Source organism: Colossoma macropomum, unplaced genomic scaffold (assembly GCF_904425465.1).
Source record: "Colossoma macropomum unplaced genomic scaffold, Colossoma_macropomum, whole genome shotgun sequence".
Lineage (NCBI taxonomy): Eukaryota > Metazoa > Chordata > Actinopteri > Characiformes > Serrasalmidae > Colossoma > Colossoma macropomum.
In genome coordinates, this window is record NW_023494808.1 from 7,777,647 (window position 1) to 7,899,542 (window position 121,896).

Genomic DNA, 121,896 nt, shown 5'->3' on the forward strand with positions numbered 1-121,896 from the left:
GCCAATGCTGATTCCTCATTTGTAATTCCCATACCATCTGATGCTCATTGTGTCCTTATGGAACATATCATCAAGCATGACTCCCAAACATATGCTGCCACTACACAAGAGATACCGTCATTCTCTGGAGATTTCCCAAAACCCTCTAATGAGGCAGGCTAATGTAATAATCCAGCTAATGCTAGTGCAAAAAATATCGTGTGAGGCATCGACATAGACAACAACAACAGCAAGCCCTAGAATGAAACCTGCCTTTAAACTTTTAGGAGATCCTGCTGTGGAACAAGCAGGATCTCAAAATCAAAATAGTTCCTCTTTCTTGAGCCACTGCTGTATGGACTGTCATCAATTGCAGAACTATCTACACAGATTTCAGATGGCCTTGTTAGTGATACTTTTGAAAGTTTTGCTTGGTTAGATGGAGCACAATGCCCCTTAATAATAACACTAATAATAATAATAATAATAATAATAATAATAGATTCAGGCTCACAGATAACAATTGTGAGCCATTCGTTTTATTCAATTGATTTAGTTCACCACACACTATTCTCTATTGGCAGTGTCCTCAAAAAGTTCCCTATTTAGTATATATTAAGGTGGAAGTTCAGTTTCCACATGTTGCATGAGTCAGCGCTTCAACACTGGTACTTGTGATCCTGGATCAGTCATATAATGCAAAGTTTTTTTGGCTTCTTGGCATGTCTTGGATCAACTGACACAGCACTGTATAAAAGAAGATGGATCGCAATTTCTCAAAACCTTACATGTCCAGACCAGTTAATCTCTGCCATGTGCTCAGAGGAAATTCGAACACCTGGAGGTCTCATAGTCTATGACCAAATGGTGGATGTGAAAGTCCCACAAGGCTTTTCCCAAAATGATCTCAATATTGGCACTGCTTCAGGTGTCCAGCATTGTATAGAGCTGGAGCCACTTGTCCCATACAAGGAACACACAAGATGTGTGATTTTAATGACCTGAAAGCATTTGCAGGATCTCAGGTATTATTGAAGAATCTAACAGTCCTTATGCACCCTAACTGCACTTGTGAGAAAGAAAAATAGGGGACTAAGGATTGTATTAGGTTACAGAAACCTGTCAAGAAAGATTCATACCTACTACCTCATATAGAGAAGAAGGTTCAAAATGGTTCAGTATCCTCGATCCTAGGTGTGGGTACTGTCAGCTCAAGGTTGAGCCTTCTGAATGATCTAAGACAGCCTTCACAACCCTGTTTGGAAATGGCAATTTTGCTGTACGCTGCAAGGCTTATCGAACTCACCAGCCACATTCATGATATCAGACTCAGAGGCCTCTATCTCTACCACAAATGGTAGGATTAGGATCAAAATGGGGGCAGTATTGAATCTTTCTTTAAGTGTCTCAAACGGATTACTTGCCAGAGGATTCCAGCGGAGCATTTTAAGTTTTCCTTAGGGTAGAGAGGTGAGAGGAGCAGCAACACTACTAAAACCACAAATGAACCATCTGTAGAACCATCGAACCATCTGTTCTACACCAAGATGGCACCGAGAACGGCTGCTGTGTTGCGAGCTCCCTTCAGTTCTTTTAGTTTTCTGTTAATTGTGTGTTCATTTGTAACCATTTTTGCACCAAATGTTGCCAGCACCCTCGTTTATGACAGACAAACACTTTTGGAAATCACTCTCTGAAAACTGGACTTTGAGTTTCTGAACACAGATCCATTGTTTGGGAACCTCAAAGAGGCCCCATTCATCTGGGCCAACCAAACATACAGTCCCTGGACAACAAAATCAGTGAACTCAGGGCACGAATCTCTTTCCAGTGAGAGACATAGCACTGCTGTGTAATCTGCCTCAGAGAGACCTGGCTATCAGCAAAGATTCCCAACAAGGCCATCTAGCCCGCGGGCTTCTCTGTGCACTGTGCGGAGGGAACAAAGGACCTCTCCGGGAAGAGTAAATGGGGAGGTTTATGTTTCATGATCAGCAATGCTTGGTGTGATCAGAGAAATGTACACTTCATGAGACCTGGGATATCTAATCATCTCATGCAGACTGCTGTGCTTGTTGAGGGAGATTTCTAGGGTCATTGTCACTGCCATGTACATTCCACCATGGGCTGATACAGACCTGGCACTCAGTTGCTCTGGTCTCTGCTCCTATCTGCTCCTCATTACTTGCCACTCTGGACCCACTGCAATTTGCCTACAGACAGAACAGATCCACTGATGATACAATAGCCCTGACTCTACACACTGCCCCCTCCCATCTGGACAAAAAACACACATGTGAGAATGCTGTTTGTGGTCTGTAGTTCAGCATTTAACACCATCGTGCCTGCAAGGCTCAACATTAAGCTTCGGGATCTGGGTCTGAACAGTTCTCTGTGCAGCTGGATCCTGAACTTCCTGACAGGCTGATGCCAGGTGGTAAGGATAGGCAACATCACCTCCTAATCACTGATCCTTAACACCGGAGCTCCTCAGGGATGTGTGCTCAGCTCTTTCTTGTATTCTCTGTACACCCACAGCTGTTCAGCCAGACACAGCTCCAAAGTCATCATCAAATTTGCAGACAACACCATGATTGTGGGCCTGATCTCCAATGACAACAAGGAGGCCTACAGAGAGGAGGTCAGATTCCTGACACATGCTCTGTGTAGGTCAAGCTTGGTGAAGAAACATGCTTGGCAAACTTGTTCAATGGCAACAGGTACTAAGGGGAAAGGATAGCAGTTTTTAGTAGTAATGGCATTTAAACTGTGGTAATCAATACAAGGAAGCAGCCCTCCATCTTTCTTTTCCACAAAAAATAAACTGGGCGCTGCTAGGAAGTAGAAGTAGGGAATTGCAATGGCATCAGGTGTTGTTGGACTCTCAATGTTAGTGGTGAGGCAAAGGAACGATAAACAGTGACTATGGCAATAAGGGCTCCATTGTATTAATTCTCCCATAGACCAAGAGAGGACAGGGTTATGTTTAGAGAGCCAAGGATATCCTACCACAAGTGGAGATTCGGGGGTATCCATAATGAAAAAGGTTTGAAAATACAGGGAGCACTGCAGTATAAACTAAAAGCAGCTAGCAGATGTTCGGTTCAGCCTGTCTGTCTGCTGCCTGGCCTTGGCCTTGATCTGTCAGTGACTGACCATCCTACACTGATGGTTATCTGAGAGACTACGTGCTATGGTACAAGCTTAAGATAATCTAGAGCCAGTGCAACCAAACAAACATTCATAGACCAACAGTGAAGAATCTAAAGTCACTCTCTAAGTAGCAGGAAGGAACAGAAACACAGCTAATAAAGGCTAACAAAGCCATAAAGAGATCTGGAGCCAGCAAAGTCTAAAGCTAGCAAGGCTAAGAGAGCTAAGAACACAGAATGCCAGCAACCAAACAATTGAGCCAAGATCTGAAACATTTGCCATATGCTGTCCAGGACTGATGACAAACTCTGGCACGCCGCTTTTAAAGTCCAAGCTCTACCTTCTTGGGCTCACTTCTGAGAAATGATGTCCATGAGGTAATTATGACTGACACAGCCAGAAGAGCAGGAGACGAGCAACCGAGAAGGGAGAGAAAAGAAAACATACATGCCCAGGCACTGACACTTAGCAGCGAGTAATGTGCAACAACTACTTGAAAATGTACAGCAAGAGACTAACATCATAGAGTGGAGAAAACAGCAAACATTCCCGCCAGCAACTTCAAAAACAGAAACTAAGTCAGAGCTCAGGCTCGTCACAATAAAGGGAAAGGAAACCTCCAGAGGGCAGCATGCTAAATGTCAGAGAGAAAGAAATAACAGTGTATACATCAAAATGTATTATCTACATATACGTCCAGAATCAAGGATGGGTGACCAACAGTGTTTACAATAGTGTTAAGCTGCAGTCACACTTGAACATTGCAGTTTGATGTGCCTTGTGAAATAGGTATGACCAAGCCTGGAGCAAACGATTGATGTCGCAGAAATCCTCAGTTTTGGTAGAGAAAGACAAAAGAAAGACCATAGTTGATAGTTGTTTTCATGACAGCATTTCTAAGGCAATAGTCCTCAATTTTCCATACCAGTGCTCTCATTGTGAGCTAAACCTGAGTGTAGCTGTATGAGTAAAGCTGTACTACACACATCTCTCTCTCTCCCCCCCAGCTGCTGTGTGCAGTGCTGGCAGGCATTCTGCACTTCTTCTTTCTCTCTGCTTTTGTGTGGATGTTCATTGACGCTGCTCTACTCTTCATCTCCATGAAGAACCTAACAAAGATCCGATCAAACGAAAAGGCGGGTCTTCTGTGGAAATTGCTGGTTGTGATTGGATACGCTGTACCTCTGTTTGTGGTGGGTGTATCTGCTGGAGTGTTTCCTAATGGATATGGCAGTGAAAGGTGAGTGTGGAGAGTGGGACAGATTTCAACAAATATGGGATGATTTTTGAAATTTTGAAATTTTAGTTTATGGCAAATTTTAGATCTTGCTTTGCAAAAAATGTTACTTAGAGCAGGTTAAGTGTAGGATGAATTTATTATGTTTGTGTGTGTTTCTTTGTAGGTGCTGGCTTAAGACAGGCTTTTTGTGGAGCTTTCTGGGGCCTGTTAGTTTCATTCTTGCAGTAAGTACTACATACTTGAAATAAAGCACTTAGCAGTCATGTGGAACATTATGAGGATGTTGCTTGTTTTTTTGAGCATCCTTTTTTTGGTATAATGTCAAACTCTTTAAACAAGATTCTATTGACAGGCTTCCAAAAGCTCAAAATTCTTTGAAAGTTTGTGGATAATTACAAGACGTTGATTATTGTTTTTTAGGCAAATGATGGACAATGTATCTATACTGATGTGTTGAAGCCAATGATGGAAGTCAATATATATATAAAAATGTATGCCTCTAAAAAGAGTTTACTAAATTAGTTAATAAACGTGAATAAATGTGAGCTGGTTATTGGGGACATAGAATCAGAATCAGAGTGACCTGTCTGTCTGTCTGTCATTGCTTCCGCACTCGTATGTAATGAATATGTATATATCAATATTCCTTTTATATAACTCAGCTGAATGGCCATCTAAATCTGGAAAATTATTAGGCTTTTCACTCATACTGTTGATTCTTCTGTAAGTGCATCCAACATTTTCACTTGTGCTGTGGTCAGTAGAGAAAGTCTAATTTGGAGGTTGTGGGGGAGGGGATAGGCTTGTTATAGTTACTAAAGTGCAAGTGGAAATGTTGCATACATGTACAAAATATGTGGGGAAATGTATGCATCTGCAAATGACCCAAAACCAAACAAAACATTTTTTTTTCTTGCCAGGCAAACACGATTCTCTTCATTTGCATCTTGATCATCATAATCTCAACGCTGACAAACATGAAAAGTAAATCTCTGAAAATCAAACGACCTGAAAGTGAACATCGTTTCATTATAAGTGTGGCTCTGAAAACCATGAGCCAGTTTATCATCCTTGGTTGCTCCTGGTTTCTGGGATACTTCGCACAGAGCAATAAGGCGTTGGAGATTATCTTCCTGTTCCTCAACTCCCAGCAGGGCACCTTTATCTTCCTGGTCTACTGTGTCCTCAGCCAAGAGGTCAGCCATTACCTGCTCTAGCTCAGGGCCACGGCAACTGACCCAACATTCTCCAAAACACACCATTCTTCTACTGTTACCAGTTGTGTTTAAAACATCCAGAAAAGGAATCGACAAATTTAAATTAACCACGATGAATTGGGGTAACATTCTAGAACAGGGTGAATGGGGTAGAATATTCTTGAACACAGTCAATGGGGGGAAGACATTCTAGATTCAGCCAACTACCACAGTTTGGTACAGCAACCACACATTATATTTACTGGGGTTTGGTGGCTTCTGTTGGGTCGGTGTGGTCTGGCCTTAGTATTATACTGTTTCCTTTTTTATTTTTGTCTTATAACTGCTTATTAATTATTAATGTTGTACCTCCATTTTTGTGTTTGAAGAGACAAATTATCCATTGCATTTTGTTAAAATGCAGTGTCAAATGGATCAACAGAATGGTATAAAATGTTTTGGTAACAAATCTTACATTAACTTCCATTAAAAGTTCAGAAGGTTTTTTTTGCTTCTCCTGTAAGGTTACTATTTTGGAGAACCAAGATTTAGTTCTGAAAGCAACAACAAGGCTTACAACAATTTTTACATCCTCAGTGTCACCCCTTTCTCCGTCTTCTTCTTCTTTCAGGTGAGGCAGTTGTATATGAAGTGGTGGCGAGCTCTGCATGCTGGCCGTATTCCACATACTACTGAAGATCTGCATACCACAACATCGAGATTCTAGATTTTAACTTTTATTGAGCATCATATGGTGTTTATTCAGGGTTAATGATTTGAAGATTTGTATATTTTCTTATATATTCTTGTCTTAGAGTTTTAGTTTTAGGTGTGAGGGTGTGTTCTGTGGTGAATTACATTTGGAATAGAGAAAGTAAAAATATTTCAGCAAAGATAACCTGTTTCATTTTAAAATGATCATTTATAAAGATGTTGTTAACATTCTAGCTTCAACAATTTATTCTGAGAATAGAAACATGACTGTAGCCTAAATGTCGACTCTTCTTCATCATTATTTTTACTTTTTGTAGGGTAGACTCCTGTGTTTCATTGAGAATACTTTTCTTCCTGTCTCTGAAAAAACAATCTCTGCTGTTGTGTTTTTTCACACGCTTCTTCACAAATAGTGATGTAGTGTAATTAATTTTTAAATATATATAACACTTAATAGGTACCGTACATATTTACCGCAGACTGCACATAAAGAAAAGTTTTTTTTGTTTTTTTTTTTCATGAAAAAGCTTTCTTCTGAGCAGTGCCATCGAAGAACTACTTATGGAAAACATTTGAAACTTAATTGCAGTGCTCCAAAAGACATTTTTTCACTCCTTTATTACCTTTGAAAACAGAAGTTTAATATTTTCATTTAATTATGTTCTATATATTTATTCCTATTTTGTTTTTGCTTTAGTTCAGATTCTCTTTTTTAGGTGGTCTGGTACTCTGACTGTTATTCCAGTTTTTGTGTCTTTTATAAACCAATAAATAATAAATGAAATTATGCAAAACCATTTTTCTTTTATGTTTTTCATTTATATAATATACGCTCACATGCAGTATATATTGATTGCCCAATTCCCACACTTTTTTAAAAATTATATTTCCCTGTACATCAGATGACATGTTGCACATTGTGAATTGTTTGTTAGAGTCTGATGTGTTTTTGAGTTTCCAAGATTAATTTCAAGACTTAAAAAAAAAACATCATCCAGTCTTTATCTGTGGGCATATGGTTGTGTTGGATTTCATTAATTTATGTGCCTGTGAGAAGGACAGTTAATAATAACAGCAGAAGCAAAGTTCTGTAATTGATCTATTAGCTTTAACGCCACATTAAGCTAGCCAGCAAATTTACAGTCCCAGGAATATCATCCATTCTTGACCTGGGGACATCATACAGTTGTGTTGGGGCAGTATATTTAATAAAAACAGCAGTAGGAAAGTTCTAAAACTGATCGTTTAGCTTTCTTACCACAGTAAGTTAGTATATTATGCATATTTGCTGGCCATGATCTTTGGGTCCTCAGACACCACTGCATTTAAAATGGACATCTAGTGGAAATCACTGCATGGGCTCAGAAATACTTCCGAAAACCACTGTCTATGAAAACAGTTTGTCACTGCACCCACTAATGCTAAGTAAAACTCTTAAACGCAAAGAAGAAACCATATATAAACAGGATCTAGAAATGCTGCCACCTTCCCTGGGCCCGAGCTCATTTACAATGGACTGAGGTGAAGTGGAAATATGTCCTGTGGGCCGATGAATCAACATTTAAGATTTTTTACAATCATGGACACTGTGTTCTCTGGGCTAAAGACCACCTGGCTTTTTATCAGTGCACAGTTAAAAAGCCAGTATTCATGATGGTATAGGGGTGCATTAGTGCAAATATTTTATTGTATTATTTCAGCAAGACAATGCCAAACCACATTTTGCATGTATTATGTCAGCATGGCTCCCTATTAAAAGAATTCGGGAGCTAAACTGACCTGCCTGCAGTCCAGACCTGTCACCACTGAAAACATTTGGCACATTATGAAATGAAAAATACGACTCCGAACTGTTGAGCAGCTGAAATCCTATATCATACAAGAATGGGAAAACGTCATGGAATATAGAAATTTGGTTTTCCAGACCTGAAAAGTCATCAAAAATAATAAGTGCTGGAAAAATCATGGAATTTCTGGAGTTTTCCCCATGTTATTCATCAACTCATCACATTTGAATCATTGAAGAGATTAGACTGCAAAAAGCACAGAGATCTAAGACTACTGTATCTTCACTAGCTGAGACTAGCTTTACCAGCATGTTAATATGAATCTTGGCTAGCTGATGTGTTACACTCAGGGTGAATTAACAAGCCCAATGTAATAGTAAAAACACACTGCTGCTGCTTCTCACACCAAGACCTGCATGAACAGCTTCTTCACTGTGAGTCAAGCTAGGCTTATACTTGACACATTGTAAGTGGAGCGAGGGTGCTGCACCGGAAACAACGCAAAAACTACACCCTGCGTGCTGTCATGGTATGTGGTCATGCACCTCCTAATTTTTGTAACTTCGTGATCAGCACGTGTGGCCCTTCATTTAGAATGACTTGCAGATCAGGTTCACCTCTACAAGTGCATGTGTGAAACCTCTCTCATATCATATCATAGAGAAAACGGAGATGCTACTATAAACGTGTTTGCTTCACGTTTGCGAGCTGTCTGCAGAGTATTGCATGAAACTGTATACACAGCCTTCACAACACTCAGCCTGCACTGCAGAAGCTAAACAAACATCATATGCTGCAGCTACAGTAGCCTCTTATGCTCCTTTGAACCACCGGTGGTTCCAAAACACACTTTGTCATATTCTTCATAACTTTCATATTTCATAAGCTACATTCAAAAGCTGCAAGTGTCTTCTTTTCAGTCAAATGGATGAGTAATGTAATTTTAAACCCTTATAATAAAAGAAGCTGCACTTACAATTTTTTTGTTGTCGACTTAAAGTCGACCTATTGTTCCACAAATCTGGGCTATAAACAGATGGTGTCTCTTTGGTGATCTGCTCTGTAAAAAATATTTTTATAAAATAATACAAAGATTTTTGGCTTTCAGTGGTAAATTGTAAGCATATAGCAATATGTGTATGATCATAAAACACATATTCTGTTTAATCTTAGGGAACTTTTACAAAAAAATATATATAATATGAATTTGCTTTTTTTCCATGCGGTTATTGAATAATTTGCCTTAAGATTTGGTCATGTAAATTCAGATGAACAAACCAAAATATACCCTGGAGCATAAGACGTTAAGAAATCAGGAGCTAACTGCTGAGGTCGTTTCTCTGAGGTCGGAGTGTTCAACGTGGTGCAGAAATCAATACATGGGTCAGATTTCAGTTTCACTTTACATTTAAACTGCGTTTCGAATAATAACAATAATTTTGGCTAATAATATTTAAATATCAAATTAATATTCAGATAATGTAGGCCTTTTCTTCCTCTTGGAACAGCTGCCTGTATAGCTGGACTTGTGTGAAAATCTGATGATTAGAAATCACCAAACTGTTCTCAGTAAACATGACCAGTAATGGATGTTGTGTTCTCTGGGCCGAAGAAAAAAAGGACCATCCAGTTTGTTACCAGTAAAAAGTTTAAAAAACAGGGTCTGTCAGGGTATGGGAGTGTGTTAGTGGGCAACATATGCTGCCTTTCAGATACCATCATTTTCAGGTACATCCATGCTTTTTTCAACATCTCAATGCCAAGACACATTCTGCATATGTTACAACAGTGATCTCTGTTTTATTAGCATTTCACATACTGTCCAACCTCTTTGGAACTGGGCTTTGTAAATCTGCTAAACTTTGTAAGCTGTTTGTTGGAAACAGGCACCTTTTCAGACTGACTTAAATCAGCAGTTGTGAGACCTTTATTAAAGAGTTGTAGCACACAACATAGCACAGATTTTGGGATAAAGATATGAGTATACATTTGTTATCAGCAATATGTATTGTGTGTTCCGTGGCTAGTTTAAACAAAACAGCTTCAAAAGCTCTCATGTGTCTATTCCTTGCTCCGTTCCCCTTTCTTTACCAGTTCAGCTAATTAATGTCACATGTTACAGGCTCCAGAACACCCTAGAATAAGGTTTGGGTTGTAACATGAACAACGTCTGTTTAAATGTTAATGTCTTTTATGTCTATCCAAATGTGCTGTATATGTAAAATAAAAGTTAGCTCTCTCTCTTTCTCAGAAGCCTGCTCTGCTTTGTTCTTTGGGGTTAACAGCTTCAGCTTGTCACAGAAATGTGCTTCTGTCTGGATATAACTTTAGTTTGTGAGTAACTGTTAGTTTGTGGTTCTGTAGCAGCAGCTTGTGAGTTATGTGTCCAAACTGACTCCACTGTAGGGAGTGGTCTAGTAATGGGTTCAGCATAACCAGTAAAACATGTCTTTGTTGGGAAGATTATTTGCATCAAGCAACTTATTTTGAAATTTGAGATAAAGAATGGTATGTTTTGCTTTTACAGAGTTTACTGGCACTAACTTCAGATTAGGTGCTGCTGCCACGTTCATACTGAAAACGAATTCCATTCTGAATGTTCTCATTAGGGTCACATGGCCACAAATCAGCTAAGTATCCAACATATGAAAGAATCTCAGATCTGATTTCAAAAGATTAGAGTTAGTTAAACACCCCCAAGTACACCATAGTTATATCTTCATACAACCCCAAGTATTAAATAGTTCTCAGAGACCCTAAGAAGGTCCATATTTTGTTATAAACTAACTTGCAACACAGAGGGATAGAACGTGGACCACCAGGGGTCCCATGAGGACCTGCTTGAGAAGCACTGTGTTAGACTCTTCATTCAAAATAAAAATTGTACACTTTTTTCAGACATGAGAATATGATAAACACATTATTAACATTACTGTCAAATCAAAGCAACATTTTTTTTTAAATAACGGCAGTGTTCCTTGTCCAATAATGCTGATTCTTATGTTTGGAACACTGCCTCTTTAAAGCAATCTGATTTGGCTGATCACCCCATTTGGGCTGATGATAAGGATGTCTTCTAGATATGTTTTTTGATCCAGCCATGGCTTGCTTTTACTGTGGGGATGTGCAGTATCAATGGATATGGCTGCCACAGGGATTTCTTAACAGCACCAGTAGTTACCATTAAGCACTCAGAAATCATCTCTCCTGGGACTGAGCACATTTTGCAGTCCTCTGTAACTATTCAGTATGTTGATATTTATTGAGTAGTGAGAAGGAGAAAATGTATGACAAAGTTCTGAAGGCACTTCCTGATTTTTTGACTAGCAAGGGACACAAGGCCAGTCATGACAAAGCTCAATTGTGTTGTCCTGGTGTGCAATATTTGTGACAATGGGCTACACAGGGTTCTAGAGAAATTTTGCCTGCCAGAAGCTCTGCTATTAATGCAATGTCATTGCCAACAATAGTGCACAAATTGCAAGCTTTCTTAGGCCTATGCAACTACTGTAGACGTTGGATTGATTCTTATGCTGCGATTTCACAACCACTACACGATCTGTTCTAAACTGTGTAAGAGCAGTATATGCTATCTAGCTGATACTGTTAGCATTTGCACCATGGACACTAGAACAAGTAGTCACAGTCACATATCCTCATTCTGTGTCAGCACTGCTCAGTAATGGCAGTGTGATGTTAGTTTCCAGATAGGGCACCTGTCCTGCAGTTTTGACAACTCCTAATGTGGTGATTTTTTTTTTCTTTTCTTCTATGATGTCCTTACTAACTGATGCTAACAAGAAAGGGGATGATCATGATTGCATTGAATTATCCAATCCTCATCTTGTTTTGAAGATGTCCCTCTTGATAGTCCTGACTTGATTCTTTTTACTGACAGTTCCTCATCCTACACTAGTGGTCAGCATAGATCTGGATGGGCAGTAACTGACAGCTTTCAAACTTGCACCAGTGATAGTTTTTTCTCCCTGTTACACAGCCCAGCAGGCTGAGTTAGTGGCTTTAACTGAGGCACATAAACTTGAATCAGGCAAGAGCCATTTTTACTGATTCCCAAAATGCCTTTGGAGTGACTCATGATTTTGGACAGTTGGGGTTGGACACAGGGGTTTCCTCACAGCTGCTGGCACTCCAGTTAAAATGTTGACTTAGCACAAGGTCTTTTGGAAGCTGTTAAACATAGACCTAGATATTGTGAAAGTCAAAGCACACAGTGGTGTTACTTCACACTAGGCAATAGAATTGCAAATAAAGTGGCTAAAAGAGCAAGGTTTCACATTTCGCCATTTACAGATATGTTCCATCACACTGCCTAAATGTGAGGAAAAACAAGATAAATTGTCTCACTGAATTTAAGATTACCCATCAAGGATACTGCTGCACACACTGCTAAAATGCTGGTGCAGGATTTTATTCCTTGGTGGGAACTTCCTGAGTAAATTGAGTCTGATCAAGGTACTGACTTCACTGGACAAGTAGTGCAGGCAGTCTGTAAACCTCTGAAGGCAAACTGGAAGCTTCACTGCCCATATAGACCACAAGCTTTCAGGGCAGTAGAGTGTGCAAACCATGTCCTCAAAGAACAGCTGACAAAACTCCAGAGTAAAATGGACAGCAGCCTTGCCTGCAGTACTTTGTAGTATAAGGGCAACTAGCAACAAAGCTGTTGGGCTTACTCCTTATGAAGTTGTGACTGGTACACCCGTGCTGGTTCTAGGTGTGATTGATCTCCATAAAACAGATGTGAATTTATTGTCAGATGCACTTCTTAGATGGGAGGATCCTTATCAGGTTCTTCTGATTACTGACTAAGCAGTGAAGTGTGAAGGAAAAAAACAAGTATTAATATTTCTCACTGGAAGGTGGTGTCTGCTCCTCAGAAGAGTTTTAGGGTCAGTGGAAGTGGTGGTGGGTCATGTTCAGAGCCTCAAGGAAGAACTATGATTTCTATCACCATAGGGTTAACCTTGAGGCAAAGATCTCAACACTGTGCATTACAATAACAGCCTCCTCTTAGGGACAGACACTGAAAAGCAGCAGGTAAACTCACATAATTATAGATTAATGTCACTATTCTAGTGATCAATAGCTGTTGTGTTCCTGGTGAGAAGACATGTAACACCATTTCACTTCCGGCGACCAATATTTCTGAACTTACTACCCCAGTTTCTTTTCTTGGTGTACCAAAAACAGAGACAAATCATCTTCTTTAGTGAGATTCCCAAAAAGTCATGTCACCAAATCTATGTCTTAGCAAGCGAGGGTAATGTCGACAGACACCAATATCATCATTGAGGCTTCTTTCTCAAGTCATTCTCAAAAAGCCTGTTGATGTTGAAGACTGTGTACAAGAAAGTGTTTGTTGGCATAATCTATTGGCCTTGACTCAGTTATGTCATCTACCTGCACCAGCAGGAACATACTGGCTCTGCTGAAACACAGCATGGTCTGAATTGCCCCCTAGATTCAAAGGCCAATTCACCCTTGTATACCTATTTCCATCCATGAGAACTCCATCCAATCCACTCTTTATGCTTCATATCATAAATATGACATGCAACATGTATTTTGGTTAAGCACGCTCTGCTGATGTCTCTGAAGCACATGAGACCAGAGCAATGCAATTCCTCAAAGCATTCAGAAAAACAAAAGGATGCTCTATTTACAACTTGCTTTGTTTGACTGGAGTTGAAACTGCTAAAGAGTGAGGATGAGAAGTAGAGACTCAGCCTGATGCATGCAGACTGCATGCTGCTGGCATGTGTTAGGCTAAGTCAAAGACTTCTCATCCTCACTCTTTAGCAGTTTCAGGACAGAGAGTGAAAGCATGTAGGGCTGAAGGTTACTGTGTTAAATTGTATGCCTCCTCATAAGTGGAATCACTTAATGCTAACTTAACGCTAATATTTATTATATGTAATCTAATATGTATTTGATGTAGCCCCTTGTAGACAGTTGCCATGAATGAATCTTGTCAGACTCACAGAGTCATTAAATAGTTGTAGGTAAAACAGTCACAGGTGTTTCTGGTAGGTGTTATGACCCGGTCTAGGGTCAGGCCATAACAGAAAATGAGAGTGGGCTGTCTCTCCAGACCAGCCGCCAGACCAGACACCATTCAAAACAGAAAACTGCAGGTTTATTTAGACTTTCTAAATGTATGCAAGTTTGCAAAAGGCCAAGCTGAATGGCGACTAATGATATCAGGGGCGAGCATACGCCAAAATAATAAACAAACACAACTATCATTTTAAACGTAAATAAACTAAAAATAAAAGAAACAAAAAGACATATGGCTACCCTAACTCCCTACCTTAAACAGGAGAAAAGGTAACCAAAACAAAGTGGCACTCGTCCCCTACTTTCCCCAAGCTCACAAAGTCTAGTCAAGCAGTCACAATTTTAACAATAGCAGTAAAGCAAAGCAGACTGAAGTGAAGAGTGCCATGCTGGTCTGGACATGTTGTTCTGGATCACATCAGTGGGGGGAGAGAGCCCTGAACGTCTCCTGAGAAGGTGACCCTTTATGACAGACGTGCATTTAATAGAACAAGAGGGGAAAACACAAAATGGCCACAGACACAGAAAAGTTACTGCGGTCAGGGGTTGTAACAGTAGATTCGAAATTTTAGCCAGAGTTAGGCTTTTTCTTCTGCTATATCTACAACTTTTGAAACACTTGCTCTTAAATGCTTGCATTTGAGGTGTGCTTTGAAAGATGGAGTGTAATCAAATGTACAGGCCTGAATACAACATCCTGATTGGTCAGAGTGGACAGCAACTTTGATCATTTCACAGGAATTTTTAAATTGATGGTAGAATTTCCTGGAAAATAAAATATGCGACTCTGATTGTTCAGTCTGTTAACAATGGCAGGGGAGTGGGGGGTAGGGTACAAGGTTAAATGGCTGAGGGTGGGGTTTTCTAGGAAAAATAAAATGCGTATCTCTGATTGGTAAACACATTATCTGTTAAAAATGGTGGGGAAAATTATTTTGGGTGGGGTTTCCAGGAGAAATGATCAAGGGATAGACCCACAGGACTTCTGGGATGGGACTTCTAGCTAATGCACACTTCAGCACTTCTTCTGGGCTTGATGATGAAAAGCATTCTGATTGGTACAACCATTTAATGATTGCTGCCCTATATGTTTCTCTGTTCTGTGTCTATCAGGCTGTGATTTTGCTGTAAGAGAGACCTCTAGATAAACGATTAGGAGACTTTAAAATATGAATTATTACAATGGAAATTACCAACTAATGCTTACTAATATTTAAGGAAAGTACATTTTAATTTATTGTTTTTAATCAAGATTATTTAAGCAATCATGACACCCCTTTTCAGTATGCTTACTGCAAATTCTGAAAGTTTGCCTAAAAATGAATCCATTGAAAGTTGCCAAAACAAACCATGTGACTGATCACAGCAACCACTGACTGATCACAGCATTTGTGGTGACAGATGGGCTATGGTGAGGTAAACTTCACAGGACAGTTATCATTTTTACTTTCAGTGGAAACCTACAGCTGGATTGGTGAGAATTAAACAATTCTTACCACCAGGGGTCACTGTGGTCTCACAAATGACCTTCACAATCAGCAGCACTGCAAAAAGTAAAGCGTAAAGCTATACAGACTACCAATAAGATGTAAAAGTGATGCACGTCTTTATGTTCATAAGAATAGTTCTGTATATATTTGCTAAAACTATTTAAGAGAGAAATACTAGTAATAAATAAAAAAGTAGTAGTAAAAAATTATAAAGTGAGTTTTATTTGTTTAAATCTAATGCACAGTTTCATGGGAGCTATATGGACAAGGTATCTATGTTTATACTGTAAAACATAACCACTGATTCAAAAATGATCAAATGTATTGAAACACTACTATGGAAATCCTTTGAACAGCTTCACTACTGGTGCATATTTTATTGCTTTGAACAACAGCTACTATTAATGATCCCTGCAACAACTACACCACTCTGGATCAGCTCTGAAGAGCCACTAATGTAACTTTGGACTTGTGACAACTACTTCATCTGGAATGGCTGGTGTCAGCTGCTGTATTATGGGATGAACATCTGAACATCTGTATGCCAGACAGCTATGTTAATATGTGCACGTGTGACACTGGTATCACTCTGTGTCTGAATGGCTCTCAGATAGCAGATGGAATAGTCACTTGGGGAGTCTGTGGAAGTAACTGCTGTTACTGATCTGTGTCAATTCAAGTCAAAACATGCCCAGGAAACTATAATGTCTATGAGTTTGTCAGGCCAGCCCCCTGCAATGCAACTTAATGTGCAGGTATTCTGCTGGTTTTATAAGATTTATGGGTAAATGATTATTATTAATTAGGTATTATAAATTAATTTTATTACTATAATTAATAATAATAATAATAATAATAATAATAATAATAACTAGAAAAGTGCATTTCCTAAAGGAAACGCAGAATGGTTGCGCCACGGTTACTATGGCAGGAATGAGGGATGGAAAAAGTAGTCATAGAGGAGTGTGGGTCAATAAGGTGGTGGATTAGAGCTTGGAGACCTGATCTGAGTGAATACATGTACTTTGGTGGCTGTTGAGAAAAAGACTGATTAGGGCTTTGTTGCGAAAGAAAATAAATTGGACTCTATGGGAGGAACAAGGGATGAAAAAATGACAAATAGATGAGTGCGGGTCAGTGTAGCTGTGGATTACAGCTTGGGAATGTGCCCATTCCTGGATCGGGGCCTTGTCGTGGCGGAAGGGCTTGTGTGGTCTAGGGATCTTCAGAGCTAAGTCATCGGGAGCAACATGCTCCTGGTAGGGTCTCCCAGGGCGAACAGGTCTGGAGTGAAGACCCAGACTAACTCGATCCAAAAACCTCCATGAAAAACGGACGCAAAACATCATGTACCCTGCCCGGGAGAGGGTCACCGGGACCTACCCCTGGAGCCAGGCCTGGGGGTAGCGTCCCTCGGCGAGCGCCTGGTGGCCGGGCAGCCCACGTAACCCGTCCGGGCTCAGCCCGAAGAGGCAATGTGGGGGGACCATGTGGGCCCACCACCCGCAAGATCCAGCATGGGGGAGTGGTGCAGTGCCGTACAGGCAGTGGGAGATTGCAGGGGGGCCCTTGGTGGCCTAGGCCCCTGCGGCAGAAACTGGCTCTTGGTACGTGGAACGTAACCTCACTGGGGGGGAAGGAGCCGGAGCTTGTGCGGGAGGTTGAGAGGTACCAACTAGATATAGTTGGGCTCACCTCCACCCACAGTATCGGCTCTGGAACCAAACTCCTGGATAGGGGTTGGTCCCTCTCCTACTCTGGGGTTGCACAAGGTGAGAGGCGCCGGGCGGGTGTGGGGATACTCACGAGTCCCCGGCTGGCAGCAGTACAGTTGGAGTTTGTCCCGGTGGATGAGAGGGTCGCCTCAATGCGTATTAAAATCGCAGAGAGGAAAACTCTGACTGTTGTGTGTGCTTATGCACCAAACAACAGGTCGGAGTATTCGGCCTTCTTGGAGCAAGTGGGCGGGGTTCTGGAAAGGGTCCCAACTACAGACTCCATAGTCTTACTGGGAGACTTCAATGCTCATGTTGGCAATGACTGGGAGACCTGGAGAGGCGTGATTGGGAAGAACGGCCTGCCCGATCTAAACCCGAATGGTGAATTGTTATTGGACTTCTGTGCCAGGCATGGATTGTCCATAATGAACACCAAGCTCGAACACAAGGATGTTCATAAGTGTACATGGTACCAGAGCTCCTTGGGTCAAAGGTCAATGATCGACTTTGTTGTCGTTTCATCTGACTTGGGACCATATGTTCTGGACACTCGGGTGAAGAGAGGTGCTGAGCTGTCAACTGATCACCATCTGGTGGTGAGTTGGATCAGATGGCAGGGAAGACTGAGGGTTAGACCCGGTAGGCCCAAGCGAATAGTGAGGGTGTGCTGGGAACGACTGTCGGAGGCCCCTGTTCGGAATGATTTTAACTCCCACCTCCGGGAGAGCTTTTCTCATGTCCCGGAGGAGGTAGGGGACATAGAGTCTGAATGGACCCTGTTCAAAACCTCCATTGTGGAAGCTGCCAGGCGCAGCTGTGGCCAAAAGCTTGTCGGTGCCTGTCATGGCGGTAACCCAAGAACCCCCTGGTGGACACCGGTGGTGAGGGAGGCCGTCAAGCTGAAGAAAGAGGCCTTCAGGGACTGGATGGCCCGAAGGACTCCCGATTCAGCAGATAGGTACCGACATGCAAAAAAGGTGGCAGCTGCAACGGTGGCAGAAGCAAAATCCAGGGCGTGGGAGGAGTTTGGTGAGGCCATGGAAAAAGACTTTCGGTTGGCCTCGAGGAGGTTCTGGACAACTGTCCGGCGACTCAGGAGTGGTCGGGGTGACTGCGCCCAGGCTGTATTCAGCAGGGGTGGAGAAACTCTGACTTCAAATGAGGATATTGTCGGTCGGTGGAAAGAGCACTTTGAGGAACTCCTTAATCCGGGTGACATGCCTCCCTCACGGGAGTCAGGGCCAGAGGCCTCTGGCGTGTCAAGCTCCATTTCCCTGGTGGAGGTCACTGAGGTAGTTGGCAAGCTCTTCAGTGGCAAGGCACCGGGGGTGGATGAGATTCGTCTGGAGATGCTTAAGGCTCTGGATATTGTGGGGCTGTCGTGGCTGACACGCCTCTGCAATAGTGCATGGACCTCGGGAACAGTACCCTTGGACTGGCAGACCGGGGTGGTGGTCCCTATTTTCAAGAAAGGGGACCGGAGGGTGTGTGCCAACTATCGGGGTATCACACTGCTCAGCCTCCCTGGGAAAGTCTATGCCAAGGTGCTGGAAAGGAGACTTCGGCCGATAGTTGAACCTCAGATTGAGGAGGAACAATGCGGATTCCGTCCCGGCCGTGGAACAATGGACCAGCTTTTCACCCTCTCACGGATTGTTGAGGGGGCATGGGAGTTTGCCAACCCAGTCTACATGTGTTTTGTGGATTTGGAGAAGGCTTACGACCGTGTTCCCCGAGATATCTTGTGGGAGGTCCTCCGGGAGTATGGGGTGCCGGGGTTACTACTCCGGGTCCATTCAATCTCTGTACGCCCGGAGTGAGAGTTGTGTTCGTATACTCGGCATTAAGTCGGACTCTTTCAGTGTTAGCGTTGGACCCCGCCAGGGTTGTGCCCTGTCTCCACTCCTGTTTGTGATATTCATGGACAGGGTGTCAAGGCGTAGCCGGGGTCAGGAGGGCATTATGTGTGGAGGCCGGAGGGTGGCGTCTCTGCTATTTGCAGATGATGTTGTTCTTTTGGCTGGATCACATGGATGCCTCCAGCGCACACTGGAGCGGTTTGCAGCTGAGTGTGAAGCGGTTGGTATGCGGATCAGCACCTCCAAGTCTGAGTCCATGGTCTTAGCCCGGAAAAGGATGGTATGCCCACTCCAGGTAGGGGGAAAGGACTTGCCCCAGGTGGAGGAGTTTAAGTATCTCGGGGTCTTGTTCACGAGTGATGGGAAGAAGGATCGTGAGATCGACCGCAGGCTGGGACAAGCGGCAGCAGTAATGCGGTCGCTGTACCGGACTGTAGTGGTGAAGAGGGAGCTGAGCCGCAAGGCGAAGCTCTCTGTTTACCGATCGGTCTACATCCCGACCCTCACCTATGGTCATGAGCTGTGGGTAATGACCGAAAGAATGAGATCGCGAATACAAGCGGCAGAAATGAGCTTTCTTCGCAGGGTGGCGGGCTACACTCTATTTGATAGGGTGAGGAGCTCGGCCATCCGGGAGGAGCTCGGAGTAGAGCCGCTACTCCTCCGCATTGAGAGGAGCCAGCTGAGGTGGTTCAGGCATCTGATCCGGATGCCCCCGGGACGCCTCCCGGTGGGGGTGTACCAGGCACGGCCTACCGGAATAAGACCCCGGGGTCGTCCTAGGACCCGCTGGAGGGATTATATCTCCAAGTTGGCCTGGGAGCGGCTTGGGGTCCCCGGGAATGAGCTGGAGGAAGTTGCGGGGGACAGGGTCACCTGGGATTCTCTGCTCTCCCAACTGCTACCACGACCCTATCTGGACTAAGCGGTTAACGATGATGATGATGATGAATGTGCCCATGCATTTCGGTGTCGTTGCACAATGGAAAAATAGGGCTATGGTTTGGCCGAAAATAAATGGGATTCTAAGGGATGAACAAGGGATGAAAAAATGACAAATAGATGAGTCTGGATCAGGGCAGCTGTGGATTAGAGCTTGGGGACCTGCCCTGGACAAGTACATGCATTTTGTTGACTCTCAGTGAAAGAAGTAAGAGCTTGAGTGGTGGCGAAAATTAATGGGACTATATGGGAGAAACAAGGGATGAAAAAACGATGAATAGAGGAGTGTGGGTCAGTATGGCTGTGGATTAGAGCTTTGGAGTGGTGTCCTGAGTGAGTACTTGCATTTCGGTAGGTAAAAAAGAGATTCTTGTTTAAGTATTTATGTATTTAATATGTAATTAATAATTACATTTTTATTTGTAATAATTCACATTAAATTCTTTACTAAGTTCTGCAAATTATTGAGCATGAATTAATCACTAAATTCACACTGTTCTAGATAGTGTTGGATGACTTATGAAATATATTGCATCAGAGCTAATAAGACTAATAAGTCTCCTAAAATTAATACTTCAAATATGATTTCTGTCTAAAGTAGAGTTTTAAAAAGAGGTTAACAAATTCAATAAGTTTTAATAAGTATTATATTAAACTATTTTTAGCTCTCATACATAAACTTCAGAAGTCACCTGATGCTGCTAAGAGATTAAGGAATAAAATATTGGAAATTATTCACTAACAAATTTTGAATTTAGGTGATTAGATCATGCTCACTTAATTGCATAAATCTTAACATGTTTAATGTGGATTATTACAACTAATAATGCCAATTATTTGTGATTTTCCCACTAGTAACCTTCAGAGACAGCATTGGTTCATGTTATGAATGACTTCAGGCTCAGCGCCGATGCAGAAAATCCCTCTATTTTGGTTTTATGAGATCTTAGTACAGCTTTTGATACCGTTGATCACAATCACAAGATTTTAATCCAGCGTCTTGAATGCTGTGTCGGCCTCTTAGGTACAGTTTTAGAATGGTTTAAATCATATTTAGGTAATAGACAGTTCATTGTTTCAATTGGAAATCATATATATATATATATATATATATATATATAATATATATAGTAATAAATAAAATACAGTATAAACTTCTTTCTCCTTCTACTTCCAGGTGAGGCAGCTGTATATGAAGTGGTGGCGAGGTCTCCATGCTGTCCAGGCGCTGAATATTCATGATACCAAAACATCAACAACAGAGTTCTAGATTTTTACTTTTATTGAGCATCATATGGTGTTTGCTTCAAAGTTCAATGTTTAAAGCTTTGTTTAAACATTCTTGTCTTTAAGTTTACATCTTGGGTATGAGGGTGTTTTCTGTGGTAATTTAATTTTGGAATAGGGAAAGTAAAACTGCTTTTTTTTTGCTTACATTATACACAATGTAGTAAAGATAACCTGATTTATTTTACTAATAATTGTTTTATAAAGTTGTTCTTCACACTCTAGCTTTTCTGACCATCATGTAGAACCATGATTGTAATCTTTTAACATGAATCTTTTTATATTATTAAGTATATTTTTTGTTGTGTATCTTCTTGTGTTTCATTGCAAGTACTTTTCTTCTTATATGTGGAAATCTATTTTAAATTTCCCTGCTGTTGTGTGGGTTTTCACAAGTTTATTCACAAATAGTGATCTGTTGTAAATTTTAATTACTCTGATTTATATAACAGTCAATATGTACCACTTGGCAGATTTACATCAGTCTGCACTTAAACGTTAAGGTGCCCAAAAGGGTTCTTTAGAGCGATGCCATGGAAGAACAGCATCTGGAAAACCCCTGAAATTGCATTGCTCCAAAAAGGCCCTTTTTACACATTTATTGTCTTTAAAAACAGAAGATAAAATTCTATTTTGATTCAGTTATTTTCTATATATTTAGGCCCATTTTATGTTTGTTTTATTTCCATTTATCATTTGAAGATATAATTATGCTACAGTATTGAATGTTTTTTTTTTTTTCAGCTCTCTGACTGTTCTTAAACTTTGTTTGATTTATAAACCTACAAATAATAAAGTTATGCTCCAAATCTCTTACTGTTAATCATTTATACATCATAACCTGACATGTAGTGGATATTGATGGCCCAATTCCCACACTTTTTAAAAAAAAGTGTATTTCACTGTTCACATACATATATATATATATATATATATATATATATATATATATATATATATATATATATATATATATATATATGGTAGTGAGTGCAAAGGCAGCCAGACAGGATGATTTCAAATCTCAATCTCATTTAGTTTTACTGTCTTTCAAGCAGTCAACATTTCAGAAACCTTAGGTTTCTTATGGACTTTGAACTTAAACTTCGGAATTACATCACAAGTTTCAATAAAGTAGAATTTTACATTTAAAGAACACTCACAAGTCAGAAGGCTTTGCAGACAAGAAACAGATTTGTGCCCTTCAGAGACAGAAGACCCAAACAACCAGCTTCCAACCAAACAAACAGACAAGCATACAGCATGTTCCCCAGTTGGTTTGAGGTGAGGCGATTCTGGTGCACCACTACAGTTTAATGCCTCTGCATCTGGGGGCATCTCAAAAATTGATACTTAGTCAAATTGCCACCTTTCCAATCTTTGTAGTTTGTATTAAATGCTGCGCTAGTATGCATTAATATTATATCCATCCACTTACAACAGGCACAGATCAAGCAAAGGTAGTCAAGCCCAACAATGCTCTCCTCTCTATTAGATGAGCTGCTAGGCTCTAAATATATTATTTAAACACACAGATTATTGATCGGTTCAGTCTCAGTTTTTCAGTTACTGCCATCATAAAGAGAGTGATTTTACTGCCTCTGTAGGCATGTTTAATAAGCTAGGCGATATAATTTCAAAGCTTACACAACTCTTTCTCACTTTCTTCTTGATCACTAAACTTTCTAGGCTAAACTCTCCCTGTCAAACATATTACATATATTAGCTACAGTAAGGTAGATACCTTTACAAATTTACAGATAGTATTATTTTGCTATGCATTGTGGAGCATGTTGACTTTTGTTCTAAGTAGCCAACATTTAATAACTTTCATTGTAAGATGGGCTAACTGCTCACCTAGCTGGCTTGCTAACATTTGCTATCTTTTGTGGTAAAAGTTGTACAAAAATAACAAAAAAGCTACACATATCTATGCCTAACTATCAGTTTTGCAGAAGAAAATAAGCAAGAATCTAATAAAAGTGTGCCTACCTTAAGATCAGGAATTTTAGCAGGTTTGTTAGCTGTGCTCTGTCACGCATCCCTCCGGCTCTGAGGCACACTGGACTCCATCTCCCTGAATCCTCTATGAGATGACATGACTCACGTGACTCCTGACCTTCCCTCACGCTCAATTCAGTGTTCACAGTCTTTACACTTTCTCAAGACATGAGAATATCATAAATGAATTATTAACACTACTTTTAAATCAAACTAACATTTTTATTCAAATAATGGCAATATTCTATGAATTTTACTAATGCTGAATCTTGTGCTTGGAACATTGCCTCTTGAAAGCAGATTTGGCTGATCGACTCTTTTGGTCTGATGATTAGGATGTCTTCTAGATATGGTTTTTGGTCGCTTACTTTAGGGTCACAAAACCAGCCATGGCTTGCTTTTACTGTGGGGATGTGCAGTATCAATGGATATGGCTGCCACAGGGACTTCTTAACAGCACCAGTAGTTACCATTGAACACTCAGAAATCATCTCTCCCAGGCTGAGCACATTTTGCAGTCCTCTGTAACTATTCAGTATGTTGATCTTTATTGAGTAGTGGGAAGAAGAAAATGCATGACAAAGACGTGAATGAACTTCCTGATTTTTTGGCTGGCAAGGGGCACAAGGCCAGTCATGACAAAGCTCAGTTGTGTTGTCCTGGTGTGCAATATTTGGGACAATGGGTTACACAGCGTTCTAGAGAAATTTTGCCTGCCAAAAGCTCTGCTATTAATGCATTGTCATTGCCAACAATGGTGCACAAATTGTGAGCTTTCTTAGGTCTATGCAACTACTGTAAACGTTGGATTGATTCTTATACTGCGATTTCACAACCCCTGTACAATCTGTTCAAAGTGTGTGAGAGCAGTACAGACTACCTATCTGGCACTATTAGCATTTGCACCATTCTAATGTCCTCATTCTGTGTCAGTGCTGCTCAGCAAAGGCAGTGTGGTGTTAGTCTCCAGATAGGGCACCTGACTTGCAGTTTTGTCAGCTCCTAATGTGGTGATTCAGATTGCACCCATGAGCAATCTTTCCTCTTTTATGATGTCCTCACTGACTGATGCTAAAGAGAAAGGAGATGATCATGATTGCGTTGAATTATCCAATCATCATCCTGTTTTTAAAGATGTCCCTCTTGGTAATCCTGACTTGATTCTTTTTACTGACAGTTCCTCAATCCACACTGATGGTCAGCATAGATTTGGATGGGCAGTAACTGAGAGCTTTGGCCAGTGGTAGTCTTCCTCCCTCTGACTTAGCCCAGCAGGATAAGTTAGTGGCTTTAACTGAGGCATGTAAACTTGCATCAGGCAATACATACTGACTCCCAATATGCCTTTGGTGTGGCTCAAGATTTCGGACACTTAGGAAGTCACAGGGGTTTCCTCACAGCTTCTGGCACTCTAGTTAAAATGTTGACTTGGCACAGGATCTTTTGGAAGCTGTTAATTTACCCACAGACCTAGATATTGTGAAAGTCAAAGCACACAGTGGTGGTACTTTTGAAGCACAAGGCAAAAGAATTGCAGATGAAGTGACTAAAAGGGCATTTTTTTTCACATTTTGCCATTTACATATAGATTACATCACACTGTCTAAATGTGAGGGAAAACAAGATGTTTTGATCACTTTGGATAATTTCAACTTCTAAGGCTACTGTTGCACACACTGCTAAAATGCTAGTGCAGGATTTTATTCCTAGGTGGGAACTTCCTGAGTAAACTGAGTCTGATCAAGGTACTGACTTCACTGGACAGGTAGTGCAGGCAGTCTGTAAACTTCTGAAGGTGAACTGGAAACTTCACTGTCCATATAGACCACAAGCTTCAGGGCAGGTAAAATGTGTGAAGCGTGTCATCAAAGAATGGCCGACAGAACTCCATAGTCAGGGAGTAAAATGGACTGCAGCCTTGCTTGCAGTACTTTGTAGTATAAGGGCAACTAGGAAGAAAAACTGTTTGGCTTACTCCTTATGAAGTTATGAACCCATGCTGGTGCCAGGTGTGATTGATCAATAAAATAAATGTGCATTTATTGTCAGATGGACTTCTTGACTACTGACTACAAGCAGTACAAACAATGCAGAATCAGGTCAATAATACTTGGGGTAAACCAGCTGAAGGTGGCCACAAAATAATTCCAGGCCAATGGGTGATGGTGAAGAAACATAAACAATCTTTAGAACCTAGATGGGAGGGTCCTTATCAGGTTCTTCTGATTACTATCTAAGCAGTGAAGTGTGAAGGAAGGTTGTGCCTGCTCCTCAGAAGTGTTTTAGGGCAAATCACTCAAGCTCCCTGACCTGCACCCATCATGGACAAGTCTTGTCTCAAGACACCATATGTTATTCACATTTGTGCATTAGTAAAACTCAGAAGGAGTAGGACCTACTTCTCTAATGGCAAGCTTAAAAACAAAAGCAGACTTGATAAAGAAGAAACAATGAACATTCTATTTGTCAATGGAGCCTAATTTTTAAACAAGACAAAGTATGAATGTGAAGGCTTATACAGATGTAGATGTGGTGGTTATGTTTAGTATCACCAACTTTATATAGATATTGCATTGAGAACAAGCCAAGGGGGGAAGTCATGTCCCAAGCGTTTCCTTGAATAACCGAAGAGAGATTGATTTTTCCCCATCTCTTCTCTGTGTGTGTCCTTTAACCTGTAAGTGTAACTGAAGGAATCTCATGGACATCATATCCAATCTCCAGTTGTGACATATGCTCCATCTTACAATCTTCTACTAGTGAGCCAGTCAATATTTCCTCATGTCATAATGTCACTGTTCTAGTGATCAATAGCTGTTGTGTTCCTGGTGAGAAGGCATGTAACACATTATTACCCTAGTTTCTGTTCTTGGTGTACTGAAAACAGAGGTGAATCATCTTCTTTAGTAAGATTCCCAAAAAGTCAGTTCTTAGAAAGCAAGGGTAGTCTACAGACACCAGGATCATCATTGAGGCTTCCTTCTCAAGCCACTCTTAAGAAGGTGCTCACTGGCATAATCTATTGGCCTTGACTCAGTTATGTCATCTACCTGCACCAGTAGGAACATACTGGCTCTGTGAAACCACAGCATGGTCTGAATTGCCCCCTAAGGGGCATTACTGCCTTGTTTATTGTTTTGTTAAGTGTTTGTGTTTGTCTGTCCTGTATGTCCAGTTTGTCATTATTATTATTATTATCATTATCATTATTATTATTTCATCCTGTCTCTTTACTTCTTTTGTTTTGTCTCTGTTATTTCTGTTCTTTGTTTCAGTCAAAGCAGGGGGTGGGTGAGAGGGTGGGGTGGGTGGTGTTTGGAGGGGTGTTGAGTGGTTGTGGTGCCACATCACCTTATATCTATATGGTCATTAATAAACAATGAGTTGTGACATTAATAGCAAAGTGAAAAAAAAATAAAAAATCAATGCACCTCTCTATTCAAGTAGTTTGTTGGTTTTATAAGTTTTGCTTAGAACTGTTCACATGATTATTAGAGTTCCGTGTTTGTTTTAATAAGTTTAATGTCTTTTGTCCAGATGTGAGTGAATCTCTGTTATTTCACACTTATCTTAGTATTTCAGTAATTTATTGTCAAAATAAAGACTGCTCATTTTATAATTTGTCAATGTATAATTTATGGGTAAATTATTATTATTAATTAATTAATTATCAAGTCACTGTGAAGCCACATTCTCTTGTCTGCTGAAGCTCTGTGCTGTTTATTCTAGTTTTCTGTACCTTCTTCTTCACTTACTTTCAGCCACAAACTGCACATTGTCCCAGAATGCATCTGAGACATTTAATGGGGCAAAACAATCAATCAATCAACCTTCATTTAAACTCAGAATACATTAAGGGAGACCCTCATTTACAATGTAGCTAAACAATACAAAATCAGGGATTGAGAAGTTGGGTAGTAAAAATAAATCAAATGTAATAAAATAATAAAAATCACAATAGTAAAATTGAATAATAAGAAGGTACCAATAAACCATTAAATCTATAGCAGATAAAAGAGATAAAAAGGATAAAATAAATAAAAACATAAATTAATGAAATAAAAGACATAGAAAATGTAAGACAATAATTGACAATAATAAAATAAATAAAAATAATAAAATATATGAAAACAATACTAATAAAATAAATAAAAGGAGTAAAAAGAATAATAAAAAAGTTATAGCTATGAACAACAACAGCTTAACCATAGCTAAAACACACCAGAAATCATATTAAAAGTTAAATAAAATCAAATAAAGCAGTTGCAGGCTGTGTGAAGGTGGTTGGAGACTAAAAGTTTAAAATGTTCATGTGACACCAGAGAGCGAAGTTTTAGAGTTTCCTGTAATGAATTTCAGCTCACTGGAGCATTGTCGCTAAAAGCTGATTTTCCCAGTTCAGTAAAAGCTCTCATCACCTGAAGGTAATCCTATCACTAGAATGAGTCTGATAAACTGCATTATTTACACTGAGCTTTTCTGTGATGTACGATGGCCAGTAAGTGCTTTATTGATAAAAAGAAGCCAATGTGTCTCCTGACGCACAGACAGAGATGACCAGCCAACCTTTTCACGTAATATACAGTGATGGGTATTATATGGGTCACCAGTAATGAATCTTAAGGCAGTGTGGTATACAGAGTCTAGAGATTTCATAGTAGTTGTGTGCATTGGGAAACATACGTTGTTATGATACAGGGAGCCAAGTTTTTGTCTCAGTTTACATGTAAGTTTGTTAACATGCTGTTTAAAAGTACATTTGTCATCCAGCCATATGCCAAGGTATTTGTACTCATTAACTCTTTCAGTGTCAGATACCCTCAGGGTTGTGATTTTAAAAGTGCAAAAATCAATTTTATAGGCTCTGGAAAACAACATAAATTTAATTTTCTCAACATTTAAATCTAGTTTATGCCAAGCAGTACAAGATAGTGTCATCAGCATATAGTGTACTTTGCAGTCAACAATTGATGTGGCAATATCATTAATATAAATATTAAATAATACTGGTCCAAGGATTGAACCTTGAGGGACCCCCTTTATTATTGGAAGTACTTCTGATTTACTCTGTTTTAGGGCCACATGCTGCTGTCTAACAGAGAGATAATTTCTAATTCAGTTAGTAGCCCTGAGATCGAAACCAATGTTTTGTAGAATTTTTAAGAGTAGGGAATGATCAACTGTATCAAAGGCTTTAGAGAGGTCAATAAAAAAGGCTGTGCAATGTTTTTTTTTGTTGTTTTTTTTTATCGATGGCATTAAAAAGATTGTCTACCATGAGAGTAGCCCAAGAGATTGAGCTGTGCTTTTCTCTGAAACTAGGCTGGTAGTCTGACAAGATTGAATTTCTATTCAGAAATGCCTTGAGTTGATAATTCACTAAGGTTTCTAAGGTCTTGGCTAAGCATGACAATTTTGAGATGGGTCTATAGTTATTAAGATCAGCAGCATCACCTCCTTTGTGAAATGGAGTTATATGTGCTGTTTTCCAGATACTGGAAATTCTCCTTGATAAAATAGATATATTAAAAATATATGTAATTTGTTGTAAAATAATCAGGGATGCAGGCCTTAGCTCTCCTGTATGTTTTTTTTTAGTATTGATGGTATTAAGTGCTTTAGCCACTAAGTGAGGAGAGAGAGGGTGAATTGTAAAGAGACAATGTCTTACAGCAGAGGGTGTATCTATTACATTGAGAGGTGCTTCCATGTTAGTATCATTGAATAAATGTCCAGCAGCTGGAACGGGCATTGACTTGTTATTGAGCATATTAATTTTCTTTCAGAATTTAGATGAATTTGTAGCTGAGTTTGTAAATATCTGGAGGAAGAATTCTGCTTGAGCTTTTCTGATGTAAGAAGTACATTTATTTCTTAGCTGCCTAAAGGTAAGCCAGTAGTCTCTGTCACCATTTCTTCTATCTAGGGCCCATGCTTTATTTCTTGCATTGAGCAAGGAAGATATTTCTGAATTGAACGAGGGGTTTGATCTATCTCTGATTTTCCCATTTTTATAGAAGGCATGCTTGTTTAACACTGACAGGAAAGTTTTGCAAAAAAAAGGGAGGGGATTGGACCAGATTTTTGAGGGCATTAAATAGCTGTGAAAAGTCTTTCTTCAAGAGTTCAGTTTTTCATCTTTGATGTTGTTACAGCCAACATGTATAATCACATTGCAAACATTTGCATGCTTAGTGAGGAGGCTAGGAAGCTGCTGTGTAATGTCATTTATCTTGGCACCTGAGAAGGAGTAGATGATTGCTGAGTCTCTGTTTACGTGTCTTCTGACAGAGTTCCCAAAAATCAATGTAGATGGTGGTAACTGCTGCATGAGCAGTGAGGACCAGCGAGAAGGCTGCGCATCGGCATCCAGAGATGGCATCCAGCGAGAAGGCTGCGCATCGGCATCCAGAGATGGCATCCAGCGAGAAGGCTGCGCATCGGCATCCAGAGATGGCATCCAGCAAGAAGGCTGCGCAATGGCATCCGACACCGCGTCGAGGAGGCCTGCAGTGGTGGTGATCATGGGTGTTTCCCAAGAACTGCTGGAGAAGGGCACCTCAGCTCTTCCATCCCGCACACAGTCGAGGCTTCTTCGAGTTGTGACGAGGCTGCATACACCCTGGTTATTGAAGTCAGGGGCTGAGCAGTTGCTAGCATTAAGTCTAGTAGGTTCTTATCCTCCTTGATTTGGTGCAGAAGCATGATTCTGCCCTCCAACTCTGCTATCTTCTCAGATAGATGGGTACAACTCTCGCAACCGTGTGGAAAGATGAGTGTAGGCATGGTGAAAAACCACCATTATAAAAATAAAAACAAAAGAATTCAGCTTAGTACGCTCAGTTTGGGTTAGTGTGCTCGCTCTGTCGCTCGCTGTGATGTGCTCACTCTGGGAAGTCATTGAATATTCATAGGTAGTAGGGAGCCATTTGGGATTCAGCCTAAGTTAACAGTGGTTAGTTTGCTAACGTTAGCAGAAGGCAAGGCAGGTTTCTCCCTATAACATTATTAGCATGGTTTTTACAACAGTTAAGCATAGGAGATAAAGTATATTAAGTTTACAAAAGTATAGGAATTGTTTTAAATTACATGTTACAAATCATATAAAATGTAAAGATATCTAATGGCCTTAGTCATCAACCAAATGGACTGCCAAAAATGACCACAATTTGAAAAAAAACTGCTTGCAAGAAATCTGGTGCTTACACTATCCTATAACATCAGACTCTGAGTTTAATCAACTAGTTGGGAGTAAAACCATCTTTTTGACTTGGAGCAATCAACATTCTTTAACGCTGTGAAATTTGCTATGTGCCTAATTGCATTCTTTGTTTGTTAGATTGAGTTCACTGAGGTGTGGGGTGTCTCAGTCACGTGATGTTCCAGAGAATTCTGAGAGATCAAGTCTTTCATGAGAGCAGGGTCAGCGAGATGTGAGACTTACATAATTTCCATCTTTGACTATTTATAACTTGGAAATATACAGTGGTTATTAAGAATAAGAAATTCAATTTTAAATGTGGTCTTTTTGTAAATGTTTAAAGTGTAACAGTATAACAGTTAAAGAATAAAGTATAACAGTTATTAACAGTTTAATAACTGTTATGTGTTAATAATTAAGAATGAAGAATGAATCAAGTCCCACTATATTTTTGGTTTTGCAAATTCATTAGTAATGATCTTGTAAATGCATTTTTTTTTTATTTGCACACTGTTTCTAATTACAACCTCATTCCTCAATAAAGTTGGGACACTGTGTGAAAAATAAATAAAAACAGAATGTAATGTGGAACGGCTCACCAGAAGATGTGAACACAAGCAGTCCAAGTTATATCACAAAGGCCTCCCAGGGGAGCCACCACAGGTTTTAGGGAGATGGGACCCAAGTCCCAAGCTAATATACAATGGGAAGGATGAGCTTAACTAAAAACCTTAATAGAGTAATAAAGCCAGGGATCGAACATCCAGCGCTCTACTAGAGCAAGTGAACCCATGGCGAAAAGTCCTGAAAGAGTGCATCTTATAAGGATATGCCTGAAAATTGGTTGGAAAAAAAGGATGCCAGGGAAAACTGACATTCTCAGAAGTAAAGAGAAAAATTTGTTACCAAAGGTGTCACATAACTTTCCCAATAACAGAGAGCAGAGAGGAGAACCTTGGGAAGTGAGGGAAAGTGCAAAACTCTCAGCCCTCTTACCCAAATTACCAGCTGTGTCCAGGTGTTGGACGATGGGCTTGACTGACATACCCAAACTGGCACTCCAAGGGGGACATGCCCAGGGACAAGTACTATAATGTGTTGTGTGCATACTCCTCCCTAATCTGGTGTTCCAATTAGGAGGAAGGGTTAGAGGAGTCCAGACACCGGAGGGTGCACTCTAGATCTTGGTTAACCCTTTTCATCTGGCCATTTAACAGGGGGTGGAAGCCCAATGAAAGGCTGGCTTTTGCCCCCAGTAGTTTGCAAAAGGCTACCCAGAACTGGCTGGCAAATTGAGGTCCTCTGTCTGATACAACATCCCTAGGAAACCCATGGACTCTGACTACTTGCTGTAGGAATAGCTTGGTCATCTCCCTGGCAGATGGAAGCTTCAGGAGAGCCACAAACCTGATCACCTTAAAGAAGTGTTGAACAATTACCAGGATTATGGTTTTGCCCAAGGACAGGGGAAACCATGTGATAAAGTTAAGGGAAACACAAGACCATGGGCGACAGGGTAACGAATGGAGCAGACCTGCCAGTTTAGTCCTGGACTCCTTGTTGCAGGTGCACACCCTGCAAGCAGAAATATGTAATCTATCATGGGGGCCACTTCCCAGATCTGGTTTGTTTCTGAGGGCTCGTCATACAGCAGCTTCCACCCCTCCACTGGTTTGAAGCCACTATGCAGCCCTCTGGGACTATGGATGTTAGCTGTTGCTCTAGAGTGGAGGGCTCCCTCTGGCAGGAGAGAGCATCTGGATTAGCATTCTTCGACCTGGGTCTGTATGACAACAGAAAGTTGAATTGGGCAAAGAACAGTGCCCACCTGGTTTGGAGTGGATTTAGCTGTTTGGCCTGCTGAATATACGCCAAATTTTTGTGATCTGTCCAAACCAGGAAGAGATGTTTGGCTCCCTCCAGCCAGTGCCTCCACATCTCTAAGGCCACATCTCTGCTCCAAAATCTTTTTTTGTGAGGGAAACCAGTGGTGTGGTTATCATGCTAAAATTCTTCACTAACCAGCAGAAGAAGTTAGCAAAGCCCGTGAAGCGCTGTACCACGTGGAGGCAGGTAGGTGTGGCCATTGGGTCATGGCCTGGACCTTAGCTGGATCCATGCTCAAGTGGTTCTTTGACACCACAAATCCCAGAACAAATACTGTCTGAACATGGAATAGTGATTTCTCCTGTTCATTTCACAAACAAGTGGTTAACCAGGAGCAGTTTGAGAACCCATCAGACATGGGCTACATGTTCATCTTGGTTCTTGAGAAAGATGAGAATGTCATCCAGATGAACATAGATGAACATGTAACGACCAAACATGTCCCTCAGAACCTCTTTAATATAAGGCTGGAAAATGGCTGGGGCATTAATCAGCCCAAGGGGCATACCTAAGTATTCATAGTGGCCCGATTGGGTTATGAAGGCTGTCTTCCATTCGTGCCCCTTCTTAGTCCTGATTAGGTCATAGGCACTGTGCAGGTCCAGCTTGGTGAAGATGGATGCCTGTTCCAGTGCCTCAAAGGCAGAGATCATGAGAGGTAGGGGTAGCAGTCCTTTAATCTTATTGAGTCCCCAGTAATCAATACAGGGGCAAAGACTCCTGTCTTTCTTCCCTATGAAAAGAAAACCTGCTCCTGCTGGGGAGGTTGATCGACAGATGACACTATGCACCAAGGACTCTTGTATGTAATCCTCCATGTTATCCATCTATCCTTACGTTCTGGGGCAGACAGGGAAAATAGTCGGCCCTGAGGGGGACTGGTGCCAGGTAACAGGTTTATGCCAATATTGTAAGGCCGATGGAGGGGCAGAACCTGGGCCTTCTTCTTGCTAAAGCCCTCCTGGAGGTTCCAGTATTCTGAAGGTACTAAAGTTGGTCAGAGGATTCTGGATCCGGGGTTGGGAAATTACATCTCGGAGCACTGGGACCTGTAAACGGGAGGTCTGGCACATGAAAGGATGGACCAGTTCTGCACATCTAGAGAGGATTGTGGCACTGGAGCCAGGGAAAGCCCAGCAATAAGTGTGAGGATGCTGATCAGGTATAAGGAGACCTGCTCGACGTGCTGTCTGATGTGCAGCATGAGGGGTTTGATTTGGTGAGAGACTGCCCCTGACTTGAAAGATCACCCATCAATGGCTGAGATGGGTAGGGGCTGATCTGGAGCGATCAAAAGCAACCACAGGCCTTGGCTAACACTGCTTTAATGAAATTCTCTGCTGCCCTTGAGTCGATAAAGGCCTTGAGGCGTTCCTCGCTGTCTTGCCCCATGAGATGACTGCATTGAGGAAGACCCCATTGTCCCTGGGGGAGTGGATGAGTCATTTTCAACACAGATTTTTCCCAACAACTCGGGGCATGCAGGGCACAGATGTCCTGCCTGACTGCAATAGAGGCACTGGCCCTCCCTTGTGTGGGCCTCACACTAATGCTGGGACAAGTGGGTGTGCCCCAGCTGCATGAGTTGGGGCACCTCTTTAGGGGGCACCTGTGGGGCAGAACCCACCTCAGAGGTAAGGGGAGGCTAAAGGTTACTCATGGACTGCGCAAGTCCCCCATCATTCCTGCAATTTGAGCACTAGCTCGAGTAGGTCTCGAGAGTGCATGAAGGGTCACGAAAGGCCAGCTCATCCTTGAATCCTGTGCAGCACAATCCCAGTCACTCTCTGCTGCTAAAGTGCAGAATTTGATGGCATAATCGTTCCCTGACATATGCACAGGAAATGGGAGCCAATGTCTCCTTCACTGACAGGATGGTGAAAAGCCTGGTGTAGAGCAACCATGAACACATCTGTGGAAGTACACACATCAGGTTGATTCTCCCATACAGGAGAAGCTCAAGCAAGGGCTCGACCCAAAGGAAGAGAAATTATATATGCCACTTTAGCCCTTTCTGAGGAGAACCTGGAGGGCTGCTGTTCAAATGCAAGGATCCCCCATGTAGCATTCTGGGGTTGGCAGCCGGGGCTCTGCCCGTGTAGCAGATGCCCCTGCAGACTAAGGAGCACGAGCTGAAGGAGACTCAGGAGCTCCTTCAGGTGAGATAACCGCCTGTATGGTTGCAGTAAGGCCTTGCCGCTGGGTTAGTATTTGCTGCAGGTCCTGCTCAAGTGCCAAATTCTAAACCCACCCATTTTGGTTCAGGTGGGAAAAGAGAACGAAGGACGCCAGGGGAAAACTGGCTTTCTCAGAAGTAGAGAGAAAAATTAGTAACTAAAGGTGCCAAATAATTTTCCCAACAGAAACAAAACAAAACAAAATCAAAACTGAAGAGAAAGAAAGAGGATTTCTTTATTTATTTATTTATTTTTTTCTTAGGGACAGAGAGCAGAGAACAGAAACCTTGAGAGGAGGCTAGAGTAAAGAGAGGAGTGAGAGGGAGCGCAAAACTCAGTGCACAGCTGGGGATTCATTAGTGCACATGGCATGGATGACAGGCACATCTGTGAAGGCACCATTACTGCTGAACAATATATGCAGGTTTTGGAGCAACAAGATCTGCCAGCCAGATTATGTCTTTTTCAGGAAGGGGTTTGTTTATTGCAGCAAAACAATGACAAACCATATTCACATATATACACATGTTACAACAGCATGACCCCATAGTAAAAGGGTCTAGGGGTTAAACAGGCCTGACTGCAGTGAAGGCCAGTCACACATTAAACACATTTACCTGGTTTAATGTTTGATTGCTTGGGATGAGGCTAAATGATAGATTATATGTGACATAATGTCTGTGCTTTACATAAAAGTCACAAGGTCAATCTGGCAAAAATCTTTGTTTTTAACAGTAGTTATAAGTAGAGAACATTCTGAAAATTCTAACTGAGCATCACTGGTCCTTTGTCTGCTAAAAAGCCTGCACTGACTCATAAGACTTCATACTGGTATGTCGAGCTTGGACTTTTGTGGTGTAATGTGTTGATGGTTCCTTACTGTTTTCGCAGTTCAGCAGCCTACAAAATAAATAAATAAATAAATAAATAAATAAAATTCTAGCTGATTTAGTACAAACCCAATACACAAATATTTGGAACACATTCATTACTAAATTGTTTGAACTGTATTACATTGAAAACAGGACAAAAACACAATGATGTTCTGTTTATTTATTTATTTATTTATTTGTTTACTGTTTGTATTCATTTTCACTTTTTCCAAATATGATGCCTGAAACACGTTTCAAAAAAGTTAGGATAGGAGCATATTTATCACTGTATTACCTCACCTTTCCTTTAAAAACACTTATTAAATGTTTGTCGATTGAAGACTCCATTTCATTCAGTTTTGAAAGCAGAATTGTTTGCCATTATTCAGTTATAGTCTTCAGCGGTGTAATAATAAGGGGATTTCATGACATTTGTATTTTGCACTTTATAATGCACCACAGGTTTTCAATAGGAGACAGACAGGTCGTTTAGCACCTGCACTCTCTGGGATATGCAGCCATGCGGTTGTAACGTGCAGAATGTTTCTTGCCGCTATCATGCTAAAATAAGGATGTCCCTGAAAAAGATTCTAAGGGGCAAAATATGGCAGCATATTGTACAAACCATTTATGAAAGTATTCAATATCCATGTGGTGATATTCATCACAGAGGCATGCCAAAGGTCACAGGCATTCAGTTGTGTTTTTCAGTCTTGACCTTTATGCACAGACAGAGTGAAATACCTAATTTTTTTTTAGGTATTTCACCCTCTACAGTACAAAATATTTTTGCTGATGCTTTTGTTTTTGAAGTGGTGATCCCTGACCCATCCTTCCTTATAAAGGACTCTGCCTTTCCTGGAAGCTCCTTTTATACCCAAGCATTACATTGCCTGTTTAACATGTTTTTTGAACATTTTACAATGTTTCTAGTCTTAAATTGATCCTGTCCCAAATTTTTTGGAATGTGTTTCAGGCATCAGAATGAGCATATTTTTACAAAATCCTGAATTAAATAAACATGGAGGAGCAGAAATGGCTGTTGGAGGTAACTGGTCCATATGACGGTTGTTGGGCTTGATGACCAAGGCAACCGGATGATTCTCTGGCCACTGTGGGAGGTAGTTTAGCAAGGAATGGATGAGAATCATTTGCTTGGAATTTAAGCCGCCAAAAGACTGGCGATGGCAAAAGGACATGGCTCCCATACTGAGCGCCGAATGAGATGAGAGAGTGAAGGCAACAGCACAAGGGAAGTCATTCAGCACTGGTCAACGAACAACCAAAGTGACTAGGAGAGCAGCAGGTTATAGGCAGCATTTTCACAAACAAACCAACAGTAGTCCAATCAGAGGGAAAAATGAAGAAATAGATTTGAGTTGAGACAAAGCTCATCCAAGGTGTAGCTGGTCTGAGTTGAAGCTGAGTTAAGACAGTGATGAGCTGACTGTGTTGGATCCTAACGGAGATGGAGCTGATCTGAGATGGAGCCAAGCTGACTCAGAAAGGAGTAGCAGAGCTGAGTCGCATAGGAGCCAATCTGAGATGGAGCTGAAGAGCTAAAACACATCTGAGCTGAACCAGGAAGGAGTTGAACCTGAGATGGAGTCAGGATGAGATGGAGCCATGAAGAGTCAGAAAGGAGCTGCAGAGATGGGTTGCAGGAGTTGATCCGAAATGGAGTGGGCAGAGATGGAGCTGGGCTGAGATGGAGCCGATCTGAGATGGGGTCAAGTGAAGTGAGGAGTTGCAGAGCTGAGAAACATTGGAGCTGAACCAGGAAGGAGTTGAACTTGAGATGCCAGGATGAGATGGATCCAAAGAAAAAATTAAGGGGTTGCAGAGAGAGGTGGCAGGAGCTGATCCGAGAAGAAGCTAGGTTGAAAGGGAGCTGGGTTGAGAAGGAGCCATGTAGGGTCAGAAAGGAGTTGCAGAGCTGGGTTACAGGAGCTGATACAATATTGAGTGGGCTGAGATGGAGCCACGTAGAGTTAGGAAGGAGTTGCAGGAGCTGATCTGAGAAGGAGTCGGGTTGAGAGGGAGCCAGGTTGAGATGGAGCCATGGAGGGTCAGAAAGGAGTTGCAGAGCTGGGTTGCAGGAGCCGATCCGAGATGGAGTGGGCTGAGATGGAGCTGAGATGGGATGGAGCTAAGATGGGATGGAGACTTGAGGTAGAGGAATGAAAGGGGTGGTGGGAGGATGCAGAATGAAAGGTTGTGTGAGAGAAAGAGAGAGGGAGGGAGGCCAGGGATGAATAGGGAAGGGGAGGGATGATAAAGGGGTGGAATTTGGATGGAAAAAAGTTCCATAGAAAGGGAGGAGCTTGGATCAGTAGATCAAGCAATTGCAACATCATTACATAACATAACACTACATGGAATGGAATGTAAGGAAATCAAGTGGCGCTATCCATATTACATAGGCAGTGTGGACAATACAATAGTTTCAAATAAGCAATTCCCCAGTAAGAACATACACAGCCCCATGCTGGCAGGCCAGTCTAGCACCTGCACTTTCTGAATACGCTGCCATGTGGTTGTTACATGTGCAGAATATTTCTTATTGCTCTCAGGCTGAAATAGGTACGGATGGCAGCATATCGTACAAACTATTTGTCAAAGTATTTCAGAGTCCAAGTAGTGATATTCATCACAGACAAACAGCTGGTGTTTAATGCAGTGCCATCTGAAGGGGCAAATATTATAGGCATTTAGTTGTGTTTTTTTTATTCTTGTCCTATATGCACAACTTTCCCCTGAATCATTTGTAATATTTTGCACTGTAGAGGGTGAAGTACCTAATAACCTTGAAAATGCTTGGTGAGGAATGTTATTTTAAAAAAACTTTTTTGCTGATGCTGGCAAAGTGGCGAGCCTCTGCCCATCCTTCTTCATAAAGGACTCGGCCTTTCCTGGATACTCCTTTTATATCCAAGCACGATTGCATCACCGGGTTAAGATGTTTTTGAATATTTCACAATGTTCCCGGTCTAAAGAGGTTGATAAGATAAAGATAAGATTACATTTATTGTCTTTTTACTGTTTTTAATAATAAAATAAATACATAATAAAAAAACACCAAATTACAAAAAGATACAATTTAATAAATTGGGACCATCTTTAAAAGTTATTAATTATGTAATATAAATTAAATAACTAAGAAAATAAAATTCCAAAAATAAAAACACATTTAATTAAATACACCAGAATAAATATATCTTTATATAACAACAGCAAAAACAACAACAACAAAAAATGGTGGCAGATTTCAGGCCATCAGGCAGCGTTTTCCTCAGAGCTGGACCTTAATGGCTAAAAGCTCTTTGTTTTATATCTGACTCTGTGTATGATTAAATGGCCAGTGTTTGATGACCTGAGAGCTCTGTTTGGTTTATACATCATGAGAAGTAGAAAAAATGTTTAGAGGAAATGTCATTCGAAGCTTTCAAAGTTCACAGTCTAAAAACTTTTTTCTAAATTTAAAACAGAACTGAAATGGTGCCAGTGGAGAGATCTAATCTACTGATCTGTTATTTATATCAACAATTTTTACATATACAAATCAAGGCCAGCAGCTACACACAGATATGGAGTAATAAAACTGCTGAGCATGAATTTCTGCAGCACTACTTCTCCCCTCACACACAAACTCCACCCACACAAAATTACTGCTGTGAGAGGCCCAGTGCCCCTTTAAGCCTTCAATTGGGATTTTGTATGTAGAATTAGAATATTTTAATATTGTTGTAATGTAGATTAGAGAAGGCCTTCGGTGTTTGGTGGTTTTAGTTCCGGCTGTAGCATTCAGCTTTAGAAATGTATCTGGTTTCCAAAATATCACTTTGTATCACTTGCAAACACTGGGATAGTACATTTGTTATCCGTTTCTTTAGGTTTAAAAGCTTAGCTTGTGTTTGCCTTTTTTTTCTGTTTCAGAATGTGTGTGTTGTGCTCCTCATTTACCCTCAGGGAGATTAGTTTTCTTAGTGTTCCTGAACCTTACTCATTTGGTAAATTTCAGATATGATTCATTCTTTTTTGGTCTGCGCTGTTGCCTCACAGCATAAAGGGCCTGGGTTTGATTCCTGGCTGAGCAACCAGGGTCATTTCTGTGTGGAGTTTGCATGTTCTCCCTGTGTCTGTGTGGGTTTCCTCCAGGAACTTCGGTTTCTTCCTACAGTCCAAAAACATGCAGTCAGGCCAATTGGACACACTAAATTGCCCCTAGGTGTGAATGTGTGAGTGATTGTGTGTGTGGATGTATATGACTGTCTGTCTGCCCTGCGATGGACTGGTGATCTGTCCTGGGTATATCCTGCCTTCTGCCCAATGACAGCTGGGATAGGCCCCAGCCCTTAGATGATGTGTGTGTGTTTTAATAAAATCTGATTAGCATAATTGAGATTTTATCTTTAGATTATATATAGCCTCAAGCCACCATTTCGAAAGATGTTCAGGAGTCTCTCCCCTCTAACGTAATCTAGAAGAACCAGCCTGGCACTCTTTGATCTACTCTGCTTCATTTCGCCTCCATTCTTAAATTTGTGACTACTTTATTAGACTTCGTAAGCTTTGGGAAATTAGGGGACGAGTGTTATTTTGTTTGCTTACCTTTTCTTCTGTTTTACTATAGGGAGTAAAGGTAGCCATCTGTATTTTCATTTCTTTTATTTTTAGTTTAGTTAGATTTTTAGTTGTCAATTATTTTGATTAAAATTTTGCCATTTGTCCCTGAAGCCGTTTGCTGCTCTAGACAGGGTCATAACAAAAATGACACCAGTATTTGTCATATATTGTCATTTGCAGTTGCTTAAGTTAATGTCAGTGAAGAGGTCATATAGTGTTGATCATTACATCATTTTATATCCCTCAAATCCTCAACTTGTACACTCCTGGGCAAAAAAAATGGGTCAAACTCAAAATATATATTTTTACAGATGGTTTATATAGTCAGACTCCAGATTTAAAGCCTATAGAGAATATCTGGCCTCACATTACACAAAGCTTGTTAATGTTTTTCAGTGGTTTGAAGGCATCAGTACTGACTCTTTCTGTGAAAGGTTGTTTGCAAATTTACACACAAAACTTCAACATTTAAAGAAATCAAAAGAGAAAGCTCTCCAATACTAAGTTACTTTATTTGTTTAATGATTTGTTGTTAAGCCCATTAAAAGCTTAACATTTTGCCACTTTGGGCTTGGCCCATTTTTTTTCCCCAATAGTGTAGATGGACACTAAGAGGTGGCAGCTCCATCGAAGGCCAGAACAATGAAAACATTTTTTACCAGTTAAAACAAAAAAATAGAATTTGAATTGATTGATCTCCCATTAATCCTTGAAATCTTGTAAATCTGATGCCTAGCATATTAAACATGCCTACAGAGCAAAATCATTCTTTTGTATGATTATGACTCCTCAGACTGAACTGATCTGTGTATTAAATATTTTTTAGGACATTCTGGCTTAGTTAAGAGAGAGGAGATAGCATAGCTTGACTTGTTTAAATAGTCATTTTTGGTACATTTTCTGTCTTTTCCTGCTCTGAAGTTCACAATGACATTTTGAGGCCATTTAAAAAATTCTGGTGGACCATGTCCCCAGATCCCCCTAGTAAAGTTGAGACAGTATGTAAAAATTTAACATGTTACATTGAAATCAGTACAAAAATGTGATATTTGATGTTTTGTCTCATGAAATTTATGTGTTTATTAATTTATTTGCTTATTTATTTATTGCAAATACATGCTTATTCATAATATCATGTCTGCAACAAATTGCAAAAAGATGGGACAAGAGCATGTTTACCGCTGTGTTATGTCACCTTTCCTTTTAACAACACTTGAAGAAAACGTTTAATCCAGTTTTGAAAGAATTTTTTTTTGCCATTCTTCAGTTATACAAGTCTTCACTTGTACAACAGTATAGGGTTTTGCGGTCATATTTTGCACTGTGTAATGCACCACACATTATCAACAGGAGACAGGCAGGCCATTCTAGCACCCACACTCTCTGATTATGCAGTCATGCTGTTGTAACACATACAGAATGTTTCTTGCTACAGTCATGCTGAAATAAGCACAGATGAAAGAGACCAGAGCATAAACCATTTGTTAAAGTATTCCCAGAGCTCACGTGGTGATTTTCATTTTAGAAGCATGCCAGTTTTTAATGCAGTGCCATCTGAAGGGTCAAAGGTCATAGGCATACCATTGTGGTTTTCAGAGATTTTTCTAGATTCCCTGAACGTTTTACTGATGTTATGCACTGTAGAGGATGAAATACCTACAATTCTTGCCAATGCTTGTTGAGGAATGTTATTTTTAAATTGTTGCTGATGGATCTTTTTTTTGCCAAAGTGCTCATAAAGGTCTCTGCATTTCCTGGATCCTTTTTATATCCAGGCATAAATGCATCACCTGTTTGGTTTTTGATCATTTTACAGCATTGCTAATTTTACATTGCCTGTGTCCCAACGGTTTATGAATGTGTTGCAGAATTCAATTACAGAATAAATGTATATTTACCAAAAATTCAAACTGATAATATGAAACAACTCAAGTAATGTGATTATCAGCTAAAATAGTATGAGACAGTGTGGTTTAGGGCACTTCCTGGGAAGGCAGCTCGAGACTTACGCATTAAAGAGCATCTAGAGAATTAACCTAAATATGGACATGTATAGCTATATGGGTAGATTTATCTATTTATCTACCTGTCTTAAGCTGTGCTGAAACTTGAAGAAATCCCTCACTGGCCAGGTAAAAGACCTTCTCTACTGTCCTTCTCTAAGCATGGTTTAAACTTAAAGTGTACAAACAAACAGACAAGTTACAAAGACAAACATAAAATTTCAGATCTAATATTTCAGCGTTCTGTCTTTTCAGACCGCGGCCGGCAAAGACTTCTGAATTTTGCTAGCTTCTTCTTCAAATGCAGAACTCTCTGAAAAACTGTTCTGTTGCTCAGGTTTTGTTTGGAGGTTGTTTGGAGGTGGAGCCAGAGTGCTGATAGGTCCTTCTCACCTAAGATTAATTAGCTATTCATTGTTTCCAAGTCTGATTTGTAGTGCATAATCTAGGAGTGCCTTCCCAAAAAAAACACCCTCCTTTGTTTCAGCTAGATCTGAAAAGAGAAAATAATTCTAATACAAAATGGTTTGGGTTATTCCTTTATACTCCCAAAACCAACAATTGGAACAAATAGGACATTCATGTATTTTCCATAATAGACAGTTTTAACCCATGTTACCTGAAAAGCAACACACGTTAATGTAATGTCTTGGTGTTGTTTTGTTAGGGGTAAATTTGAACACAGTATGGTTGTCAACTAGAAGAACAAAACCAAGCAAAAGAAAATAAAAGAAACGAAAAGAAAAACATGTTTATCAGTGTTCTAAAGCCACTACCCTTAAATGACTACATTGGTAAATTATCAAAGGGATAAACTACATATTCCTACCATCTAATAATAGAGAAAGATATTTTATGTAATTAACTACATAACATACAGGTAGTATTGCGTATAGATTATATATATGTTTAGATGATATATATATGTTGTATGCATGATTATCAAGTTTTCTTTGGTCCTTTTTCCTTTATGAGCAAATGGCTGTTTTGGGGAGGGTTTTTTCGGGTAAATTTGGCTAATTTCAGGATTTGTGAGTGTTCCCACAACAGGTTTTTGCTCCTAACTCCAGAATTCGTGGAGCCAGAACTCTTAACTCTTTGGTTTGGTAATGAGCTAGATAAACAACCCAGTTTTAAACAGAGTCCAGACAGTGTCTGCTACAACAGAATAATTAAAACTAACATAGCTAATGTTTACACTAAACAAGGGTATGTAAGGATGGGTATATAAATGAACTGTACATGATACATAAAGGTCTGACCATCACAACACATCATTTCCAAATTATAATTCTCTGAATAACAGCAGATGATCAAATGTGGCCAGCATAGCCAGTGCTGCACTACATAGCCAGTCCTACACTCAAAAAAACAGCTAACCAAGTGTTTTCAGAGATATGGCAGGTAAAAGGAACAAATATTTGTTTGTACTCTCAATAATAATAATAATAATAATAATAATAATAATAATAATGATAAATCATCATCATCATCATTATTATTATTGTTATAATAAACATTTTTTTATATGCATGTAATGCAGCCCAAAGTGCTTCACAGAAGTAAAACATCAAATTACAAGACAATAATATATAAAAAAGATAATCATTAAAGTATTTAATTCATAAAAATACATTAAATAACTAACCAAATAAAACTCAGAAATGCATTTAATAAAATACACCAGAATAAATATATAATTATATAGGAAAGGCATCCAGGGAGAGACCAAACCAAAGAGTTAAGAGTTCTGGCTCCACGAATTCTGGAGTTAGGAGCAAAAACCTGTTGTGGGAACACTCACAAATCCTGAAATTAGCCAAATTTACCCGAAAAAACCCTCCCCAAAACAGCCATTTGCTCATAAAGGAAAAAGGACCAAAGAAAACTTGATAATCATGCATACAACATATATATATCATCTAAACATATATATAATCTATACGCAATACTACCTGTATGTTATGTAGTTAATTACATAAAATATCTTTCTCTATTATTAGATGGTAGGAATATGTAGTTTATCCCTTTGATAATTTACCAATGTAGTCATTTAAGGGTAGTGGCTTTAGAACACTGATAAACATGTTTTTCTTTTCGTTTCTTTTATTTTCTTTTGCTTGGTTTTGTTCTTCTAGTTGACAACCATACTGTGTTCAAATTTACCCCTAACAAAACAACACCAAGACATTACATTAACGTGTGTTGCTTTTCAGGTAACATGGGTTAAAACTGTCTATTATGGAAAATACATGAATGTCCTATTTGTTCCAATTGTTGGTTTTGGGAGTATAAAGGAATAACCCAAACCATTTTGTATTAGAATTATTTTCTCTTTTCAGATCTAGCTGAAACAAAGGAGGGTGTTTTTTTTTGGGAAGGCACTCCTAGATTATGCACTACAAATCAGACTTGGAAACAATGAATAGCTAATTAATCTTAGGTGAGAAGGACCTATCAGCACTCTGGCTCCACCTCCAAACAACCTCCAAACAAAACCTGAGCAACAGAACAGTTTTTCAGAGAGTTCTGCATTTGAAGAAGAAGCTAGCAAAATTCAGAAGTCTTTGCCGGCCGCGGTCTGAAAAGACAGAACGCTGAAATATTAGCTAGCATGCTAGCTGTGTGTACGTGTGTGTTGTGTGTGTGTGTGGTGTGTGTGTGTGTGTGAAGGAAGAAGGGTTCTGTTTTGTTAGAGTATTTCTGTGCGTGGCTGCTGGCCTTGATTTGTATATGTAAAAACTGATGTGTTTACCGAACAGATCAGTAGATTAGATCTCTCCACTACCAGTAAATGAGATCTCTCCCTGAATACCTTTCTTACTGCTTACAATGTATAAACCAAACAGAACTCTCAAGTCATAAGACACTGGTCATTTAATCACACACAGAGTCAGATCTAAAAGTGCTTTTAGCCCTTAAGGTCAAGCTTTGTGAAAACCACTTCCCAGTGGCCTACAGTCTGTCACCAACTAGCATCTTTTTTAAAAGCAAACTAAAGATCTTCCTTTTTATTTGGTTCTGTAGTTATATAATGATATGTTTATTCTGGTGTGTTCTATTAAATGCATTTTTTTTGTTTTATTTGGTTAGTTATTTAATTTATTTTTAATAATTCAATACTTTAATGATTATCTTTTTCATATATTATTGTCTTGTAATTTGATGTTTTACTTCTGTATAGCACTTTGGGCTGCATTTCATGCATATAAATAAAGTTTATTATTAAATTTATTATTATTATTTTTATTATTATTATTGACAGTACAAACAAATATATTTCTCTTATTCCTGCCATATTTCCAAAAATCATTTGGTCAGCTTGTTTTTTGAGCGTGGGACTTCACTGGCTATGCTGGCCACATTTGATTATCTACTGTTATTCAGAGAATTATGATTTGGAAATGATGTGTGGTGATGGTCAGACCTTTATGTACCATGTGCAGTTCATTTATATACCCATCCTTACATACCCTTGTTTAGTGTAAACATTAGCTATGTTAGTTTTAATTAGCCTGTTGTAGCAGACACTGTCTGGACTGGTTGTTTATCTAGCTTATCACCATCCCAAGAGTTAAGAGTTCTGGCTTCACAAAATCTGGAGCTAGGAGCATAAACCTGTCATGGGAACACCTCACAAATCCGAAATATGCCGAATTTATGGTTGTAAAGGACTAGAACACCTCTCCTTACCCATGAGACAATAAAACACCTCACCTGGAATCCAGCCACATGGCTCCCTAAAAATCTTAGGCTAAACTTTTTTGAGTAAAAGAAAATAAAATTTCTAAGGTGCATATCACCTCCAAACTGCAACCATTCATCAGGGCTCTAATGAGACGGGTCATATCAAAATGAGACTTATAGGATGATTTCGACCGAATTTTGACCTTTTTTTGAAGATTTCAGGCATGGACCCATAGCACCATCAAGTGTTGAGAATGAGTCACACCTTCGTAAAGCCATTTGCTCATAAAAGAAAAACGGATCAAAGAAAACTCGTTTACGTTGTATGCATGATAATCAACGTCTATATAATCTATAAGCAATACTACTTGTATGTTATGTAGTTAATTACATAAAATATGTATCTTTCTCTGTTATTAGACGGTAGGAATATGTAGTTTATCCCTTTGATAATTACTGATGCAATCATTTAAGGGTAGTGGGTTTAGAACACTGGTAAATATGTTTTTCTTTTTGTTTCTTTTATTTTCTTTTGCTTGGTTTTATTCTCCTAGTTGACGATCATACTGTGTTCAAATTTACTCCCAACAAAACAACACCAAGAGATTACATACATGTTTTTAACGCGTGTTGCTTTTTTTTAGGTAACATGGGTTAAACCTATTAACCCTGTTAAAACTATGAACATACATGAATGTCCTATTTGTTGCATTAGTTGGTTTTGGAAGTTTAAAGGAATAACTAAACTATTTTCATATTAGAATTATTTTCTCTTTTCAGATCTAGCTGAAACAAAGGACAGTGTTTTTTCTTGGGAAGACACTCCTAGATTATGCACCACCAATCAGACTTGGAAACAATGAATAGCTAATTAAGCGCTCTGGTTCCACCTCCAAACAAAACCTGAGCAACAGAACAGTTTTTCGGAGAGTTCTGCATTTGAAGAAGAAGCTAGCAAAATTCATAAGTTTTTGCCGACCACGGTCTGAAAAGACAGAACGCTGAAATATTAGATCTGAAATTTTATTTTCGTCTTTGTAACTTGTCTGTTAGGTTAATAGGTCTTTTACCTGGCCAGCGAAGGATTTCTTTAAGTTTTGTCTCAGTCAAAGAGAGCTAGTTAGTGAAGTTAGTACCACCAGCTTCAAAATCCTGACTGCAACCTGTACCTTCTCCAGCAGAGTCAGAGCAGTTCTGTCGACACGAAGACCTTGGGACATCACCTAGAACCACGAGCAGCCATCCTCGAGCAGCCTCAAGACGCCTATGCTCAGTTGCTGACTGAGGCTGCGTTTGCCTGTAATGTTACTAAGGCTTAAAGTCAGCTCCCTCGACTCCAACGTAAGGCTGGTTGCCTTTCATTTATGCAGTCAAGGTTCTGATGCTAACTTATTTAATATGAAAACCCTTCCTAGATATATCTACCCGTATAGCTATAAACATCCATGCTTAGATTAATTCTCTAGAGGCTCTTACACGCCTAAGTCTTGAGCTGCCTTACCAGGAAGTGCCCTAAACCACACTGTCTCATACTATTTTAGCTGATAATCACATTACTTGAGTTGTTTTGATAAATTTTCCTTTATTTCATCATTGAAAGTAGTTTGATATTTAGCCCTTGTTATTTAAGCATCATTTTTGTGTGCATTTTGTCTCTCTTGCTTTGGTCTGTAGACTTTAAATAAATCCAGGTTACTCTAACTTCTTGTCTAAGGTTCTAGCAATAACAAGACTAAATTGCTTGGTCTGCTACACTGTGCTGGAATTATTGTTATGCACTTTACTATATCTCGTTATCCACAAACTCATATTCCAAAAAAAGTTGGGACAGAATGCAAAATGCAAAATGCAAACAACAACAGAAAGCAGTGTCTTGTGAATCCAATTAGACCTGTATTTAAATAAAAGCAGTTAAAAGACAAGATATTTAATGTTTCATATTATCAATTTTATTTTATTTTTTGGTAAATATGCATTCATTCTGTAATTGAATTCTGCAACGCATTCCAAGAAAGTTGGGACACAGACCATGTAAAACTAGCAATGCTGTGAAATGATGAAGAAGCAAATAGGTGGTGTATTCATGCCTGGATATAGAAAGCATTTGAGCATGTTGCCATAAAAAGATGCATCATCAGATACTCCAACAATTTAAAACATAACATTCCTCAACAAGCCTTTGCAGGAATTTTAGGTATTTCACTCTCTACAGTGCATAACATCATTAAAACATTCAGGGAATCTAGAAAAATCTCTGAAAACCACAAATGAATGCCTATGACCTTTGACTCAGATGGCACTGAGACAAAAATCACCACATATGCTCTGGCAATACTTAGACAAATGGTTTGTACTATATGCTGCCCTATACAGCCTTTTAGACTTCTGTCTCTTTGTCTATGCTTATTTCAGCATGACTGAGGAGGTGCTGCCTTCCTTTTGCAAACCCTTTGACTATAATATTGTGACCTTTCCTGGTATTAATGCCACTTTAATGTCATAATTCTATGACTTTATTCTCAAAATATTACGGCTTTATTCTCGAAATATTATGACTTTATTCTTAAAATATCGTACTGTATGACTTTTTTTCTCAAAATATCATACCATACAATGCTATTTTTATTTTTATTAACAGTGGCCCTGAAACACCGTCGTAAAAAACAGCCATCCAACAACCTTAAAAAATAAATAAAGAGGTCCTGTGTCCCCTCCTCTCTATGCATACACTAATTTATGCTGTGGCTTAAATGATGAGTGGACTATTCTGTTTTTGTGTGCAAAATTTCAGTAATCCAGTGGTTCCTAACTTAAGACTTAGTCAAATGGTGTTTTCCCAAAAGGAAGAAATATAAACCATCAGTCATAAACAATATACTGCTGTCATAGATGCTAAATCAAATAAAGATTTCTTTCTGCAAGCATTTTCTTAATAGTGAGTGGGAATACTTAAACTTTGATATCAGTTGGAAAGTAAGAGCTATTTGCCCCTACATATTTGGACAAAACAATTGTTGCTCTTGGCCAAAATATAATCATGCTAAAGATCCAGGAATGAAAATACTGAGTAGAAACTTATCATTAATCTATTTACTTATGAAGTCATTTACCTAAGCTATTTAGAGAGATGTTAACTGAGTCAGTGGTTTCTGTTGGCTGTACCATTTTAGACACCAGTTTCTCAGTCCTATTCAGCACTATGTTCCCGTAACATGTGAGTTTATCTGAACTTAATATTTCAACCTTCAGAAGCCGCTCCTGGGCATTCACCACCATGTCTATATACTTTATTACTACCTAACCATTAATCGGAGATAAATTTACATACATTAACACAATGCATAGAAAGGATGATAGATGACTCTTTCACTACTTGTTCTTCTTTGTTACAGCACTTATGTCTGGTGAGAGTACTTGAACCGTGATATTCTCAATTTGGCTGAAAAGATTGTCTGCACAATTTGTTGTAAATTGTCCTAAAACAAGAACTCAATATAAGTGACTGTCTTATTTGATGTGATTGTTACAAGTCTTAGTCACTGTATAAAATAAAACATTATATTATATTATCTTATATTATATTATATCATATTATAATATATTATATTATAAAATTATCTATTTACTTAAGTAGTCATATATTATAAAATTATCATGTATTACTTGTAAATAAGTCACCACAAACCTTGCATTCCTCAGACACTATGATATTTGGATCTGAAAGAGATGAATCAATAAGAGAATGTACTTTAAGATCAACGTTTTTATTACAGTTTGATGTGAAAGTTCAACATAAAATGAAAACCTGACACATTAATGTTGCCTTAACAATAAGCAAATCCACTTAGAAACTGAGACTATATAAACTATACAGTGATGGTAGCATTATGTCTTCTGGTTTGTGTGTTTCTGCTCCATATGTGCTCAAAGCAAAACCCCTAAAACTCTACCTGCCGGCAAGCTAATGCCGCTCCCAGTTTCAGAATGTCCCTGGTCACACATATCCATAGATTTTGTTACAGACTTAACACCTTTAGGTGAATATACCAGCATTGATGCCATAATCAATCGTTTTTCCCGTAGTCCCTGCCTACCACATCTGGCACCGCCATGGCCCTGTATATACACACATTTCATAACTTTGGAATCTCCAGAGACATAGTCTCAGACTGAGGTTTCGCAATTCACATCACAGGTGTGGTCAGGTTTCTGCGAACACCTTGGTATAAACGTTAGTCTTACCACTGGATATCATCCTCAATCGAATGGACAATGTGAAAGGGTAAATCAAGAGTTAGGAAAATTCTTAAGGGCCTTTTGTAGTATTAACCCAAGTTACTGATCAAAATTTCTCATCTGGGCTGAGATTGCCCAAAACTCTCTAATCTGCTCAGTTACTCAACTAACTCCCTTTCAATGCGTATTAGGATACCAACCTCCACTAGCACCTTGGACTGCATCCCCTTCTGACATTCCAGCCATTGATTACTGGATGAAATGCAGCGAAGTGTTCTGGGAACAAATGCACTGTAACATCGAGGTGGCTTTCAGGCGTGCCATGGAGCAAGCAGACAAGCACTCCTTTCAGCACAGAGACCAGGTTTGACTCTCTTTATGGGACCTCAGGTTTGGGGAAGGTAGTTGAAAATTGCAACCTAAGTACATCGGTCCATTTCAAGTTATCAAAAGAATCGATGTTACATATGGACTCAATCTGCCTGATCAGTTCCATATTTCACCTTGGTTCCAGGGCCCTTGGATGAGGCATTGCCTGATGGAGAGCCACTCGAGCCCCTGGAGGTAGAGGGCGCATCTGTCTACGTTGTCTGTCAGGTGCTGGACTCCCGGGGACGTGGTGGAACCCTACAATACCACCATAGACCGGGAGGAATATGGACCAGAAGAAAGCACCTGGGTCCCAGTGAAAGACATCCAGGATCCTGGGCTGATGGCGGATTTCCACGCGAGACATCCAGAAAAGCCAGCTCCCCATCCTAGGGGACACCCCAGGAAGAGTATCTCCAGTTCCTGTCCGGTTCGTTCTAGCGGTCCAGCTACCGTCCAGCACCGCGACTGCTCCGGGATCTCGTCGCGGGTGCACTCGTTCCTCTGTCGTCCCGGGCTCCTTGTGGGGTACTGTCACGCCTCCCTCCAGCACGGCTGGAACTACAGCTGACACCTCAGACTACAATTCCCAGAACCCCTCACTGCCTCACATGACTCAAGACTCCAACTGATCAACCTATCAGCACTCAGGCTCACTGGACTTCTGATCACACACACACACACCTGTTCCTCATTTCATGTATTAGTTAGTTCAGTATATAAGCCCTGGCTTTAGCATAGCTTCTTTGCAAAGTATTGTCTAATCATGAGCATACTGGGCGTTCCTTCATTGCCTGTTTACCGACTTCCTTATATGACCTGTTTTTCTGTCCTGACCTTGATTTTTGTCTTGCCCTTTTGTCTTGTTGTGGATCTCGTTGTTGCTAGCTTTTCAACTCTGGTTTTGGATCATCCTTTTGTTATTAAAGATCTTAAATCTAGCCTTGCCTGTTAGCATCTGCCACCGTTACATTTTATTTCATAGATTAAACAATTTACATTTTTACATTGCCTTTTTAAAAAAAAATTAAATAATTGAATAATCATAATTATTGTATCAATTTTAAGAATATGTAATATAATATTACACAAAGACAGAATGAAGTAATTATAGGCTGCTTTTCAGCTAACACCATTGTACTAGTGTGCTCTGAGAGGGCTTCTCCTTCCACAAGTAGCTCTCTTTGCGCATGTGAGTGTGCTTTTCCTTGCATGGGAACGCCATCCCCACCCTAACTTGATACATATTTTGAGCTTTCGGCATGGTGAAAGTAAAAGTTTGGTGTTGCACTGATATAACTTTTAGATCTGGTGACTTTACCTTTTGTCTATGTTTAAGTTAAGAACCAAGTATTTCATGAATTTCCCAGCTTAAAAGCTGAGAGTTGGTACTAGAAATTAACCCCAGCAAAATTTCCTAAGGTTTTTCTACTAAACTATTGAGTTTCATTTTCATTTGTTTATTGGTATTAATATCTGTGCATAATGATGATAATAATAATAATAATAATAATAATAATAAGAAGAAGAAGACGACGAAGAAGAAGAAGAAGAAATAATAATAAATAATAGTAATATATAAAAATGATAATAATTTAAAAATAATAATAATAATAATAAGAAGAGAATGATAACAAAAAGTATTATTATTATTTGTTTCATATTACTATTCACCACAGATAATAATCAGTATGGTTATCCACACAGTACTTCCATACATTTGGTTGAGAGATAAGCTGAAACAGACAGGAAGCCAAATAAAGAGTTTCATTAGTTAAACTACAGATGAACCCAACACCCACCTTTTAATATACATTGACATGCTAAAAGTCATGGGACAGGAACAACTATCATGTAAGACCCCCTGTAAATGTGTGGAGGGATGTTGAACCATGCTGTCTGGATTGTGGTATTTGTAGGTGCAGGATCTCTGGCGTGAATTGACCTCTCCACTACATCCCATAAATGCTAAATTGGGGTGAACATGCAAGCAACACAACTTGGGCTTGATGGCACGGTGCATTATTCGGTTGGAATATCCCATCATTGCAAGGGTACATGAAGTTCTCGAAGGGCTGCAAATTGTCACCAACCAGTGAAACAGTCAATGATGTGTTCAGGTGGACCATTGGACCCAACCCATGCCATGAGAACACACCCAACACCAGTATGGAACCACCACCAGCCTGCACAGTGCCTTATTGACAACTGAGGTCCATGCGCCACACACAAACCCTACCTTCAGCTCTGAAACAACTGGTACCATGACTCATCAGACCACGCCACATGTTGCCAGTCCTCTAGGGTCCAGTTAGCAGCCTCACAAGCCCAGGTTAGGCCACTGTTTCCAGTGTTGTGGTGTTAACAGAGGCACTCTAGTGGGTCTTCTGCTCCTATATACCATGGAAGCTAAAGAACCCTGTACTGACCTGTGGGATACATGTGTGGAGCTTCCTGCATTGAATGCGGTTGTGATTTCTGCCAGTCACTTTTCTGACAATTCTAGCCAGTCACCACTGGTCACAATCATTAAGCACCTGTGGGTGGCCACTGTGGGCAATAATGCCTTCTATGATGTAATCCCAGTATACATGTGCCACTATGGATTGAGGAAAGTCAAATGCCCGCACAGCTTCATAAATGGAATGTTGCATCCGTCTGGACCCCACTACCGTGCCTGGTTCAAACTCCTTTAATTCATGCCACCTTGCCATGAGCACACTGTGGTCAACTTAACTCACAAGATATCACCTCTTGAAGTGTGGCCATTCCCAGGTCATCCCCTGAGGTAACGCCACTTCATAATCAATGTACATACTGCTGTCCCATGTCTTTTGGCATGTCAGTGTACTATACTGGATGTCAGGGACTTTACGTCATCTCTAGATATGGGAAACCTAGTCTAATATAGCTTGTCCATGAACTCTGGACAACAGTAGTAGTCACACTCAGATTTTTTCTCACTTTCTGTTTTATTAGACTTACAGTAATCTGACCAGAAGGTCAGTGATGGAGTATTAAGTTGTTTTGTCATGCAGCCTCTGTATCCAGCCAGAACAGACAGCACCTCAGCTAGTGCATTCCGTAATAATGTAATAATATGTATGGTAGTAAGCGGATGCAGTTTCAGCAGAGTGTTGAGCAAGACTAGAGGTAAACCTGGATAGCAAATCTCTTTTCAAACTTATTCATTTTATTTGAAGTCCCTTGCATGGTGAGCACCCAGCTACAGAATTCTGGAAGTGCATGACCACGTGCTGAAACACAGTGAGGGGCCGTAACAACAGTCTCACCTTACTGATGATACTACATCAGAGACATTTGTCTGTTTATCTCTTTCTCTCACCCCTTTTGTCTTTCTCTCTGTCTTTCTCTCTCTCTGATCCCCTCTTCTCTTTTTCTTTGTCTCTTTCTCTCTTTGTCTCTCTGACTGGCCTTGCTGTTTATTAACTGTTGTTAGTTGTTCAATTTTAGCTAAGATTCAGATTAGAATTAGTATGGTTATCAGAGGAACATATCACGGTAACTCTGCATAAGAATTCTGCACGACTGTGTTCGAAACAGATGAACTCGGAAGCCTTATAGAATCATCTAATCATGAAATGCACACCAGCGTACAGTCCCAATGACAATTTAGTACCTTTAGTAACACTTTTTAATCCACCTGTCAGTGTTTGGTGGGTTTTGATCCCCATGGCCATTTGTGTGGCCATTTTCTGTGTTTTCCCTGTTGTTTTTCTATGATGTGCAGGTCTGTGACTGGCCACATGGGGCGCACTGGGGGATAAGAGGTCGCCAAGCCACCAAGGTCTGAGAAGAGAGCCCACTCTCATTCTCTGTTTTGGCCTGACAAAGGTCAAACCATCAGGAAATTCAAACATCTTCAAAACCACATTGTTTGATTATGGAACAGTTGATTTGGCTGCCTGTCAAATAAATAATCCCCACCCTGTTACGGAAGAATAAAATGCAAATAATTTCATTTAGTGTGAACAAAACAAAAGCATTTCAAATGTATTAGAGTCAGAGGGTAGATATCTTGTCTCTAGATAAGAATATCTTTACAAAGGATTATTAAAAATGAACAGAAATATAAGAAAGATTTTGATGGGTGAGTAATTTTTTTTCTATGCATTTATATTTACATGAGATGGAAAATCTCCACTTCAAGTTGTATCTAATAGTTATTTCTTTCTTCTTTAGCTGTAAGTTCAGTGCTATTCCAATAATAAGGATTTTTCTTGGTATATTGAAGGTTGTTACAAAATTTTCAAAGCTTAACATCGCCTCTGAATTAAATACATCTTCAAGAGTTTTAATATTCAGTCTTCTCCATTGCTCTGGAGTAAATGGTTTGGTACCAGATTTTATATTCCTATTGTGCCATAGTGGTGTTTGTAAGTCTCCTTTGTCACTATTAACCAAGATATTTTTCCACAGCTCTGAAACTTATGATAGAGTTAGTCATAATGGGACCAAAGTTTAGTGAACAGTATTTTATAGACAACCTGGAAATCAATACATCTTTAAGTCTGATAGGCACACTTAACTGTTCCTCAATTTGTCTCCAAGGAACTGTGAAGTGTGGGTTAAACCAGACATTTAAGACACAGTTGGAAAGCTGTATGGTACATTATAAAATTAGTTAAGGTTAAATCTCCTTCAATCTTAGAATAACACAGCGTGGCTAATTTCATTTGCCTACCGTTCCAAATAAATTAGCAAAATACTGCATCAAGCTTTTTCCACCAGATTCCTCTGTCACCCCCAGTAATCATCACGCTTAAAAAATGTATGAGCACAGTATATTCATTTTTATGGTCGCATTTCTAGACTGTAATGAAGATGGTATACTTGCCCATCTAGTTGTATCATTTTGAATTTCCATTAGAGTTTTACCTTGTATCAAGAATACCTAGCAGAGAGGCCATTATGTTAATCCTGAGATAAGTAATCTGACTCTTTACAGGAATTAATGGGACCAATGCTGGTGATGTCTGAATTTCTTTGATTTTTTTTATTAAGAGGGAGAAGAGATGATTTAAACCAATTAATCATATAAACTGAACATTTTCCAAACCTAGTGAATGACACTAGTATATCTAGGATAGATTCAAAATTAGAAATGTACAACAAAATGTCATCAGCACAGAGAGATATTGCATGTTTATGTTGTTGGATTGAAATGTAGCAGATTTCATTTTGTCTGATTTACTGTGCCAGAAGTTCTAGTTAAAGGGCGAACAGCTTTGGCGAAAGAGGGCACCCTGGTCTACTTCCTCCAGAGATATCGATCAGTTGAGAGTGTAGGCAATTGGTTACTACAACTGCTGAAGGCACCTTCCACAGATAACTCCAGTATAATTTATCAATAGCTTTATATGCATTTAAGCACACTATTGCACATGGGCTTTCCTGCTAACACTACACAGTTTAAAGAATTCCCTGCTTACCCTGATCCAGCTCACAAACAGATTAGCAAGCCCTTCATAAACTGGATCAGGTGTGTTGCAGCAGGGGATAAGTGAAACTGTGCATGGCTGTAGGCCCCAGGAGCAGGATTAAATAGCACATATTTACATGCATTAAACCTCATCCTAGACTAAATTCCAATGTGAATGAAAAATTACCATCAGAAATTCTTTTTAATCTAAGCTTAGGCATGGGAAACTGACCCTGAGACTATAGAGCAGTGTTTTTTAACCCAGTCCTCAGGACCCACCAGTCCATGTTTTTGCTTTTACCCAGCTCCCAGCATGTCTGTACCAGATATTCATCATTCTTAGTGGCTTGGTTGAGTGTGCTGAGAGCTGGGACACAGCAAAATTGTGGACCATCTGGGGCAGCCATAGGACTGGTTTGATAGCAACTGATATACAAGTTGCCTTCTTTTTATTGTTACCGGACATATTATGGACTAAAGAGGTCAGCCTACACTTATTTCTTAGGTGTTGGTCAGTAAGAATAAGCTTTGTTTTGTTTACTGGTTTTTCATTTTCTTTTTTTAAAATAGTCTTTGTGTGAGAAAGCATCCGGTGCAGTCACACTTTTTTAAGAAGAGACTAAAATAAATCCACAGAATTCCCCTCCTTGGTATTTTGTTTTGGAACTGTCTCGGCTTCGACATCGATGTCATAACCATGTTGAAACAATATATAATGTGCTTTTTTATGTGCTTAACATAAATATACAAGACAAAGTATATAGACCCAGTCCAACAACAACCAACTAATAACAACCTAACTACAATCCTAATTCCAAAAATGTTGTGACAGTAGGTACAATGCAAATAAAAACTGAAAGTGGTGACTTGCAAACTGTCTTTTACAGGTACTTAATTGAACAAAGAAGAGATATTTAGTATTTTACTTTATCGACTAGTTTGATATTTTTATATATGTTCCAAGTTTGATGCCTACAATACATTTTTAGTTGTGGAAAATTTGACAGGATGCTATCATGACTGAGTATTAAAGGACCATTCACAAAAGGCTTAGTCATTGCAAGTATGAGTAGGTCGAAGTCCACCAGTTTGGGAAAAACTGCATAAACGAATGGTTGAAGAATTTAAGAACAATGTGTCACAATGCAAGATTCCAAGGAATTTAGGGATTTCATCATCCACAGTCCATAATAGTAGAATATTCAGTATGTAAATATCTCTTTTTGTAAAGGACAAGGCTGAAAGCTGATATTGAATGCCTGTCACCTTTAACCATTTAGATGGCACTGCATTAATACCTTTTGCACAATATTAGAACTATTAAAAATAGACATTTAGGATCTTAAATTTTAATTTCTGACCTGGAAGAACACACTGACCTGGAATATTATGAATAACAAGATTTCGATCAGGCTTGTCCAAAGATTTGACTGGTACCTTATCACTACATGCTAATATGAGTGGTAGTGTTGCAGTAATAGTAACAAAACCTCTTCCACATAAATTACTTTTTTCCCCATAAACAGTTAAAAGTAATACTAAACATAATTAAAAATAAAAGTGAACATCTAATACAGTGTTAGTCTTTGGAGCTTCTGTTCCTGGAGTTCCTCTCCTTCACACATTTGTATGTTTTCCCTACCCTAATGCACCTCACTCAGCACACAAGGAGCTTGTTAATCAGTTAATGAGTTGATTCAGATCAGTGCCAAATGAGGGAAAACATAAAACCTGACCACTAACTGACCTACTTGATTGTATTTTGTAATTATGAACAAACTTTGAATTTGCATCACACAAAAAAATAAAAAACACTGGGATGGGGCAGAATAAGATTGATAAGCACAATTTAAAATTAATCAGCAATAAGCAAGTGAATTGGTAACAGGTGCAATAAAAGATGGGTCCTGGCACACCACTTTGTACCAAACTTTGTGAGAGAACTGTCAAACAGTTCAAAAAGAACAATTGTCAACAGAAGATTGCAAAGAAACTAAGTTTTTCACCATCTACCATACATAATATTGGGAAAAGATTCAAGGAAATATTGAGAAATCTCAGTGCTTTTAGAGCAAGGCTGGAAACCACTGTTGAATGTGCATGACATTCTAGCCCTCTGATGGCATGAAAAACTGTGTTACATACAGCCACATGGGCTTCAGAGCTGATTTCTCACCCATACAGAGAATTTGATAAGTACCCACCTTATAATTATAGAGTTTAAAAAAAAGGAAGTGGCATTACTACCTTGTTTATTGTTCTGTTAAATGTTTGTGTTTTGTCTATCCTGTCTTGCCCAGTTTGTCCATTGTTGATTATTATCATTATTATTATTATTAATATTATTCTACCTATTATTACTATTTTTTTCCCTCTTTACTTCTGCTATGTCTCTCAGTTATCTATGTCTTTTTTTCACTCAAAATATTATTAACCCCTTAAACAGGCCAAGGGCCCACAGACAGGCCCAAATTATTATTATATACTTCTATAACTAGTCTCTGTATTTACTGAAGAATGTAAATAAAAAATGTATGTAATAAGCCTGGGATTTCAAAGGGTTAAAAGACAAGGTGGGGAAACATGCCTTCATCCCAACTTTTTTTGAGTGTGTTGCAAGAGTCAAATTCTAAATTTGTTAAAATTAAAACAATCTAGTTGGTCATTGAAAACATTGTAAATCTTTTCTTTGTCAGCATTTTACAAAATGTCCCAACTTTTCCGGAAATGAGGTTTGTAATTTATAAGGGTACATTATTTACCAGTACTTAAGACAGTAGTAAACATTACTGAATCATTCATTGATTCATTCATCTTCGAAGCTGCTTATCCCTCCTTTGTCAGGGGAGGTGCTGGAGCCTATCCCAGCATTCATTGGGTGGAAGGCAGGAAACACCCTGGATCAATGATTAAGCAAAGTCTCTGTTAATTATTAACTAATGAAAATACATAATACTTTAATTTTAAATTATATATTAAAGTGTTTAATTCTAATGTTGTGCTAATGTTTTTTTTTGTGTGTGTGTGTGTGTGTTTTCGTGAATTATTAACATTAATTAAAATGTATATGATATTAATTAAGACTTTGACATTTATATGATTTGTATTACAGACTTCAATAAATTGTTCATTAATGATTAGTTCCTGCTGTTCCAATAATATTTAAAATAACATGCTAGTTATCATTAGTGAATAATTAATGGAGACATTACTTACACATTCAGAAATGATTTATAATTTACTTAATAAAATAAAAAATAATGACCATTTATGTTTATATTTATTAGCTAACAATTGAGACAATATTTAACTATTTAGTAATGCTAACTGCTCTCAAATCACATTCATTAATGCATTCTTATTGAATAGTGTTACTGCTAAAGTGGAAAAGATCTACAACACTTTTTAAGTAGTTTCATTTGTCTTGTGAAGTGCTGCAATGCAGTGTCACTTAGACTAAAACAGAATTCAAAATCCAAGAATCGCTGCAATCTGACAACCTGTTAACATCACATTGCACGCATTACACAAATTAGCACAGGCTCACCTTTAACAAATAAATTAGGGAGACAAGAAAACAAGCTGTTTTCACATTTTTGCCATTGTAAGGGATCAGCCTTGGGCTGCATTTATAAGGCCAGCCACCAGAGGGAGCCACCAAACAATAACCAAAGGTGATTTGGGACACCTTTGTCAATGCTTTTTAAGCCAAGCTCACAAGTTCATTGGGATAGATTTAAGAAAGAAACTCTGTATTCCTCTGTACACAACATCATCAGTATTTTTACTGACATCCTTAGCCTGTTGTTTCTAACCAGTGGCTGGCTGGTAAGACATCAGCTTTCCTCCACAAGAGTTGGTGGTTGGAATCAGCTTCAGGTTTCTCTATCTATTGACATCTGTGTTCTTCCTTTATATATTTCTCCAAGTTCTATTTGTAAATCAAAATCACCCCCCCAATGAGTCACTCCCTATTACACCAATCCCCTATGCAAGGCAGCCTCACCTACTTGGAGTGTGTCACCACATTAGAGCCATTTACAATTTAATACAAATTAAATACAAATTTTCACCAATTGCACCTTCTTTCAAAGCACGCCTGATTGCCAGGTCATGCGAAAATATGTGAGAAGGGCCTGTCATGTGAAATAGAGGTAAAATTAATAAGACATTATTTAACCATTTAAGAACTATGAATAGTTTCCACTTTAGCTACCGCAAAAAAAAGGTTTATAACTAAAGATGATTTGAATATATGTACTGATGTTGTACAACTCAACAAGCCTCATTCTCCAATAGCTTCCTAGGATCGTTCTTAAATATGTTCTTTAGAAAGGTCCTAAGAAAAAGTCTACATCAGATTCTTGACGTGTTCTTAAACCGCAGAACTGTTCTCACCTTGGTGCTCTTGAGTGTGTGTAGATTCTGTTCTTACTTAAAAACAAATCTCAAATAAGAAAACATTTGTGAATGTCAGAATCTTTGTGAAAACTGAAAAGTGGGTTTTAAGAAGAAATTTCGGTAACACTTTCTATTACATTTATAAAAATGAATTACACTGGATTACACTTTATAGCCATGTTTATTGTATATTATGAATTGTTAATATAATACATTATAAGTAGTGTTGATAACATGTTATACTGTTAGTGCCAAAGAAGTCAGTCCCAGCTTGGAGAGCATAAAGACAAATACCAAGCTAATGGTGGTGTACATTAACTTTCCCACATTGTGTAAAGCACTGATGGCAGCACTAGTTTAAACTCTGACATTTGAAGCCTGCAATGTGCTTTACTCTGTATGTTTTAGTGTTTCAGTAAATCCTTCAGTAAATACTTCAACTTGAAGCCTCACTCTGAACACTGGAGGAGGCTTTAGTACAGTATGCTTCACTTTACTTAGAGCAGACAAATACCACTTATGAGCTCTTATAATTTGTATGACCAGTACACATTGTATTATGTTAACAATTCATAATGCATAATAAGCATGGCTATAACATGTAATGCATTTTTACAAATATTTATAGCCACGTTTATAATGCCTTATGAATGCATTATAACATGTTATGAATGTGTTTATAGAAGTTTACAAAGGTGACATTCATAGAAAGTGTTACCGAAATTTCTTCTTAAGAATGGTTGGTGAATGAGGCCCATCGTTTTTTCATGAAAGGGTTTGTTGTAAATGTACAGGAAAACAGCATGTATGGCATTTATAAATATGAATACATACATTCACAAGTATATGAACTGCCATTTATAAACATTTGTACCTTTTTTATAACCTGATTAATTACTGGTTTGTTCACAGCTATTAATGGTCAGTCAGTGGTGTATTAAACAAAGTGAAGTAACAAGTCCTATGAATCCTGTATTTAAAATGTATTAAAATGTATTAATAAGGCATTATATGGAATACTCAATGCCTTATAATACAGAGAATAAGCTTATATATTGGCTCATAAGTACATGCGTATATGACGTGCTACATTATCTAATTCAGAAGAACATTGTATACACTAGTATCTAAAAGTACGTATAGTATTTTATAGTATTTATTTTACATTTTTTAAAGTAGTATATTTTATTATTTTTAGTACAGCATAATACCTTACAGTGCATAAGTGTTCTTTACTGGCTTTAGGTAAAGTAGATATTCATTGTACTCAATAACTGTTCACCTGTATGTATCCTTGGGTCTGTGGTGATGCAGAAAATATACCAGATATCAGTGTGTTATAATGCATTACAACATTTGTGTTCAGAATGATCTCATGAACAGATATCATAACATTATGAAACCTGGCAGTTGTCCAGTTATACATTTTTATTTTATAAAGTGTCATGCATGTGACTATAATTAATCATATGCAATTGTGCAAGCTTATGCCAGGCATTATAAGGTATTGTGTATGCCATATAACACTTTATACATGCATCTGTTATGCATTATGAATGCAGGATTCGGTAACGTCCTTAGTACGTGATTAATAAACTCTTAACAGAGTATCTGTAACACATCAACCATGTATCAGTGAAGTAGCAGTAGTACAGCATCTGAATATACTGTGGTAAATATTTTGAAGATGTACTGCTGATACATTATTTACATTAAGTAGATGTATTGTTGATGTGTTACCTGAAGTAGACTTAACATGTTATTTCCATTATGCAAAACCCAACCTTACCCAAAACCTAACACTGGCCCTAATCCCAGCCTTAGCCAAAACCTAATCCTAACCTTAACCTAAACCTTAACCCAAAACCTAATCCTAACCTTAACCTAAACCTTAACCCAAAACCTGATCCTAACTCTCACTGTGGCTTTAATCCTGACCCTAACGCTTAACCTCAACCTAAAACCTAATCCTAACCTTCACCCTGACCCTAATCCTAACCCTAATCCCAACCAAACCTTAATCCAGTGAAGCTTCAGGTACAGGATGGTGTCAGTGTGTCTATATCAGCTTGTTGAGTTTGTTGAGATGGTCTGTATTAAACCTGTTACATGTTCAGTTCCTCTCAGGTTAAACATCTACAGATATGAACTTGGAATCAAAAAATGCGAAAAACATCTTAATTCAGCAGATTATAAACAAATTTTATTTATGCAGTTAATTAGGAGTCTCTTGATAATCTACTGAATGTATTCGCTGCTGCTACATCATTATTGTAATGTTACTGAGAGTCTGTTAAGTGTTTATTTAATCTAAAAAGGGCCACTTAAAATAAAGTGTCACCCAGGATTCATAGGAAGTGTGGTCCCACTTTATAGTGTCTCTAATAACTGTGTAGTTACATGTGAACAACATATGCAGCAATACTGTAACTACTGATGATTTAGTCACTGTTACAGATGGATTACAGAAGTACACCTTATGTTATTAGACGTGTATCAACTTCAGTTTTACCGCATGTAATTACACAAGTGTATATTTATAGTTGTAATAGCTAATTCTTTCTAATGTAATTACACAAGAATAATAAAAAATGTAATTTGTAATCAGACTAAAGAAGCAGTTTTTTTCAGTAGTAAAAGGAAGTATGTGATAACTTAGATTGAGACATTACTTACACTGTATCTGCCAGCTTTCCTAACATTTAGCTAGCATTTATGTGGCTAGTGTTGTGACACTGTAACCAGTTTCAATGTTAAACCATTCTGTAATGTGACAGTACAGCAGACATCCCCTTAACATGTAACTTTTATATAATTAGCGAAATACGTTAATTGTATTACCCCAAAGAAATGTCTATTATCATTGTTATTACACAGTACCTTCATAACTACTACACAGGAGCTGTCCACTTATTTTAAACTGTAACAACACTACAGGAAAGTTCCTGTGTAGTTATTAAGTAGGTACAGTGTAATTACAGAATGGTATTAATCAATATGATGCAATTAGGTTACCTTGTTACAACACAGTTATTCCACAGTAATTATGTAAAACATAACATTACATTTATGCAAAACATACTTCCTTTAACTGCTGGAAACTTCTGACCTGTAGCATATCTAAAAGATACACATAAGGCAAAAGTCAAGTTTATACACATATGTAATTGCATAGGCTGTACTTCTGTAATCCATCTGTAACATTGCATAATCACCAGTAGTTACAGTGTCGTTGCATACATAATTCATGTGTAACTACACAGTTATTAGAGACACAATATAAAGTGGGACCAGAAATGTCAACCAAACTTATTATAAAGTGTTACAAAACAGTGATATTGGCTTAGTTCGACAATAATAAACCATACATGGCCTTTCAAAGACTATAAAATGTTTTACCAGACAGAGCTAGGAAGCAATTAAAAAGACTTGGGAATCACTGGGGAAAATACATACAAATAGAAATGTCCATCAGAATGTATTTATTATTGTAAAAGGCTACAGCACTGGTAGAATGTCAATGCAGTATCATCATGAACATTGGGAAAATATCTTTGTAGCACGCCATTTGCAGCTCCAGGCACAGGATCTTTTCTAAAAATCAAGCTTTTCAGCTCCTCAGTCTTTTTCTGCTGTTTGTCCTTCTGCTCTCTCTGTTCCCTCTCTGCTCTTTTTAAAGACACTCACACTGCCGACAGCATCAGCTAGCTCTCATTAGGGGCAGCATGAGTGTCTGAGCTAAGAGGGGAAGAGAGCTCGTTGCTGTCACCACCCCTGCTCCCCAGCTTGGCCACTGGGATCAAATGTAAGGCATAGTCTAATGGCCTCGCTCTGGAACAGGAGGTAGGGCCCTGAGAGGCAGTGTTTGGGACTTGTGTTCCGCTTTCATGCCTCTCGTGGCTGTTGTCGTTCTCCTGCTCTCTCTCACCGCTAACATCCTCCTCCCGCTGTCCCTCACGGCCTTTGTGTGCGAGACTCGGGCACTGCCTTCCCACCCTCTCTTGCAGCTGTCATTGGTGCCTGTCGGTCGGGTGACTGGTATAGTATTTTAATCTGTAATTTCTTGAATTACATAATTAAGATAAATTACAATCACGACAGCATTTTACTGCATACTCTAAATGTTACTTCTGAGGTCTCAGATGGGCGATGGTAACTTTCACAGAAAACATATTTTTTTTCTTGTTTGTTTTGTTTTCTTGTTTGTTTTTTACTGTGAGGAGACAGTACAAACTTTTGCCCACAGCTGTACTTATGATTGTTTGTAATTCTTTTGTACTTCCTCTAGGGGTCACTGTGGTCCTGCTGATTGCCATCATCACCACTGCAAATTTAAGTAAGTAAAACCTCAAGCCATCAAAGATTGATATGTTTTTTTATACAATGTATACCTTTATTTTAGTTTCTGCAACTACAGGCATTGAAAACCTTAGAAAATTTAACTTCACAAAAATGAATTTAATATCAGATTCTGTAACAATGACCAATACAAAATTGCAGGTAATTACTATTATTATTATTATTATTATTATTATTATTATTGATAATAATAATAATAATAATAATCGTTGTCGTCATCGTCATCATCATCATCATCATCATCATCATCACAAGCATACATATTTATTTTCATTATCAACTCTTGTACAGTTATGAAAGGAATATTTCAGCATTTGCAACCTAAATCCTAAAATAAGTTTTTGGTACTTTGATAGATTTGAATTCTGAAAAACAGAAAACCTGTTGACTCAAAACATTCTTAGAAGTTGGTGGGCCATTGATTCAGTTTACACCTGATTATTAGTTTCCACAACTCTTCTCGTCCCTCAGTTCTTTAGAAATGTTTTCAGGTTGCAAAATGAGCATAAAATTATACTTGACATTAGGCCTTGACCACAACACTCTTTCAATACATTTGAATTTAGCATTTGAGTTTATGCTGACCCATTCTTGCTCATAAAGGACTAGGTCTTTCATAGATATTTCCCTTTATATACAAGTGTGATTACCTCATTACATCTTTTAAAAAGTTTTTTAGTGTGTGTGTGTGTGTTTGTGCATATATATATATATATATATATATATATATATATATATATATACACACACACACTGGGCACGTTTCTGCAAGTTTCTGCACACTTCTGCACATAACTGATGTTAACAGAATCAACAAAACATGTGAATTGACTGGTAGTTTTGAAACTTTTGCATGTGGCTAGTGTGGGTGTGTATATGTGTGTGTTTGTAAAGAAAGTTGTAAAGAAAAGGGCTGTATAGAGCCCCGACATGCAGAAAATACAAAATTTGAAAACATATTTATTAATTTAAATCTGTTTTAATTTAACATTTATACAATGAAGTTTCTGTTGAAACTATGGAATTTTGGGTATCACAACATTAAGGCATCACTTGTTCCTGCAGTAGCTAACACTGGATAAAGTACATTTACAGAATAAATGGACAGATTAACTAATACAGTGTAAACTGAGCTATTCAGGAGCCTCAGTGTCAACACAAAATAAAATAAAAAGCAAACCAAACTGTGTGCTGGAAGGAAGTTGGAAGACTGGGAGGAGATGGAAACACTATGAAAAGTAAAGGTTTAGACAAGCCCTAAGCGAGACACAAACCTCTGATTTCTGTAATGGAGGTCTGGCATAAACTCATCACACCAGCTGACAATCAAAGATAAAGGAAAAAAAAATGGACTTGAAAAGAGGTGTCAGAGAAACCCTGAAAGAAACACCTGAGGGATAGCTCTGGAACAAGCAAGAGACACTAGAGGGAAAGGAGACACAGGAGTAAACCTGAGGGGCTTTACCAAATTACCAGCCTTGCATTGAACAGCACTCTAAAAAGAAACCCAAGACTGAGCACAGAGGTTGGGGTTAGCTTCCCTTAAGTAGGGGAGGAATAAGTGCCGCGGATCGCCTCTAATCATGGCAGACAGGACTTGTGCCTCCCTCTGGTGGTCCCAGGTGACCTAGTGCTACTAATATAGTAACTAAGATTAACTAATATAATACAACCCCAATTCCAAAAAAGTTGGGACTCTGTGTAAAATGCAAATAAATGTGACTAAAAACAGAATGCGATGATTTGCAAGTGTCATAGACCCATATTTTATTCACAATAGAACATAGAACACATCAGATGTTGAAAGTGAGACATTTCTTGAAAAAGATTAACTCATTTAGAACTTGATGGCAGCAACGCATCACAAAAAGGTTTGGACAGGAGAAACAAAAGACTGGAAAAGTAAGTGATACTAATAAAAAAAGCAGCTGAGGGAGCAATTTTCAACTAACTCGCATGACTGGATATAAAAAGAACATTTTAGAGAGGCAGAGTCTCTCAGAAGCAAAGATGGGCAGAGGTTTACTAATCTACAAAAACTGCATCTACAAATGGTGGTACAATTTCAGAAAAATCCTCAACATAAAATTGCAAAGACTTTGGATATCCCACCATTTACAGTACATAATAACATCAAAAGATTCAGAGAATCTGGAGAAATCCCTGTACGCCATGGACAAGGTCGACGGTCAATATTGGATGCTCATGATCTTCAGGCCCTCAGGTGGCACTGCACTGAAAACAGGCATGATTCTGTACTGGAAATCACTGCATGGGCTTAGCAACACTTCCTCCATCTGTGAACACAGTTCCCTGTGCAATCCAAAAATGGAAGATAAAGCTGTATCATGCAAGAAGAAGCCATATGTCAAACTGATCCAGACTGCCATCTTCTCTGCCGTCAAACACTGCCGTCTTCTCTGGGCCAAAGCTCATTTAAAATGGATGGAGGCAAAATGGAAAACTGTTCTGTGGTCAGATGCATTAGTGCCTATGGCATGGGCAGCTTACACATCTGAAACGGCACTATCAATGCTAAACAGAATGTAGAGATTTTAGAAGTCAAGAGCCAAGTTAAGTCACGTAGCTTTAATTGTCGTTCTATCTATGTACAAGTACACAGTGAAGTGAAATTACATTCCTCCAGGAACAAGGTGTCACATGGAACAAAACAGACAGTACAAAGTGCAAACAACATATGCTCTCATCCAGACAACATCTCATTCAGGAAAGGCCATTATTTCAGCAAGACAATGTTAAACCACATACTGCATCCATCACAACAGCATGGCTTCGCAGAAGAAGAGTCCAAGTGCTGGACTGGTCTGCCTGCAATCCAGACCTTTCCCCAATAGAAAACATTTTGTGCATCATGAAAGGAAAAATTCAGCAAAGAAGACCCAGGATTGTTGAGCAGCTAGAATCCTACATCAGGCAAGAATGGGACAACATTCCTCTAACAAAACTCAAGAAATTGGTCTCCACACTTCCAAGATGTTTACACACTGTTGTTAAAAGAAAAGGGTATGCTACACAATGGTAGACACGGCCCTGTCCCAACTTTTTAAGATGCGTTGCTGTCATCAAGCTCTGAATGAGTTAATGTTTTTCATGAAATGGTAAAATGTCTCACTTTTCAACATCTGATATGCGTTCTATGTTCTATTTTGAATAAAATATGGGTCTATGAGATTTGTAAATCAATTGTCGCAAAAACAATCTGTTTTTATTTAATTTATTTACATTTTACACAGCATCCCAACTTTTTTGGAATTGGGGTTTATATTAAGTAATATAATAATTTGATATATAGTGATATATTGATATATAACAAAAAGTTTAACAAAGAGTAGTTTTTTGACATGTATGTATGTTTAAAATATTTCGGCATATATGCATGATATATGGATCATACATATATGTCTGCTAAGGGGGTGATCACATAAACATAATGTATCTTGGAATCTTCAATTTATGTCCTTTAGTGCCATTGTGTGGTAGTTTGCTTTAAAATAGGTTAACTGCAAGTGTTTTCTCAATGGTCAATTCAGATCATGTGACTCTTAGGATAGAGGCTAACCAGGAAAGCCAGGAGTATTTTCTTCTTGTTTGTGCCTTGGAGAGCCTTTGGTTAAAAAAAAATAAAAAAAAAAATAAAAAAAAAACAAAGAAGAGAAAAGAGAACTCAGTAAAGCACCTCAATTCTATTTCTGCTTTTGGCTTTCTCTGGATTCTATTTGTTAGCTGTCTGTCGTTGTGCATAGAGAGAATGCACATTAGGGACAGAATAGTAAAAATCATCCTCACAGTGGGCACAAATCAAGGTTTCACGCCTTCCTTCGGCTCTGAGGTCTCCTTGGACACTTCCCAGAATCCTCTAGGGGATCACGTGACTCACGTGACTCCTGACCCTTCCTCATGCTCCAATCAGCGCTCTCAGTCTCCAGAATACTTATGTGTTTCACCTGTTGTCATTAGTTAGTGTTAGTATAAAGCCCAGGTATTTAGACTTAGTTGTTGCGGGGTATTGCTTCTTTCTACAGAGGTACTGAGCATTTTTTTCCTTCCATTGTTTGTATTCCTGGTTCTGACTCATTCTTCCTGTTTTTCGACATTGCCTTCTTGCCTGATCCCTTTTGGACTGTTTGCCTGGTTATGTTTGTGCTTTTATTCCTGTCCTTTTTGAATGTGACCCTTGCCTGTTTTCTGAAAAGGCCTGTTTTCCCAAACCAGAGCATCTAATGCTCTATTTCCAGTCAGTAAACTGGACAAATTTGATGGTAACCCCAATAAATGTCGAGGCTTTTTGCTACAATGCTCTATCTTTTTTTTATTTTTCACCTGTAAGCTCACATCAAGCTAAGATCTTGTTCCTGGTCTCTTGTTTATCAGATAGAGCCTTAGAATGGGCCACAGCCATATTCACAATATGTCTTATGCTCAATTTTTTGAAGGAATTCAGAACTGTTTTTGATCATCTTTATGAAGGAAAGATAAACGGAAAATTACTAACCAAATTACGTCAGGGTAACCACTCAGTAGTAGACTATGCTTTGGAATTCTGCACACCTGCTGCTAGCAGTGGATGGAATGAGGTGGCTCTCCTTGTCATGTTTCACCAGGGACTAAACTCAGATATTCTAACTGAACTGGCTTGTAAGGACAATGATCCAATGTTGAATCATTTTGTAACCCTATCCATTCACCTAGATCAGTTGATTAACAGGCGTAGAAAACATAAGGCTGATCGCAGAGAATGATAGGGGTTAGTACCCCATCTGTTCCTAACCTTACAGATAACCCAACTCTTCCCAAGCCCCAAGTTTATCCCCTCACTCAAGAAGAGGAACGATCTATGGACACCTATATCCAAGAAGCCCTTGATCAGGGATCCATTAGGTCTTCCACTTCTCCTACTGCCTCTGCATTCTTTATTTGTTAAGAAAAAGGATAGAGTTCTCCACCCATGTATTGACTATAAGGGTTTAAACCAGATCACAAAAACTTACCCATATCCTCTTCCCCTTGTCCCTGTAGCTTTGGAACAATTGAAAGGTGCCAAGTACTTCACTAAATTAGATTTGAAAAGCACCTACAACCTGATCAGAATCAAGGAAGAAGATGAGTGTAAGACCACATTTTGACCACGAGGGGTTCACTATGAATATTTAGTCATGCCTTTCGGACTCTGTAACGCCCCTTCAGTCTTTCAAGCTTTCGTTAATGACATGCTCAGAAGCATGCTGGGCAAATACACCATTGCATACATTGACGACATTCTGATGTATTTCCCTGACTTAGAATCCCATGTTCAACATGTCTGTATTGTCCTAAAAAGGCTCCTCAAAAATAACTGGTTTGTCAAAGGAGAGAAATGCGAATTTCACTTTCAATCGGTTTTGTTTTTGGGTTATGTTATCAGTTCCAGCGGGGGTTATCATCATTTCATTTGAGTGTTTAGCAGTATTCCCGCTCCCCTTACTACACTAGTCAAAGGAAACCCGAAAAAAAAACTTAGTTGGACCACAAAGGCTGAGAATGCTTTTAGAGACCTTAAAGAAGCATTCACTACAGCGCCAATATTAAAGCACCCTGACCAACTATAGCCCTTTGTTGTAGAAGTAGATGCTTCTGAGACTGGGATAGAAGCAGGTCTCTCCCAACATTCTGGCAATCCTCCAAAATTGCACCTTCTACTCCAACAAACTGACACCTACCAAAAGGACTTATGGTATAGGAGATCGTAAGCTACTGGCTGTTAAACTCACACTAGAAGAATGGCAACACTGGCTGGAGGGAGCTAATCACCCATTTACCGTATTAACTGATCATAAGAACCTTGAATATTTACGCCTCTTGTCGAGGTTCAAGTTTAGTATTACATATTGTCCTATTTCTAAAAACACAAAAGCAGATGCCCTGTCCCTGAAAGGGCCTATTCTGCTATTACTGCGGGTCATCTTAGGGAGACACTGACACAACAACTACGTGCACACAGTGTAAAATTCCCAAGACCTTACCTGCTGGAAAACTTGTCCCCTTACCAATTCCCGTCTGACCATGGTCACATTTAGCTGTGGGTTTTGTCACTGACTTACCTACCTTACAGGGATTCACTACCATCCTTACCATCATCAGTAGTGTCAGATTTATTCCAGTCCCTTCAATTCCCACAGCTTTCCAGATAGTGAAAGCCTTGTTTAATCAGGTTTTTCATTCCAGTGGACATTCTATCAGACAGGGTCCCCAATTTACCTCCCAAGTCTGGTCTGCATTCTTCGAACATGTAGGAGTCTCCATAAGTCTGACATCCGGATATCGCCCTCAGTCTAATGGACAATGCAAACGCATGAATCAAGAATTAGGAAAATTTCTCCAAATGTTCTATCATAACAACCCGACTGACGGTCTAGATTTCTCCTCTGGGCAGAAATAGCACAAAACTCACTTACCCCTTTTCAAAGTGTTCTCGGTTATCAGCCTTCAATAGCACCATGGACAAGTGTGAGCATGGATGCACCAGCGGTTGATGATTGGATGCTGCGGAGTGAGAGGGTCTGAGAGGAGACACATCAGAGGATAGAGGCCCATTTATTGGTGGGAGGTACTGTCATGCCTTCCTTTGGCTCTGAGGTCTCCTTGGTCTCCATTCCCAGAATGTGGGATCACATGACTAACGTGACTCCTGACCCTGCCTCACACCTTCAATCAGCACTCTCAGTCTCCAGAATTCTGAAGTTTCACTTGTTGTCATTTATTTAGTGTTAGGAGAAAGCCCAGGCTTTTAGACTTAGTTGTTGTGAGGTATTGCTTCTTTCTACAGAGCTACTGAGTGTTTGTCTTTCCATTGTTTGTATTCCTGGTTCTGACTTATTCTTCCTGTTTTTCGACATTGCCCTCCTGCTTGACCCCTTTTGGACTGTTTGCTTGGTTATGTTTGTGTTTTTGTATCTCCTGTCTTTTTTGGATGTGACCCATGCCTGTTTTCTAATGATGATTTTGGATTGCGATTTCAACAGTAAAGCCTCTCATTCTCTTTTTACCCACAAGTGTCCAAGTTATTCTGTCGCGTTACACAAGGAAAGCAAGCTTGAGCAAGCTCATTTATTCATTCGTCATCATGCTTCATTCGCTGAGACAATGTATTTGCAATACATGATGGCAGAGAAAACACTTAAGGGTGCAGAGGTGATAGAGCAAAGCCAAGCATTAAAAACGAGATTCATAGCTTCCATTACAAGAAGCGGATCAAAAAGCTGCTCATCTATCATAGCTGCAGCCAAGGTTCATGCTAAACTGGAGTCTGCCTAAGCTGGTGCTGTATATCTCAAGAAGGAATATGAAGTCATGACTGAAAAAGGCTCAATTGAAAGTGACAGAGGTACAGATGGAAGTGACTCTAGCATCTAGTCATTGTTCATAAACAACATAGAAGTTTACATCTATTAGCTAGCAAGCAGCTAGACTTCCCGTCAAAATGGTTGCAAGAACAGTCTGCACATCATATAAGGAGGATTCAAGCCATGCACATAGGCACATAGGTTCACAAGGTACAGGAATGACAGAATGTATCCAATAACACACTCTATCTCCAGATACTTGACGTGGTTTGGGTCAAAATATGAGGCATTTGTTCTTATTGCACTCATGTACTTGAGAGTGGAAGCCCTTCCTTTTTTATTCTATGTCCTAATCAATTCCAAATTAAGGAGAAGTTAGGCAACAAACTACCCCCTGAAGTTTCTTTAAACTGTGACGACCTTTGCACCACTTTTGAATGGTCACAAAGTGATGACAACATTGGACTATCTATCAAAGATAGACTCTTTCTAGACATCATGGACAGATAGATGTTTATGGATGATAGTAAAAGTTGGGTGGCACCACTCCCACTCAAGATGCCATGCCAGGGGTTCCCTAGTAATAGAGACCCGGCCTTAATATGCTTAACCTCTCTTCTATGCCCATTGGAGAAGAAGCCAGAGATGAAGACTCAATTTTTCATCTTCATGGAGAACATCTTTGATTGCAATCATGCTGAGGTAGCCCCTCCTCTACTAGAAGGCCAGTAGTGTTGGTACTTAGCTATTTTTCAGGTGTCCAATCCATCAGAAGCCAGGTCAGATCAGAGTCATCTTCAACTCCAGAGCACAAAAACAAGGCATCTCTCTGAATGATGTTCTTTCAACTGGACCAGACTTGAGCAAGAGTACCTGGGGTTCTACTACATTTTCAGTGGGAACTAGTAGTTGTCACTATGGACATCAAGCAAATGTTCCACAGTTTCATTGTAAGAGCAGACAACAGAGATTTTCTTCATTTTCTCTGGTTCAGGAACAATGACACCAGCAAGGAGATCACCGAACACCGTATGGGGCGTACACATGTTCGGGATCAGTCCATATTTATGGAATGGCTATTTATGGACACACAGCTGCTCATGGTGAAAGAGAGTATGGTTTGGATACCATGTATTTTGTGGAAAGAGTTTTTGATGACAGACTTCTGTCAGTGCCCACAGCTGCTATTGATGTGTTAGCGTGAATGCAGATGTTAGCCAACTCGAATATGAGGCTTTAAAAGTTCTATCAGCAAAGAAGTAATGGAAGCATTCCCCACAGAAGGCTGTGTGAAAGGACTCAAGGATCTTAACATGGAAGAATTCACCTTCCATGTGGCTGACACTAGGAAGTCCTTTGCACACTGAGGGATGCTTGTCTCTTTGACCCACTCGGGTTGACCACACCTGTCACCATCCAAGGAAAGTTCCTGTCATGAAAATTGTCAAGTGGGGCTCTAGATTGGGATTCTCCCCTTCCTGATGATAAGAAAGAAGAATTGAACACTTGGAGAAAATCGCTGCACAAGCTTGAGGACTTAAAGATTCGCAGACCATATTTGTCACCACTCTTTCTACAACTCTAAGGAAGGAACTTCATGTCTTCTCAAAAGCTTCTGTCAAAGCAATTGCAGCAGTAGCATACATTTGTGTTATTGCATGTCACACTGGATTTGTCCTTAATAAGGCAGTGCCAGTTCCACAAGTTGCTCATTTCATTCCCAGACTGGAACTGGGAGCTATAGTTCTAGCTGCAGAGATGGTCACAAGTGAACTAGATGTTACCCAAGATACCACAGAATTCTACATGGACTGCTAAGTTGTATATCTATAACCAGACAAGACATTAGTGTACATTAGCAATAGAACGCAGCATTTTCAAAAGGTATCTAGCAGAATGTAATGGCATTATGTCTCTACAAGGCACAATTCCATAGACAACGCCACCTGCTCTGTACCAGCAGCCCTGTTGTGCACCACCACATGGCTTACTGGAACATGTTTCTTGTCACAAGCTGAAGAAGAACCATCTCTAAAAGAGGAGATATTTGACTTTATTGATCCAGACACAGACAAGGAAGTTTGTTCTCTCATCACTACTCTATCTACCAAGAATTCTCATCTTGGATCTCAATGCTTTGAATGATTCTCTTCATGGAGATCATTACTGCGAGCCATCACTTCTCTCATACACATTTTCCAGTTATACAAGGCAACGGAGGATCAAGACAGAACCTGCAGATTGTGGCACCACTGCACAGTAGAGGAACTGTCACAAGCAGAAGCAGTCATAATCAAGACTGTGCAGCGGGAAGCATACAAAGAGGTGCTTGCCCGCATTACCAATGAAAAAGACATGTCAAGGGACAGTGCTCTGAGAAAATTAAACTCTTATTGGGATGATAAAGCCTTCTCAGGATAGGAAGTTGACTTAAACTCATCATCATGCACTTCGAAGAGAAGTGTCCCATGATCGTTCCAGGGTGCAATCATGCAGCAAAATTTCTTGTGGAACACTACCACAATTGAGTCAAACATCAGGGTCGTGTATTCATGGAAGTTGAACAGAAAATGGCGGACTGAACTGCCTGAGCACCAAGCCACCATTCATGTTCATTGAACTGGATGTGTTTGGTATCTTGGATGGTGGTCACAAGACATACGCGAGGAGGACAAGATGTAAAGAAGAGATGGGTTGTTCACTTGCTTGAGCACTCGTGCTATACACATTGACTTGATTGTATGGATTCACCCACCTTTATAAACACCTGGAGAAGTTTCTTCACTCTGCGGGGCCCTGCTAAGCAGATCTGCTTGGACTGTGGGACTAACTTCATAGGGGCTTGTAAGATCAGATTTACGCATGGGTCTTTAATCCACCTCACGTGTCCCACATGGGAGGTGCCTGGCAGCAGATGATCGGTACGTGTCTGGTGACACCAGACTCCATACTGCAGCAGATCAGTCCTTCTCACTTGATGCACGTGTTGTCCACCTTGATGGCAAAGGACATAGGAAATATCAATTCAAGACCGTTTTACCCCGTCTTGAGTCAGAATCACCTTTCTTGTTGACTCCAGCTATGCTTATTACTCAAAAGGCCTGCACCCCCTCCAGGTGATTTTAAGGAATCCGTCATCCATAGACAAAAATGGAGACAGGTGCAGCATGACAGATCCAGGAGTGTCATGGTACATATACTGTTGCCTTTAATTTAAGTGGAGGTGTGTAGCGGGAATGCTCATTAGGAACATAACTGGACCATGCATATATGCCTGATAGAACAAATGAACAAATATGCATAATACATTTGTAATCAAAATTATTCAACCCTAAGTGCAAATTAGGTTTATTAGCAAAAGTTGCAAACTTTTGTCTGTTTGCAATAAACGGCTCAACACTACTAATATAACATTTTTTTTCTAATTTAACACAAAATGCCATTTTTAATGACTTCTGCAGTCTCAGCAATTAGTAGAGCACCCTTTTACTGTTATGACTTGCTACAGATGTGAAGCATAGCCGTACACCAGCTTCTCGCAGCTTTCCTAGGGAATCTTAGCCCATTTCTCATGGGCAATGGCTTCCAGTTCACTAAGATTCTTGGGGTTGAGTGCTGCCACCGCCTTCTTCAAATCCCACCATAAATTTTCTAATGGGGTTCAAGAAGGCGACTGTGACAGCCACTCCAGAATCTTCCAGGACTTCCTCTGAAACCAAGCCTTGGTGGACTTTGAGGTACAGTTGGGGTCATTGTCCTGTAAGAAGATCCACCAATGCCCAAGCTGGAGCTTCCTCACAGAAAGCATGATGTTTTCTCCTAGGAGCATCACAGAGCCACTGCTAACCTTCGCTGTAGGTAGGGTGTTCTTTTCAGCGTGTACTTTATTCTTCCTCCTCCAGATATAGTGCTGATCCACAGGCCCACAAAGTTCCAGTTTTGTTTCATCGCTCCACAGAACAGAATACCAAAACTTCTGTGGATAATTTAAATGATTTTCAGGATATTGGAACAGACTTTTCTTGTGCTTTTGGGTCAGTAGAGTTGTATTTCTTGGACCTTCAGCAGGACCTTTAGCATCCACCTCTGTTTTCTGCAGGGCTCTGGACTATGACCAAAATGGTTGCATATGCGACCATTTTTTCAGAATGCACTAGTTAAAATTTCATGTGGTCGTATTAATGTGAGTGTATGATCATCATTAGCCTGTTTGGGTGGTCGACCGGCATGGGTACTCTGTTAGCCATTGTGGTTGAAAGTAATACTTTTTTTTTCATCAATGCCTCAGTCAGTCTCTCCCTACCTGCACTTTCTCCCAGCCTGCACTTTCATCATCAGCTACATACAAGCTCACAGCACACTGATGATGAAACATGTGAAATAATCCAGTTAGTAATCCACTTACCATGTTCCAAAGATGAAGCAGTCTGTAACTGATTATTTTAAAAACAAAATGAGAAAGGTGGAGGCTGGCTTTTATGTCTTAAATGTATTGACAAGACATGCTTTTTTAAATAAATTATATAATTTATGGTCGTCATCAAATGAAAAACTAATTGAACAGTCTATGCTACACAGGCTTTTTTCAGAAAGTATAGGCTTGAAGCAATGGCCCAATCACAAGCTAGAAAACTGCTGAGGGTAAACAAATGCATGTGCTTTTAATTTGATCCTCTTTATTTTTTGTGTAGAAAAATAGATGACACAAGACAAATTGTGTGCACTTTGTTGTGCTTTGTTGCGATCAGTGTGATTTCAGAGTGAGAGAGAACACTGATGCCGTGACTCTATAAAAGGTGGCTCCATGCTTTGATCAAAATCATGTCGCTCCACTCCCACTCACGCACTGCTCATATAGACTGGTGGAGTGGGAGAACCAACAACAGGTCCCAACTTAGACACCACTGATGATGAGCCCGGCTGCAGGGAGAGTGCAGGTGTAGGCAAGGAAACACTGAGACAAACTATAAAACAGAGTAAAAACACAGAGTACATGTAAAAACATACATGCTGCTATGCTTTGCTTTTATTTGACAACATTTTTGTTATTTGTTTTAATCATATAACAGAATATGACCTATTTTGTTAGCCACTGCTGCACTGTGGCAGCGAAACAATGTTCAGATTATTATTTTTTATTTATTTTTTTTCACAAATATCAAGCCCTGTTCTGTCATATATTGTTAAATATGTGTTACACATATATGTTTGTGGATGTTGAAATATGACTGGAAAATATGTCCCATATTTGAGAATGGCAATTTCAAATATGTTAGTACATATGTCATTTATAGTGAGTTAGTCCCATATTGTTACGTAAATGTGTCTGTGGGTCCGTGTGGGTGTTATGTGTATGTGTGTGTGGTTCCATGTGGGTGTTATGTATGCACGTGTGTGGGTCCGTGTGGGTGTTATGTATATGTGTGTGTGGTTCCGTGGGAGTTAAAGAATCTGATGGCTTGTGGAAAGAAACTGCTGCACATTCTGGCTGTGAGGGTCTGAATGCTGTGATACCTTCTTCCAGATGGCAAAAGAGAGAACAGTTCATGTGAGGGGTCTGTGGGGTCAGTCACAATACTCGTGGCTTTTCAAATGCAGTGTGTGGTGTAAATGTCCATGATGGAGGGGAGAAGGACCCTGATGATCTTTTCAGCTGTCCTCACTATTCGCTGGAGGGTTCCCAAACCAGGCAGTAATGCAGATGCTCAGGATGCTCTCTATAGTGTCTCTGTAGAAGGTGGTAAGGATGGTGGGTGGGAGATGAACTTGCCTTAATATCCACAGGAAATAGATGCTGAGCTTTCTTGGTTATGAATCTAAAGTACTGTGAGTTCTGCCATTATTTCTGTCTTGGCAGAGATAGACTAAAGGACCATATCTGACTGTAGAGAAAATGTGGTTATTTCAGATGGAAACTTAAGCTGCTGGTTAAGGTCAACCCTCATCTGTTCGCTTGTGGGTTTCAGTGTGGACCACTCCCTCCGCTTAATGATTTCTGTTTCAGTTTCTTGCCTGATGATCTGCGGTTGTGAGAATGATGGGCTGGTTCCATTAGCTTCAAGCCTTCATTCCTCCAACACCTCTGCCAGTTTTCAGAGCACTTGGTCATGGAGCCACCTGTACCAGCCCTGGGTCAAAGCTGATGTGCAGCCAGTAAGAATATGCTGCAAGTTGGGATTTTGGGCATCACAGAGACTGCAGTTTGTTTCCGAGCCATACCAGAGATGTACATTCTGGGGGTTTGGAAGGATGTTATATGTGGACATGATGCAGAAGCTCAGTCTTGCCTGTGGGATATTCCACATGTCAGCCCAGGTTATGGCCATGCTGGTGACTGCCTCCCAGATTGTCCACCTTCCTTGTTGCTGTTGGCTCACAGCTCTGCTTTTTAATGTTTTGTCCTCCATTCTGATGACCTTGGAAACCAGCAGCTCTCTTCTTTCTTTCTTTGTGGCTTTGGACCACATCTTGGGGGCTGGTCCCCACCCCAGCCCTGCCTTGCCCAGCAGCAACCACCCAACTATCACCTGATGTTGTATGTGGCTAATAGCTTGGTCAACAGCCCTCCATTTGCACCCTATTTGGACTGATGCCTTGGCTTGTTGCACAACTTGATCGGTTGAATCTCACAGCTTAAACAAGAGTCTCACCTTTTCGAGCTTGTAGCCTAGGTTAAGCAACTGTGGACAGTGGTAGCTGGAGTATGAAATACGAAAATAAAAAAGTATACAATATTAAGAGCTCTTATTTTGATAGCAGTGGAATATGTGCTTAAATGGAGTAGTAAAATTTGTTTGTTCAGTGTGTGCACACTATGCTGTGAGATTCTCTTTAATGTCCATCCGCGCTCTTTATCATAAACAGGGCACTGTCAGACATTTTTTTGAATGTCTGGCTGTGCTTTTTATCACAGGCCACTACTAAAGATTCTCCTTAAGGTCCCTATAATATAGTACTTAATCTTAGTTTTATTTAAATTTATAATTCATTAACGTCTTTTTATAAAAAGTTAAAGATTGAAATCATAGATGTGGCACATGAGTTAAACTGTTATTTTGATCCAAAATATTGTAAGTTACATTAAATTGTCACACATTATAAAATTTTTATATGTAAAATTGTTTTTATGCCTCATGTTAAAATCATCTAAAAATCTACTGCCAGAACCTAAAAGTGTCTGTAGTTGTAAGAACAAGTATAAATTTAATGAAACATTTTTCAACTACAATGCAAACTAAATGGTTTAATGGTGAAATCACAGTAAACAGAATCTGATTTGTTTATTAGCTGCAAAAGCAGATCAGATGTACGAGTCAACTGTCTGCAGTTATTCATCACTAAATACTTGTTGAGTAATAATGATCTTGTTCAACAGTATTGAATCACCAATATGGAAAAACTTGAAATTTATTTACTGTAGATGCATATTTTATCAGTTTCAGTTAAAGCCACTGTTAATGATCCCTGCAATAACTACACTGCTCTGGATCAACCCTGGAGAGCTACTAATGCAACTAGACTGAAGATCTGTGACAAAAACATCAACTGGAATGGCTGGTATCGGCTGCTGTATAACGGGATGAGTGTCCGTATGCCAGAGAGCTGTGTTAATCCGTCCAGATGTGGTAGTGATATCACTCTGTGGCTGAATGGATCTCACCCTCAGATAAAGGATGGAATAGTCACTCGTGGAGTCTGTGGGAAGTCAGGAAGTGTCTGCTGTTACTACAGATCCACCCCAATTCGAGTCAAAGCATGTCCAGGAAACTACTATGTCTATGAGTTTGTCAGACCAGATTTCTGCAATGCAACTTACTGTGCAGGTACTCTGTTGGTTTTATCAATTTTGTCTTGCATTTTTTTAAGAATATGTAATGATTATAAGGCTCCTATGATTGTTTTAATAAGTTTAATATGTTTAATGTGTTTATTTATTCATCAGATGTGACCACCATCAAGCTGACCATCACCCCAATGACTACATCCAGCACTGCATTGTCAAGTATAAACACTATTAGGTTTCCTTTATATATCTTTATATAATTGTTTTGCCAATTTTGTACAGTATTAGGCCAATGGTTAATACACCTCAGTTGTAACTGGTCAGTCAGTCCAGTAGTAGTGGGAAAATACATTTCAGCAGATAATCATTTCAAAGATAATCACATACATAAAATAAACGGTAACACTTTCTATGAATGTCACCTTTGTAAGCATCTATAAACACATTCATAACATGTTATAATGCATTCATAACACATTATAAACATAGCTATAAATATTTATAAAAATGCATTATACATTATAGCCATGTTTATTATACATTATGAATTAATATAATACATTATAAGTACTGATCATAACAAATTATAAGAGCTCATAAGTCGTATTTGTCCACTCTAAGTAAAGTGAAGCGTACTGTACTAAAGCCTCCTCCAGTGTTCAGAGTGAGGCTTCAAGTTGAAGTATTTACTGAAGGATTTACTGAAACACTAAAACATACACAATAAAGCTCATTACAGGCTACAAATGTCAGAGTTTAAACTAGTGCTGCCATCAGTGTTTTACCCAATGTGGGACTGACTTCTTTGCCACTGACATAATTATTATTTGCCACTAACATGTTATTAACACTATTTAAAATGCATTATATTAACAATTCATAATGTATAATAAACATAGCTATAAAGTGTAATTCAGTGTAATTCTTTTTTGTAAATATTTTTAACCACATTTATAATGCCTTATGAATACATATTAACATGTGATAAATGTGTTTATAGATGCTTACAAATGCGACATTCATAGAAAGTGTTACCAAATAAACTGTCAAACTCACATTACATGTACGAGTTTTGCTTTTTTTTCTAAAACCAATTATATTTTGTCGGGGGCCAAAATGATTATACACATTTACCTGGAAGAGCACCTGGGTCTGCTGTGATGCAGATAATATACCATAATTCTGTTTTGTTATAGCACATTATAACATTAATGCTTACAATGTTCTCATGAACCGATATTATAATGCATTATGAAACCCGACATTGTACAGTTGTATACTCTTATTTTATAAATTGTTATGCATGTAACTATAACTACTTATAAACAATTATACAAACTTATATCAGGCATTAAGTATTATGTACGTCATATAAGAAGTTATGAATAGATTTATAGCGCATTATGAATACAGGATTAGTAGAAAATCTAGTTTGGTATTTATCACATTTGAGTAGGACAGCAGCCATTTTCTACCTACTGTTAATGTTCTTACCTGATTGCAATGTGAACTTGAAACAACCAAAAACAATATCAAAATAAGTAAGACAGATAAATGGATACTGAGTAAAACTAAAAAACGTTGTACATTTAAATAAATACTGTGTCTTAATAATTCAACAGTAATGTGATTATTATCAGATTTCAGCAGTCATCTGATTATTCAAGTGTTCATATAAACAGCATATTCTGATGTCTTAGATCATATAGAGGCTGTTAATTGATTTTAAGAAAAGCACCTTTGGAGTGATGCTGACCAAACTATGCTTCATCTTCTACAAGATTTATATCTTTATTAGCTGGTAAAGACTGGGACACAAAATTTTGCGTATGACTTTTAGTCTACATACACCAAGACTTTTACCCAGTGTGTCACCTAACAGTCATTAAAACAAACTAAATTGCATCATACAGCAGCATAACATAAATACTGATGCTTAAGCTTTTTATTATAACTATTTATAAACATATTTTGACTGTCAGTATTTGAATGTTGATCTGCAGTTTTTCTCTGGGTATGTTGTAGAAGTTCCTCATAGATGTACATTTGATTCTAACGACTCTTTTTCCACAGTAGGTTCTCCGAAAAACAACACATCTGACCCCTGCAGTGTCTACAGTGATCTGAAACATGACTGGAGAAAAATGGACAGATTGGATTTTAGTTTGAACTTCAGTTATTTTGATGACAGTCTTGTTGAATGGAATGGCTGGTATCGCCTGTATCTTCAGGGAAAAAGTGCTCAGATTCCTGAATTTGATTGGTGTTGGAGTTCTATGACCTGTGGTGGTTACACTGCACTTTTCCTTAAAGGATCTCATCCACGTCCAGAAGACGGCATTGTTACCCGAGAAATCTATGGATACCATGGCTCTGTGAATGATCTCAGTCAATGTAATTCTTACAGATCAAACTCAATCCAAGTCAAAGCCTGCCCAGGAAATTACTATGTCTACAGACTCGTCAAGCCACCTGTATCAATTCCATTACCCACATACTGTGCAGGTAAAGTCTACTGTTTCCTGTATAAGGCCTGTTTCTTTAACTTTGGTGGAAACAACGCTGGAAAATAAGATCTATTCAGAAAGTCATCGTGGCTGTGTTTTAGCGCACTAGTGTCTTTTTAGTGCTTTGGTATTTTCGCTGGTGTCTTCAGTAAGTCAATATCAGCATATCAAAATAAGGCCATACATATAAAACACTCACTCCAAGAAAAACTCTTTTTAAGGAATTGTTTGATAAAGATGCTTTAACCTTTTACTAAAGAAACAAACTTTCTTTATCAGATAATTTTATTGAAACTGGAAAAAAGTCCCCAAAATTTATCAAATTTTAAAATTTATCTTTTTAACGTAGCAAATATATTTTAGCATGTAAGACTTAAATTTTCATTGGTAAGAATTTTAGCATTTTTCCAGTTCATTATTATTGCAATGAATGTTCTATTAACATGATATACAGTTTAACATGTGCATTATTACAATTAAATATTAAATTGACATTTTAAAATTCTAATTACAATGGCCAACCATTTTAGTCCTATTTATTCAAATTCAATTTGCACGTCAAAATTAAGATTCTACCATTTCATTCTGTAAATCTTCCTCATATTTTAACTTCTACAAAAACTAGTGATTCCTTCTCATGTTCATTCATTTGTATTGAAGCATCATGCATTATTCATTACAGATAATTATGATAACAGTTCATGATTTATTAATGCATAGTTAATAGGTTACTAATGAACTGTATTGTAAAGTGTTACTGAATTTTGTAACCTATTTCCATCTTTGTATGTGATCAAAGCTTGGAATTGTAAGTGTGGGACATGAATAGAACTGATATTTTGGTCCAAAATATGCTTAGAAAGTTACACTAACTCATTACATATAGCAATAATTTGGTACATAAAAATGTGTTTTCATGCATCATCTTAAAAATGTGAACACATCTAAAAATCTACAGCCAGGATATAAAGGTGTCTGTTTTGTAGAAACACCCCTAAATTTAATAAAACATTTATTCAACTGCAAAGCAGACAAAAACAAGGTATAACAGTCTCATTTGTTTGTTAGTTGCAAAAACACATCAGGTGTATGATTCAAAGGTCTGCAGTTATTCATCTCTAAATACTGATTGAGTAGTGATGATCTTGTGCAGCTCAACAGAACTGCATCAAGCGTGTGGAAAAACTTTGTATTGATTCATTGCTGATGCATTTTTATTGGTTTCAGTAACAACTACATCGAATGATCCCTGCAACAAGTACACTCCTCTGGATCAACCCTGGAGAGCTACTAATACAACCGGACTGAACATCTGTGACAACTACTTCAACTGGAACGGCTGGTATCGGCTGCTGTATTATGGCATGAGTGTCCGTATGCCAGACAGCTATGTTAATCAGTCCAGATGTGGTACTGATATCACTCTGTGGCTGAATGGATCACATCCTCAAATGAAGAATGGAATTGTCACTCGTGGGGTCTGTGGGAATTCAGGAACTGACTGCTGTTACTACAGATTCATCCCAATTCGAGTCAAAGCATGTCCAGGAAACTACTATGTCTATGAGTTTGTCAGGCCATACTTCTGCACTGCAGCTTACTGTGCAGGTACTCTGCTGGTTTTATCAATTTCGCCTTGTATTTTTTTAAGAATGTTTAATTATTATTATGCTTTCATGATTGTTTTAATAAGTTGAATATGTTTTTTCATCAGATATAAACACCATCACTCCGACCATCGCCCCAGTGACTACATCCAGCACTGCACTGTCAGCTATAAACACTAGTAGGTTTCCAATAGATATATTTATATGATTTTTATGCCTGTTTTGTACATTATTAGGCCAATGGTGAATACACCTCTGTTGTCACTGGTCAGTCAGTCCACTAGAAGTGGGAAAATACATTTCAGCAACATGATGTATTCATTTTTACCTCTCACCTCTTTCTTTGTTATCTGTTATTGCTATACAACATGACAACACTTATAAGTGCTTTTTACATGCTTTGAGTGAAGTGAGATAATCATGTGCAAAATGTCTAATGTGGGGAATTTCCCTGCACACTTCACACCACTTACGTGTTTGTCTTACACACTAAGCATCAGATTAGTGTGTAACAGCTGACAGTCAGTGTAGCCAGCTAGCGTAGCATTACAGTTTCCAGTTAGCTAAAAACAATCAATTTCACACTACATGTAAAAGTTTTTTAAAAACTAATTGTTTTTCGTTGGAAATAGATTATACACATGATTGTACACATGTTTATCTGGGAGTGCACCTGGGTCTGCTGTGATTGTTATAGCCTCTGTTAGAAATTCAGCAGGAAGAGTCAGGAGACTGGAGCTTTGGCGTTGACTGGAATTTATATCCGCATTCAGAGTATGGGTACAGCGTGGTCGATCAGCAGTCAATCAGCAGTATCAGGAGTCTAGTCTTATTCACATGCATGCAAACAATCATGCACGGGCACAGCTTGGTCATCAGTCTGTCACCAGTCCAGTCTATCACCAGTCCAGTCCGGTCACCAGTCTGATGAATACATGGTCTGACATGTTTTAAGTAGACATACTGGGGGTCGGGGGAGGAAGCAAAGAGGGATGTTCTCATGAACAGATATTATATATAGATATAAAGGCATTATTGACGTTATTTTATGAATCGTTATGCATGTAGTTATAACTACTTACAAACTATTATACAAGCTTACACCAGATATTATATAGTATTATTTACGTCATATAACAAGTTATTTTGTTTTGCATTTGTCTATTTTTTGTAATGCATTATGAATACAGCATTAATGCAAAGCTTTAGCAAAAACTTGAATGAACTCTAAATGAACTTATGTAACATGGGTCTAAAAACTGAATGCTTTGCTATTGAACATATTTGATCAGAGTAGGACAGCAGTCATTTTCCACCTACCACCTACAAAAGCACTTTTGGAGTGATGCAGACCAAACTACATGCTTGGCGAATTTGAATATTCTTCATCGTCTACATGATTTACATTCTTATTAGCTGGTAAAGTGATTCCATGTTTAAAAAAAAAAACTGTGACATGAAGTGTGGATTTTATTTAACGTTCTTCTTCTTCTGTGAGTTTTTTGGCAGGGTGCAAAGCAGAAATCCGATTATTCCCTGACAAATGTAGATCTGTAGTTTTCCCATTTTCTGATTACTCAAGGGCATGTAGACCTGTTGAATGAACTACTGAAAAAAAAAAAAAAATTCTGCAGTTATCAGATTAATAAACACACTTAATGTTACATAACCAGGCTGTGATATAACTATGTCTATTTTACAGTGCGTTGTCCAAATATGACAATGTTCAAATTACAGTTGTAAACAAATGTTTTAGCAGTCCCGGTAAAATTCAATTATTGTTGATTTTTTTCTTTTAGTTACTTTAACATATTCAAAAAAATAAAAGGCATGAAAATTGCCATAACTTTTGCACAGGCCATATTTTTTCCCAAAAAAATTCAATTCAGCAAATAAACAGTTATTGTGTGCAGAAATGTGCAGAAGTGTGTTTTCTGTAGAGAGATGTGATTTGACTGGGACACACAAACTTTTGCATAGGACTGTGAGTCTACGTACACCAACAGTTTTGCCCAATTTGTCACCTAACAGTCATTAAAGCAAAAATTGCATCTTACAGCAGCAAAACAATTAAACTGTAATCTGTGTTTATGCTTTTTATTATAACTATTTACATAGTTTGGCTGTCAGCATTTGAAATTTGATATGCATTTCTCTTCTGGGTATGTAGTAGTAAGAGTTCCTATACATTCAATTCTAACATCTCTCTTTCCACAGCAAATACTCCAAAAAACACCATGTCCAACCCCTGCATATTCTACCGTATTCTTAAACATGACTGGAGAAAAACAGACAGTTTGTACTTCAGTTATTTTGATGACACCCTTCTTGAGTGGAGCGGCTGGTATCGTCTGTATCTTCAGGGAAAAAATGCTCAGATTCCTGAGTTTAAGTGGTGTTGGAGTTCCATGACCTGTGGTGGATACACTGCACTTTTCCTTAAAGGATCTCATCCACGTCCAAAAAACGGCATCGTCACCCGAGAAATCTTTGGATACCATGGCTCTGTGAAAGATCCCAGTCAATGTAATTCCTACAGATCAAACCCAATCCAAGTCAAAGCCTGCCCAGGAAATTACTACGTCTACAGACTCGTCAAGCCACCTGTATCAATTCCATTACCCACATACTGTGCAGGTAAAGTCTGCTGTTTCCTATATTGGGCCAGATTCCCAAGATTCAGCGACAACAGTGCAGTGCAATAAGATCTATTCAGAAAGTTATTGTGGCTGAGATTAGCCCACTAGTGTCGTTTTAGTGCTGTGATATTTTCACTGGTGTCTTCGGCAACAGCCAATCAAAATCCACATATCAAGATGAGATCATACATGTTAAAAACTCACTCCAAAATGAGGCTGTGGTTGGCTGTTAAAATAGACACCATAAAAAAAATAAATAAAAACAAAGAAAATCAAAATTATCAGAAACACAGCTTTGGATTTTAAGGGAAGAAGTGCTGCAAATCATTGTAAATTGGTTGATAAACATCTGTTAAACTTTTAATCAAGAAACAAAGTTTCTTCATCAGAGAATTTAATAATATTAAAAAAAAATATGTATATTATATTATATATTTAATTATATTTTTTAATGTCTTTAAATATCCAAAACATTAACTCAGTGTAATCATAATTCAGTTAAGTCATGTCTTACTCTTATCATTTCTAAAGTAAAACATTTAGCTACTACTTTCATACACAGATTTTAACAGATTATAGGTACACTAATGTAATTTTGCTGCTTATCATCTTATTTTTATTATATACCTCTAATCTAATTACTGGATTTTTTACTGTAACTGTAATAGAATACCATTATTGTTACATTACAGTTAAATTCTGTTACTACCCAACTCTGCTCATAATATATTACCTTATCACTGTTCAGAAAAGACAGGGAAACTATGCAGTAGAAGAATACCACACCCCAAAAATATTGTAATATTGAAACATGTTCAACTTTGGTGTTAAGCAATCAGGTCTGAATTAAATGCATTTTAATCTGATCACAATGTACCAGTTGCATCTAACATAAATCCCAGTATTCACACTGTCAAGCATCAGAGCTTATATAAATATTTTTTTATTATATTATATAATTATTATAATAGTTATTTATCGCAACACTATGTCTTGCACTTGTCTATATCAGTTGGATCCTGCTTCTTTTGTGTCCTGCTCCTTTATCCTGAAAAAAGGGAGAGTGAGACATTGCCACTGGAACCACAAGAGCAAGAAGACAAATAACTGCATCCCCATCTCCCTTTTTTAGACTCAATTGTCCATAGTTACTACTGACTTATAAGTATGAACAGACAATGAGTCAAACTCAGTTGCAGAACTAATCTTTACTTCATTGAAACCTTTTCATTGACATTAAAAAAATAGTAATGCGAAAAACTACAAGACATACAATACAAGACTAACTTGAAAACAAAACCAAAGTGCAAGGGATAACATTCTAACGTACTGTGACTAAAATTTAAATTTGATATGTGAATGTTCAGATGTATTTTCTTACCTGATTTCTTTCCCTGGGATTAGACAGGTGAGGATGATAGTTGTAACAGACATTTCAGACTCACAGATTGTTTCACATAAGTGGATGAAAATTACTACAGTAATAACACGCAGTAGGGAACAGGGCCAGAGGGGAAGTGGTGGCTGGCACTGGCTATCCACTTACTTATCTTTAAAACAGTTTTAAAAAAAAGTAAGTAAATAGCCAGGATACAGACTGGGTAGAGGAGGATGAAGGAGGATGAGGTTGTACCCAATGATGAAAACAGATCTTCATCAGCTCAAGAAAAGAAATAAAAAGAAAGAAAGAAAGAAAGAAAGAAAGAAAGAAGAAAACAGAACAAGGTCTATATGAGGTGTATATCTGGCACTTAACAGTCACCACAACTCATGATACAGAATAATCAGCAGTGATTAACTGATTAAGGTTTCATATAGGAATAGGATATAATTAATTGATTAATTAATTTAATTAGTTTGATAATTTGACATTTTGTGTTGTCATTATATGTATTGTGTTGACAGTTACATTGGATGCTCCTAGTTATGATCCCTGCAATAACTACACATCTCTGGATCAACCCTGGAGAGGCGCTAATGAGACTGGAGGGTACAACTCTGACAGAAACTTCAACTGGACTGGCTGGTATCGGCTGCTGTATAAGGGGAAGAGCGTCCGTATGGCAGAGAGCTGTGTTAATCAATCCAGATGTGGTACATATTACACCCTGTGGCTGAATGGTCCTCACCCTCAGATAGAGGATGGAATAGTCACTCGTAAAGTCTGTGGGAGTTCAGGAAGTTACTGCTGTTACTACAGATCCACCCCAGTTCGAGTCAAAGCATGTCCAGGAAACTATTACGTCTATGAGTTTGTCAGACCGTCCTTCTTCTATGCAGCTTACTGTGCAGGTACTGCTTTTTTTTTTTTCTTTCTAAGAGTTAGACTGTGATTTAGTGTTAGATTTATTTAAACTTTTAATTCATTAACTTCTAATTTTTAAGAAATTAAGGGTTGAAATCATAGGTGTGGGACATGATTTGAATTGTTATTTTGATCCAAAATATTATAAGTTACATTAAATTGTCACATATATTGAACATTTTATATGTAAAGAAAAGTGTTTTTTTGCCTCATGTCAAAAATGTGAACACATCTAAAAATCTACTGCCAGAACCTAAATGTGTCTGTAGAAACACATATAAATTTAATAAAACATTTATTCAACTACAGTGCAAACTAAATGGTTTCATGGAGTATTAACAGTAAACCGAATCTGATTTGTTTGTTAGTTGCAAAAGAAGATTACATATATGAGTCAACTGTCTGCAGTTATTCATCACTAAATACTTACTGAGTAATAATGATCTTGTTCAACAGTATTAAATCCTCAATATGGAAAAGCTTTAAATTTATTCACTGTTGATGCATATTTTATCAGTTTCAGTAACCACTACTGTTAATGATCCCTGCAAAAACTACACTGCTCTGGATCAACCCTGGAGAGCCACTAATGCAACCGGACTGTTGATCTGTGACAAAAATATCAACTGGAATGGCTGGTATCGGCTGCTGTATAATGGGATGAACATCCGTATGCCAGACAGCTGTGTTAATCGATACAGATGTGGAACTGATATTGCTCTGTGGCTGAATGGTCCTCATCCTCAGACAGAGGATGGAATAGTCACTCGTGGGGTCTGTGGGAGGTCAGGAAGTGTCTGCTGTTACTACCGATCCACTCCAATTCGAGTCAAAGCATGTCCAGGAAACTACTATGTCTATGAGTTTGTCAGGCCAAATTTCTGCAATGCAACTTACTGTGCAGGTACTCTGCTGGTTTTATCAATTTTGTCTTATATTTTTTAACACTGTTTAATGATTAGACTTCCATGATTGTTTTAATAAGCTGAGTGTGTTCATTTGTCAGATGTGAACAGCATCAAGCCGACCATTACCCCAACGACTACATCCAGCACTGCAACGTCAGCTATGAACACTAGTAGGTTTCCGATAGATATGTTTTTATGATTGTCAAGCAAATTTTACATAGTAGTAAGCCCGTGGTGAATATACCTCAGTTGTCACTGGTCAGTCAGTTGTGCCGAAGCAGACTCAGAAATTTGTGAAGGATCCATGTGCAGGTTTATTAACAGTAGGGGAGTCCAAAACTCATGGCAAAGCAAAAAAGGTTGTAACAGAGAATCAGTACAAAAAGCCAGGCAGACAGAGCAAAAGTGACAAAAAGCAAAAGCAGATTCCAAGAGTTCCTATAGTGGTCAGGTAACTGAAGCAAGTAAGAAACAAGATTAATCCTGCTGACAATCTTAAAAGGCCCTATATTCCTGGGACTTAGTTTGTTACATGGCAATTTCAATTTCAAATCCTTGGTGGACAGCCATGCCCTCTGACTTACTTCGTATGTAGGGCAGTCTTTACGATGGCGGTCCGCTTGGATTTTCTGAGTGTCTCCTTATTGCCCTCTGTAGATGAACATGAGCTTCCTCCCATGTTTGCTCACTCCTTCTTATCCAGTCATCAACTTCAGATGGCTCTCTAGACCAGGGAAACAGAGGACGTTGGTATCCTAGAACACACTGAAAGGGGGTTAGGCTTGCAGTATGTGTTAATAAATTTTGTGCATATCCTGCCCAGGGTAAATAACAGCTCCAGTCATATTGGGAGTTGCTGCAATATGAATGCAGAAACCTGCCAATTTCCTGGTTCAGTCTATCCACTTGAACATTAGACATGGGAGGTAAACTGGTGACTCCAGTCTAAAACAACGTCTTCTGGGAGACCATAAAACATAAATACTTCACAAAACAATATCTCAGCAGTTTCCATGGCAGTAGGTAACTTACTTAACGGAATGAGTCGACACCCAATGAAGAATCGGTCAATCGGACTGTATGGCCCTGAGATGAAGGGAGGTCCTTCATAAAATCAATAGACAAATGGGACCATGGATGATGAGGAATGGGGAGGGGCTCCAGCAGCCCCAGGGGAAATTGACATGGCATCCTGCTTTGTGCACAAATGACACAGGTATTAATGAAATCCATTATGTCTTTACTCATCAAAGGCCACCAAACCTTACTTCTTACCAGATTCAAAGTGCACTGAATACCAGGGTGCCCTGAGCTCGGTGAAGAATGTACGCAGTTGATTAATGTGGTACGAAGTGCTTGGGGAACATAAAGCTTGTCATGTGGGCAGTCAGTGGGTGGCGGATCAGATTCATGTGCCTGTCGTATTTGGTCCATGATTTCCCACCTTATGGGCGCCACTATACAGGAGGAGGGGATGATGGTTTCATCACCGATGGGGGGCATAATCTGGTTCGTGGAGACAGGAGAGAGCATCCGCTTTGGTATTCTTAGATCCAGGTCAGTAAGTGAGGTTAAGGTTGAATATGGTAAAAAAAAGAGCCCACCAGGCCTGATGTGGGTTTAAATGCTTGGCTGCCTTTATGTATTCAAGGTTTCAGTGATTGGTGAGAATCATGAATGGATAACGGGCCTCTCCAACCAGTGTCTCCATTCTTCCATTGTTGCTTTAACTGCTAATAAATCTGTTACCAACATCATAGTTTCACTCAGTGGGAGTGAGTTTTCTGAAGTAGAAGGCACATGGATACATTTTCGCAGGTGTACCGTGACAGTATAGCCCCTATCCCTGTGTCAGTCGCATCTACTTCCACAGTGAATGGCGGGGTTGGGTCTAGATGTTTCAGGATGGGAGCGGTAGTAAATCTGGACTTCAGTTCTTCAAAGCCTGTCTCAGCAGCTGCATTCCATTTCAGGGATTAGGGTTTTCCCTGTAACAAGGATGTCAAGGGGGCTGCAATTGTGCTGAAATCACAAATGAATCGCAGGTAAAAATTTGCAAATCCAAGAAACCTTCGTAGTTCTTTGACAGAGCAGGGAATTGGCCAGTCCGTAACAGTTTTCACTTCGTTATTGTCTAATTGTACCCCTTGAGCACTAATGACATAACCCGGGAAGGAAATCACAGATCTGTGGAACTCACATTACTCAAGTTTTACAAACAGCTGATGCTCTTGTAATTGTTACAAGATGTGTCTGATGTGAGTGACGTGTTTTCCCCTATTTTGGAATAGATAAGGATGTCATCTATGTACACAATGACCCATCAGTTAAGCATGTCACAAAGTACTTCATTGATGAATGATTGGAACTCGGAAGGCCATAAAATATTACTGTGTAATTGTAGTGCCCACTTGTAGTGACAAAAGCCATTTTCCATTCATCTCCTTCACAAATCTGAACTAAATTATAGGCACTACGGAGATCCAGTTTGGTAAAATTGTTGCTTGGCGAATTTGTTCTAAGGCAGAAGGCATTAAAGGGAGGGGGTGACTGTATTTTACATTAATAGCGTTCAAGCCTGGTAATCGATGCATGGCCTCAACCCACTGTCCCTCTTTTCAATAAAAAAAAAAAAATAAATCCTGCTGCGGCTGGGGACACAGAAGGGTCAGATGAACCCTCTTTCTAGTGCTTCCTGGATGTATTCTTCCATGGCAGTGGTTTCACGAATGGAAAGGAGATAGACTTTGCTCTTAGGAGGGGTGATACCTGGCAGCAATTCTATAGCACAGTCCCTGGGATGATGAGGGGGTAATTGTGCCACTTTGGTTTTGCTAAAAACCAAAGAAATGTCAGAATATTCAGCAGGGACCAGGACTTGTTTTTGTGTGTCAGGGCTTTCAATAGAGGTGGTTAGATAAGAAAGGGCCAGACAGTGGGTGTGGCAATAAGGACTCCAATGCGTGAGATCTCCAGTGGCCAAAGGGAAGGTGGGGTTATTGGTGGCTATCCATAGGTACCCTAACACAATTGGATGTTCAGGGGAATCTATGATAAACAATAACACAGTTTCAGTATGGAATAAGCTAGTGGTTTCATCAGAATGGTGGTGTCAGTAATGGTGCCCATGGTGCCCATAGGTAGGCCATCTATGCCCTTGATTTTAAGGGGTGATTTACAAGGATGAGGGGAATTTATAAGGATGCAGCTGCTCAGGAGTCTATCAGGGCTGAAACGACACAAAAATCAATACTCCAGGTTATTTTAACCAGGGAGGCAAGTTTGCAACTTTCATTCACTCACCCTCAGGACAGAAGTTATTTTCTGGGCTTTACAATTTTCCCAGAAATGGCCTTTTTCTCCACAGCACAGACACAGTCCTTTCCCTGAAACTTCTTTGTTTTTCCTCAGGGGTGATTCTGGCTGATCAATTTCCATGTCCTCTGGTTCTGAGGATGGAGGTAATGCATGTGCTAGGATAGAGACTTGTGATGAAATCCGCTGGCATGAACGGATGAGATTGTCTAACTTTATGGACAGTTTGATGAGTCCGTCCAGGGTTAGAGCATTATCCTTGCAAGCCATTTCAGATTTTAGTGCTTCATTTAGGCCATTGTGGTATACTTCTTTTAAAACATTGTCATTCCAGCCACTTTCAGAGTGCAAAAGGTAAGGGAATAATCCAAAGCTGTGCTTTTCCCTTGTTTGACGTGGAGGAGTTGCTCTCCTGGATCCTTTCCAGTACATAAATGATTAAACACCTTTTTGAATTTTTGTTAAAACAGGGAACACGTCTGCATATTGGAAGACTGTGCACCCCAAACTGCAGTGGCCCACCTCAGGGCTTTTCCTGTAAGCAGTGACAGAACAAATGCTATTTTAATGTTATCTGACAGGAAAGCTGCTGGCAAATGGCAGAAAAGTAAAGTGGAGTAAAGTGAACATTGCATCAAGAAGCCTTGGCATAAATCAGGGGTTCCATTTTATTTGTCTGGGATGGACAGTGGGACTGATATTGGCGGATGGCTTGTGGAAGAAAGGGGGGCTGGGGTGAAGCTGGAGGGTGCAGCAGTGGGTGCAGATTTTGGCTGCAAGGCTCTGAGGGAGTGAATAAGCTCCTGTATAGTGTGATTGAGTTGCTGCAGGTGTTGTTCATGTGATCCCAGTAATTGGCCCTGAGCCATAACCGCTTCCTGAAGCTCCCTTAAACCTACTGGATCCGATGGAGGTGAAGTATTCTGTGACGAAGCAGACTCAGAAACTTGTGAAGGATCCATGTGTAGATTTATTAACAATAGGGCATTCCAAAACTAGTGGTAAAAAAAGGCAAAGTAAAAAAGGCCATAACAGAGAATCAGTCCAAAAGGCCAGGCAAACAGAGCAAAAGGGACAAAAATCAAAAGCAGATTCCAAGAGGTCAGGCAGAGGTTCAAAATACCAGAAAAACAGACAAACCCTCAGTAGTCAGACTCGAAGAACTGGCAATACTTCACACAGACTGGCTGAATGGGAGGAGTATTTAAGGTGTGACTGATTAGAGAGATGATAAAGTGTGGGTGGCTTGATTCTGGAAAAGGGCTAGTACTCCGGAGAGGGAGACCTCTGGTGTCTAGATGAATTGCTGACATCAGTCCACTAGTAGTGGGAATACACATTTCAGCAGATAATCATTTCAGTGAGATAATCACATGCAAAAAATTAACAATTAAACTCACACTACAGAAGAAGTTTTGCTTTTTAAAATAAAACTAATTATATTTTGTGGGGGCAGAAGTGATTATACATATTTACCTGGACGTGCACCTGGGCCTGCTGTGATGCAGATAATATACCATAACTCTGTTTTGTTATAATGTTTGCTAACATTTTTTATGAATGTTATGTCTATAAGAACCTATGAACACATTCAAAATATACTATAATGCATTATTATGGCATCATAAAAATGGCTATAAATATTTATAAAAATGCATTACATAATAGCCATACGCTAACACTTTCTATGAATGTCACGTTTGTAAGCATCTATAAACACATTTATAACATGTTATAATGCATTCATATGGCATTATAAACATGATTATAAACATTTCTAAAATTGAATTACACTTTATAGCCATGTTTATTATACATTATGAATTGTTAATATAATGCATTATAAGTAGTGTTGATAACATGTTATACTGTCAGTGCCAAAGAAATCAGTCCCAGCTTGGAGACTGCAAAGTAAAGACAAATACCAAGCTAACGGTGGTGTACGTTGACTTTCCCACGTTGGGTAAAACACTGATGGCAGCACTAGTTTAAACTCTGACATTTGAAGCCTGTAATGTGCTTTACTGTGTATGTTTTAGTGTTTCAGTAAATCCTTCAGTAAATACTTCAGCTTGAAGCCTTCACTCTTAACACTGGAGCAGACAAATACCACTTATGAGCTCTTATAATTTGTTATGATCAGTACTTATAATGTATTATATTAACAATTCATAATACATAATAAGCATGGCTATAACATGTAATGCATTTTTATAAATATTTATAGCCATGTGTATAATGCCTTATGGACGCATTAAAACATGTTATTAATGTGTTTATAGATGCTTACAAAGGTGACATTCATAGAAAGTGTTACCAGCCACACTTATTATGCATTATGAATTAACAAAATGCATTATAAGTAGTGTTCATAACAAATTATAACAGCTCATTAGTTGTATTTGTCCACTCTAAGTAAAGTTAAGTGTACTGTACTAAAGCTTCCTCCAGTATTACAAGTAAGGCTTCAAGTTGCAGTATTTACTGAAGGATTTACTGCAACACTGCAACATACACAATAAAGCATGTTACAGGCTTCAAATGTCAGATTTTAAACTAGTGCTGCTATCAATAGTGTTTTACTCAATGTTGGAAAGTCAATGTACACTGACAGTGTTTTCATAGAAAGTTTGACCCAATGTTCTCATAAACCAATATTCAGCTCATAATTCATTATAAAACCTGGCATTGTAAAGTTCAATACTCTTATTTTATGAATTGCTGTGCATGTAACTATAACTACTTATAAGCAATTATACAAACTTATACCAGGCATTATAAAGTATTATGTATGCCACTTAAGAAGTTATGAATACATTTATAATGCATTATGAATACAGGATTAGTAGAAAGTCTACTATTCTACTATTTATCACATTTGACTAGAGTAGGACAGCGGTCATTTTCAACTTACTGTTCATGTTTTTAAATGAATGCATTGTGAACTGATGTGGAACAACCAAACACAATATCATTTATAAGAAAATCAGATAAACGGACACTGAGTAAAACAAACAAACAAAAAAAAAATGTTGTATAATACATTTAAATAAACACTGTGGCTTAATAATTCAACACTGAGTGCATTTACATGCACAACAGTAATATGATTATTATCAGATTTTGGCAGTCATCTGATTATTCAATTGTTTACATAAACAGCATACTCCGATTTCTTAGGTCATATTAAGGCTGTCAATGGATTTCAAGAAAAGCACCTTCTATTCTTCATCTTTTACATGATTTATATTTTTTTTTAGCTGGCAAAATGACTAAAAACTGTGACATGAAGTGTGAATTTTTGGCAGTTTGCAAAGCAGAAATCCAATTATTCCCTGACACATGTAGATCTGTAGTTTTCCCATTTTATTACTGACAAAATTGGATTTTCTGCAGTTATCAGATTAGTAAATACACTCCATGATACATAGCCAGGCTGTGATATAACTGTCTTTTTTTACATTGCGCTGTCCAAATATGACAATGTTCAAACTGAATTTGCATACAAACATTTAAACAGTCCCGGTCAAATTACATTTTGTTTTTTGTTTTTTTTTACATATTAGAGAAAAAAATAAAAAAGTGTGAAATATGCCATAACCTTTGTGCAAACTTTATATTTTCAGTTTTTTTTTCCCCAATACGTTAAATTCAGCAAATAAATAGTAATTGTGCGTTGAAATGTGCAGAAGTGTGTTCTCTGTAGAGAGATGTCATTTGACTGGGACACAAAATTTTGTATATGACAAACTTTTATATAAGTCTTCATACACCAACAATTTTACCCAGTGTGTCACCTAACAGTCATTAAAAAAATTAATTGCATCTTACAGCAGCAAAACATAAACATTTTTATAACTATTTATGAACATCTTTTGGATGTTAGTATTTAAATATTGATCTGCAGTCCTGTTCTCGGTATGTAGTGGTAGAAGTTACTCATAGATATACATTTGATTCTAAAGACTCTTTTTCCACAGGAGGTTCTCCAAAAAACACCACGTCTGACCCCTGCAGTGTCTTTGGTGTTCTTAAACATGACTGGAGAAAAATGGACAGATTGGACATCAGTTTGGACTTTAGATATTTTGATGACAGTCTTATTGAATGGAATGGCTGGTATCGCCTGTATCTTCACGGGAAAAAGTGCTCAGATTCCTGAATTTGATTGGTGTTGGAGTTCTATGACCTGTGGTGGTTACACTGCACTTTTCCTTAAAGGATCTCATCCACATCCAGAAGACAGCATCGTTACCCGAGAAATCTATGGATACCATGGCTCTGTGAAAGATCTCAGTCAATGTAATCTTACAGATCAAACTCAATCCAAGTCAAAGCCTGCCCAGGAAATTACTACGTCTACAGACTCGTCAAGCCACCTGTATCAATTCCATTACCCACATACTGTGCAGGTAAAGTCTGTCCCTTTCCTGTATAAGGCCTGTTTCTTTAACTTTGGTGGAAACAACGCTGGAAAATAAGATCTATTCAGAAAGTCATTGTGGCTGTGTTTTAGCGCACCGGTGCTTTTTTATTGCTGTGGTATTTTCACTGGTGTCCTTGGCATGAGACAGTCAAAATCGATATATATCAAAATGAGGTCATACATATTAAAGACTCTTGTTGGCTGCCAAAATAGACAAAGTGACAAACAAAAACAAAATTAACAAAGAAAAACCAAATGAACCCTAACAGAGCTACAAATTTTAAGGAAAGAAGTTCTGTTAATAAGTGCAAATTCTTTGATAAAGATGCTTTAAAGTTTTAATCAAGAAATAAAGTTTCATTATCAGAAAATGTTACTGATACTAGAAAAAAGACAAAATAAAAATTAATAAATTGTATCGTTTTAAAATGTATGTAAGACTTTCATTTAAGCATTTTTTCAATTCATTATAATTTCAATGATTGTTTTATTAACATGATTTACAGATTAACATGTGTATTCTTACAATTAAATATTAAATTGACATTTTAAAATTTGAATTACAATAGCTAACTGTTTTAGCTTTAATGTCCTATTTGTCTTGATCTCAGAAAATTAATTTGCACGTCAAAATTAAGATTTTACCATTTCATTCTGTAAATCTTCCTCATATTTTAACTTCTGCAAGAACAAGTGATTCCTTCTCATGTTCATTCATTTGTATTGAAGCATCATGCATTATTCATTACAGATAATTATGATAACAGTTCATGATTTATTAATGCATAGTTAATAGGTTACTAAGGAACTGTATTGTAAAGTGTTACTGAATTTTGTAACCTATTTTCCATCTTTGTATGTGATCGAAGCTTGGAATTGTAAGTGTGGGACATGAATAGAACTTATATTTTGGTCCAAAATGCTTAGAAAGTTACACTAACTCATTACATATAGCAATAATTTGGTACATAAAAATGTGTTTTCATGCATCATCTTAAAAATGTGAACACATCTAAAAATCTACAGCCAGGATATAAAGGTGTCTGTTTTGTAGAAACACCCCATAAATTTAATAAAACATTTATTCAACTGTAAAGCAGACTTATTTAACAGTTAGCACAGTCTAATTTGTTTGTTAGTTGCAAAAACACATTAGATGTACGAGTCAACTGTCTGCAGTTATTCATCGCTAAATACTGATTAAGTAGTGATGATCTTGTGCAGCTCAACAGAACTGAATCGAAAGTGTGGAAAAACTTTGTATTGATTCATTGCTGATGCATTTTTATTGGTTTCAGTAACAACTACATTGAATGATCCCTGCAACAAGTACACTCCTCTGGATCAACCCTGGAGAGCTACTAATACAACCGGACTGAACATCTGTGACAACTACTTCAACTGGAACGGCTGGTATCGGCTGCTGTATTATGGCATGAGTGTCCGTATGCCAGACAGCTGTGTTAATCAGTCCAGATGTGGTACTGATATCACTCTGTGGCTGAACGGTTCTCACCCTCAGATAGAGGATGGAATAGTCACTCGTGGCGTCTGTGGGAGGTCAGGAAGTATCTGCTGTTACTACAGATTCATCCCAATTCGAGTCAAAGCATGTCCAGGAAACTATTACGTCTATGAGTTTGTCAAGCCAAAATTCTGCACTGCAGCTTACTGTACAGGTACTCTGCTGGTTTTATCAATTTCGTCTTGCATTTTTTTAAGAATATGTAATGATTATAAGGCTTCTATGACTGTTTTAATAAGTTTAATGTGTTTATTCGTCAGATGTGAACACCATCACTCCGAGCACCCCAGTGACTACATCCAGCACTGCACTGTCAGCTATAAACACTAGTAGGTTTCCAATAGATATATTTATATGATTGTTATGCCAGTTTTGTACATTATTAGGACAATGGTGAATACACCTCAGTTGTCACTGGTCAGTCAGTCCACTAGTAGTGGGAAAATACATTTCAGCAACATGATGTATTCATTTTACCTCTGACTGCTTTCTTTAATCTATTATTTCTGTATGACATGGCAGCACTTATAAGTGCCTTTTACAGACTTTGAGTGAAGTTAGATAATCATGTGCAAAATGTCTAATGTGGGGAATTTCCCTGTCCACTTCACACCACTTATGTGTTTGTCTTACACACTGAGCATCAGAGCACAGAATTTAAGGCTTGTATTAACAAAAGCTATTTTTAAGCTACAACTACCATTAACTGCATTTCTAAAAAAGGCAGTTGTTGCTTATCTGTTGTTACCTACTGACTAACATAAAGCAGCTCTTTGTGCTGCTAACATCTAACTTTAGTTACTAACAGCTGACAGTTAGTGTAGCCAGCTAGCATTACAGTTTCCAGTTAGCTAAAACAAACAATTTCACACTACATGTATGTAGAAGTTTTGCTTTTTTAAAAACTAATTATTTTTGTTGGGAGTAGATTATATACATGCTTATACACATGTTTACCTGGGAGTGCACCTGGGCCTGCTGTGATTGTTATAGCCCCTTACAAATGTTCTCATGAACAGATATTAGAATGCATTATGAAGCCTGACATTATGAAGTTATAATCTCTTATTTCATTAATTGTTATGCATGTAACAATAACTACTCATGAACTATTACACATTTTACCAGGTATTACATAGTATTATTTAAGCCATACAACACATACATTTTGGTTTTGCATTTGTATAATGCTTTTTTTTTGTAATGCATTATTAAAGTGTTAATGTTTTTACTTGAATGCAATGTGAAGTGATATGGAATAGCCAAAAAACAATAACATTATAAGTATGTCAGATAAATTGATACTGGGTAAAACCAAAAAGGCTGCACAATACATTTTTAGTACATTATCTTAATAATTCAAGATGGAGTACCTTTACATGCACAACACTAATATGATTATTATCAGATTTCGGCAGTCATCTGATTATTCAAGTGTTCATATAAACAGCATACTCTGATTTCTTAGATCATATTAAGGCTGGTATTGGATTTCAAGAAAAGCACTTTCAGAGTGATGCTATTCTTCTTCTACTATTCTTCATCTTCTCCATGATTTATATCTTTATTAGCTGGTAAAGTGACTCCATGTTTAAAAACAAAAAGCTGTGACATCATTGTGAATTTTATGTCACTTCCTTTTTCTGTGAGTTTTTTTTGGCAGGTTGCAAAGCAGAAATCTGATTAGTCAAGGGCATGTAGACCTGCTGAATGAACTGCTGACAAATCTGATTCTCTGCAGATTAATAGACACACTCAATGTTACATAGCCAGGCTGTGATATAACTATGTCTATTTTACAGTGCATTATCCAAATATTACATTGTTCAAACTACAGTCATATACAAATGTTTAAACAGTCCCAGTTAAAATAAATGAAATCAAATTCTTTTTTATTTTTTATTTATTTATTTTTTATTATTTTATTTTATTTTAACATATTCGAAAAAATAAAAGGCATGAAAATTGCCATAACTGTTGCACAGGCCATATTTTTTTCCCAAAAAGTTCATTTCAGCAAATAAACAGTTATTGTGTGCAGAACTGTGTTCTCTATAGAGAGATGTCATTTGACTGGGACACACAAACTTTTGCATATGACTGTGAGTCTACATACACCAACAGTTTTACCCAGTATGTCACCTAGCAGTCATTAAAACAAACAAAATTGCATGTTACAGTTAAAATTGTGTATTAGCTTTTTATTATAACTATTTGCAAACATAGTTTGGCTGTAAGCATTTGAAATTTGATCTGCATTTCTCTTCTGGGTATGTAGTAGTAAGAGTTACTTGTATATATATACATTCAATTGTAATATCTCTTTTTCAACAGCAAATACTTCAAAAAAAAATATGTCTGACCCCTGCATATTCTACCGTATTCTTAAACATGACTGGAGAAAAATAGACAGTTACTTACAAAATTTTGATGACACCCTTCTTGAGTGGAGCGGCTGGTATCGTCTGTATCTTCAGGGAAAAAGTGCTCAGATTCCTGAATTTGATTGGTGTTGGAGTTATATGACCTGTGGTGGATACACTTCACTTTTCCTTAAAGGATCTCATCCACGTCCAAGAAACGGCATTGTCACCCGAGAAATCTTTGGATACCATGGCTCTGTGAAAGATCTCAGTCAATGTAATTCCTACAGATCCAACCCAATTCAAGTCAAAGCCTGCCCAAGAAATTATTACGTCTACAGACTCGTCAAGCCACCTGTATCAATTCCATTACCCACATACTGTGCAGGTAAAGTCTGCTGTTTCCTATATTGGGCCAGATTCCCAAGATTCAGCGATAACACTACACTGCCTCACACACTGTGTGACACAGTAAATAGGAGCTATTCAGAAAGTTACTAAGGCTGAGATTAGCCCACTAGGGTCTTTTTAGTGCTGTGATATTTTCACTGGTGTCTTCGGCAACAGCAAATCAAAATTCACATATCAAGATGGGATCATACATACTAAAGACTCACTCCAAGTGAGGCTCCGATTGGCTGTTAAAATAGACACAATTAAAAAGATAATACAACCCCATTTCCAAAAAAGTTGTGATGCTGTTCAAAATGTAAATAAAAACAAAATGCAATGATGTGAAACTCATTTAAATCCCTATATTTCATTGAAAATGCTACAAAGACAACATATAAAATTTGGAAACTGAGAAATGTTCTTGTTCTTTGACAAATATGTGCCCATTTTGAATTTGATGCCAGCAAAAAGTTCCAAAAAAGTTGGGACGGGGGCAACAAAAGGCTGGTAAAGTTGTGTAATGGTTAAAAAAAAAATCTCCGGGTGGTTAATTGCCAACAGGTCAGTAATACGATTGGGTATGAAATGAGCATCCCAGAGAGGCTGAGTCTTTCAGAAGTAAAGATGAGGAGGGGTTCACCACTCTCTGAAAGACTGCATGATCAAATAGTGCAACAGTTCAAGAATAACATTTCTTAACATAAAATAACAAAGAACTTTTGCTGTTCATCATCTACAGTACAATAACATCAAAAGATTCAGAGAATCTGGAGAAATCTCTGTTTGCAAGGGAAAAGAAAGCAAAAAACAATATTTGCTGGCCGTGATCTTTGGGCTCTCAGACTGCACTGCATTAAAAACAGACATAGTTCTCAAGTAGCATGGGCTCAGAAAAAACTTCTGAAAACCTCTGTCTCAGAACACAGTTTGGCACTGCATCCACATATGCTAATTAAAACTCAAACACAAAGAAGAAACTATATATAAACAGAATCCAGAAATGCTGCCACCTTCTCTGGACTGGAACTCATTTAAAATGGACTGAAGTGAAGTGGAAAACTGTCCTGTGGTCAGACAAATGTCCTCCGGGCTAAAGACCACTCGGCTTATTATCAGTGCACAGTTCAAAACCTAGTATTTATGATGATATAGGAGTGTATTAGTGCACATGGCAAAGGCTCCATTAATGCTGAACAATATATACATGTTTTAACAACATATGCTGCCATCCAGACAATGTCTTTTTCAGGAAGGGCCTTGCTTATTTCAGCAAGACAATGCCAAACCACATTCTGCATGTATTACAACAGCACGGTACTGTATTAAAAGAGTCCGGGTGCTAAACTGGCCTGCCTGCAATCCACATCTGTGACCACTGATAACATTTGGTGCATTATGAAATTACAAATATGACAAAGGACACCCTTGCACTGATGAGCAGCTGAAATCCTATGTTAAGCAAAAATGGGAAAACATTTCACTTTCAAAACTATAGCAGTGTCTCCTCAGTTCCCAGATACACAGAGGTGATGAAACACAGTGGTAAACATGCCCCCATCCCAACTTTTTTTTTGTTGTTTTGTTGGCATCAAATTCAAAATGGGCATATATTTTTCAAAAAAGAATTAAATTTTCAGTTTCAACATTGGATTTGTTGTCTTTGTATGATTTTCAATGAAATATAGGGTTGAAATGATTTGCACATCATTGAATTTAATTTTAGTTACATTTTGTGCAGCTTCCCAACTTTTTTGGAAATGTAAAAAAAAAAACAAAGCAAACCAAAATTATCAGAAACACAGCTACGGATTTTAAAGGAAGAAGTGCTGCCAATCATAGTAAATTGTGTGATAAAGATCTGTTAAACTTTTAAGCAAGAAACAAAGTTTCTTCATCAGAGAAATTTACAATACTAGAAAAAATTACATGTTTAATTCTATTTTTATAATGTCTTTAGACGTAAAAAAAAAACATTAACTCAATCAGTATAACCATAATTCGGTTAATTCATGTGTTACTGTTATAATTTCTAAAGTTAAACATTTACCTACTATTTCATGCATATATATTTTTAACAGATTATAGGTACACTAATACAAAGAAACCAAGAGGCTCTTCTTTTATTACAAAAATAGTGCTTACTGAACTTTATTATATGCTGATTATAAAACTGATTTTATAATTTTGGTAAACAGCAATGAGTTATATCTATGTATCTTAAATGTAATCCTGCTGCTTATCACCTTATTTTTATTATATACCTCTAATCTGATTACTGTATTTTTCACTGTAACTGTAATAGAATACCATTACTGTTACATTACAGTTAAATTCTGTTACTACCCAACTCTGCTCATAATATAATACCTTATCACTGTTCAGAAAAGAGAGGGAGACTATGTAGTAGAAGAATGCCACACCCCAAAAATATGGTAATATTAAAATATGTTCAACTTTGGTGTAAAGCGATCAGGTCAGGGTTAAATGCATTTTAATCTGATTATATTGTACCAGTTGCATCTAACATAATTCTATAAAAGCCCAGTATTCACACTGTCAAGCATGGCAGTTTATATAAATATTTATTCATTATATTATATATTTATTATGATAGTTATGTATGAGTCAAGCTCAGTTGCAGAACTAATCTTTACTTCATTGAAACCTTTTCATTGACATTAAAAAAAAATACAAGACATACAATACAAGACTAACCTGAAAACAAAACCAAAGTGCAAGGGATAACATTCTAACATACTGTGACTAAAATTTAAATTTGATATGTGAATGTTCAGATGTATTTTCTTACCTGATTTCTTTCCCTGGGATTAGACAGGTGAGGAGATGGTTGTAACAGACATTTCAGACTCACAGACTGTTTCACATAAGTGGATGAAAATTACTACAGTAATAACACGCAGTAGGGAACAGAGGGGAAGTGGTGGCTGGCACTGGCTATCCACTTACTTATATTTAAAACAGTTTAAAAAAAAAGTAAGTAAATAGCCAGGATACAGACTGGGTAGAGGAGGATGAAGGATGATGAGGTTGTACCCAATGATGAAAACAGATCTTCATCAGCTCAAGAAAAGAAATAAAAAGAAAGAAAGAAAGAAAGAAAGAAAGAAAGAAGAAAACAGAACAAGGTCTATATGAGGTGCATATCTGGCACTTAACAGTCACCACAACTCATGATACAGAATAAGCAGCAGTGATTAACTGATTAAGGTTTCATATAGGAATAGGATATAATTCATTGATTAATTAATTTAATTAGTTTGATAATTTGACATTACGTGCTGTCATTATATGTACTGTGTTGACAGTTACATTGGATGCTCCTAGTTATGATCCCTGCAATAACTACACATCTCTGGATCAACCCTGGAGAGGCGCTAATGAGACTGGAGGGTACAACTCTGACAGAAACTTCAACTGGAATGGCTGGTATCGGCTGCTGTATAAGGGGAGGAGCGTCCGTATGCCTGAGAGCTGTGTTAATTGGTTCAGATGTGGGACTCGTTACACTCTGTGGCTGAATGGATCTCACCCTCAGATAGAGGATGGAATAGTCACTCGTAGAGTCTGTGGGGAGTATAGAAGTGACTGCTGTTACTACAGATCCACCCCAATTCGAGTCAAAGCATGTCCAGGAAACTATTACATCTATGAGTTTGTCAGACCATCTTTCTACTATGCAGCTTACTGTGCAGGTACTGCTTTTGTGATTTTCCAGAGAGTTACTAGCATTTATCAGACATAGATGTTTGCTTTTTTATGTCCATAATTCAGATGTGATCTCCACAATGTTAGGCATTAACAGTAGTCATTACAATTGCATTGAACCTGATGCCAGCAGGGGTGCCAGTGGAATTTCATAATTATTTTTAAATATTTCAACTTATTTTATTTTAAAGAGCTACCTTACTCTGACATGACCTTAGCTTATCTTATTGGATCTCAGTAATGCTATATTTGTGTATTTCCTGAACAACGACCAAGTCACTGCTGAACCAACATAGTACAATGGTTCATTAAACTAACAACATCAAATGAACAACTGCATCCTAAACCATCGCAGTTCAGTTGGACCTCAGTAGTTTATGCCATATTAGTTGAAACCACTGAACTGTAGTGGTTTGACCTGTGTCTTTAATGGAATTTGCAATGAATAACCTGACAGCAAGTCTATGAATAGTAGACTAACTTGTGCAGATAAAGTGGACCTTATTGTAGTCTATCATGAACAAGAGTAAAAAAATAAGCGTTAAATACATGAAAAGTAATATTACCTAAAATACATAAAATGCGTTGGGGTTGGGTAATTTAATTTGTAGTTTAATAACTTTAAATATGTTTACTCTACAAAAGATGTCCCACATTCTAAAAGTATTGCTTTATATTTAAGTAATGTCACGTCCATAGTACTAAAAAGGAGATTTTATATCCAAATGTGCAAATTGCAAGTGCAGGTACTGGTAGCTCAGTGCATTAACTCACTGCATTACATTAAATCTGTGGAAAAGGCATGCTTTCTGGTTCAAGGCTGACCTTCAGATTTTTGTAGTTTTGGGTGTCTACTCAATTATTACACTATATATAATGCAAGCTTTTAATATATTTTTATAAATAAACATTAGTTGTGAACAATATACTTATTTTCACTTACGGGACAGTTAGGTAATTTGAAACAGTATCTTTTGGAAAAATGCTAAATGATAATTGATAAATTAACATGTATTATTATATTTTTTTATGTTTCAATAGTAACAGTGCTATCTTAGATATAAGCTATAACTGCAATGAGGACTAATTTTCCTCAGGTAAACAAACTAAAAGCTGGCTATCCCAGGCCCTGCCTGATGGAACCTCCCTGCCTTCACTTCTTCACTCTATGCCTCTATTGTTCCTGTCATTCTTTTATCTCTTGTTATACTTATTAGATTTTTTCTTGCATTTCAATGGGATCTTGTAAGAATTAATCTCCTCCTGAGCTCTTTCTGTTTTTTTTTTGTTTTTTTTTCCAGTTCTGTACTGTAATATCTTGGATGATATTATGAATGCAAAAAAAAACAGAACTGCTTTATTCAACCCAGCTTTGGGAATGACTGAATAGATATTTCCCTTTTGGTAAATCTAATGCCATTATCTGTATTGCCCAGTATATGTTGCTAGTGTTCTCATAAAGAAACACTATAAAGACAAATACCAATATACAACAACGTTCTCCCTCAAATTGTTATGTTATTATGGTAAAAGGAACTTAAGTAACATTTGAGTACACAATATATTCTTTTCCAACATCAATTACATTTTTCCCAGGGACTTTTTTCACATTGTTTACTTACTTATTTATTTGTTTGTTTGTTTGTTTGTTTGTTAGACTATCTAACCTTGTTCCTCAAGTGCAGGAAATTATCCTGCCTCTTGGCCAAACAACTAAGTTTAGGATTACAAGTCTCTGTGGTGGTACATGCACTCTTTGTGGGTACCTATGATCCACATGCCCCTAAACTACAGGGGTGCTTTGGTAGCTGTCAGCATAATTGCTGGTGTAGCAGGCTTCCTACTGCCCACAGGACTTGGTAAAGGCATCGCTGGTTTCTCCCTTACAGGACTCCTCGGTAAGGGACTTGCTCCTGTTTGTGAAGCTGAGTGCTCAGCTTCTATCTGGCCATCTGGTTTCTTCTTTGCAAGGTCCCCTGCTGGGTAGTTGTCTTCCCTTTGGTTGGTAGGTGCGTCTTCTGTCTCTCTTACATGCAGCAGATGATCTATGTGGACAACACGCTTTCTTACTCCATTGAACACACAGTATGTGACAGGTCCAAAGTGCTTCTCCGCTGTAGCTTTTGTCCATTTCCCCTTCCCCTCACAAAAATGTCAGACTAGGATGGAGTTTCCCTCAGCTAGAGGTCTCAGTTTGGATGCAGACTGGTTATCGTAACACTTTTGCTTTTCCACCTTGTTCTCCATGACTCTGGGAAGATCTGGTTTCAGAAAACTAAATCTTGTTCTCAGTTGACATCTTACGAAAAGTTTGGCTGGTGGCACTAACACTATGTGGGGTACTCCTGTACGTTAGTAGGAATGCTACTAATGTACAGGAGTACATTAGCCTGTGTTGCAGCGTCCTGGTAGTCTTTTGTCCTTCTTTACTCAGGACTTGCTTTAACAAAGCTGATTTCACTGTTTGTACTGAACTTTTACGCCACTGCTGGCAGTTTTCTCACTGCTTGATAAAAGCTACAGTGCTGTATTGTTTTCTTAATGCCACTGTCGAGATTTGGCCACCACATATAGCTTCAGGCTAAGGACTTCATTCTACAAATGCCCAGGTGCCCTTGGTGTGGGTCATTCAAAATTCTTTGTAAAATAACTATGAAGCCTCAAAGACTACACCCCTGTTCTGCTGACAGTTCCTACGTTCAGCTGAAAAAGGGCTTCAGAGTTTCATCTTGTAGGTAATTTTGCCAACCCCTCAGGATAAACTCCATCACTTTGCAGAGAACTGCATCCTTTAGGGTGCTCTAGCTACATCAATTATGTGCACTGGCAACTCACCCATCAATGGGAAATAGAAGATGCTGTCCTCCTGTGCTGTTTTGTGTTTCTCTACTCTTCAGCAGTCGAGACAGAGCATCAACATCTGAATGGTCTGACTTCTAGTATTGGATCTCATAGTTATAAGCCATGAGCGTGAGTGGCCATCTCTGAATTCTTAATGCTGTCAGAGTTAGAATTGTGGACCCAGGAACTAGGATGGCCAGGAGCATTTTGTTATCAGTGATGAGTGTGAATTTACTTCTGTATAGGTATTTGTGAAATTTCTTCACTTCAAAAATTATAACCAAAGCTTCTTTTTCAATTTGACTGTACTTGCTCTTGGCATCACCCAGTGTACACAAAGCAGGTGCTATGGGCTTTTCTTCACCATCCTCCATTATGTGTGAAATGCTGTTGTTTTGAATTTTGAAATGCTACATCACAGTCTGGAGACCAGGTCCACGGAAACTCTTTTTTTGAGGAGCTGGTTCTGTCGGCTGCAGTAAGGTAGACGTCTTTCAGAAAATGTCCACAATAATTTAAAAAGTCCTAAGAATGAGCGTAGCTCAGTAACATTGGACAGTCTGAGCACATTCACAATGGCTGCAACTTTTGTCTTAGCCGGTTGAAGCCCCTCTCTGTCTGTCAAATGCCCAAGGTACTCTATTTTGTCTTGCATGAATTTGCATTTGGCTCTCTTCACCCTCACACCACACTGTTCCAACCAGCTTAGCACCTCCTCTAGCTTCTTCGGGTGCTATCCTCTCGTTTTTGCAGTAATCAGAACGTCATCCAGAAAGCAAGTTACCTGGTTGAGGCCCTGGAGTATCTGATCCATGACAATTTGGAATTTCCTGCAAATACAAGCATATTCTTAGACACCAATTCCATCGACAATGCGATAACATATGCATTCTTGAATGTAAGAGCTCGTTCTTCCAACAAGTTTCTCTGAATGGCTTCCCTTCTTAAGTCACTAACAAATTGGTCCCAGAGCACTTGCGGTTTGGGGTTGTAATGAGAGGCTAACTTTTCACAGCTGTTTGTAGGATGAGCTACTGGGCTTGTTTGGCAGTGAGATTTTCATAGCCAATATGCTTCTGCTCCAATGACAGAAAGGAACACAGAGCATTCTCTCATTTTCTACCTCATTTGCTATCATCCACTGACATTTTCTTGTCTGTCTTTATATTCCACTATTTGCTCGCTTCAGCTTCATTCTTTGTTCAGAAGAAACAAGGTTTAGAGCGCAAACAGCACTGAACTGCTATATTCAGCATAGCTTGGGGAATTGCTAAATAGAATCATCTTGGCATTTTCCTTTCTGCAATACTAATTCCACTGTCTTTATTGTCCAGGAGAGGGTGCTAGTGTTTTAATAAAGAATCTCTATAGAGCCAAATATGAATATACAACATGTACCACTCTCCTCTGCAATTTATACAAACTCCTAGTTGGGCCTCATGAACTGTTGCACTGTATTACTTTAATTACATTTAAAAAACCAAAAGCAAAATAACAGATAGTAAACCAAGCTCTGGGCAAACAAAAACTACATTTGTTGCATAAAAAAGACACTACATCCATAAATACATCATGCACATGCAAAACAGCTTGTTATAACAACAATATCATCTAACTAAGAGAACTGATAGAGAAATTGTTATTTTAAGAATGAGACTGTGAACAGAGCACCCAAACTTCACAGTGTGTTTGCCTCATTCAGTTAAAACTCCCAGATTTGATGATGTCTTTGTCAGGAACTACCCGGAAACTAAGATACTAACCGCTGCCTCCAAGCTGTCGCTCAAACTACTCAGCTGGCCACAAATTTTTGCTGAACTGAGGTTTTGGGAAACACTCTCTCATTTAACGATGGATCCTCTGACGGAACTTACCAACATAGACAACTAAGTTTTTGGGAAATGCATCCCTGGTTGGAACTAAATTTCTTTGCTATGGAGATAGTATGTGTTTGTGATATGTGGAATTACACCTCATGGGAATGTGTGGTGTGTAAAAAGAGGGGAGGGGCATTCAGAGAACATGATTGTTGAATATACAGAATCATAAACACATTTGAGGATATTTAATATAAAATCTGTCAGGTGTTTTAGGACTGGTCTCAGATCCACTGCTATTTGTTTTACCACCTCATGAAATGTTGACTAAGTGAAGATGCACAAAGATCTGAATTAGGAGGGGGCCAATAATTAGTACATTTATCTTCCGTAGATTCTTATTTTAGATATTGTTTTTTCTCTTTCAGATCAGAATTTCACTGTGTCTGCAGAATGCAAGGTTTGTTACAATTACATATAAGTTAAAATCAGCATGACATTTGATGTCTGTAGAATGATGAAGATTGGTAATGATCAGATGTATATATTCTAAACTGTAACTGACTTTTTGTTTTAGAAAAAATTCACAACAGCCTGTGCAGACAATCTGTTCAACCAAATCGAGAAAAGCATTAATCCAATGCTTCCACCAAATGTAAGTACTGTAAGACAAATGGTACTTAAAAGAAAAAAATGTCAATGAGAAAGTTTACTATATACATTTTGTTTATGTTAATGTTTAATTGTCTCTCTGGTTATTTAATCAGATTGTAAAGTTGGCACTTCAGCAAACTCTGAACAATAAAACAATGAATTCAGATCAGCGTGTAGCCTTTGGGAATCGAGTTTTGAACAGGACTGAGACATTGGTATCTACACTGGTGAACCGTCGACAGGACAACTACTCAGTTCTCAGCATCTCTGTTGAGGGTTTAGGTAAATGAGTATATAACTGAGTCATTAGAAATATAAGGTTATGTTTGCATTCAGTGCAGTTTTGAGACATTGAGATAGCATATTCAAAACAGCAAAACTCATATAAAGTACAATTAACTTTCATACCTTAACAAAGTCATTGCCTAGGATTTTTGGCCACAGTCTTTTCTATAAATCTATGTAAAAATCTCAAACAGTAATGGAAAGTTCGCTAGATTGTTTCAGCTACAGACTCTCTTGACATAACTAATGTATCTCCACAAACTTGTCAATACCATTGGTATATTATCTACCCATTTTGTGGGTAATTTCATAGTATTAAACCATTTTACTATGTCATTTTCAGAATTTGGTATTATGGGGATGGTGTACATTTACTGTACTGTTTACATGTAAACAGGACTGAGCTAAAAGAATAATTATATGTACAGAATTTTAAAACAATAGATAGAACCATACCATTTTTAGCAAAAGAATATACTCACAAAGGCCCACATTTATCAAGCATCTCAGAATAACAGCACTGTTTTAAGATCAGTTCTCATCAGGTCATAGAATTTTGTTCAGTGGTAGATAAAAAGCATATGCTGATCAGTATTATTAGTCTAAGAATTCTGATAAATATGGGCCAAAGTTTTCACCCTTGTAATATAATGATTAGGACAAAAGTCTCAAATTTTAACAGAAATCAAATTTTAGAACATTTCAACAGATATTAATCCTTTGAACATGTCAGGTTTTTTTTAAAAAAATCCTATTCTTTTTAAGAAAACAGAAATCATCTTTATCTGATTTAAATTCCTAAACACTAGTGTTGCATGGCACTTCTAATGGAGTTTTAACGTTGCATCTTTCAGAAGTTCAAGTCTTTGCAGTCGGACTAAATGCCTTCTTGAAAGAAACCCCTCAGCTCAGCATAAACAACGCTCAGATGAACATCGACCTCATCCAGATTTCAAAGAATAGCAATGGTATTGTAGCAGTGTTTGAATATTTGCACTCATCTGCTGCCAACTGGGGCTAAAGTGTTTAATCCGGGGACAGTTGTAGAGATAAATGAAAACCATGGACTGCATTAAAATGAGTCTTCTTAAACCTCCTGTTACTACAAATTAACAAAATTATATTTTCAGGGTGGTATTTCCAAAGTGCCGTTTCTTATAAATCCTGTTACTAGCACGGTAAACAAATCAGAATCAACAAAATTCTGTAGAATTGATCTAAACAATTTGCATGACTCACGCGCAACCTATGCTGTTTTATTTTTTATATCAGTGGGGAAGCCTTTACAATAAGATGCTGGCTTTTCAGTAGACACATCTGATTTTAGTGATTTTTGTTGTGCTTCAGATTCAGCAGCTGTGGCCTTCATGAGCTACACTAACTTGTCGAGTGTGCTGAAACCCAACCTGTTCAATACAACTAACAACACAGTGAAAACCATGATGTCCACTGTAATATCAGCCACACTGCCCAGAACTGCCAATCAAACGCTCACCACACCAGTGAACTTCACTGTGAAGCACACTGCAGTGAGTTTGCTCAATCTTTAATTAATCTCTCGTCAGAGCAGTTCAATATACAGTTTTTATAATATAGTGTTTTATTTCTGTGTTATCTGTTTGAATTCTGTAAAATACTGTTTACTTTTGTTTAGTTTTCAAGGAGAAATATTATTTTTAGTTTTTGTGGTAATATACTTCTATTTTATTTTCAGACTTATCAGTTTTAGTTTTAGTCCAAGCTTTTTTAGTAGATTTCTAGCCAGTTATCAGTGTTTGTGTATCCACCTTAATATTATTTTCTGTCACAAATAAAAAAATCTCATAGTTTCTAGACCTGATTACTGTTCACCACACATGGCTCTATGGATGAATTTTCAGATGTGTTTTTTCCAGTTTAAAATAAAGTACCTTGGGCAATTTAATTTTTTGTTCTTTAATAGTTTTCCAAAATGTTGGTTTATTATAAAAAGGAACGTGGTGAATGTGTATGTTTCAGATTTTTGTCTAACAGTGGAAACATAATTTATAATTCTGATGAGGCCACTCTTTCACTACTGTTATACATAGAATGTACAACAAGAATATGCAATAACTTGAGAGGCCAGAAATTTGGATTGATGGTGCAGCTGGTTATGTGACACATTACCCTCTTTTGTTCTCTCCTTACTTACATACAAACAGGAAAAGTTCAAAATCAGACAGTTTTTCTTAATATAATGCACTTTCCTTTTGAAAAGCTTTTTTGTCATTATTATTTACTATCTGATAGCATTAATTTCTGCTATGACCTCTATGAGATTTACATTGTTATCTTAGAGCCACAGCTAACAGTGGTGTATACTACTTTTCCTGAACTAAGTTTATTTGTGACTTTGTGATTTATGGCAGCTCTGGCTTAAATACTGCCAGTTCAAACTTTTGATTTATGCATGTAATGTATTTTTCATTTGTGAGTTGTTGCTTTTTTTGAGCGAATCATTTAGTAATTAATTCATCTTAACTATCAATATTAACACCTTGCAGGCAGTAAATTCAGAGATTTTGCCTTTGCTTTATCTTGTTAATTACTGCTCCTTTCTGTGTGCTACCTTTTTTTTGTAGCAATACAAAATAAGCACCACATTGCCTTCAAACTACTATCTAAGCTATGGGTAGTTTGATGTCTCTGGTTAAAGCTTCGTTTAGAATTTAAAAGCATATGCTGTTTTTATTAACTGGCAATGCTTTCAAGCAACAATGGATAAAAGTAGCATGTGCTTTTGGTTGGGGTCTACCTTCAACATATGAAACCATACTTCTCCCTCACTTTTTAGCATTTATAGAGACTGGGATCACTTCAGAGAACACATCAACATCACTGGTCCTCTCCACTGCCTTACTTTTCTCCCACATCCCTTGTGGATTTTAGGTCAAGTCAGGCTGGGGGGACAGAATTGCGAAGTACTTATGTTTGGTCAATCTCTCCTCTCCTTGTACCTCAGCTCCACATCTCTTCACTTGAACTGTCTTTACACAAAAACACTTTACATCATTGTGATCTATTGTCCTTTACTCTCGACAGGACAGTACACTGATTATCTATAGGCAACTCTGCTGAAGAACTTGATTTCCTCTTCAGCTCATTTCCTGAAGACTCTTCTTGTAGACCTAAATCTTCTGAAAGACTCCACATCTTCTCAAATCTATGTGTACCACAATTGTTGGTACCTCTTCATTAAATACTTTGTGCAGCCTCCTTTTCTCAAAGATAATGGCTTGACTCTTCTCCAGTAATGCTTAATGAGTCTGGAGAACAATTGGCAAGGGATCTGAGACCTTTCCTCCATTCATAATCTCTCCATATCCTTTGGATTCTGAGCTCTGCACTGTGGACTCTCCTTTTCAGCTCATCCCACAGGTTGTAACTGGATGGCCATTGCAAAACCTTGGTTCTTTGAACTATTTTTGGGTGATTTTGAGGCGTGCTTTGCATCATTGTCCTGCTGGAAGATCCAACTACAGCCTAGTTAAGCTTTCTGGCTGAGGCAATTAGGTTTTGATTTTAATTCTGCTGGCACGTGTCTGTGATACCACGTATCTGAATTATTTGTCCAGAGCCTTTGGAAGAAAAATACCCCCACAACATTACAGATTCACCAGCATACTTTACAGTGGTTACACCCAATCCACCTCTAGCGTGACAAGATTAAATTTGGTGGTGATGAGATACTATACATAACAGTGATGTAAACACTTAAACATCAACTAAAATATTAAAATCTCTCCTCCTTTTTTTCTAGGAAATTGACCCTAGTGGTACACTTTCCTGTGTGTACTGGGATGCCACTCAATGGGTTGTATATGGATGTGACCTTCTCCAGACCAACAGCAGTCACTCTGTTTGCTCCTGTGATCACCTGTCAACCTTCGCTCTCATCATGCAGACCAACCCACCCTCATATGATGAGGTAAGATCAAAGATGTAACAAAATGATGCCAAAAGAGGTGTGCTTTTGTCTGGCCTCGTACAAAGAAAGAGGAGTAGCTACATAGGGAACCATCTAAAAGGCAAGAATGCTGAAAATAAAATAAAAATTACTTGAAAAAAAGATGTGAAACAAATACATTTCTTTATTTATTATTGTATATGTATAATTATCATTATGTTTTTACTGAAAAGAGCAAGGTATAATGTCAGCTTTCCAAATTCGGTCATATTCAAAATATACTGTATATTCGGTATGTTCAAAATTGTTTCCAAAATGTATTTATTGCATATTTTGCTTGCAATTAATTAAGAGAATGTTCATCACTCAAGAGTACAGCACAGAAGCAAGCACAGAAAAAGACATTTTCTGTGGATTTTTTCCTTAATTAAATTAATTTTGCAGAATTTACTTTTCTATAACAACATAAGGTTCACGCTGAAAATGTTTCTTACATATTTCCTTATTTTCTATGAATCTCTTAAAATAAAACAGGTTCCACTTTAAAATAAGTAAATAACTTTATAATGATTTATAAATAGTTTCAAATTCATACATTGCTATGTTATAGTACGGCTTCTTTTTGGCAGTTATAAGTAGTTCATTAACTAAGGCTAATGCGTTTTACAGTAAGACTTCATATGTTGGGTATTAGTAACTAATTAACAAATGGCCACAGACCTCTTGAGATGCCAAGAAACATCAAACAAACAGGAAAACCTAACATCAGCAAATGCTGAATTGAAAACCTTGAAGGTTCTTTTCCAGAGTGATCCAGTCATGGAGCAGATCATCATGGTGGCAGTGGCAGTGGGGCTGGTGTTCCTCAGCTTGGCTCTACTGACATTTGCTGTTTATCGACGGAACCCAAGGGTGACCAACACAGCTCAGATCAACCTGTGCATAAGCTTGTTACTGGCCCACCTTCTATTTCTGCTGACACAGAAATTCATGCATTACATAGAACCTCAACTGGTGAGTAAATTTACTTTTTTTGGGAGGGGGACTCTCTAAAATACTCCCAATCTACTCATTGCCAATTCCAACTCACTAGCAAGGATATCCCAATCTCATCTGTTTTCTTTGAGACAAGTGAAGCCAGTCACTGCATGATTTTGAGCTGCTGCTCATGCAGCATTATTAAAGAGCTTAACGGCTTCGATGAAATCACTAACAGCCCAAGTACTGTGTCGAAGTAGATGTTGCATTGTACTTGAGTTACTTTTTCTTACACAAGTGAGGCTCAACCTTGCTAGTTGGCCCTAACAGCACAACACACATATTTTGTATAGTGGGTGTGAAATGTTTTCGAGTGGGAATGCAGGCAAAGATGGATAAGTGGAGGATAAAACTGCAAAAAAACACAAAGTGAACTGCACTGGAGAATACTTAACCATTTCAAGTTTTAAACTCAGCGTGCTAGAAAAAAGATTGCTAACCAGAGTGTATAAAACTGCAATTGTAAAAAGCACAATGCAAATTTCAATTGAATTGAATGAAATGTAAGGTGACTTGCAAACAAAAATGGTACAACAAATTGCATCTGTGGCATTGAAAAAACAAATCTTAGAAAGTGTTTTGCTGCACAGGTACCATTTGTGGCAACAGATTTTAATGGTAAGCTTTCGTTTATGTTCATGATTATTGGTAGGCTTACCATCCTGCTGCCTCTCAATTTGATTCCAGCTGTTTTGTCATCATAAGATAGCCGTACACTGAACAATAGAGTGAGACAGAGAAAGAGAGAGAGAGAAAGAGAGAGACCCAGAGAGCAGCACTGTGAATGACAGAGATAGAGGAAACACCCAGAGACCAGTAACACTGAATGATAGAGAAGAAACACTCAGAGAGCATCACACTAAATGATAAAGAAAGATGAAACACAGAGTTGCAGAAAACAAAAATCTAAGTAGTATGTTTGATTCTGGTGCTCTGACTCCCCTTTTCTTGAACAACTCTCTTTCTCTCTCTCTCTCTCTCTCTCTCTCTCTCTCTCTCTCTCTCTCTCTCTCTCTCCAGCTGCTGTGTGCAGTGCTGGCAGGTGTTCTGCACTTCCTCTTTCTCTCCGCTTTTGTGTGGATGTTCATTGAAGCTGTGCTGCTCTTCATCGCTGTGAAGAATCTCACAACGATCAGATCAAAGGTGAAGGAGAGTCTTCAGGGGAAGTGGCTGGTTGTGATTGGATACGTTGCACCTCTGGCTGTGGTGGGCATATCTGCTGTGGTTGTTCCTGATGGATATGGCAGTGAAAGGTGAGTATGGAGAGTGGGTGGAGTTTCATCATAAAAGGGTGGAGTTTAGTTAATGGCAAAATGCACAGGAATATCATGATTTGTTCAAAAACACAGTAAATATTTCTGAGGGCATATTTATTGTGTGTGTGTGTGTGTGTGTGTGTGTGTGTGTAGGTGCTGGCTTAAGAAAGACTTTTTGTGGAGTTTTCTGGGGCCTGTTAGTTTCATTCTGGCTGTAAGTACTACACACTGGAAACAAAGCACTAAACACACTGATGTACAGAGTGAGGAAACACTGAGAGAGCAGCACAGTGAATGATAGACAGGGAAGAAAAAACAAGAGAACAGCACGATGCACGAAAGACAAAGAAGAAAAACCAAAAGAGCAGCACACTGAATGATAGAGAAGAAAAGAGAACAGCAGACTGAAACATAGACACAGCACAGTGAGCAATAGAAGGAGAGCAAACACCCAGAGAACAGCACACTGAATGGCAGAGGCATAACTTACCAGCCCTAATCTAGTAGTCTAGTTTACTAGATGCTATCTTAGAAAGAACAACACAAGTTAGGTTACAGCTGACTATGACTCTTAGACAACTGAAAGCTAGTTAGTAGTTTCTTAAAACTTAAATGATATCAAAAATATGTCATGACTGGCTCAACATCATGACAAATAAAAGGGAAGCACACAGTGAATAAATGAAATAATGATTTGAATATGAAATAAACTTAAGGTTCTGGTGCAAAAATCTCAAGGACAAAAACTGTAGGCCAAAATAACTCCAAAATAAATGAATAAACTGAAGCATAATGCCCAAAAGAACAAAAGAGAACTGGCCCAACAAACTGCCCGGGACACAAACAACAAAACAAAAGAGGAGCTCCCCCACAAGCACACCACACAGGTGTAAGTAGTGTTCTTGATGAGGCCTTCAGGCCCACCCACTACAACTCCACCTGTAACGGCACAGGCCTGTAATGACACAGGCCTGTAATGACACAGGCCTGTAATGACACAGGCCCGTCACAAATATAAAATTAAATAAATAAATAAATAGATTTTTTTTTCTTTCCAGGCAAACACAGTTCTCTTCATCAGCATCTTGATCATCATATTCTCAACTCTGAAAAACATGAAAGGTGAAATTTTGAGAATCAAACGGTCAGAAAGTGACCAGCGACTCTTTAGAAGTGTGGCCTTGAAAGCCATGATCCAGTTTATCATCCTTGGTTGCTCCTGGATTCTGGGTTTCTTCGCAGACAGCAGTAAGGCGTTGGAGATCGTCTTCATCTTGCTCAACTCCCAGCAAGGCACCTTCATCTTCCTGGTCCATTGTGTCCTCAATCAAGAGGTCAGTCCTCACCTGTTCTACTTTAAAACTGTGGCAGACCGACCCAACATTCCCCAACAAACACCAGCATTCTAATGACTACATTTGTCTTTACAATGTCCAGAAAAAGAACTAAAGAACTAAGCAAACTAGATGTGAACCAATGTGAAAGAGAGAGGAACATTCCAGAGCAATGTGACTGAGGGGGGAGCATTCTGGAACAGTGTGAAAGGGAGAGAACATTCTAGAACAATGTAAATGGGGAGGTAACATTCTAGAAATGTGTGAATGGTTGAGAGCATTCTAGAACTGTGAATTGGGGAGAACATTTTAGAAAAGAGTGAATGTAGAAAAACATGCTAGAACACTGTGAAGGGGGTGGACATTCTAAAAAAGCATCATTGGTGAAGAACATTGTAAAACAGTGTAAATATGGAGACTATTCTAGAACATTATGAATGGGGGGAGAACATTCTAGACCAGTGTGAATAGAGGAGAATATTCTAGAGTAAACTTACAATCACACAGGCATGACTGTGCACACATATTTGTATTTATTGGTGTTTGTTGGGTTGGTGTGGTCTGATCTTAGAACTATAATCAAGCCATACCTTAGTCTGTAGCATGAATAAGGTAACATTTTACATTGTAGAAGTAAGATCTTAAATTTTAGGGATTCTTATGGCAATATATTTCCTTCAAAACGCAAATACAATAAAGAGTTTTTATTAATGTATGTTTTTCCTATGTCTTTGTTGGTTTAGCTAATCAATACTTCATTAAGTTAAATCAAGAGAGCTGCTAATAGTATTTAACAAATCTATGACACAGCTGGGGACATTGAGGAGAAATCTGGAACCAAATGTTGTTCTTCTAACTAGCTTAAAAAATATCAACTCTTTAAATAAGACATTCTTGTTTAAGTATTCATGTAATTAATATATAATTAATAATTGCATTATTATTTCTAATAATTCACTTTAAATACTTCCCTAAGTTCTGCAAATTATTGAGCATGAATTCATCACTAAATTGTCATTGTTCTAGATGGTGTTGGATGAATATATTGCATCAGAGCTAATAAGACTAATAAGTCTACTAAAATTAATACTTCAAATACGATTTCTGTCTAGAGTTTTTTTTTAAAAAAAGGTTAAAAAATCAATGTTTCAATAAGTATTAAATTATTTTTAGCTTGCATATGTAAACTTCTGAAGTCACCTGATGCTACTATAAGATTACACTAATGAATTGTGAATTTAGGTGATTAGATCATGCTCACTTAATTCTAGTTAAGTCTTAATATGTTTAATGTGCATTATTACAATTAATAATGCCAATTGTTTGTGATTTTCACACTAGTAACCTTCAGAGACAGCATTGGTTCATGTTATGAGTGGTTTTATTAGATCTTAGTGCAACTTTTATAGTGTTGACCAGAAGATTTTAATCCAGTGTCTTTTAATGCTGGGTCGGCCTCTCAGGCACAGTTTTAGAATGGGTTTAAATCATATTTAGGTAATAGACAGTTCATTGTTTTCAATTGGAAATCATTCATCAAAAAGATTTGGCATTTCTTTTGGAGTCCCTCAGGATTCAGTTTTAAGGCGTTTGCTTTTATCTTTGTACATGCTACCTCTAGGTGATGTCATTAGGAAACATAATAGAAATTTTCATAGCAATGCTGACAACACCGAGTTATACATTTCTATTCCATCTGAAGATCAACACTCTTTAGACAGACTAATCAGCTGTGTGTCAGATATCTTTTGGTAGATGCAACATTTTCTACAATTAAATCACAAAAAAATCAAAATACGGATCATTGGTACAGAAACTCAAAATGATTTATGACAAACTTGATTCTTTAGCGTCATATACCAAACCTGAAATTCGAAACCTGGGTGTGATCTTAGACTCTGAGCTCTGTTTTATCCTGTATGTAAACGCAGTCATTAAAGAAGCTTTTTATCATTTGAGAAATGTCACTGAAGTTCGGCCTTTTCTATCTCAGAGTGACGCAGAGAAACTTGTTCATGCATTCGTTACAAGCAGCGTTGATTAATGCTCTTTTTACTGGGCTTCCTAAGAAAACAATACATGCAAACAACTCACACAAAATGCGGCATCATGCATCCTAACAACAACTGAACAGAGAGATCACATCACTCCCATTAAAAAAAAAAAAAAATGCACTGGCTATCTGTATTGTTCAGGATAGATTTTAAAGATCTGCTACTAGTTTTTAAGGCTCTAAATAATCTAGCACCAGCTTACATCACAGAGTGTCTGCCTGCTTATGGTCCAATTGTGATCTTAGATCTGCAAATACTGACCTTCTACAAATACCTTCTGTAAAATACAGAAAACATGGAGAGACTCATTCAGTTATTCTGCTTCTAAACTGCGGAACTCAATTTCCATATTTTATTAGACAGTGAAGCTCAGTGCTCACTTTTAAAAGCATCTAAAACGTATCTCTTTAACTTAGCATCTAATTAAAACTCTATGTCTCATGGTATTATTATTATTATATTATTATTTTTATTATTATTATTATTATTAAGAGTGCAATTATGTACACAGGTCACAAAGAATAAAGCAAAGTATCTAATTTGTGCTTTATTGAACAAAGAAGAATAAAGCCCCACTTAGGGTGCCTTAAAGTGTATAACCATTCTTAAACTCATTCCTTTCTCCTTCTACTTCCAGGTGAGGCAGCTGTATATGAAGTGGTGGCGAGGTCTCCATGCTGCCCAATCACTGAGTATTCATGATACCACAACAGCAACATCAGAGCTCTAGATTTTTACTTTTATTGAGCATCATATCGTTTCAGAGTTCAATGTTTAAAGCTTTGTTTAAACATTCTTGTCTTGGAGTTTACATCTTGGGTGTGAGGGTGTTTTCTGTGGTGACCATTGTGGGATAGGAAAGTAAAACTGCTTTTTTGCTTACATTATACACAATATAGTACAGATATCCTGATTTATATTACTAATAATTGTTTTATAAAGTTGTTCTCACCATTCTAGCTATTCTGACAATAGAAGCATGAATTTTTTTTTAACATTTTTTAATCTTTTCTTTATATTGTTAAGTGTATTTAGTAACACTTTCTATGAATGTCACATTTGTAAGCATCTATAAACACATTTATAACGTTATAATGTATTCATAAGGCATTATAAACGTGGTTATAAATATTTATAAAAATGAATT

The 121,896-nt window shown here is 38.2% G+C and overlaps 3 protein-coding genes across 3 annotated transcripts in view; all 3 read left to right on the forward strand.

Annotated features, from left to right (window-relative positions):
* The window catches only part of LOC118797825 (adhesion G protein-coupled receptor E3-like), a 10,671-nt gene extending 3,806 nt beyond the window's left edge, over positions 1-6,865 (forward strand). Inside the window, exons 3-6 of the mRNA XM_036557099.1 lie at positions 4,140-4,372; positions 4,536-4,596; positions 5,293-5,568; positions 6,200-6,865. Coding sequence (XP_036412992.1) covers positions 4,140-4,372; positions 4,536-4,596; positions 5,293-5,568; positions 6,200-6,295 — 666 coding nt within the window. The 3' untranslated portion in view covers positions 6,296-6,865. The remainder of the gene's footprint in view (positions 1-4,139; positions 4,373-4,535; positions 4,597-5,292; positions 5,569-6,199) is intronic.
* A 57,368-nt stretch (positions 6,866-64,233) lies between these two features.
* LOC118797947 lies at positions 64,234-99,390 on the forward strand. The gene is made up of 8 exons (XM_036557245.1): positions 64,234-64,384; positions 64,635-64,682; positions 69,743-69,832; positions 83,563-83,745; positions 86,160-86,579; positions 88,487-88,873; positions 98,834-99,095; positions 99,321-99,390. Exons 1-8 carry the CDS (start codon positions 64,234-64,236, stop codon positions 99,388-99,390), a joined length of 1,611 nt encoding a protein of 536 aa, XP_036413138.1.
* Positions 99,391-107,310: 7,920 nt separating this feature from the next.
* Positions 107,311-121,479, forward strand: LOC118797948 (adhesion G protein-coupled receptor E3-like). Its single transcript, XM_036557247.1, has 9 exons — positions 107,311-107,440; positions 111,994-112,107; positions 112,487-112,668; positions 114,921-115,088; positions 115,875-116,081; positions 117,126-117,358; positions 117,515-117,575; positions 118,420-118,695; positions 121,387-121,479. The coding sequence occupies exons 1-9, from the start codon at positions 107,311-107,313 to the stop codon at positions 121,477-121,479; spliced, it is 1,464 nt and encodes a 487-aa protein (XP_036413140.1).
* The last annotated feature ends 417 nt before the right edge of the window (positions 121,480-121,896 follow it).

Coding starts and splice junctions, on each gene's coding strand:
- LOC118797947 (XM_036557245.1), top strand. CDS start 64,234: ATGCCTCTCGTGGCTGTTGTCGTTCTCCTGCTCTCTCTCACCGCTAAC. Junction 64,683..69,742: donor CATCACCACTGCAAATTTAA/GTAAGTAAAACC, acceptor TTGTCCCTGTAG/CTTTGGAACAATTGAAAGGT. Junction 88,874..98,833: donor CTATGCAGCTTACTGTGCAG/GTACTGCTTTTT, acceptor TATTGGTTTCAG/TAACAACTACATTGAATGAT.
- LOC118797948 (XM_036557247.1), top strand. CDS start 107,311: ATGATCCACATGCCCCTAAACTACAGGGGTGCTTTGGTAGCTGTCAGC. Junction 115,089..115,874: donor ACCCACCCTCATATGATGAG/GTAAGATCAAAG, acceptor GTTCTTTTCCAG/AGTGATCCAGTCATGGAGCA. Junction 118,696..121,386: donor ATTGTGTCCTCAATCAAGAG/GTCAGTCCTCAC, acceptor TTCTACTTCCAG/GTGAGGCAGCTGTATATGAA.